General features: G+C 34.2%; 15 protein-coding genes, 1 long non-coding RNA gene, 1 other non-coding gene and 1 pseudogene across 17 annotated transcripts in view; 12 read left to right on the top strand and 6 right to left on the bottom strand.

Annotated features, from left to right (window-relative positions):
- Window positions 1-3,017, bottom strand: part of LOC111014446 (proline-rich receptor-like protein kinase PERK15) — a 3,042-nt gene extending 25 nt beyond the window's left edge. The window contains exons 1-7 of the mRNA XM_088125310.1: window positions 2,203-3,017; window positions 1,598-2,128; window positions 1,417-1,503; window positions 1,244-1,314; window positions 999-1,075; window positions 738-885; window positions 1-624 (exon numbers count right to left, since the gene is read on the bottom strand). The exon at window positions 1-624 is cut by the window's left edge and continues 25 nt beyond it. Of these exons, the coding sequence (XP_087981436.1) occupies window positions 166-624; window positions 738-885; window positions 999-1,075; window positions 1,244-1,314; window positions 1,417-1,503; window positions 1,598-2,128; window positions 2,203-2,740 (1,911 nt within the window). The 5' untranslated portion in view covers window positions 2,741-3,017 and the 3' untranslated portion in view covers window positions 1-165. The remainder of the gene's footprint in view (window positions 625-737; window positions 886-998; window positions 1,076-1,243; window positions 1,315-1,416; window positions 1,504-1,597; window positions 2,129-2,202) is intronic.
- A 3,910-nt stretch (window positions 3,018-6,927) lies between these two features.
- Window positions 6,928-10,926, bottom strand: NYC1 (NAD(P)-binding Rossmann-fold superfamily protein). Its single transcript, XM_022289366.2, has 10 exons — window positions 10,366-10,926; window positions 9,882-9,960; window positions 9,666-9,801; window positions 9,415-9,489; window positions 9,120-9,312; window positions 8,680-8,748; window positions 8,148-8,287; window positions 7,855-7,977; window positions 7,524-7,716; window positions 6,928-7,394 (listed from the first exon to the last, which is right to left on the bottom strand). The coding sequence occupies exons 1-10, from the start codon at window positions 10,732-10,734 to the stop codon at window positions 7,209-7,211; spliced, it is 1,563 nt and encodes a 520-aa protein (XP_022145058.1). The 5' UTR covers window positions 10,735-10,926; the 3' UTR covers window positions 6,928-7,208.
- A 6,090-nt stretch (window positions 10,927-17,016) lies between these two features.
- LOC111014591 (thermosome subunit gamma) lies at window positions 17,017-19,948 on the top strand. The gene is made up of 5 exons (XM_022289389.2): window positions 17,017-17,493; window positions 17,589-17,626; window positions 18,264-18,534; window positions 18,805-19,091; window positions 19,321-19,948. The coding sequence occupies exons 1-5, from the start codon at window positions 17,140-17,142 to the stop codon at window positions 19,760-19,762; spliced, it is 1,392 nt and encodes a 463-aa protein (XP_022145081.1). The 5' UTR covers window positions 17,017-17,139; the 3' UTR covers window positions 19,763-19,948.
- A 397-nt stretch (window positions 19,949-20,345) lies between these two features.
- Window positions 20,346-22,349, top strand: LOC111014424 (putative polyol transporter 6). Its single transcript, XM_022289147.2, has 2 exons — window positions 20,346-20,738; window positions 20,851-22,349. The coding sequence occupies exons 1-2, from the start codon at window positions 20,552-20,554 to the stop codon at window positions 22,239-22,241; spliced, it is 1,578 nt and encodes a 525-aa protein (XP_022144839.1). The 5' UTR covers window positions 20,346-20,551; the 3' UTR covers window positions 22,242-22,349.
- A 4,750-nt stretch (window positions 22,350-27,099) lies between these two features.
- On the top strand, window positions 27,100-28,257 carry LOC111014528 (transcription repressor OFP8). Its single transcript, XM_022289306.2, has one exon. The coding sequence runs from the start codon at window positions 27,337-27,339 to the stop codon at window positions 28,174-28,176; it is 840 nt and encodes a 279-aa protein (XP_022144998.1). The 5' UTR covers window positions 27,100-27,336; the 3' UTR covers window positions 28,177-28,257.
- A 5,756-nt stretch (window positions 28,258-34,013) lies between these two features.
- LOC111014544 (uncharacterized) lies at window positions 34,014-35,033 on the top strand. Its single transcript, XM_022289324.2, has one exon. The coding sequence runs from the start codon at window positions 34,260-34,262 to the stop codon at window positions 34,899-34,901; it is 642 nt and encodes a 213-aa protein (XP_022145016.1). The 5' UTR covers window positions 34,014-34,259; the 3' UTR covers window positions 34,902-35,033.
- An 8,174-nt stretch (window positions 35,034-43,207) lies between these two features.
- On the bottom strand, window positions 43,208-45,820 carry LOC111014552 (indole-3-pyruvate monooxygenase YUCCA2-like). Its single transcript, XM_022289336.2, has 4 exons — window positions 44,945-45,820; window positions 44,610-44,858; window positions 44,392-44,514; window positions 43,208-43,871 (listed from the first exon to the last, which is right to left on the bottom strand). Exons 1-4 carry the CDS (start codon window positions 45,647-45,649, stop codon window positions 43,632-43,634), a joined length of 1,317 nt encoding a protein of 438 aa, XP_022145028.1. The 5' UTR covers window positions 45,650-45,820; the 3' UTR covers window positions 43,208-43,631.
- A 13,890-nt stretch (window positions 45,821-59,710) lies between these two features.
- On the bottom strand, window positions 59,711-60,793 carry LOC111014439 (heat stress transcription factor C-1). Its single transcript, XM_022289167.2, has 2 exons — window positions 60,553-60,793; window positions 59,711-60,482 (listed from the first exon to the last, which is right to left on the bottom strand). Exons 1-2 carry the CDS (start codon window positions 60,757-60,759, stop codon window positions 59,805-59,807), a joined length of 885 nt encoding a protein of 294 aa, XP_022144859.1. The 5' UTR covers window positions 60,760-60,793; the 3' UTR covers window positions 59,711-59,804.
- Window positions 60,794-65,025: 4,232 nt separating this feature from the next.
- LOC111014594 (kinesin-like protein KIN-13B) lies at window positions 65,026-69,865 on the bottom strand. Its single transcript, XM_088126062.1, has 12 exons — window positions 69,635-69,865; window positions 69,364-69,555; window positions 68,338-68,490; window positions 67,734-67,841; window positions 67,507-67,584; window positions 67,348-67,433; window positions 67,120-67,275; window positions 66,743-67,045; window positions 66,363-66,581; window positions 65,814-66,288; window positions 65,665-65,730; window positions 65,026-65,566 (listed from the first exon to the last, which is right to left on the bottom strand). Exons 1-12 carry the CDS (start codon window positions 69,761-69,763, stop codon window positions 65,387-65,389), a joined length of 2,145 nt encoding a protein of 714 aa, XP_087982188.1. The 5' UTR covers window positions 69,764-69,865; the 3' UTR covers window positions 65,026-65,386.
- A 3,573-nt stretch (window positions 69,866-73,438) lies between these two features.
- LOC111014560 (uncharacterized) lies at window positions 73,439-75,257 on the top strand. The gene is made up of 2 exons (XM_022289345.2): window positions 73,439-73,868; window positions 74,817-75,257. Exons 1-2 carry the CDS (start codon window positions 73,626-73,628, stop codon window positions 75,045-75,047), a joined length of 474 nt encoding a protein of 157 aa, XP_022145037.1. The 5' UTR covers window positions 73,439-73,625; the 3' UTR covers window positions 75,048-75,257.
- A 4,520-nt stretch (window positions 75,258-79,777) lies between these two features.
- Window positions 79,778-83,997, top strand: LOC111014458 (Regulator of Vps4 activity in the MVB pathway protein). The gene is made up of 6 exons (XM_022289196.2): window positions 79,778-79,995; window positions 80,126-80,258; window positions 80,762-80,865; window positions 81,540-81,684; window positions 81,763-81,903; window positions 82,118-83,997. The coding sequence occupies exons 1-6, from the start codon at window positions 79,955-79,957 to the stop codon at window positions 83,744-83,746; spliced, it is 2,193 nt and encodes a 730-aa protein (XP_022144888.1). The 5' UTR covers window positions 79,778-79,954; the 3' UTR covers window positions 83,747-83,997.
- A 155-nt stretch (window positions 83,998-84,152) lies between these two features.
- On the top strand, window positions 84,153-85,750 carry LOC111014459 (uncharacterized). Its single transcript, XM_022289197.2, has one exon. It carries the CDS (start codon window positions 84,483-84,485, stop codon window positions 85,365-85,367), a length of 885 nt encoding a protein of 294 aa, XP_022144889.1. The 5' UTR covers window positions 84,153-84,482; the 3' UTR covers window positions 85,368-85,750.
- Window positions 85,751-86,517: 767 nt separating this feature from the next.
- Window positions 86,518-86,591, top strand: TRNAI-AAU (transfer RNA isoleucine (anticodon AAU)). The gene has a single exon. It is a non-coding gene; the product is annotated as a tRNA-Ile (tRNA).
- Window positions 86,592-93,542: 6,951 nt separating this feature from the next.
- LOC111014473 (Late embryogenesis abundant (LEA) hydroxyproline-rich glycoprotein family) lies at window positions 93,543-96,089 on the top strand. The gene is made up of 3 exons (XM_022289217.2): window positions 93,543-94,209; window positions 94,790-94,861; window positions 94,965-96,089. Exons 1-3 carry the CDS (start codon window positions 93,583-93,585, stop codon window positions 94,965-94,967), a joined length of 702 nt encoding a protein of 233 aa, XP_022144909.2. The 5' UTR covers window positions 93,543-93,582; the 3' UTR covers window positions 94,968-96,089.
- A 17,044-nt stretch (window positions 96,090-113,133) lies between these two features.
- ALDH2C4 (aldehyde dehydrogenase 2C4) lies at window positions 113,134-117,238 on the top strand. Its single transcript, XM_022289214.2, has 9 exons — window positions 113,134-113,366; window positions 113,533-113,675; window positions 114,615-114,998; window positions 115,774-115,863; window positions 115,941-116,114; window positions 116,177-116,314; window positions 116,423-116,560; window positions 116,652-116,713; window positions 116,804-117,238. Exons 1-9 carry the CDS (start codon window positions 113,264-113,266, stop codon window positions 117,075-117,077), a joined length of 1,506 nt encoding a protein of 501 aa, XP_022144906.1. The 5' UTR covers window positions 113,134-113,263; the 3' UTR covers window positions 117,078-117,238.
- Window positions 117,239-123,477: 6,239 nt separating this feature from the next.
- Window positions 123,478-127,394, top strand: SULTR3;5 (sulfate transporter 3;5). The gene is made up of 12 exons (XM_088124815.1): window positions 123,478-123,843; window positions 123,912-124,119; window positions 124,269-124,440; window positions 124,692-124,757; window positions 124,908-125,021; window positions 125,675-125,791; window positions 125,871-125,997; window positions 126,076-126,362; window positions 126,451-126,641; window positions 126,749-126,831; window positions 126,921-126,997; window positions 127,077-127,394. The coding sequence occupies exons 1-12, from the start codon at window positions 123,528-123,530 to the stop codon at window positions 127,260-127,262; spliced, it is 1,944 nt and encodes a 647-aa protein (XP_087980941.1). The 5' UTR covers window positions 123,478-123,527; the 3' UTR covers window positions 127,263-127,394.
- LOC148210588 (uncharacterized) lies at window positions 125,970-127,083 on the bottom strand. The gene is made up of 2 exons (XR_015791263.1): window positions 126,883-127,083; window positions 125,970-126,604 (listed from the first exon to the last, which is right to left on the bottom strand). It is a non-coding gene; the product is annotated as an uncharacterized LOC148210588 (long non-coding RNA).
- Window positions 127,395-133,960: 6,566 nt separating the features above from the next.
- On the top strand, window positions 133,961-136,887 carry LOC148210587 (leucine-rich repeat extensin-like protein 5 pseudogene; annotated as a pseudogene).
- The last annotated feature ends 5,496 nt before the right edge of the window (window positions 136,888-142,383 follow it).

The raw sequence follows: 142,383 nt of genomic DNA, 5'->3' as shown, positions 1-142,383 counted from the left end.
ACTTGTTTTGTGTAGACAAAAATCTTATCCAATCTTTGTCTGAATGCTCTTACATTTTACAAAGCCAAATACAGATGAAAGAATTCCTATAATCCAAAAACTCATCCAAGAGAAGAGAAAGAAGAAGAAAGGTGTGGATTGTACACATTGCAGAGTGATGCTTAATCACGAGCTTCCGCTAAAACCTCCACTTTCTTTCTTCATCGTTCTCATCTCCATTTCCCGGGTGGTTTGGCCGTCGCCGCTCGACCCCGATGGATACAGACCGTACTCACTCGTCGGCTCGCTGTACTCACTGCCGGCGCCGTACTCCTGGCTCGCCAATGCCATCTTCCTGAACTTCTTCAGGTCCTCGTTGTACTGAGCCGTGTCGTAGTCGGAGCTGTAGACGGTGCTATGTCCGGGCCGGATTCCTTCGTTAAGATCAGAAAGCGACGACTCACCTTCCAGAGCATGAACCACCTGACTCATCCGTGGCCGGCGCCTCGCCGAATGACGCACACAGGCGGCGGCGCAAGCAACCATGCGACCCATCTCGTTGTGGTCGTACTCGTCTCGCAGCCTTGGATCTATCAGACCGTCGTAGTTTCCTTCTTCTGTGGCCCGAAGCAGTAGAGGCCTTGCCTGAAACCACAAGTTAGGGCTGATTTAGCTTTCCGATTACAGCAAATAATGAACAATTCTTCTCGCGGAGATGTTGAATTTCAACAGTAATGGCTAATTGGCTTATGGCTTACCCAATCGAGCAATCCATCGTCCATGAAGGATTGAGTTGTGTCCACAGGTCTGCGTCCGGTAATCAACTCCAGAAGCATCACTCCGAAGGAGAAGACATCTGATTTTTCGGTAAGTTTCCCACTTGAAGCGTATTCAGGAGCAAGATATCTGTAAGAAATAAGCATGATATCAAATTCAGGAATTCAGGAACATGAAATTGTCACGAAATCATCCCTCCTATTAGTTTTGCATGAATTCGAATATGGTCAAGGAGGCCATACCCGAAAGTTCCCATGACTCGGGTTGAAACATGGGTATTAACATCAGAAGATAACTTGGCAAGCCCAAAATCTGCGACCTGGAAAAAGAAATCAGATTCACTATATCAGGAACAAACCCATTTAAAATCGCAGTTATGAGAACTAGGGAAGAGAATAAATCTAATTTACTCCCAATTGGATGGAAACTTGAACAGAGTCGACTTTCTAGATTCAAATTCAAGAATTCAGAAAGCTCCCATTATTACCTTGGCTTCGAATTTGAGATCCAAAAGTATATTTGCTGCTTTGATGTCACGATGAATGATCTTAGGATTACCTGCACATCACATCACATGTAAGTCACAAGACTCTTCTTCAATACATGAATTGTACAAACCCAGAAGTCATCTCTTCACATTCAGAAACACAAAATACTTACAGTCCTCATGAAGGTAAGCCAATCCCTTGGCAGATCCCAGAGCAATTTTCAGTCTTGTTGGCCAATCCATGGTAGGTCGTCCTTTCCCTGCAAAATGTGAGTTATCTATAAGTTTAAGATCCTTCAATCTCCCATCAACAAAACCAAACCACATCAGAGCCGATTGAGAATCATAACATACCGTGCAAATGGAACTCCAAAGTGTTATTCGGAACAAATTCATAAACCAGCAATCTTTTGGAGCCGGTGATGCAATATCCCACCAAGGAAACAAGATGTCTGTGATGAACTCGGCTGATTATTTCAACTTCTGCTTGAAATTCTCGCTCTCCCTGCCCACTTCCAGCTTTAAGTTGCTTCACTGCCACTTCCTTCCCGTTTGGAAGGACTCCTCTGTGCACATAACCAAACCCACCTTGTCCAAGGAGATTAGCCTCCGAGAATCCATCCGTCGCCATTGCTAATTCTTCATAAGTAAAACTGCTCTGTGAGAAGCCCAAGGTAATGCCAGATGGGGCAGGAGCCAGCGAATTTTCAGACCCTGAATAGTTAGATCCAGACCCTCCGCTGCTGCTTATAATCGGAGGTGACGGCGGTGGCCGTAATGCTGGTGGAGGAGACGGCTTTGGAATTGCCCCTACGACATGATCTACCGGCGGCGCCGGATGTGGTTGCCATTGGTACTGCTGGTGCTGGGGACCGTATGGATCATCTGAAATTAAATTGTTCATTAAATAATTAATTTGGGGCTTAATTGAGAAATCTGGGAGGTTTGAGGGTTCTCACCTTTATACGGCGCCGGTGGAGGCGGCGGCGGCCGGTAGTATGCCTCCTCGTCGTGTCTCCTCTTCTTTCTTAAGCACAACCACACAATAATCAACGCCACAACCACCACTACCCCAGCAATGGTGGCCCCGGCCACAACTCCGGCTGAAACTCCCGACGAGGATGAGGAAGACGGCGTGGTTTCCGAGGGCGGAATCTGACTTCCTCCGGGATTCGCAGGTGAACCAGGATTCGACGGTGGGGTGGGACTCGGCAGCTGTGGGGGAGCTGGCGAGTCGGTAGACGGCGGCGGCGGAGGAGAGCTGGAAGGCGCGGTCGGCGAAGGAGTAGAAGTAGGCGGAGATGGAGTGGTAGTGTTTGGAGGAGGCGGCGAAGGAGTGGTGGAGGGCGGCGGCGATGAAGCAGGTGGAGGCTGAGAGGGAGTAGCAGGAGGCGGCGGCGAGAGAGACGGAGTGGCTGGGGGTGGCGCGGTTGTGGTCGGAGGTGGGGGTGAGGTGGAGTTCGTAGCCGGCGGCGCGGTCGGAGCCGGAGCCGACATTTTGGCCCAAAATTTCAGTCGACAGAGAAACAGAAATCAGAAACAATCAAATGGGTCTCGCTTACTAGATATAGATAGTAAATCAGTCCCCTCAGAAAGTTGAACCAGTTAACAATGGCGGAGGCGGAGGCGGATCAGAACTTAGAAGAGAAACAAAGAAAGAGAAATTTCCTTCAACTTTCTGATTCAGTAGCGTTAGAAGAGACGATGACAGTATAATTGTATCGCATAATTTGCACTGCGTGAGCTGTCCAAGAGTGGGGCCCACGCGGCCCGCCAGTTCCTCCGCTTAATTCTCCTTTCTCATTGGATTATTATTTATTTAATTGATTTCTCAACCAAACTGAAACTGGGATATTATTATTCTTTTTGAAGTTTCGTATATCATAATTATGCATACTTTTTCTTTTTTAATTTTAAATAATCAGAACCAGTTTCTTACTCATTGGCTTTAATTTCTGACAGAAAATCAATTTAGTTTTTACATTTTGAAGTATAATATCCCCAACTCTCTCTCACATATATAGAAAGTAATTATGAATTTCTCTCTCCTTTCTCACATGTTGCAAAAGGAAAAAAATATCATAAATTTAAGAATAGAAGGAAAAAGAAAAAAACCCCTCTATTTTCTAAAATTTAAATGGTCGAAATTGGCTTCTGTCTCTCCAGCTGTCAAGAATAGACTTTTTAATAGGCCAGTCAATTACTGCAATCAAAACTTTGAATACTTCTCTCTCTCAATTTTCTTCAATGGGCAAATATTAATGATAAATAAATATTTAATTTAAACAAGAAAGGAAAATGGATTTCTTTTTTAATCAATCCAATCAACAAGAAACGTGACCATTAGGGACCGATTGTTTTTTGGGAATGCAGATGTCTGAAATTTCAGATGTTCGGAATTTTAGATGTCCGCTACCTTCTGATGACCACGTTTGTTTCGTAGGAAAAATATATAAGGATGTCCGAAATTTATTCATGCGAATGTTCTAAATTTATATAATGTTCCAAAAACGTCCTTACGAATATTCATATAATTTATATATTAATCTAATATAATTTGGATTTATATAATAGATTTTCTTAAATTAATTTAATATTTTAGGTTTTTTTATATGAATTGCGTATATGTATTAATTTCTGTATGTTATTAGGTAGAATCATATTAATATAAGATTTTTAAAAAGTAATTAATATTGAATATAAATTTCATTTTCAACTTTAATATTTTTTTAAAAATACAATTATACATGGGTAAAATTCATTTATTATATAATCAAATCATATTCTTTTAAGAAGAAAAATATCAAAAGTAAGCTGATCGTTGAAAAAATGTTACTTTAAAATTATGTATTTAAAATAATAGATAACATTCATAATAATTCATTCCAAATATTAAAAATAAAAGGAGATATTATATAATTTAATTGAAGTATATTTTATATATATATGCATAAATATACTTAATTGCTTATTAGCCAATGAGTATATTAATTTATTTAAACTATAAAATTACAAATAAAACCAAAGGAATTTGATAAAAGAAAATATATGAAAAATAGGATAGTGGGAATCACGCACCACATCTAGAATCTACAAAGGAAAACAACCATCCCACTAAATTGATAAACGATCATAAATGTCATATTTGGCCAATAAAATAACTTGCTTGAACAAATTTAAATATGCGAAACACCTTCTTCAAAGTCACAACATCTTCAATCAAATTCAATACTATGAGAGTAGACTCCTGAATTATTGGAGAAATCTTGTTTTTATGGCACCTCTGTCCATAATTGGAAAGAAAATAATTAAGGAAAAATGAGAATTTAGTTTTGAATAATATATTTATTAAGAAAAATCTTGATTTATATTGGATCAAGTGGGAAGGAAGGATTCATCCAAATCAACATCACACTGCAGTGGCTGCACAGAAAAGTTCTTTGATTTGTTGTCCCACAAGAGCAAAGAAACAAAACCAAGAGACACACCACATTGACAGAATGTTATTATACATATGAAGATAAAATTTTAATTTCATCATTTTTTTTGTCTCATACATTGGGATTCTGATTAAAATTGGGAGCAAATCAAGGATGATGTTTTTTATGATTTTCTCTGATTAAGTTTGCAAATGGTTTGATGTGATTGGATAGGATTGAAATTGTATTTGTATTTGTATTGGATTTTCAATTTAGTATGATTTGTGTTTTATTTTGGAGTTAATATTATTAGATATTTTTTTAATTAGATTTATGATTAGTAATTATATTATTTAATTTAGATTTTATATTCTTATTATGAAGATGTATTTTTCTATTATAGATAGGTGAGTAGGTTTGTATCAATACAATGAAATCATATTTTGTTATTCTTTCTCAACTAAAATTTAACATGCTTAAAGAAAAAAAAAACATGTCAAATGTAGTTGGGATGGTGAAAATTTATGGTTTAACTTTAAACAGTCTTAAAAAATATTAGTTTTTATGTACTAAAAAAAGATACTTTATTTGGAAAAGCAGACACCTTTTTCAACTATGATGAATTTCACTCATTTGGGTAATTGGGTGGGTATTAAAATGACTAAAATACCCTCTATTATTGGATCAATTTACTATCATATAGCATGACCTTTCGGAATCTCCCCATCTTCAACCATTTTTCATCTTTGAATCTTATCATCTCAATAACCAAAATTAGTTGAAGATGCCAAGTTGTCATTTCTTTGTAAGGAGTGTGATGGAAACCTACTTTACAATTTTCAAAACCTCTCAACACTCCATACAACTTTCTATAGTTTTCTATCAACCTATTATTTAAGGTAATTTAATCTTCAATTTCATCATGATGTTTATTTAATTTCTATACTCTAAATTATTATATATAAAAATAAAAATTACACTCTAAAGAATATCTTCATTAATAATTTTCTAATATTCTTGGTGCTGGATTGGTGGAGCCAAATCGACGTCGAAACGCAATGGAGGAAATGAAATTGGAATGGAATTAAAAGATGTAACTATAACAACCAAGCTAGTTGAGAGGAAATCATTGAGAGGCTAGTTATAGCATCTTAACATTACGACAATTAAAAGAAAAAAAGGAAGAGGCGCACGAATATTTGTTCTTCGCTACAGAATTCATAGCGGTACGACAGTTTTTCCTCCGTTGGATTTTTGTTATGTGTGTTGTTGCATACACTGAGGGGTGGTCGTGAACAGTAGTTGGAGCACTGTTTTTGAGGCATGGCAACTATGGTATTTGTTAGAAGAAGAAGATCGAGATCTCGGGATGGTAGAGTGAAGTCATCAATTAGTTCTCGTGAGTATTGTGAGGTTTTGCTAGGTTGCTTTTGTTGAGACCTCTAAATTTGAGAATTATTGTATTGGCCATTGTTAGACGTAACCCATAGTTGAGGTAAACCAGTATAAATTCTACATCGTTTACTGCACTTTCCTTACATCTCGTATTATTTCAGTCGACCGTGTTTTCAGAGTAATATTTACAGTCTCGTATTGTAGACGAAACTTTTCAATGAATAATTAGAGGAAGGGGGAATGAGGTGGTGTGGAAAGCGTGTGTTGGTTGAGATAAAGAGACTATTGAGGAAGTTCCCTTTTGGCATTTGGCATTTGGCATTTGGTGGTGGTCCATCCCCCATCTCCGCCGTCCATCACACGCGTCATTTTGACAATGGCAATTCGCAGTTGGCTGGCAATGGATTCCAAAACTAACCATTTTTTTCTTCCTTTTTCTTTTTAGTCCGATCAAACGCCACCAAATTCAACAAACAAAACATGATCTACTCAGTTTAAGCAAAGCTTAATGGTTAATACATTTTCATCCCTTATAAGATTTTAGGTTAGTACAATATTCAGCACAATAATCAATAATGCTACAAATCCTGTAAAAAAAAAAAAAGGAAAATGCATTGTTTTTCTAAAGATGGATGCATATTAACCCTACCTACCTACCTACCTACTTTCATTTTATATCAAATATTCCAATACTTAATTAACTTAAATATTAGTAATACTCCTCAATTTCTTAATCTTGAATCATACGGTTGTTTTCAATATAAATATTATATCCCACCGGTTGCCAGTTCAAAAGTGGAAGGCAGAAGAGGCCATTTTGAGTTGACAAAGTCCCGCCGCGCACACAGATTGGAAATGGCAGAGGAGGGCTGTAAAAAAGGCACAAACTTTACTCAATTCTTGTAAACTTTTGATACAGCACATTTCAACACAGCTCAGTTCATCCAACTAAATAAATAAATAGACCCCCTTTTCAGGGCTTCGCGGTTAGGCAGTCAAATTCATTTTCTAGTGGAAGTGGGGGGTTGGTTTTTTCTTTGTGTACAAGGATGCAGGGTGAACTAACAATGTCCCTTTCTCCTTTATTTTCTCCCCTATCAGGACCTAACGACCATGAATTTTGAATGCTATCTGGCTTCTAATATAATCAATCAAGTTCCGGGAAGAGTGCTGTTTGTTGTAGAGAGGATTATGAAGGCGCATACGACAGAGAGTGAGAAGACAGACACCCAAGTGTTCTCTGTGTACATCTCCATTGCATCGGTGAAGGAGAAACGAGTGCGGTTTTCGGCCCAGTTACGGATTCTGTCTGCCTCCGCTGCATACAGAGCCCTCCCCTGCAATATATTACAGCCTGAATGAATAACAAGCACAACTCTCCATGATTGCTCATCTGGGTTCTCAATGGATTTTTGAATACTACAAGTATTTGTGTTTGCTAGTTTCCATGATGGGACTGAACTTACCTGCTCGTCAAACCACCGACCTCGTCGCAGCCAAGCAGTGACCAGAGCCAACAAGATTCTTGGAGGAGTTAAGTAGTTGATGGCTTTTCCCGTTCCTTTAACAACTCGCATCCGAGGAACTAATGTTCTAGCAACTGTTTCAGGAAGCTCACAAATGATATTGAACATCTGTTTGTTTCTCACCGTTGAACCACTGTATGCAAGCCACAAGTAGTACAGGGCAAGTTTTCGTTAGAATTATTCCAATGGAGAATGTTTATCCAGAAAAATGTGTTTTTCTAGCAATTTATCTGCAAATGGAGAAACGAGGACAAGAAGAAGCTTGATTCACCTAAGAAGGAGATCTGTCAAAACCATGCCGGGAGATGCGGTGTGTACTCCTACATTGGATCGCCTGCACTCTTTCAGAAGAGATGACTGAAGCTGTCTAAGACCACATTTTGTCGATCCATACCTACAAGTTCAGTAAATAAAAGGTCGTAAAAAACCAAAACCGACTGTTGAATTCATAGATATGAGGATATGAATGGTTCCACGAGTTAAAACCAGTAACCAGAATTCGAAATGAAACCTCCCGCCCTGTGCAAAACTACATTTACATTCTGCAGTGTGCAATGAACTTACACAGCCGTCAAAGGAGTACTCGAACCTCCAGAGCCAGCACCGTCCATGTTGAATATGTGCCCTCCTTTAGCCTGATTTCTCATTACACGCATGGCTTCTCGAGTACAAAGAAGTGAACCAACGAGGTTTGTTGAGAGAATCTATCAAATAATCAGGGATGAAATTAAATCAACTTATGGGTCTGGCATCAAATCTTCCAAAGTCACCATTTATCAGAAGGGACAACATGAATTTTCAACCAGGACGTAAGATGAATGTGAAATGTAAACCATGCCTTCCATTCATAAACAGAGTGAAAGAGACTAGTTTCAATGCTCTAGTTTTAAGCCATCAATACTTGAATTCAAATAAAACTCCAGTAACATTTATTTTAAAAAATTAGTAACAGTCAGAGCCTGGGATATTGCAAAGTGGAATAAACTGGCAACCACTAAGTACCTTCTTAAAGAGCTCATATCTATTGGAGAAGATTACGTTCAGATTTATCAAGAGAAGTATAGGTAAAGAAATCCAGAATTACTAATGACTTTACCTGAGTAATATCTTCATCCGTGAACTGCAGTAAGGGTCTAAAGCCTTTATTGGTCCCTGCGTTGTTTATCTGTCCATAATTTGTCACATTAAACAGATTCAAGATTGAGAATTAAGGCTAAATCCATATTTCTTACATTTCTTTTTCTTTTCTAATCAAGATTGACAGTGTAGAGATAAGCTATGGCCTACGAGTATGCCTCTTTTATCCTTGACGATTTCAAATTTTAATGTTTTTAAATAGGAATCTCTTGCTTTCAGACGATCAGACTTTTATTCCTAAAGGGCACCAAGGCAGCTACTTTAAGAATGAACCAGTACATTTAAAAATCTAAATATTATTATAAAGAAAAAATCAATAAAAGCAGCATGTTATCTGACAGAGCCAAAAACCATTCCAGTTCGTGCATAAAAAATTAACTTCACAAGTTCGTGACTCACCCAAATGTCAATAGAACCAAGTTCATTTAAAGCAAAATTTGCTAAATTATGAACATCTTCAGGGTCGCAAACATTGCACGTTGTGCCAACAACTTTAGCACGTGCCAGGCTTGTATTGCAAGAACCACTTCCGGCCATTAGACCTTTTAAGTTTTCCTCGAGCTCTCTGAGAGTTTCTTGAACAGACCTGGGGCTGTCTTCACAAAATCATTGAGCAGAAAATGCAAATGTAAGCAAGTGGTAAAAACATTGAGATACTGTGTATCAGAAGTTTCATTTTAATTCTGAGGACCACCTGCGAGAAGCCACAACCACGCGGTCTCCCGAGAGGAGGAACTCTCTGGCTAGTGCTTTTCCCAATCCTCTTGTGCTGCATAGTCAACCGTCCATGTTAACAACATAGCAGTTGATTTACATCATATAGTATGTGAATACCATATAAGCCAACACTAAAATTGAAGTAACCAATTGCATTAAAACAAAGATCAGCTGGCTTTCATTCATTTCTGTGCCAATGAACTACATTGCTTGTGAGTGATTAATTACCTTCCAGTTATAACGACATTTCGTGGACCAGCTCTGCAGTGTTCCTCTAATACCATGTTAGCACCAATCATAGTCCCAATAATAACTCCTCCAAGCCAGCTATACCAAATCAATGTGTTCATCTGACTATCTCCACCTTAATAATTTTCAAGAAACAGAATTCAAATTAACATCAACGATCTTAACGACAAATGAAACATTCAAAATATGGGATACCTGATAACTGAAACCCAACAGCAAGTATGACACCAGTGCTCATCATCGTAACGATATACCTCCCGATTTGGACTGCAGCCTATTCAGTATAGATAATAAAGGAACTACAGTTAGTGATGCTACTACAGTCTCCAATGAAGACCAAAGCACATGTCCTCCTTGATCCATGACTTTACATCAAAAACCACAGATCAAAATAGTTCTATTTCTTTACAGTTTAAGTATAATTTGGTTCAATTTTGTGCCTTAGCAGCCTACAGAAGGTTCCTCCTCCGTTATTGATATCCAATTATCCAAAATTAAAATTTCAAATTCTTACAACAAATAACTCAACTAATAAAAAAACTTCCAGTTCATGATGATACTTCAAGTTACAGTCGCCAAAGCAGTCGAATAAAATTGCAGGCACATTCGCTCAACAAGATATCACTCAAAAACAGAGTTTATATGAAATTCAAAGTGAGCAGCACGCAGCAAAACTCACCGAAGAAAACAAGGCCTCCATTTTTGCCATAAGCTTCCCATTCTCAAGATCCGACGCGAAGCACAAATTAAACCTACCCAAAACATCAGCCTTCAAAGATTTCCAAAACTGACTTTCCTTCTTAACTTTCACCTCTTTCGACCTCGAATTTCTGTGTTTTCTCCCTTTACAATCTTCCTTCTCAAACTCCCCACCATCCTCGCCTCTGAACGATCTACACTTTCTCAAGAACAACCCACCACGGCTCGTCGACGCTCCGACACCGAACCGGTGGGATCCCCGTCCAAGAGCTCCGATCAGGTGGCCATCCCTCGTACTTGGGCAGTCGAAATTTTGTGGGTACGCTTGAAGCTTCGTGAGTGTGGTCATTGATGGAAGATAAGAGTTCTAGAAAAAGTGCGAATTCATGTAAAAAGAAAATGGCTCCAATTTTTCTGGGGAAAGGGTAATCTAGTTACGATTTTCTTGGAGAATATATATAGAGGGAATAAAATATCAAAAAGAAGAGGCCTCTGCAGAACAAAAATATCAAAGAAGTCTTGGGAAAATGGGCGGTGACGTTGCGGGAAAATGGAGAAGAAAGGACTGTGATAACCACACGATAAGCAACCTCATCCTTGTACGACAAACATGACACGTGGCGTGGTGGGTCCACGTCAACATCAAAATTCCAGCTAGATGGATATCACTCGCGAAGGGGGAGGGTGATGGAACCTTACACGTATCATGCTTATGGATATTGTCTTTTTTTTTTTTCTTTTCTTTTTTTCATTTCTCTCTTTTGGAATTAGTTGATCGATATTGTCTGGTTCCTTAGGATTGTTGATATTCTTTTTCTAGATTCACTTAATCAAATGTATGCTTATTTTTCTTTCTTCTTCTTCTTTTTTTGTTTTATGTTTTTAATTATGTGTTAAACTATTGAAACTAACTATAAAAATATTAGAGAGAGTATTCGAACTCGGTCGGAGATACATATCTAAACTATGTTCACTTTGACCGTAAATTATAATATATTATAAATTATATAATACTATAAAATAATAATTATACAAAATTTATAACAAAAATGTTAATAAATTAATTAATATAGATGGAACTAGATATTTAGTTGAAAATTACCACTAGTTTACAAATATATTACTAAACACGCATGAAACAATTTTTTAAATAGAGATTCAATTTTTAGATCTACTACTCCGCATATATATGAAAACATTGAAAACAAATAATACAATTCTGTTTTCTTATTGAGTTTATTATTTTTTTAGATTTATGTTTTTTTTATCACCAATCAAACACACCTTAGTAATGATACATGATTATTTTTTAATATAAATACCGAAGAATATTACATCGCAAATAGGGAGACGTACCAATATTGATGTCTAAATTGTACTTATCCTGTCCATAGTTAATTATAAATAAAAAGTATCATTTTTAAAATAGCTCATGGAAAAAATTGTCAATTTAAATTTAGCTTAGTAATAAAATTCAACTATCACCATCTTTGTGATCAATAATTCAATTATCATCTCATAATGGTTTAACACGAAGAATAATAATTATTATGTTGCATGATGATATGTAATTAGTTCATATTATGATGATTAATGCACATAGTTTAAAAGTAAGGAATTTGTAACGAGTAAGTAAAATATTTTTCATATTTGTAAGCATGGGAACCATTTTTTAGCTTTACAAATGTGACCAAATATTTTAAATCTAATTTTCATTTTTTAGTTATTTTGATTTTATTTTACTTTACTCAATGTTAAATGTTGAGGTATATTATTGATATATCAAATCATATATATCAAGTACATCGTGTAAATCAACAATTCATTCCATGTATATTTAGGTTTATTGTTATGTATCATATCCATGATAAGGTATCCAGTGTTATTAATTCTTTCAGTATAACAAATCATGTATATCAATAATATATTATCATCCATATCAAATATAAAAGACATGCATTTAGGTTACAAGATGTATAAATTTCATATAAATTGTAAATAACATGACACAATTCAAGAAGAGAAACTAAATATAGTAAAAATAGTAAAAGAAGTAATACACAATTATATTATTGGTATATCATTATTCATGTCATGTATATCATTAATATATCAACACTCATAATTCGATATATCAATGATATATCAAATCATGTATATATATCAAATAGATCATTGTCTGAGCTTTGTGTTCATTAAGGGTATATTAGACTTTTACTTTATTGTGTATGATTGAGATTTTGCTATTTTTAAAAAAATTAAAAGTGGATGCTAATTTTGCAAGATTTCAATAGGAAAAATATTGTTCTAATCAAGTTGCATAAACAAATGGAGACTACTTCCTATTTAAGTTAGGAGTATAAAATTGGCCTCTCTACAAAAACTTTAGTAAGTTAATCAATCGGTGAACTAGCTAGTTAAGATATTGTTGTTTTGTTATTAAAATTTTTTGAATTGTAATAAAAAAAAAGATAGAAATATAGGTTCTATCGTCATAACTCTGCGGTAATTGACATATATCTCAAATCAAGATATTGTACGTGGAATTTGTTTAAAGTTTAGTTGCTATAATTCCAAGAAAGAAAAATTATTAAAATGTTACCAAACTTTAAGATTTTGTTGAGTACTACAAAATTTTGTTCAAATTTGACTAAACACATTTTTTAACGTTTTATATGACTTTATCGATCTCAAACAAGACCTAACTTTCTGTTTTCCTAATTTAGTTGAGAGTAAATTTGACCTATTATCAATGATAGACAATAAGTTAATGACAAGTCTATTGAGGAGTTTTTATCAAAATAAATGCATAATAATTGAAATTTTGGAATACAACTAAACTCGTTATAAGAAAAAACAACTTTACATTATTAATTTTTTTTAGACAGAGAAAAATTTAATAAGAATTTGTAAGAGAAATAGACTCCTTCAAACAAGAGAATGAGAGTAGTTAGCAATTTTTTAAAACTAAGTGTTTGTTGTAGAAATTTGGCCTCCTGGGATTCTTTCAAATTCGCACGAATCTTCTAGAATAAAAGAATCTGCAAAATAGAAGAGCACTAAAGACCGATGTGGTTTTAGTCACACAGACTCTGATACTTAAGTCTGAGTCATAATAGTTGAATAGAAAGAATAAGGTGTTTCTGCATAGCAAATAGCAAAAATTTGTAGCCCAGTAAAGAATAGGGTATTTAGACATACTAGAACCGTTTGGTTGGAGGATTTTTCTGGGTGGAATGACATGGACAACTAAAACTCTTGTTTGTTAAACATATTTGAAATCATTTCCTAGAAATAGCTTTTTCCGAAACATCCTTTTATTCCCATGAACAAGGACTTTCTTTTCCCTCCCAGATTCATGGGTTTGTGCATCGGTTTTGTGCCAGACTCTTATCTCTCTTCTTTTAAATAAATTTTTTAATGTCATTATTTACTTTATTTTATTCAAATTAATTAATTAAAAATAGTTAAAATATTTAAATTAAATTTATAACTAATAAAACAACATTATTCTATCGTAATAAATTGATTTATTATTAAAGTATATACTTCATTTTTTTTATAAAAAATGTAATTAATTGGTGCAATTAATAAGATGAAAATGATTAATTTTGTTAAACACATAAAATGATAATTACTAAGATTGATTGCTAAATAAAATCAACAACATAAATTTAGATAATATTTATTAAAGAGTGAAACTTAAATTAAAACATAATTGCTTAGAATAATAGTTATTTTAACTTAATAAAGATAAATTAATTATTGGGAGTTAATTTTAATTGATTTTAAAGCTTTATACAAATATATCATTTTGCTAAATATGTATATATTGGATTTTAGTTAAATAACATTTAATATTAATTATTAAATTGATTATTGTGCTAAATTGTTAATTTAAAATTGCTAATATAAAATAATCTAATTTATATTTTTTGATTTAAATTTGATTGGTCATCAATCAAGATTACAATGACATAAAATGTATATTTCTAGAGTAATCACACAAAATAAATATATATAATTTATTTTCAGACATCTTAATCTCGGACATCTTAATCGCAGACATATATACAACCAAACACAGTTATCTTTGTTTCCCAAACATCTTATTCCCAAGTATCTTAATCCCAGACATTTTAATTCCAGACATCTTTTTTGAAACCTTAAACCACGGTCCCTTAGGGTTTGGCTTACCCTCCTAGAAGTCGAATCCTAATCCCTTCACGATTTACATCAGCTATTCCTTTTAGGATTTACATAAGTCGAATCTTAGTGCATTTAGGAGATCTAGGACAGAGTGGGCCTCGTGTTGCATTCAGGGCCGAGACGAAGTCAACTCGGATCGGGTTATGCGGGAGTCAGGGAGAACTGACGAGGTTCTTGGTCCTCGGCGCCGAGAAGGTCTCAGCGCCAAGGAGGTCTGGTCGGCTATGATCGGGACCTGGGTTGTCGGGTCCGGACTCATTTACCTTGCTTCGCGAGTCTGCTTCTTCTTCTGCTTTATTCCTGCTTTTCGGTTGTTTAATTCTATCTCCATTTTCTTCCTATAACACCAAACGCGAGAATCGTCATCTCCTAAAACCATTGAATGAAAGCATCAACAACTTTGTTCCCTCCAAAAGGGTTGTGAATCCCTTTTAGGTCTCTAATAACATAATAAGATATATTAGTGTTATTGCTTTCTTCAATAATATAACTAATCAGGTATATCAATTGTATATTAACATTTTTATCGGGTATAGAAAAGACATGAATTTAAGTTATAAGAGATAGCCATTTCATCTAAACTTATAAATAAATACAACACGGTTCAATAAAACAAACTGAACATAGTAAGAGAATTAATATGTCAAGTATATTGATATGAAAATCCTAACGAATTGGAATTAGGAATCCCTTTGGGTATGTGAATCCCTAATTCACAAACATTGAAACCCCCAAAATCAATTTAGCACAATCTCGAAGATGAGTAAGAATAAGGTTATCTTGTTGATTGAAGACCATGAGATAAAGAGAACTAGTTCCTACTTGAGGTTGAATATCCACAAGAGAGGTTGATTAAACTCAACTTAAATGTTCTAAGCTTGCAAACTAGATTAAGAATTGCAAAGGATTTCAAGCCCTCTTGCTTGGCTTGAAAAAAAAGGGTTCAAAGGCTTAAAATTCTATTATAAAAACTAGTCTATAAAGCAGCGTGATGACAAGGCTTTAGCCAGCCTCCCAATCTCAATGCCACATCATCAATCATACCAAAAAGATGAAAATACCCCTACTTAATGTATTTAGAAAATGGTAAAATTTTCAAAGTAATAAATTATATAAAAATCTCTTAAATAACCATGTATTATAATTTAAAGTCCTAGACAGTACATATAATATATTTTCGATAGGTATCTCTTTGACATATTAACATTCATAATCAAGTATGTCAATGATATATCAAATCATGTATATACATCCAATATATCATAATTAGGACTATATATTTAGAGGTATATTAGACTTTGCATAGGTTGGATTTTCTTTTTTTAATTAAAAAGTGGATGCTACTTTTGCAAATTCATATTAATTTTGTACTATTTTTAAGGGATATTGTTCTAATCAAGTTCATAAACAAATAAAGATATTTTAATGCAAATGAAAACTTTCTATCTACTTCATATTTAAGTTGAGTATGAAGTTAGCCTCTCAACAAAAATTTGGTAATTTAATCAACCAGGTGAACTGGTTAAAGCATTGTAATATTTTAAGGATGAAATTTTTTATTTTCTATATATAGGTCTGAATTAGAGTAGAAAAAGAAGATAGAAGTATAGCTTCTATTGTTTAATGCTTAGTTGCTATAATTCCAAGAAAGGAAAGTATTAAAATGTAAAAAATTGAAGAATTTTGTAGAGTATTACAAGATTTTTTAAAATTTAACTAAACACATCTTTTAACGTTTTATATGACTTTAGCGATCTCGAATAAGACATAACTTCCTATTTTTCAATTTTAATTGAGTTTAAATTGGACACATTAGCAAATTAATTAAAAGTATACGAATAATTACTAAAATAACTTTGATAATGTTCAAGGGTAAAATAAAATTTACTATGTGGTGCATAATGGAAAGATCTATCATTTACCTCGAAAATACATAAAAGTTGAGCTATTAGACTTATCCAGAGTGCAATCAAATAGGTCAAGAGTCTACCGATAATTTAGATATAGGCGGACACTTATGTATCTCGCAACCTTCAATAAATAAACCATCATTTTGTGCAGGAATATAATCTCATATTTTTCGAGTCTTAGCCATATCTTTACTTAGTTGAGGGTTCAGAGTTTTTGTTATTTTTATTATTATCTCCTCAACATAAAAATTATAGCTGAAATATTTTGTTTAAAAATTTTGGAAAAGACATAAAGGTTGCAAATCTTAAATAAAATACTATATTGCACCATTATCTAGAAATTCACCAATGAAGAAATGGACTATAATCTGATTACAATGGTCAAAACTCAAAAGATCAGATTTTTAAAATCTTGTTCACTGTTGCGTGCAAGTTAGAGCTTGGCACAGTCCGGTGCTCAACAAAGAAACGTTTTTGCTTTAAATTTTCTGATGAATTTTGTTCACAAAAAGAAAAAAAAAGGGGGTAAAATGGAGAATAATTTATAGATTTCAATCGTCGTATTATCCCATTTTTGGGCTCTGCATCACCACTCTCTCTCTCGCGCGCGCCAGGTTTCTGTGTCCAGAGAGGATATGGTCTCTAGCTCCCTCTCACTTCTCTCTCCCACCTCATTTCCTTCCATTTCCAAAACTGATTCACCATCTTCTTCTATCCCCAACAAATTTGGGATTGGGCCTTTCTCAGAATCATCCAAACGAAGGTGTACATTCCCAAAACGTGTTAGGTTGTTCCGGTGCCAAATTCTTGGCTCATCTTCATCTTCCAATCAATCACGCGATGATGCCTCGGCGGAGCTGTTTTTGCAGAACAATTCAATTGCGGATTTCATGAGGTTCAAACGGGATGGAAGCAGTGCGGAGCTTCAGACTGCTACAGTTAGTTACAGAAAGAAGTTCCCCTGGTCTATCCTGCAGCCATTTGTTCAGGTTCGAGCTCGAATTCTAATTGCTTCAATTGGGTATTTGTGTTTCTTACTTGGGGTTTCTTTAATTTGTGGCTTGTGGTCTTCAATTGTTTCCAGGTTGATTTGGTATCAACGATCCATATCGCAGACAAAGAGTATGTTTACCTACCCAGTTTATGGGGTTCTGTCTCGTTTTATCATTTCGACCATCTTCTATGTTTTCTCGGTTTTCTGCTCGCAAATTGTTGGTTGTAACCTATGGACTAGGAGATATGATCATGCAATTTGATTATAATTTGGAAGGGTAGTGCCTTAGTAATTAGGCATTAGTGCTGTCATTGAGAGAAGAGCTGGAATTGTGACCAAGTATATGTTTATATGGCAACAGGCGATCATCAACAAACTAAGAAACTGTTACATAAGGAAAAAGAGACGAAGAACTGCATTTAAGAAAAAAATTGTTCTATATCTGAAATGACAAACAAAAAGGGACAAAATTGTCATGGGAAGATATTGCAGGCACTTTTCTATTTTGAATCGAAGAAGAAAAATTTCCTGTGTTGTAACTGTGTTTTGGTGTTCTGGGCATTGAATGAACTCTCGTTTCACTAGTCTTTCTATCTTCCTTGTTATGTGGGTAGTTTGCGTTTGAAAATAACTGATGCAGTGCTTGAAATGGGTGTTTTTATAAGGTTTCGATAATAGATTGCTAACTTTGATTTTTCTTATCAGTTGACTTACTACAACATGACTTTTTGATTGACCAAGTATGTTGCCATCATTTTTGCATAGCTACTTCGAGGCCCTTCAGAAAGAACTAGACTCCTACGATTGTATACTTTATGAGATGGTAGCTAGTAGGGAGAGCTTAGAAAGCAGAAGAAATCCAGACGCCACAAAGAAATTAAAAAGTTCGCGATCACGAGGATTTAATATTCTGGGTTGCATTCAACGACAGATGGCTCGTGTTCTTACGCTTGATTTCCAATTAGATTGTCTTGATTACCAGGCTGCAAATTGGTTCCATGCAGATCTAGACTACGAAACCTTCAGAATACTTCAGGTCATTTCCTTCTACCTTCCAGCACAATAGATTGAGTGAGAAACATCTTTTCTGAGGATGTCAGAGTGCATGCGATTGGACATGCCCATTTTCATTCTTTGAATAATTGAACCATAGCATTTGATAAGTCACAAGAGTCTATTGTTTACCACTTGGCCTTAGTTCCTCATTTTTACAATCTCACATCATTCTCAGTAGTTTTTGACATCTAAAGGTTGGCGTTGTATAATGATATATTTTAACGCTGGATTTGTTGCTGTTACGTTACAGACTGAAAAAGGTGAAAACTTCTTTACATTTGCAAGAGACATGACTATACGATCCACCAAAGCTATGGTTCAGCCTACTGCAGTACCGGACGATCTTGAACCTTGGAAGTCAAAACTTCTATGGGCGTCTCGTGTGCTTCCCATGCCACTCGTTGGACTTCTTATCATTGGAAGTGTTTGTGCAGACGTGGGAAGTCAAGCATCAGAATTTCCAGAATTTGAAGCATTGTCGAGGCTCGATTTGGGTGCTGCAATGAAGGTCTTTCTGGCAAAGCGACTAACATCTGAGTAAGTATATTTTGAGTTCTTCCGGATGTACATTCCCTTGTTGGTTTGGAAGTGATAACTAATAATCCATTCCAACTGGACTTCATTTCTATTTCTTAATGGTGAATCTGGAGGTTATTCTGAATCTAAATTAGTAGATGCTTTTACCTTCCCTCTCCATTCCCCCAGGGAAAGAGTGAAGTCTTAGTTCATCTGTTTTTGTATGTGATATAATTCATTGCTGGTGAAGGTTCACACAAGTAACTGCTGAGGTGGAGGAGAGTTCTGTAATAATTGGCGAAAGGAACAAAGCTGCAACAGAGGCGCTTAGAGATGCCATCGACAAGGGCCACAACAAAATCGCCATACTATACGGTGGCGGTCACATGCCCGACTTGGGGAGGCGATTGCGAGAGGAGTTCGACCTCATTCCTTGTCGTGTAAAGTGGATAACAGCATGGTCTATTACAAATCGAAAACTATCCAGCAGTTCTCTCCCATTTCTGAAGGCTCTAGCCGATGCCTCGGGTTGGCCGTTGAACCGTTACCAGACCTTGGCGCTGCTAATCTTCTCCTCAGTCCTTGCAGTGGATCTCTGGTTTTGGGAACTCTTTTTCGGCACAGCGGCAAATTGGATCTCCGAAGTCGCTTTAGAAGTCTATCAGTATATTGATAATGTACAGCTGATGTAATAACGTTGATGAGTTATTGCAAACTGTTGGCGTTTTACAAATTGGAAGTTGTATCCTTACCGTTGTAAATAATTCAACTGTGGCCGTTGTTTCCTGAGCCACTCAGAAAGTAGAACAGTGAAGAACGTTGGAATAATGTTCTTGCATGTTCTATGTAATATTATACACAATTCACATTGGATTTTACTGTTCTTTGTTTTTTTTTAAATGTTACCTCAATCTCGATCAGCTTTTAATGCATTTTATGGACAGACGTCGAATATTATTAATTTAGTTGCAAAAATAGTCATTATAGACTTAGACTAGAAAAGTTATTGCATTTGATAGGAATCTTTAGCGATTGTACATTAATTATTAATGTCAATAAAGAAACATTGACTCTGCAACCAATGGGACAACAATTAGGTGGATTTATCTTTTTTCCCTTATTTTTGTTATCATGTCGATGAAAATAGATGAAAGATATTTTCATGAACTGGAGATATGATGCTTCATTTATATATCAACTTCCTTTGCAAATCTGAAAAAAGAAAACCAACTCATTTTGCATTAGAAAAGTACTCAACGAACACCCCCAATAATAGGAGAATATTTCTGAATGGGTGAATGAATAAAGTTGCATACTGCTAGTGCCACCTCATGTGAGACACTGAATCATGGAGAGACGTGTAATTCATTCATAATACGATGCTGTTCATGCAAATTTGGCAAATCTGAAACCCCCAAGAATTAACTCTCCACTCACCTAACCAAACGCACCACAATTACAGCCTCTTATCTGCTTCCTTTATGCCCATTGATTCCATTCCTTTGAAAAGCAACAAACTCTCTGAGATGGAGACGAGTTCTGCAACTGCAATGGAGGCCATCGAACTGGAAAAAGACTCGAAATCACAATCGAAGGGATTTGGGATCAACAAATACACCTTAATTTGCTCTGTTTTGGCCTCCACAAACTCCATTTTACTGGGCTATGGTAAGTCTCTATTCTTTCTTTTCACTGAAATTAATTCAATTCCTCGCCAGTCAGTCACATCTATCTCTTCTTTTGCGTTTTGGGTTTCTGAATCTTGGGTCAATTTGTGAAGATATTGGAGTAATGAGTGGGGCTGTGCTTTACATCGAAGACAATCTCAAAATCTCATCCACCCAAGTGGAAATCCTGGTGGGTTCTTTAAACGTGCTCTCTCTCATCGGTTCTCTCGCCTCCGGCCGGACTTCCGATTCGATTGGCCGGCGCTACACCACATTCCTCGCATCGACAACATTTCTAGTAGGCGCGTTGCTGATGGGGCTCGCCCCATCCTTCCCTCTCCTCCTCGCCGGCCGGATGATCGCCGGCGTCGGCGTCGGCTACGCCCTAATGGTCGCTCCCGTCTACACGGCGGAGCTCTCCCCCGCCACCTCCCGCGGTCTCCTCAGTTCGCTCCCCGAAATCTTCATCACTCTCGGTATTCTCCTGGGCTACATCATCAACTACGCCCTCTCCGACCTGCCGCCGCACATGAACTGGAGGATCATGCTCGGACTCGCCGGCGTACCGGCGCTCGTCGTCGGCGTGGGCGTACTGGCAATGCCCGAGTCCCCGCGTTGGCTCGTAATGAAGGGCAAATTGGAAGAAGCCAAAAAGGTCTTAATCAAGATCTCCATAAACGAAACCGAAGCAGAGGAGAGACTCGAGGCAATAAGCACCGCCGCCGACGCCGACGCCGCCGCCGCCGCCGCCTCGGGGAATTGGCACGGGCAAGGGGTTTGGAAGGAACTACTGATAAACCCCACAAAGCCGATTCGCCGGATGCTAATAGCCGCCATCGGAATCAACTTCTTCATGCAAGCCTCAGGAAACGACGCCGTCATGTACTACTCGCCGGAGGTATTCCGCGCCGCCGGAATCCACCGGAAGCGGCATCTGTTCGGCGTGAATGTCGTAATGGGCGTTACAAAGACCTGCTTCGTACTATTCTCAGCCCTATACTTGGACCGGTTCGGGAGACGGCCGCTTCTTCTAGTAGGCTCGTCCGGGATGACGGTGGCGCTGGGGCTATTGGGCCTGGGCTCGAAATGCATGGAGAAGGCGAACAGCAGGCCGACATGGGCCGTGGTGGTGAGCATCGTGGCGTTGTGTGGGGACGTGGCGTTGTTTTCAATTGGGCTCGGGCCCATAACGTGGGTGTACACGACGGAGATATTCCCGAACAGGATTCGGGCCCAGGGTTCGAGCCTGGCGATATCACTGAACAGATTGGTGAGTGGAGTGGTGTCGATGACGTTTCTGAGCATTTCGAAGGAGATAACGTTTGGAGGGATGTTTTTTGTGCTGTCGGGAATAATGGCAATGGCTACGCTCTTCTTTTACTTCTTTTTGCCAGAGACCAAAGGAAAAAGCTTGGAGGAGATCGAACTCCTCTTCCATGATAACCACACTCACACAACAACAACAACAACCACCCACAAAAATGATGATCAACACACAATCTAATCTTGTAACCATTTTCTTTTATGTTAATATTGTTTTTGAGGATTTTGTTTCCTAGTTTGTGGATCATGGACGTTGCCAACCTAAATTCTATTTTCAATCTTTTTTTTTTTTTTACTTCTTTACAATGTTAACAAGAGCTTCCAATTGCTCGGGTGCCAAAAGGGTTCAATGGCAAACATTTTTATTCAAGAACAATAATTATGAATAAGTCCACTAATGAAAGGAACCTTACATTAATGGACTTATTCATAATGGTTCTTGAATAAAAATGTAAACTATGTTTTCTTGGATCATCGTCAACGATTTCGGGTATTGGAGAAATGTTTTCTCAAGGAAGAAAAATGTTTTCTTGGACTTATGAAACTTTTCTTATTCAAGAACTGTCATGAATAATTCTATGGAGGAAAGAAAACGAAAATCGTTGAGGGAAAATGGGATGCCTAAACTATGCCGACACCATCTCTCACTGGGTCAAAGCGTCACACTTTGAATTGGAAATCTATGAACTCGTAATTAAAATCACTTAACACGTCTATTAATAGTCTACGTGTAATTGTTTTATCTGTTCTCACCTGATTTCATTCATAAAATCTTATGAGTTTACCTAAATGATCCTTTAGGATTTCTGTCATAAAATCCTAAAGTTATCTTGAGGTGTATTCACAGGGTTTTATGAGTGAAATCTTGAGAAGGAAAAAGGTAAAACCTAATTAGTTCAGTAATAGGTCGCAAAAGGTTGCTATTTATACATTTACCACCGTATAAATTCTGTTATTGACGCTAACATTGTCCAACAAAAGAAAAGGTTGAAAGATAAATATAATATAACAATTAAAAAACTTTCAAATTTTCAAATCTGTTATTGACCCCTTTTGGTCTGACCAATTACCAAAGTTACCGAACATCAACATGGGGAGCATTTCTGCATACTTTATACAGATATTTCCATCAATTTGTCTTTTTTTTCCCCCTAAAGTTGCGATCACAGGTTTGAAGATTTGATTTTGTAGTTTGTGGAAGTCCCGTTCCTCAATTTTTTTAGATTCGTTTACCTTTGAATGAGTTGCATTAAGAACAGGATTACGAAATTTTAAATTTTAATCATGTAACAGATTTGATCCAAATTTAGTAGTGGGTGGCTCCAGAGTAATAAAAAAAAAAAAAAAGGAAGTTTGTGAAACCATACAAAAAGAAAACGCAGCTGTTGATCACAGAGTTAGGGGAGGAATAGGATAAGCAGAAGATGATACTCACGGGTGGCAGTGTTTAAATAAACAAAACCAAAATCAAATAAAGGATTGACCTTTTGAAAATAGTCAAGACTTGGCCCTTTCTTCACTTTTCATAGGGCAGTGCACAGTGCACAGTACAACAGTCTTCCTCATTTAGCTTCCCAAAAACTCCATTATAATTTTAACTCTAAATAAAACCATGGGATCTGATTCTGAATCTTAAACTTCAAACTTCAGACATGTGGTCTACTTCTGTTGGTCCAATTTTGAAATTCCCAACCGCCAATTTCCCCTTTTACCCACTGCCTATTCTACCTCTCACCCATTCATCCATGGTCTATTTGGTAATTGACTACTCTCTCTTAACTTCTCTTCTGGGCAATAATCTGGTTCCATTCCCTTGTCTTGTACTTGCATGCTTTATTCCCTCTCTCCTACCTCCTAAATTCCTAATCATATGAATATCATCTAAAACTTCCCCCTTGCCCATACCCCTTTTTGAAATGGACTTTAAAAAATTCCCAAATCCAAATCCAAACTGGATTTTCAAATTATGACTGGTCAAGTCAATACTAGCAATGATTTTGAATTAGAAAAAGAAAAGCCAAAAAAACAATAATGGGGAAAGAAAAAGAAAAAGAAAAAGAAAAAAAATAAGTGGGTCAGGAAATCCGTAGAGTTTGAGTATATTTTGTTGTTGTCAATTGTCATGTGAAGCAAAATAGAAGTTGAAAAGCGGAATCAAAGTACTGTATAACTGTCTGTTAGCTGTTGGTTTTGAATTTGTCAATAAAAAGGCTAAAATATGCACTTGTTGCTGTGTTTTCCTCTGCTTGGAGCCATGTTTCATTTTCTAGATACCCTTTCCCTTCCCTCACAACTTATATTTATATTTAACTGATTGATCTCTCTCTAATTTTAAGGTGCCATTTTCTTGAAACTTTAAGAAAATGATTGAAAGTAGTGCATTGTTTCGACGAGGGTCAGACTTAAAGTTTTGATCTTGATTTCAACCAAGTAAGAAAGACAAGAATACGAGGACAAGAGTTTTGAGATTAAAATTATGGAAAATAGGAATTGAGGTGAAAAATGAAAATAGTGGGTTTTACACTTTCCATTCTGAAATATCTCAGGTTTCAATGTTTGTTGTTTGGTGTTGGGTGTTGGGTGAATCCTTGTCCCGACCCTCATGTCTTTATCCTTCCAAAAGTTCTTTGGCCTACCTCAAAATTAGTACACAAGTTTCTCCACAAAATCAACTAAAATATTATATATCAATCCATCTCTCTCAATTTTACCTTTAATTTTTTTGGGTACAATTTGTGGGGACAAGAATTCGAATTCATCAACTTTTAATAGAAAACAAGTATCTTAAACTATGCTGATGTTGGTTTTAATTAATTTATTTGATGACTTCGAAATGTTTTCTAACGTTCAAATAATGCATAACTATTTTTTGTTAATATCTTTTAGGAATTTTATAATGGGTAATTAATGTTAAGTTAAGATTCAATAACCATTTAAAAATTGAATCTCAATTTAAGAAATAGTCACCGACTAAATATTTAGTTTAATCAAACATAATATTAATTAATTTATTAAAATTTTTGTTATAGATTTTTTATACTTATTATTTTACACTATTATATAATTTATAATATATTATATTTTATGTGTTTTAATTTTAACAAAAATAAAATGAATTAATATATTTATTAAAAAAATATTATTTTTTAATATAATTATACATTTTAAAGTTTCAGATTCTAAATTTGAAAACACTAAAACATAAAAATGTTGTTTTTAGAATTTTTTGTATTTTGATAATAGAGTCCAAAAATAGTAATTTTCAAAAACAAATCTATCTAAGGTATATTTGAAAACAAGAAACAGAATTTGAATGACTAACAAACATGCCCTAAAATATATAGCAACTACTTTTAAATTTTACAAAATGACAAAATATGTTAAATCTAATTTTTCAATTTTTAGTTATTTCGATTTTATCTTTTCAAATTTTCGAATATATCAATATTGATATATCAAATCTAGTATATATCTCAGGTATATTATTAATATATTAGTTATATAATTGTGTAGAGCTATGTATTCATTAAGAGTATATTGAGTATATTGCACTTTTTTTTTTCTAAGTGATTTGGGCAGATTTTGTTATTTTTGCGTATAGTTGCTACTTTTGCAAATCTCTATTAATTTTTTACTACTTTTGCAAAGATAGGAGATTAATATATGATTATTTTGATGTTTATTTATTTATTTTTGACTATAGGGCAAGAGTGTGATAGTAGCACTAATTCAAATTTGAATTTGAAATATCACCTAAACGCACCAACCATTTTTAAAAAATAAATTGAACATCTTTTCACCTAAAAATATGCAGCAAATGCCGTAGTTGAGCCTGCGCCTCCCTCTTATGAATTATTCATTTTAAAACTTATTTTGAAATGTTTTATTTTGACTCACAAACTCAACTTTAAAAAATTATTTCAATCTTCTCGTTAATCTTTCACTTTATATTTAACATAAATTTTTATATCCTACACTTTTAGACTTATATATACTAGATTCAATGTGAGTAATATGAGCACAATATGAAATTAGTCAAAGTAAGATACCTGATGACAGTGGTTAAGTAAGATATATATAAGATAAACAACATGATTCTTTTATTAGTACAAGACTCGACAAGGAAATAAGTATATATCGACTTTGCATTCAAGACAGTTGATTCAATAAGGTTAAAAGTTACTAGAAATATGTATTCTTCGAGGTAGAACTATTATTAATAGGCAGTAGTGTTAAAGAACAAGGAATCACCCTCAACCACAATACTTCCTTAGTTTGAGTTTGGTATCACATAAAATGCTGCATTTCAATGGAGATCGATAGTGTCTCTAATTCATACTCCAAGATATTTTCTTTCCCTAGTCAATGTGAGAGACTTTGATTGCATTCCAAACAAATCATCATCTTGATCAAATGATCAAAGTGGTCCAACGTATCCAACGATGAGATTAATTATCCTAACAATTTAAAACACAAATATTACATATATTTTCTTTAACTCAAAACAACAAAAATTAGGGGAGTGAGAAAAACATATTTATATATTTGGTTAAATTATAACTTATTCCTCATCGAACTTCATGAATTATACCTATTAAGTTTGTGTCTAATAATAATATTAGTTGTTAACTTCGTCTATTTTGCTTTGTGTTTCAAGTTACTTGTGTTATTTAAGATGTGCTTTGGAGCGAGGATAGAACGAGTGATTTTGAAAAAAAAAATGGTTAAGGTATAATTGATTTTTTAAATTATTTTTCAAAATCATATCTATCTTGAAAAATTAATTTAGAATAATTTTAAACTTTCTTAAAATAATTTTTTAATTTACTAGGAAAGAGAACACAATTTTTTATTATGTAATTGTCAAAATCACTCACAAAAACATCTTAAATAAACGATATTCCAACTTATAATTTAGCCTACTCAATCGTGGTTGACATAAATAATTTGAATTTGAATTAAAAAAAAAACGAGAAGGAAAAAAGTGATTAATAATTGGAAACTTGATTACACATCATTGAAACTTTGCAGGTTGCTTGAAAGTTGAAAGGGCAGGGGTGATTATATGTATACTTTTTTTAATTATTGGGAAAATGACAATAAAAAATGGTAAAAGATGAACAACAAAAAATTGTCAAGTTTGAGCAATCTTTTGGAGGAAGCTTGCTTTTTCAGAGGAATGGTTTAAATACAGTCCCACTTTTGGTTTTGTCATGCATTGAGCATTCTCTGCTCTCTCTCTCTCTCTGATCTCCACGCGCTGCCATATTCCTCTAATGGAGCCCCGGTTCAAGGTCCGCCTCTCCCGTATGTTCCAAGCCTCCTTCGCCTCCTGCCGTTCCCGTAATCTCTCCGATATCATCCACAAGCCCGTCTTCGTTCCTCCCCTTCACGACGCCACTTTCCGCAGCATCCGACCCGACTCCGACCAAACCACCCAAAGTCTTAATTCCTATGCGGATTTCGATTTCGATTTGGATTTGCTTCTCCCCAAACGGAAAATTGCCCGCCGGCGGTTTCCGCTCGCTCCATTTCCCTCTGCGATTTCCGGCGGCCGGACCTGTCCTCCGGCGTCTCCAATTTCACCGCCCAAACCCTTCTCCGAGTTCGCCGAGAAAGCGACCGACAGGAAAAAGACGAAAAAGAAGAAGAAGAAGAAGAAGACGAAGCAGAGGAAGGAGAGTCCGTCGTCGGCGGTCGAATCGAACTTCGGTGGCACGTGGTGGTACAGCAGCGACGACGAAGACGAAGACGAAACGGAGACGCTTTTCTCTTCCAAATCGCGATCTTCCGATTCGTCGGCGTCTCATCGCCGGCGGAAATCTCGCCGGAGAAGATCCGGCGGTGGGAGGCAGAGCAGGGGAATGGGGGTTTTGCCGCTGAATGGGGGGAAAGTGAAGGATAGCTTTGCGGTGGTGAAGAAATCGAGCGACCCTTATAATGATTTCAGAAGCTCGATGTTGGAGATGATCGTTGAGAAACAGATTTTTTGTGTGAAGGATCTTGAGCAGCTGTTGCAGTGTTTTCTTTCATTGAATTCCCACCATCACCACAGAGTGATTCTTGAGGTGTTCACTGAGATTTGGGAGGCTTTGTTTTCTGATTGGTGGGGATGATCTATTCTTGATCATCAACAAAACTCCCCCATGTTTTCTTTTTCTTTGTAAGAATAATACTAGTAAATTCATTCAGCCTAACTTCCATTGCTTATTAACCAAATAAACCCTCTCTCAAAAAAAAAATTTTTTTTTTTTATTTATTTATTAAATCTCACTTTAGCCATTAACCTCAAACGCTAACATGAAGATAGTAGTCTTGACATCTACTCCAATTTGTTGTATTAGCTTCTTTTTATTTATTTTAAAGCATATCTATTTTGGTATATATTGTTATTTTTCCTACGAAATATTTAATTATCTAATACTCCTCCCACTAATTTGAGTGACTTTTCCAATACATGTTAGGTTCATGATATTCCTTTGTTAGAAGTACATAAAAAGTTTAAAAATTAAAATAGAAAAATTTTAAATTTCATGAACTAAAATTGTTATTTTTAAAATTTTAAGAATTAGAATAGACCTCTTGAAAGTGTAGAATAAAAAAAAAAAAAGGGAACAATGGGATTTAGACTTTTATTTTTCATCCATGACGGTGTCTAATTTCTATTTTTGGTGAATTTGAAATATAAAATATCGAGTTTTGCATTTGCATTTTCTGGTATCTGGAGAAAATAGACAAATATTTCCCTTGATGTTGCATTAATTAATCTGGGGTCTGTATTTGTATGAAGATGGGGCAAAAGGAAAAGACAAAAGTGGCCTTGGTACTTCTGAGATGAAAATTTCTGCAGGATGCAAGTTTTGAAAAATAATGGAGTTTTTGGAGGGAAGAGAGAATTACAAGACAGGGACTTTCAATACCCTTTTGGGTGTACAATACAATACAATACAAGCCAACTTTTGAAATTGGAACTACAAAACACAGCACACTTTAGACTTGTCAAAAAATGAAAGCTTGAAAAGATTGAAAAGCCATTGGCTAAAAAAAATGACATAAAGTTGGGTTTTTTTTTTTTTTTTTTGAATTGTTAACATATATTATATTTTGAATCTGTCTCCAACTCCAACCATCATTTGCCACAAAAAGAATAGAAAATGCAAAAAGGTCGATCAAAAAAGAAAGAACATCAAATATTGGAAACAGCGTCCAATCTTGTTTTGTTTTGTTCTTCACCACAACCATTCGTTGTGTTGTGTTTGCCAGTATCATGCATGTTAATTAAGCATTTGAATTTTCATTTCATCGTTTCAATAGATTTTCAAAATAAAAGGAAAAAATCTTCTGCATGTAAATAGATCCGTGGGGATCTTGGTTTGAAAACACAAAACAACAAAGCTAGAGACAAATTAAGCCTAATATCACATCAAACCATATAATAATAAATAATAATATATATCCATATGTTATGGATGAGTTGTGAATTATATAGTTTAGGCTAATAGATAAGAATAGAGCCAAAAACCAAAGACTTAATTAAAAATGTAAAGCTTTTGTGCAATTTGCCACACATATAGAAGACAAAACTCAATCATGTTGCTGGTTTTGCATATAATTTACTTGAAACCATTGTATGTGGGTATTTACTAAATAATAAATATTAAGCCAAGATGCACACCAACTGACCCACAGGCTCAAGAGTTTGGTTTTTGTATACCAATAAACAGTCACAAGGGAGCATTGAACCCTTGGCAAAAGCCTAACTCAAAACAATAATTGATTTCATTTGTTTATTATATATATATATATCTCTAAGCTAAATTGCCAAAAATACCTCATTCTTTCTACAGTTTTAATGCTACTTTTGGCTTTTCATAAATATTTCAAAAATACCATTTGAACAAATATTAAGTCAGAGTTTGGATGACGTGACAATTAACGTGGAAATTTGTCTACATTAAATTTAAAATAGAGGAAATGTAGAAGAAGCTATTGTTTTTAAAAGGTGGATTATGATAAAATTGAGTAGACATTGAAAAAACAAACTATACTGACAATGAAGGAATAAAATATTCACGATAAAATTGGAACATTAATTACCACATAGTTCAAGATTCTACCATGTCAAATTTTTGTTCAAAATGTTAACGGATGTTTGTCTATGTTCACCAGGTATTTTTTTGAAATATGTTTATGAAAAGTGAAGAGTAGTATTGAAACTTTTAAAAGAATAAAAATATATATATATATATATATATATATATATATATTAATAACTAAGTTTAGGAGTTTTTGTTTTTTCTTTTTATGGGTAATTTAGCCTTATTAATATTATAGAGAGCTGGCTTGAAGTCTAGTATTAGGTAGTTAAAACTGGGTGTTCAAGAAATACAAAACTTATGAATATTAAAAAAGTAGTCAGAAATGACACATGAGTCTAATGAAAATATTTAAGGTTAAATATACGGTTTAGTTCCCAGATATTTTTCCAATGTAGCCTTTATTTTTCTATAGAAGTTTTAATTTAGTGCCTTACTTTTTAATAATCTTCGATTATATCCTCACCGACGACGATAAACTTACATATGTACATAGATACTTAGCAAGTTAACATAAATTTACATAATAAATTAGGTCACTCAATTTTACTTCTAAGCAGCGTAATTCCTTCCTTAAATTATCACCAAGTAATCCTAACATTAGCTCGGGGGAGAGTATAATGGAAAACTAGTAAGACATTAATGACTAAATTTTATAAAGTAAAAATCATTAGAAAGAAAGGCGAGAAGGTGAGATCAGAAGGCAGTAATTTGAGGGGAGAGAGAGAGTGGTTAAAAAAAGAGAGAAATTAAGAATAGGGGCAAATGAAGAGGGGAGGGGGTTGGAAAGTGAAGGGTCAGTGTGAAAGGAAAAAGGGTAGAAGGGCAAAGACAGAGAGTAAGTTGGAATTGAAAGAAATTCGAAAAAGAGAGAGAATGAACATTGAACACAGGCAGAAGCAGAGGCAGAATGGAGATGGAGAAGAATCTTAGGATTGGGGAGTTTGAATTAATTAGCTACAGCTACAGCTACGGGTATTGTAAGAGTAGAGGCAGAAGAAGATCAATGGTTGGGAATGTCTGGTGAATTGGCAGATGGCCTGCCCATTGCCATTGCCCTCATTAAATGCTATGCTATGCAATGCTAGCATTTTTTGGGTTTTTGAGCCTCTGCTCTTCAGGCCAGCCCTACCCTTTTTGCTTCAAATCCAACTCCAAACAAAACCAAACATTATTGAATCATCAATATCCATGTGTCAGCGGATCACTATTTGCACCCCACCAACCACCTCGACCTCATCCATTTTGTTTCATTCTTCTAATTTCATTTTTCAAATCCTATGTTTTCTGTTTTCTTTTTCTCATTATGACGTCACATTCCATTCCCAAATCATCTTTAATATGTTCAAATTCTAAATTTTGCCCTTTAGTGTATTCGATAGACAAAAAGAAAAGAAAAGATGCTAACAAAAAACTACTTGAAGAAATGAGATCTATTTTGTACATTTTGCACTACTCTTTTTGTGATGTAAACTAATTAATTATTTGGTATTACAGAACAATGTATGGGTTTTGACTCTTGAGTTTTCAAATCTACTCACCAACAATATTTAAATACATGATACAAAAATTGAAACTTTTAATGTTGTGAAGGGGACTAGTTCCAAACAAAACAAGTGGAAGAGGGAGAGGAAGAGGAGGTGGTCCATAATTGTTAGGTCAAATGAGGCATCACACTCGGGGAAGAAGAGAGAGAGAGATGGGCTTCGGTCTCTGTCGCCCCCAATCACTCTTCCACTTACATTCTACTTTTTGGCCCACTCTCTATACCTGTCGTCTGGCCCAAATATTCCAACAAATGACAAATTTTCATATAATTAAAATAAAAATCAATTTAACAAAAATCAAATCAACCAATAAAATACATAACAACGTTTTCTTAGTTCAATGTAGGCGTTTCAAGTAATTAATTTAACGACTCGCACGTGTCAATGAGTTATAGGTGTGCTACTCTTCTCATTGGAGATGGAATATATGGTATTAGAGCCCAAAAGCTCAAACGAGCATCTGTTTCAAAAATGAGATCAAGCCACGAGGTACCCTTTTGAGGGAGTTAAGGATCCCACATTAGAAATATAATTGACCTAATTAGGGTTTATAATATATAACTGGATTATTACTCCTCTCATTGGAGATAGAACCCCATTAATATTGATATATATACTTAATTGGTCGACTTTGGTAGAGGATCTGGTTAGTTTATTAAATTTAAAAGATTGAATAACATAATCCTCAACCTAAGATAAAGTGGAACAGATTTATTAGTAACTTGTTTGTGAAATTTACAATTATTCAAAAATTACGAAAAAAAAAGTGAAAAGATGTGGGGTGGAGAATTCGAATTCCTAATCTTTTAATTAGGGAGATGTGCTAATTACCGTTGAGCTAAGTTCATGTTGGCGAAACGAAGTAGATAATATGGCATAGGACAACTTGTTTCTCTTTGAATCATGTTTAATTTAGATGGACATTTAAATCTACATATACCATTATGGGGTTATTTATTATTGTTATTATTTGATAAAAGTTATCATAAATAGGATTCCATCGACCTTACTTTTACAAATTTACCGTTATCTAATATAATTTTCAAATTTTCTTTTTCTTTTAGTTTAAAGTCTAATAACATCTAATCTTCCTTTTGACTTAAACTCGAAATGCGTGAACTCAGTAGTAATTAATATATATCTCAAATCAATAAATTGTACGTTCGATCTCTCACCTTCACATGGTGTATTAAAAAAACTCGAAATACGTGATAATCTCATTAATAAGTGTGTTTTCTTACTATAATTATAAAAGTAAAAAGTTAAACTTTTCTTATATTATATACCTAAATATGGTCTAGGATTCTTTTATCGATTAGATTTTTTAAAGATAGACCTCTTCTTTTCTCGACAAAATATTTTTAACAAAAGAATGAACCTTTAAGATTAAATTTGTAAGGACAAATGTTTTTGGGATTGATTTTTCTAAATCACTGTACGTTAAAGTTTTAATATTTTTTAAAAAAATTGTTGGTAATAACTACAATATAATATAGGGTCAAAACAATTTTATTCCGTGATTAACGGGATTGTTTTGTTTGTCCCAAATCCCAAATCCCAAAGCAATGCATTTCCACACAATCCACTGAAAAGTATCAATCTGCTTTCATACTTGGTTAGAAATGATGATTCAACGTGTAAATTTCAACTCATAATCTAAATGTTAGGGTCGTTTAAGTAGTGCTATTTTGGATATATATCAATCATAAATGATGGTAATAGAATAAAAAAAAAAAAGAGAAAATGTTAATAAGCAGTAGATTTAAGGTTATAATCACATAAATAATAACTACTCCTCAATACATAATTGAATGTTCATTGATTCTAATTTACTATAAAATAAAAATAAAATAATTGGTTAAGACACTTATTTATAATCAAAAGATCGTGAGTTTGAATCACAACCAACGTACTAAGAAATAAAGTAATAAATATCTCGTTCTCGTTAGTATATGAGTTAGTCAAATTGATAGATGTTACAAACGTGGCAGCGAGCTTTAATACAGAGAACCATCCCTTTAAAAGTTAGGTTCTGTAATTTTACAAATAACAAGAAAAAGAAAAACTCTTTTTTAAGGAATCATCTGCTCCTCCTGAAAAGGCTAAATACACGCAGCTTTAGAGACACGGAAGCAAACCTTTAAGATTTAATATTCCCTTTTTGAGATTTCTTGAAATTAGGGAACCAAAAACGAAACAAGAGTACACAGCCAAAATCAAACGAGCGTGTGATCTATTTATCATCAAAAAGGAAAAATTCAAACTGGTACCCAACAATTTCCCTTTTCTTTTTTTTTTCTTGAAAGAAATTAGTTCTGCTCCAAAGTTTTTCAAAAAACAAAAAATAGTCATCCATCACCGTCGGCTCCTCCGACTCATTTTCTCTATAAAGAAAAGAAATCTTCAACGAGAGATCATTATTACCAACTTTGAACCACCTCCCTATTCATTCATTGCACATAAAACAAACCAAAGATTATTCCTCACTCACTCACACAAACACACAAAAAAGAAGAAAAAAAGAACCCCTTTTCCAAATTCGAAATTCCAGCCCAAATGTTGCTGCGAGCCTCCATCTCCAACACGAAGAAGTTCTTCAAAAAAACCATATGCAACTTCAAATCTTTCTTCTCCACTAGCTACCACAGGCTACCCAAGACGCCGCCGCCCTTCGCCGCCGGCCCCCGCATGGAAAAAGATTCCACCTTTCAATTCATTTCTTCCCAAAAAGAGGTGCAAAGTGGAGGCTTTATGAAGAACAACAGCAATGCACTTCATTTTCCCAACAAAATGGAGGAGACCCAGATGGAAATCAGAGTAGTCGACAAAAGTTATGGGAGCATGAATAATATCGGAGCGACCCATCAAAGGAAAAGGCAAGAAAATCGCGATCGTGAATCTAGTTCCAAGTATATTATTGATGAGAGGAGAATGTGTTTGGTTGCCAAGAAAATCAAAGAGTTGGAAAAGTTAGACTCGAGAAATGTGGATCATGCTTTGGACATTGAAGAGATTCTCCATTACTACTCTCGCCTCACTTGTCCTGCCTATCTTGAGATTGTTGATAAATTCTTCACCGAGATTTTCGCTGAATTCTCTGCTAATTCGTCTTCTCAACCATGTCATACCATTAAGCCCAGGCTAATTAGGCCGCAATCTGTGGGGTTAGTGAAAAGAAGAACATCTGATTTCTTCTAGACCATTTTTATTCTTTTGATTTCATTTCTTTGTAATGCATTTTGATCATTTCGGTGTTGATGATGATTCATAAATGTGTGTAACATAGTTTGATTTGAATGTCTATGAATAACATTGAATTATCCTTTTTAACTGAAGTTCATTTTAATTAATAGGAAGCTTACTTGTTGTTAATTTTTCTTTGGGAGTTTGGAAATCAAGGTGGCTAGCTGTCGGCACCAAATCAGGAGGGTGAAATGGATGCTTTACTTAATTTTCTGAGAAAGGAAATAAAGCCTTGGATTCTAAGTAAACTAGGGACCATGTAGAATAGTTTCTTTAATTTATTCAAAAGAGGAGTAATTTCTACAGTGAGTATTTTGAAATTGTTTGATTCTATTATATCAGGAAGGTTTAATTTAGTGAAGATTTTTATCAGTTTTTTCTTAAGATTAGTGAAGGATATACAAAAATCATAATGAAAACCCAATGGATCCTATATATATTTGAAATAATAATGAATCTTAATTAAAAGTTGACCAAAAAGATTTCATATGATGTGAATCATACTAGGAAAAAATCGAATCCGATGTCAAATAAAAGATGGGAGGAGGAGGGAGCATGATATGGTATTATCGTGTCTCCAAAAGGGACTTTATAGGTCAAAATGCCCAGAAGAAAAGTATTTGGAAAAAAGGATCCGTCAGAAAAATTTTAGTTAAAATTAAAATAGATTAAAATTTATTATTATTTTAATTAAAAAATATATTAGCTAAATAATGTATTTATAATTAGCTACAGTGATAAAATGGTATACAACTAATTCTAACCTATCCAATTCTTATTCTTATTCTAAATTCAGACACTTTTACTAGACAACATCAAACATATTAATAATTCTATATTTAATAGTATGCGGGTGACCTATATCCTGATGAATAATATAAAATTTTCAGTATATAAAAACTGAAATGAATTAAAATCTATTAATTATGTATTCTATCTATAAATATTATTGAAATAAATTAAAAATATATATAATATTGAAATAAATTCAACGAATCCCTAAGAAACTAATCAAAGGCAAGAGAACAAAGAAGATAATGTGCCGTGACCTATTTTTTTTGTTTTTTATTTTTTAAATTCAATATGTGGGATCAACCTACAATCTCTTGGTAAGAGATTGGTGTTTTAGTTAAACTCAAGTTGACTTAACGTGGCTTATTTTGATTAGCTTCTATTATGAATTGGGTCGGATCCTTTATTGACTCCTCTTTTATTGGATTGGTTCAGGTGAAAATTCATGGCAGGGGATGTATGCATTCGCCTTGGCAATGGGTGCACTCTGACTTTCGTCACTGCCCACACTCATGATCTTGCGTAACAGTTAGCATATATTTCTGCTGGGTTTGTAAGGGGAATAAAAAAAAAGTTTCACACTAACTAGTGAAGAGTATGGATCATGATCTATATATATAAGAGAAGACAATTATCTCCATTGGTCTCTATTGGTATGCGGTCTCTTGGGTGAAACAAAAAACAAAGTCGTGCGAGTTCTATTCAAAGGGGTACATTTGCCCTAAACGAGTAGTATCAAAGACATGGTCTAAATGTAGCTATGTCGGTGAATCTTGGAGTGTCAAACAAAGAAGTGGTGAGTCTCAGAAGATGTAGTCATGGTGTAATCTATGTGTATACTCTATCTAGGTGTGTCTACTTGAAGGGAGGTTGGATGATATGCAAACAAAGTTACATTGGTTAGCCATGAGGATTATGCCCAAAATAGACAACATCATACAATTGCAGAGATACTTAGATACAAGGGGTACCGTTGTAGATGCATGCTATGGTATTATAGAAGAAGAGATTTCGAAATATTTAGTGGAAAAGAAATGATGGATTTCATCCTACAATGCAGAGGGATAAATAAAGAATTATACACCCTAAAATCTAAGAAACTAACTTTGATCATGTCATGCAATTTAGAAAAACTTTAACCATTTTACTTAACAATAACCTGTGATTGGCCATTCTTAAGTTTTTTGGGCTTAGTATTAGAAACACATAAACCATGTTTGCTCAAGACATGAAAGGTAGGCTGACCCTCCAGGGCCTCCGTAGCCTATTCCATTATCTTAGGCTGGGCCTTTTTGCAAGCTCAATACAATGGGCCCAGCTTTTTGTGTTGGCTTGAGTGTCATCTTTTCTCAAATTACCTGCAAAAATAGTACTTCAGAAAACAATAATAGGTGAAATTCATTTGCAACCTTTTTTTCTTTGAAAATTATAGTTGAAACAATGGGGGTAAAGATTTGGAAATTTTGTGACGCTCAACAAATTCATTTGTGGAACCTCATATTTGGTATAAAAAGTCACTTTTAACTTAAATTTTTTTAGTTTCATCAAACTCACTAATTTGAATATGTCATAAAATCAATATCTTTTTTAAAAAAATAAATTAGAAAATGGTCTTATTAACCTCAGCAAATCACATAAAATTTCAGTTAAAAAAATAAAAATTAACTTTAAAAAATGACTCAAACTTAGTGACAAAATCCAAGTAGGTAAAAGGAGGTCTCAACTCACCAATAAAATGATTAAATCCAAGGAGGTTAGTTTTGGGCATTTATCCAACTTAGTTACGTGTCAAGCTTGATTTTCTTTGAAATTACTGAATTTTGTAAGATTTTAGTGGATGAATTAATCTAAATTGCATATAGGATAAAGAATGACAATATTTATCTAAGTCAAGGCTCAAATTTAATGAAATTGAAAGTTCATGGTAAAAGTTGATATACTTTTGTCAAACACAAGAGTAAAAAAGTTAATTCTTTCCCCTGAATTTTTTAAGGCGTGAAAGAAGTTAAGGAGGAGACTATTAAAAGTGGTGATTGTATATATAGCTTATCATCTTGTCAGAGTTAAATCTGTGTAAGATTTCAAAAAGCAATTTTTTAGTTTTAGCAACGGTTATTAGATGTATAGAATTCTCCTAGTGTGTTTCTAAAATACTACAGCATTTTTTAGTTGTGGGTGAGGAAATCAGGTTCAAAGGAAAGTGAAAAATAGTGTAAATGCAAAAGATATTTTGAAATATAAATCGAGGTCATTTCAAAAGTCTAACACTACACTACACCCAAAGAAAATGGAAAAGTAAAAAAAAAAAAAAAAAGCATAAAAATAAGGTCGAGTACAAGTTGGAAAGTTGTCCGAAGATAGACACCAAAAATGTAAGACTATGTTGGGTGTTCTGATTTGAAGTTTGGTTGTCTTTTAAAATAACAACGTTAAGAGGCTGGAAGATGCACTCGGTATCCACTTAGATTCCCACAAGATGGGGACGATCCGCCACATCACTTCCTCTCTTCTTGTTGCTTGTACTACCAATAGTGTTATATAATAATATATATAACACATGTTCTCTCAAGATTGGTCAGATCTCATTTTTGGATCGAATACTCACTTGAGTTTGTTGAGCAACTCTGATACCATATCAAAATTAAAAGATTTTATCTCAAAACTAATTGATAATGAGAAAAATAATGTAGGTGGGATTTTTATAAATTTTTGTTAAGTCTTTTATCTTTTCAACGTGGGATCTTTAACACTTATAGTAAGAAAAAGAAAGGCGCAACTGATGATGTCTCTTACCATCTTTTCTATCTCTTCTCTCTCCAACTCAGACAAACATAGAAATAATCTGATCAAAGTAACGAAGAATTGCTACATGCCATCAAAAAATGCTCAGATTGGGTGTTGTGGAAGAGAAGTGGGGTTATGTTATTGCACTCCAAAAGATTCTTGCTTTGCTTTCCTTGGTTGTTCTTATTTGGGTGGCCAATGAAATGACGACGTTTTTGACCAAATTTGCCCACCTATCCAAGGAAGGGCCGCTCGCTCTCTGAGGAATGAGACATATCGTTGGCTTTTTTGATCTGCCATTGGTTTAAAAGTAATGGGATTTTGTTGAAGCCGTCCCCAAGAGAGGGATGGAGATTTTCTTTTGGGCAAAAGAGAAAGTGAAGGATCAAAGGCAATGGATTGTAAATGACACTTGGAGAAATGGATGTGCGAATGATTGAAGAGAGAACAACACACACAAGTTGCAAAGAATAATTATATGCTATATATTTTAATTTAGTGGTGTGGGCGAGTGTCTTTTTTGGCTAAGGAGAATTCAAAGGAAAAGTTGACAATGAGAAGAGTAGCTCGTTTGAACGTTTTGCTCTTTAATATCATATTAATATTCATGGGTTCCATCTTAAAACCAATGGACAATAAGAAGAGTAGTTTGTGTCTATTATACATCTTTATTAGGTCTCTTATCTTATCAACGTGGGATCTTTTTAACAGCTCATTCTTTTTTAATATAATAGTGATTTTGAAGGATTTGTCGCATTCTCTCCTCTCACACGCATGCATGTATTGCCCCTTTCACACCCTCTACTCTTCATGTAAAGCTATATTAACCAACACAATCCCTTTGTGAATAAAGGCTTTCGTCATGGTCGTTAAACTCTGCTCTCCAAATTTATAATAATTAGCTGCCACTGGAAATATTGGAAAAGGGAAAAAAAGAATGGAATGGGGAATAAATAGTGTGGTGCAATTTCCGTAGCATATGTTATAATGGTGTGTGGTGTGGTGTGAAGTTACACCGTGGTGGTTAAACATAGCGTCCTTTAAGTTATGGCGAATGGTCCACTGTGAAAAATATAGAATACCAAAAAGAGGGAGCTGGGTCTCACACATACACACTTGACACTTGACACTTGACACTTGACACTTGACTTTACAATAAATAATAAAAGAGAGGACCACTGGGGATTGGGGAAGGGAAGGCAATAAGATTGTGGAGAAATTAAAACCCGTAGAGAGCCGGGCCGGGGGTGCGGGATCGGATCCAGTCCAATGGTCCAAATTCAGAAATCCAACACACCACCATGTGCTCCATGTGTAAACAGGGAAATGGCGCATGCAGCCAGCTGCTGACTGCTGTGCTGTGCATGGCGCTGTGACGTGTCCATCTCCACCAATTCTCACGTGCCATCTGGTCCATACAACGTGTCAGTCCAACGTCTACAGATTCTCATCCAACCACCTTTCTCCAACTCTCCCACCCCGCTCCTCAATAAGCTTATGACATCATTTGATATGATTTAGAACTTTGATATGATTTAGGTTTTCCTACTAGAAATTGGAATTAGATTTACTTTAGATGTTATTTTGATTTAGATGTCTTATTCCTATCATGATTAGGAATTATTATATTGTAAACAAGATTATATATTTGTATCGAGATTAAGAAATTTAATACAGTGAAATCGTATTTTATAATTCTCTCTATTTTCTTTCCTCCTTGAAATTTATGAGCTTATTCAATTATATAACTATATGACAATCCTGGACTTTGGAGGAACACCATTTTATTTGGATAAGAATACATTCTCCATCAATGTGGTAGCAATGAAGTGGATGGAGGAATGAATGAGTATATTTGAAGAGATTAGTTTTCAGAATGCAATATTTTTAAGGATGTGACCATGTGTATCAAATAATGACATATATTCTTGATATATATTGTATCAACATCAATAGTACATAAAAAAATCAATTAAAATTGAATACACGTTGAAGAGTATATTTGAAGAAACTATTAACAACAAAAATAATTATTTAAAATGTAAAGTTTACTAGTCAAGAAAATACTGACTTTGATTATTGATGCCTAAAGTTCTAGAATATAGATTTTGTTTCTGTTATTTTTTTTTTTTTGGATGTCATGTTTGGTTCAGTTGACATTATTTGGCAGACAAAAAAAATGGGTGCCAAATCAAAATTGGTTGGCTGAAATTGATCGAAGGAAATATTAATGTGGTTTGTGTGTATACAATGGAGGAGTTTCAAAGGAATGTTTCGGAAAAATAGATCTAAGGCTTCTTCAAGGTTTAAAACGTGACTGATTTTAAATTTTAATATAACAGAATGAATCTTAAGCGGCGGCTGTTTCATATACAAATCTCCATTATCATTTTCTTAAGTTAACTGAATCACATGATATGTTGTTTTACAGAGACGGTGCAACCAATAATCAAGAATTCAATTTTCTGTCTTTATTAAAAAAGTACTAAAATCACATGATATATATTTGTATATAACATGACTTCGATCTTAATCTAGTCGATCTTAAATAATTGCATGCAACTCAATCAAATTTGACTCATCAACGCATTAATTACAAGAGAGAACTTATGACAAGAAAAAATAGTTGGAACCAAATTCACTGTTCCTGCAGAAATAGAAAATTCTCAACAGAAAATGGTTGTTGGCAATAATTATTACCCAATCATGCTAAAACTCTCAACTCAAGAACTTTGAAATGTAAAGGAATGAATTGGACCTTTCTTTTTACCTTATTTGCAACCCAAATGAATAAGAATGCCAAAAAGAATTTTGGAAAATAGGATTAAAATTACTTTTTATCTCTTATTTTCCAAATCTTTTTAAGCTGACTCAAACACTCATCGATACGAGACAAGAAAATTGTCGAATATTTTAATTATTTCAATTTCTAAAATGAATTGTTTAAACTACAAAGCTGTCTCTTTACAGAAATTACTTAGAAAGATGAGAGAGAGATGAGTCGGCAGTGAAGTGGAAGGAGGATTGATGAACTCCAAGATTGGTAATATTGGATCTTTGATGGACCAAAGACAATTATTAGTAGGGCAGCCATTGCTGGTCCCTAATGGGATTTTCCAACTTCAAACACTTTGATCCTTTGATGCTGATATTCATCTCTCTCTCTCTCTCTCTATAGCTGAGTTTACAGAGAGAGAGAGAGAGAGGGGTATTATGAAGCCAATAAAGATTCTATTTGTGTTCTCATCAACTCCATTCGGTCGGAATAAAGCCCACCAACACCAAATCTTCCCAAACCCCTTAACACACATATTCCCTCAATTACAATAATTCTGTCATTGTCATCCCCATTCCCCACAATTCTAACTCTCTACCCTCGTAACTTTTTTTACTCCAAATCTTACATTTTCCACCACTTATTTCAACAACCCAATTGATAAAAATTAGTAAGGATAAAAAAAGTTGGAATCTTGCCACCTAAATCGTTAAAATTGACCACGAATATGATAGGTTATGGTAATTGGAATGATAAATGAGATTGGGGGTGGTGGGAGATCACTGTGCATTGAGAAAGTGGTCCGAGTTACTGATGAGGATGGGGAAAAGGGCAAGTGATAAGGCTCAACAAAAGAGTACAACATTTAATGTAAGTCATGTTAGCAACTATATTTATAATATTTTTCAAAGGTAATCTTTGAGAATATGCAGAGAGGTAGAGATTAGAGGGGCCCTTTGCTGACTGGCATGCAACTTTTGTAGGTTCATTTGTCCCAATACAGTATTTTTCTTTCCCTTCTTCTCTCTTTCTCTTTTATGCCCTTTTTATTATCTTGTTGCTTTCAACAAAATAAGGTCTCACTAGTGAGAAGTGATGTATATATATATAAATGGTCCCGGTATATATCTGAGTTCATATTGATTAATCTCTCTATCATTCCATTTAATGGTCAATAATGTGTTTGTCAATTATGCACATTTATGGGGTTGTTCTACCATCACTTCCAATTTGTTCAAAATTCTAAAGTCTTCTCAATTGTTCGTCAACGTCATACAAAATGAAATGATTTGGATCATCATTAAATACCATGTCAATTTGTATTAAAAGAAGAGAATACATATGAAAAGACTATTAAGATTTTTTTTTTTGAAAGAAAGTTAAGTAGAAGCATTGTTACACATATTTTAAAATGTAAAACAATTAACCAAAAAGTAATATGTAAATAGAAATGAGAGAAAGAGTAAAAGTAATAATTATAAAGTCGTAGGATTAATAGAATAAGAAATAAGAATGATATTGATAAGGTTGTAGAGAAATGTTATCCCCTCGTGCAACAGTACTCTTAATACCCTTTGGTACAATGCTGTGGGATCTATTTTGTGGTCAATTTGGTTGGGGAGGAACAATAGAACTTTTGCGGATGTCTTCAACCACCTTTGGGATGATATTATTGTTCTAGCTTCCTCTTGGTCTTCCAAGTTTACTTTCTTTTATAATTATGATATATCTATCATTTTACTTAGAGCATTTTTACTTAACCTCTCTTTTTTTTATATGTATTTTTCTCGCCTAGTTTAATGAAATGATTTCTAAGGGAGGGAGGTTGGAGGGTATGAATTAAGATTGCAATAATTGAATTATGAAAAGTAAAGTAATGTCAAATATAATTCTACATCGTACAAAAAGGAACTAACACAAAGAACTCAACGAATATAAAGATCAAATCCTCCCACCCATTTATATATCTATAAATTTACGTATAGTAAATAGAAACAAATTACAACATATCCACATGATAAACAATCCCCTAAATCCGAGCCAATTATCACATATAAATATATTGTAACTAGCTAGCTAGTGGTGATCTCTTTTCCAATTTCTTTTCTGCACTACTCAAAGCTTCAATCTAGCAAAGAAACATTTTGGAAAGCTGACATCTAAAACTTTTTTTCCCCTTCCCTTGAAAAGATATTTTTGCAATTTTTTTTTTTTTTGTAGAAACTTTGGATATGAGAACTGCCTTAGTTTTCTTTTTGCTTTCAACCCCACAGTGACAAAAGCAAGAATGAAAGTGCAGCACTTTTGTGTTTGTAAACTAAAAAGGCATTGCTTTAATCGTGGGTTTGGAGTCGTGATTGAGGCAATACAGAAGAGTGAGTGAAGGGCATTAAAGCCGAGTCCTCAGCTTTCCAAACAAGCTCAATATCTTGTGCTGTTCTTCTCGCATCCATTGATGCCCCAAGAAGCCCTCTCTTCGTGAACCCAACTGCGTATAATCCACATTCTCCTTTCCATCCATTTGGAAATTGCTTCCTTGGCAACCCATCTTTCTCACTGAACATACTCCTTTCCTGAAAATTTATCATACCATACCCTTCAAATTATTAATTATTGGGTCATTATATTTTATTTCAACACAACATTACTTAATTGTCATGAAACAAAAGAATAATTTTAACATATAGTGTCTCAAATTCATTTTCATTAATTCCGTTGATGTATCTATACTTAAAAGTGACAACTATTATCATGTATAGCAAAAATCCCATCATTTAATACTCAATTAAGATCTACCATTAGAGAAAGAAGTATAATAGTTAACATGTTATCAGGCAAATGCGTATAACTTAAAAATTGAAATTATGACAAGCATAATTCAACTAATTAAAACAAGTTGTGAGTTCGAATGTTCACCCTATATGTGTGATATTAAAAGATAAAAACAGTGAAAACTGGTTTAATGGTACTCTAGAGATGAATTACAATTTACATTACACACCGTACAAAATGTACGTGGTTCGATTAAGAGATTAATGAAAAGTAAATTTTTTTTTAAGTACAAAACTAAAGAAAATAATAGGAAATATGCACCTTTAGCCAAGAGGGGACGTTACTTTTATAACCAGTGGCTAAAATGACAGCGTCAAAGTTTTCAACACTGCCGTCGACGAACTCGGCGGCGCAGCGGCTTAGTCTCGTCACTCCTCGGCGAACCTGAAGACCAGATATATTAGAAATCTCATCAACAACATTTGGAAAGAAATATTGATAATTTGTGGGAGAATATCGCAGAGAAGAATTAATTGAACCTTAATTTTCCCGCTTCTGATATTTGCCAAAGTCCCAACGTCTAAAACGGGGGTTCTTCCAGACAGATTCTTGAGCTGTAGAGGGCCAAGTTTCGGGCGATTGAGCCCCAATCTGGCTGTGTCTCCAAGTACCAAATGTGATACAAAGAGAAGAATTTTATCCACTAAGCGCATGGGGAGCCATTTCAGCAAGCACATCGACAATCCAAAAGTTGATCTTCCCAACATCTCATGGGGTAGAATATGCACCTGCGAAAAAAAATGTCAAAAAAGTTTTCTCATGACAAGCAATTTAATATAACTCAAGATATTAACAAAATTGTTGATAATCTCACCGAGTTGCGAACGACGAGATGTGGAGAAGCTTTAAAGTTGCAGAGGTCTAGACAAACTTCCATACCCGAATTCCCACATCCAATAACCAAAACTTTTTTCCCACGAAACACTCCACCAGTCTTGTAAGAACTAGTATGAACAACGGGGCCCTCAAATTCCTCCAACCCTTCAATTTGTGGAAAAATTTCTTCAGCATTTTCACCCGTTGCCACAATCAGCCATTTGCAAACATATTCTGTTGTTTCCTTGAGTCCCAATTTCCCACAGTTAAGAACAGCCTTGACCCGCCAAAACCCACATCCCTCATCCCACTCCGCCGCCGTCACCGTGCTATTGAACACCGGCTTCAACTCAAAATGCTCGGCGTAGGCTCTCAAATAGGCCAAAAATTGTTGCTTTGTTGGGTAAGTGGGGAAATTGGAGGGGAAGGGCATAAGTGGGAGCTGACAAAATTGCTTTGGGAGATGAAGGCGGAGGCGATCGTAGGTCTTGAACTGCCACAACGAAGCTACGCACTCGGCTCTCTCAAGGATCAAACTTGGGATTCCTTTTTGCTTCAGACACGCGGCGGCGGCGAGTCCCGACGGTCCGGCGCCGACTATCAGCGGCCCCGGAACCCTAATTTGTCTTGCCGGCTCTCCATTCTTCTGGATCAGAGGATCGTGAAGTCTTTTGCCTTCCACTTCTTTCAAATAGTCGTCCATAGTTTGTGAGACGAGTTAAAATGAACTAAGGGGTTACAAAGGAAAACAAATTCAGTTATGTATTGGCATGGAAATGAAATTTTAGTGGAATGAGTTTCTTTTTTTTTTTCTTTTCTTTCTCTCTTCCTTACTTAGAATTATTAAAGAAACATAGGGTTGGAGAAAGAAAGGTTGAATTTTGATGGGTGGGAGTTTGAGGTATAAGCTTGAGAATTTTGAGACTTCAACTTGAAGATATATGGGGTTGGGCAGTGGCAACGTTGTAATTTCAAAGGATGTGTGTTGTTATATATATTTATAACGGGTTGGAAATATGTCAAAAACATTTAGTAAAATTAGCAAAATAACGACCACATTTATTTTTTTTTTCAAATATAGCACTCTTTTAAAAGAAAAAGAACGGAGGTTCAATTTTTAAAATGACAACTTTACCCAACAAATATATATTTAACTACTTATATATGTACGTGATATACCTCTAATTTATGACTGATATAAGTATCCGATATACTATGGATAGAAGTGAAAATTTAAAAAAAATGATACATAGAAAAAAATTTAGCTACCCATTACAATTTGCGTGTTTATATAGTTTCCATTAACTAACAAACCAGCTAGTGTGTCATTTGTTTATGGAATAGCCACACAATTCCAAAGAGTAGAGATGAGAGAGACGAGGGAAAGAATTGTGGTTAGATGGGACAAAGTAAATAGGTTGGGATAGGCATTGGAGAATCGTAGCAGTGACATTACTGAAAAAAAGAAATAATGATCGATACATAGTGGAAGGTGGGGATGAGAGTGAAAGATTGGTCAACCGATGTCCAAGTATGGATATTTCAGAGTGTTTAGTGAGTGAGGTCTTATTATAGCTGGGGCCCTAATTTTTATTTATGTTGAGGAAGGAGAATCGTCTGTTTGGAAATAAGGGAAAATAAAAGAGACCCACTTGATTGCAGCTGGATGTGTAGCTAGGTTCTACAGCTTTGGTAGTCCATACTCTGATTTCATCACTTTAATTCTGAGGATACTACTCTCAAACTCATCATGCATTTCTTGACTTCATTTTCCCCTACATGTTGGAATGTGTACTAGGGAATCGGATCGAGATGTGTGGAATCTGAAAAAATTTGGAATATTGTGTTCATCATTGTCACAAAGAAATATACTCATACCTACCTTTATACCTCCCTTGTTCGGAAACATTTTGAGATATGACCGGCTCCTATGGTAACATTCCTATTTTTGGTTTCTGATCTTTTATTTTTATTAAAGAAAAATAAACAATTTGAAACTTATTTGATTGTTTCTAAAATTTCTATACAATTTTGATAATGTTAAAAAAAAATTGCAAAATACTTAGATCTCTTAAGAAAACTGGAAACGAGAAATAATAAATTTTAGATGTTACCAAACAGGCCCGACATAATATCAATCCATAAATTGGTAATTTCATGGCCGAACACGTATTTTCTCTTCTTCATGAGTATTTACATAGTGGTTATTGATTAAATTGTGTGAAGCTAGAGGCTAGAGCACAATTTCAGTTGTTCAGTTTTTCTTTCCAACTATTGATTTATTGTTAGTCTAACATCTTGTTATTTTCATAATTGGTTTATGTTTTTTATAAAATTAAAATTAGTGACAAACATAAAACATTTGAAGCATGAAGGTTAGCATAGATAAGTAATTAAACTAATACCAATGAAGTTATGGTGGGAGCTAACTCCTCGCATTGAAAAGTTGCTTAAAATAAGAAAATAAAATGGAGACTGTTTGAGAAAGAATTAAGGCCGGTTTCCTATTTATCTTCTATAATCTTATCAATTTTAATCCTTTATCAGGTGGATTCTACTCTTTTATAATTATTACTTTTCAATTTTTACTATTTTCTCTCGTCTATTTACATGATCAGATTTTTTAATTAATTGTCTTACTTTTATTATTTATTAATTCAATTAATAATTTTTCTTCTAATAAAAATTTATACAACTTTTATTATAAAATATTACAAATTTCTATTCAATTTTTTAATTAATTAATTTTACTTTATTATATTCATTAATATCAATACATTCTAGAACAAAATTCATTACTATTAAATATTATAACAGTAAAGTTTAACAATATTTTATATTAAAGAATGGTTGTCCTAATAAAAAATTGTTGTAATTTTATTTTAACTATTTATTATTTGTTAATATTAAATAAATCGTTACGATGAAAAAAATATACTATCAATCAATATTAATGAAATAAATTAAATTATTATAATTAAAAAAAGATTAGCATGTATTTGCCATTAATTAGTTAGAAATATGAAAGGATGTATAGTAGGTAATTGTTATCCAATATCAGATAGTTTTAGTAAACCACGAACAATATTTTATTTCGATTCCCATAAATATTTTAGTAAACAAGAATAATATTTACATTCCAATTGATTTTCATTACGATTTCTTCCCATTTCGATTGTGTGTAAGTAAACATCGTTTAAGATGTAGATTGTGGAAATATTGTACTAGGTTCACTTGAAATGAAGACCAAGGAAAAGCATGTTGAGCAATTCGGACGGGACTATCCAATCTAATCTATAAAATCGTACTCTGATCGAATCTCGATCCACCCAAATCTACTGTGTTGGATATTCAACTTTGGAATCCTAATCCAAAACCTGCATCAACTTAAAACACATTAAGGAATTGTTTTGAAGTAATGTGAAGTGGGAGAATAATATAAAAGATGGCCACTTTGTCACATAGTCCACTACCCAAGCCGAGAGAAGTAGAAAGCTTGCTTACCCCTTTTCAAAAAATTTACTGAGATAAAATAAAAGAACAGTAAACCCAATGGTATCTTTGTCTCTTTCCAAGATTCTTTTTTCCATAATTAGTCACTTCTTCTTATGCCAATTCCAATTCATTTGATTATTTTCATTCAGCCGACTGATCTTCTGCTCAAACATCACCCTCCACCTTTAACAAAGCCCACTCCTTCCAATCAACTATTCAGAACCTCTGTTCTAATATGATTTTGTCCACATCTCTATCACTAACCTACGTTTTAAATACAACACCAACAAGATTTTGGGAAGAGTTCAAAAGCAAAATCATCCCACTTTAGTTTAAAACATAGACAACATCCTAATATCATTTTAGAAATTATAGAGATTTAACCGCTTAGAACAAGGTAATTATATTTTTGAAAAATTGTTTATAGGTACACGTTGAAAAAGAAATGAAAATGAGAGAGAATGAACTCAAACTCTAAAATTGTTATTGCCTTAAAATAAAATTGTACAAGTTTCTTAACAACCAGATATTATCCCGGTTCGGATAGTGGCAGCAATCATTTAAAACGTTCTACATTTTGGTAGCAGGGCAGCGGTTGGAGGTGTTAGGTTGACCCTAAGGTGTGTGTTTGATTGGATGTCTCAAGAGGGGAAATGTTAGTGAGTCGACTTTACTATAAATTCCCAAATACAATCACAATGAACTGTCTGGTTTGATTACCCATTCATCAACCAATATTCAACACCATTCTTTGTGGGTTTTGTGATAATTTCGATCTAACAACTCTTCTCGCATATTCCAATTCCCGATTTATGTTGGGTGTATTATGTCCTCAAAAAAACTTTTTAAAAAATCTAAAAAAAATTATATTATATTTTTTCAAAAATCACTACGTTTACTGTGCTATATGTATATATATAGGGAATTTAGTAATCCTCGACATCTGTGAAGACTGTTTTTATAGACCAATGCATGGTTGATGAGTGACTAGATAAATCTAAAAAAGATGACAAAATAGAGGTTGGGACACAAGACTTCCTGTTACGATATACTATGTTAAACAAGTTAAATCACCAATGAACTCAAAAACTTAAACCGATGAATTAGAGTAAATTTAATCATTTAGGGATATCCTAACAATATATATAAACCGTAAAAATTAATCATTCAAAATATGATCGAAGCACTTAGTTAAAGAAGAACTAATCCTCTAACTTATTAGTTGTTACTCGTTAAAATGGTTCAAGTTAAAATTAAAAATTTACACAGAACTTTTCACGGTTAAAAATATATAAAAGGTGGGATTAAGAGAAATTTTTTATGTCAATTTTACCCTCTTGTTATAATTCTTTTGGATTTAAATTTAATGGCAGTTTTAGTAAAGTTTTTCTTTTTTTTTTTTTTCAAGTCTGCCATGGTGTCTTCTACGTTTAGTATTTCATCTTCCATTTTAAAATTGCCACAATGTTGTACTTTGAATCTAGACCGCAATCAAATAATCATTTTAAAATTTCCATTTTATTATATATTAAAGCTTATTTTTTGGGCTATTAGACTACAAGAAGAAAAATAGGCAGAAACTATTTTACAAACTTAAATAACTTGTCCAATATTTGTAATTTTATAAATAAATTACAATAATTTTTATATTTTTCGTAATTTTAAACCTCACATGCATCGTTCCAACAGTAATTAAAAGTCTTAGGAAACTCGACCAGTCTTTGGATTTTATTTTCCCTTTTTCGGTTTAATTAATTTTTTTTTCTAGTTAATGTTGTTGACTGTCACAGTTGACACAGAGTAAGATGAGTAAGATGGTAGTAAAGTACAATGAACTTTTAACTTCAATACTTCGTCCCAAGAGATCGGAAGAATGCGACACATGAACTTCACAGTTTTATCTATTTTTATCATTTACTTTTATAAATGTCAACGAAGAATCTGAGTAATTAAATTAATTAAAAGCTACCCTTTTTCTATATATATATATATATATATATATATATATATATATATATATATATATATATTTAATATTCTAATTTAAGTAATTGGTAGTGGAGATAAAACAAAAGGAAAAAGCATATAGCCTATAGGTGACGAATCTTGAAACTTACACAAATTTCAGGATTTGGGTGTCGCATTTTTTGAAAACCCTAATTGGCTTGTAGAGGGAAACGCAACGAATCTTCAAGGCCGCGGCGCCGCAGGAGTTTGTATGGAGTATATGAAAACTGCAAAAGATTCATGGGTATAGGAATAAAAAAAAAAATTCATCCATCAACAGCTTCTGTATAAAATTAAAAACCAAAACTATAAGAATTTAAAAATCATACATGTTTGATATCATATATTTTTTTTAGTGCAACATAGAGATTGGAATCGAACTTACCATTTATTGATTGGAGATATATGACAATTACTGTTGAGCTATACTCGTTTTGGTATCCCCAATGGATGTTTTATTTTAAATAAGATTGTACGAAATTTCGAGCATGTCTTAAATTAATTTTCCATGCAAGAGAAATGGGAGAAGAAGTACTCAGTGGCAGTGGTTGAATGAACAAAGAATGGGCTGAGAAAACTCAATACAAAAGAAGTGGGCTTTCCTCCGAATTTTTGGCCCATTAATACGTTCATTCTCTGGACTGCCCCTTTTTCGCACAAGTGCCCTTTTGCCAAATCAAAAAAACCATTTTACAAGTCAAGCAGGACAAAAACATAATTTTATATTAAAAAATTATTATTGTTATTATAGTATAGTTTGTGTTAGGGTTGTAATAAATTTTTTATTTAATTTTCTTTTTCTTTTTATAGATACCTTTCAAAAAAAAAAAAAATTCAAAACTAAAGTGCTGCTTACTTACAAGGAATCGAAATTGAATGAAATTTGAATGAAAATCAATCTGAATTTAAATGTTATTCTTGTAATGTATTTTACTAAAAATTTTATGGAATCATATAATGAGAAAGAATCCAAAAATAATTATTAGTATACTACTTTCTTATTTTTGTTACTTACAAATACATTACTGTGTTGATTTTTTTAATTAAAATAATAATAAACTTTAATTATTTTATTGCTATATTTTATTGATATTAAATATTTTTTATTATGACAACTTATTTAATATTAAAAATTAATGAATAATTAAAATAAAATTACATCAACTAAAATGATTTTTTATTGGAATTATCACAATTTAATATAAAATGTTATTAAATTTTATTGTTCTAATAGTGAATAATAATAAATTTTATTGACATTAATTAATAATAACAAAGTAAATTTAAATAATTAAATAATTAAATAGAAATTTATAATATTTTATGAGAAAAAATCACATTAACTAATGAAAGTTATATAAATTTTTTATTAAAAGAAAAATTAAATGCAGTATAAATAAAAATAATAATAAAAATGCAAAATAGTTAAGAAATAGTCATGATGAGATTGTAGGAGAAGAATGATACTACAATTAGTTTTTCTTTTCCTTTAAAAAAAAAAGGAAAAGTGTAAATTTTGATTTTAACTTCTTATTCTCATTCCCCAATGGGATCTAAATTATTGGTTAGACAAGCTTCTCTCGTAGACTAATGATTATTTCCACATTTTTCACAAAGTTCACTTCATAACAAAGCTTGCTATTACTATATCAAGTTTTACATCATCGATAAACTTATAACAAAAAGCTAAATTCGACTAAATTATTTAAGTACTCTTGATTCACATATTATATTTTATGCCGTCTAAAGCATAAAGAAATTCAAATTTATATTTGATATATGAGTTAATACATTTATTTTTTTAAACCTTCAAATACTTACCAGGCTTTTTCTTTTTTAAGTCATCTCTCCATATTGTCAAAACGTAGATTTAGCGGCTCAAACTTTTGCTTTACAAATTCATATATCTATAAACCCATAAATCAAATAATCTAATCATTTGGTACCTTAAACCCATAAATCAAATAATCTAATCATTGGGTACCTTTGAAGATAGAGAGATTTGTTTTTAAGGATAGTGGACAACCATTTTTCTCATATCATCTGCTATTATTTCCTCTTCTGCTTCTGTTTTTGGGTTTTTCCGTGATGTGTAATTTTTATCTTTGAAGATACGGAGAAGGCTAATTTAGGAGTCACATTTTGTTGAAAGGTCGATTTGACTCGAATCCTGGACCGGATTTTTAATCCTACACCGGTTAATGATGCGATCGGAGAAGTTTCTCTTTTGTCATTTTTTCATCAATACTCACCAGAATATGATCCGGGATGGGAAGAGAAAGACTTTTTTCTCCGGCGGGCTTTCTCTCGTAAAGCCAAAGACGCCCCAAGACAAGGTACAATTGTTGGGAAGGGAACATGAGAAATAGAACCTGGCTGAATTCGGGCCGGTCTCGTGGTGCCTTATCACAGGTATAATTGTTAGAGTAAAATATTTTTTTTTTGTGGTTTGAATTTAATTTCTATTTGATTCCAAAATTTAAAAAGTCAGTCACTTTTGAAATTTAAATTTAGTTCTATTTGGTCCTTGAGTTAAAAAAAATGATATGTTTGTTATCTGAAGTTTGAATATAGTTTTTAATTAATCTCTGAAGTTTAAATTTGATTTCTAATTGATCTGTAAGCTAATATAGGTTGAATATACATCGAGAAGTCTCTCAAATGACATGGATAAATTTGGTTTGTTGCCAAAAAAAACCTTGTTGGTTCCCCTTCTGGATTAAAAATTAGTCATTTTGAATGTTAAATTGGGGATGAATTATGAAGAGGGAGGGTCGAGTGTAGTGTTGTTGGAAAAGTGGTAGAAAGAAAGAAGAGAAAGGATGGAGGGAGGAAACGAGAGAAAAATATCACTTACGCAAAAGATAATAAAGAATGATAAACTTGTCACTCATTTAAAAAATACATATCACCAAGGTGTAGTCAACATGTGCTAACTCAACTCAAAGATTAGTTAGAAACTAAATTTAAACTTCATTATTTTGACATTTAAGTATCAAATTGAAACTAAATTTAAATATCAGATATCAAAAATGATGATTTTATCAAACTCGATGAGCAACGAAAAAAACCAAATTCAAATCATAAACACACAATGTATTTTACCTGATACTTATTTAAAAACATAAAACGAAATAGGCTGAGGATAAGAAATTGAAATATAAAGAAGGTTGAATAAAGTAATGGAGGTTGAATTATTGGAGATGAGTAGGGGAAAAGGGGGCAAATTAGCGTGCTTGATTATAAACCATAACTTAAATTAAGATTGAATAATATAAAATTATAAAACATAATAGGGCTGTAAAGAAATACTTGGTCCAGGTTTCCCATTCCGTGGGACAGCGAGTGTCCTCCCAGATTGGTAGGCGACAGCTGTTCCTCCTTTTGCTTTGCTTTTCTAAATATTTTATTATATTCTACGACCAATTAATTTTATTATTATTTTTTCTCTATTTTCCCACCACTGGGCTGAGCTGAAACTATTTAAAGAACATGGCTGGTTTTTCACTTTTGAAAAATATGGGAGAATCTATTTGAGTCAGAGTGAGCAGTAAAATTAAAATGTGTCCATGAATAATAGGGAGGAGATGAGTTTTTTTTTTATTAAATAAGTATCTTGAAATTTTTTTTTTTTTTTTTTGCGGGGTAACGAAATCAAAATCGTCCTTGAATATGAATTGAAATCGAAAATTCTTGTTTTTTTTTTTGGGAGAATTCATATAAAGTTTGGAAAAAGAAAATAAAATGGGTTGTTTGGGGGTAATAAAGAAATGGTAATAAATTGGGTTTGGGGAAGTTGAACCCTCGGAGTTCGGACCGCATTATTTGGGTTTATTGGGTGATAAGAAGGACACGTGGTGGGGTAGGATTGGTGAGGTGAGATTAGTGTGTGACAGAGCAGCACCATATTGCTGCCCACCACTTGAACTTCAACTGCCCATTGGCATTTGGCAAGGATCAAATCTGCCCATTCAAATCTGAACACGTAGCCTGTAGCTTCCACGTGGTCATTGGTCCCCACCTCAAAGTCCTGTGGGGCCCACATTTTACCCCTTTCCATTATTGTTTTCTTAAGTTACTTTGGTCCCTCTCCGCTTTCGCCACGTGTCCTCCTGCAGCGCAATTAAGGAAACTTGCTTTGCTTTTTTACCACACGTTAATCCCCCGTCGCCTCTCCATCGTCTTATAACCTCTTCTTTTTTCTCATAATTTAACATTTAAATTTCCTTTCAGGTAAATAATTTAAACTTCTGACTGAGGATAATATTTTTTAACCAGTGAATTATATTCAATATTAGATTGGATAAATCTTAATAATACGTGTTTTTCATTCTAAATTTTTGTCTAAAAATGTAATATAAAAAATATATGTACCCACTTATCTTCACTAAATTATGAAATATGATCTTTTTGAAAAATAGATATGTATAGCTCTGACTAATGGATCGATCGTAGAGATTTAATTTATAATTCTACCTATGTCTTTTTTTAATGTAAAAAATATGGAGATGTGAGATTCAACCTCAAATCTACAAAGAAGGAAGATGTTTTAATATTGAGCTATACTTGGCATATGATATAATCTTAATTATTATATTCAAGATGTATTTTTAACTAAAAACATACTAATTTATTTGGTGTGACTAAGAGTAATTTAAAAACTTTTTTTCCCTTGTGTAACTTTTCAATTTTATATTATAATGCAGGTAGCTAAAACATTAAAAAAATTGTATTATCCCAAAAAAAAATTAAGGTTCTTACGTCATATATGTTACAGATTTAAGTGTCATTTTAAATATAATAGTTGAAGATGGGTTCAAATTCCAATAGTAAAACTTTATTTACCTATCGAGTAAAAAATAAGTCTACTTTTGAACTTAATTTAATTGGCTATGGTATCTATCTTCAACTCAAAAGTTGTGAGTGTGAATATCCACCCTACATATTATTGTTGTATTAAAAGAAAATGCTTCCCATGATGAAATTTTTAAATCCATCATTGATGTTCAATGGAAAATTTTAGTCATGCAAACCGACTTATTTTTTATCCATATTATTCTATTTCAACTTTGATATCAAGGTTGATTTTAAGATTTATTATTAAATATAATATAAAAATTTTAATGATATGGACAAATACTAGGATTATAAAAACTAAAAGACAAAATAAATAAATAATTTAAAAGTAAAATAATTGAAACAGACGACCAAATTGTCTAGTATGTTTTTATTAGAAAATGTTTAACCAAATATAGGTTTTTCTTATTTGACACAGGCAAATAACAAATTAAACAAAGGGAAAATCTAAAGACAACAAATCGGAAAACCAGGCGGGCCCAAGGTGATGCCAATAAGAAGAAGGTCAAGGTGATGCCAACAAGAAGAAACCCTCTTCTCATCTGTTGTTCTAGCTAAATCGTGAGCTGCACCATTCTCACTTGTCGAAATATGACAGTAAGCCTCGATAGCAGTCATTTCAACCTCCCGCCTAATGTTGTCGACAATCAACTTTATCTCTGTGATGTCATAATATGCTTTGATGACGTTAATAATCTCTAAAGTCAAAACTATCAGATTCCACGATGATTTGAACTCCATAGTTGGTAATAAGGATTTGATTCAACGCTCTAAGACCTTCCAGCATTATTGCTAGGCCTTATAGGGCTTTAATGGATCATTTCCTTTTCAGGTGTTGACAACAAGCTGTAACGAGCCACCCATTCCAATCATGAACTAGCCAACCAATTCCTCCTCCATTAAACGAGTCCATCCAAGTCGCATCAGTGTTAATTTTCCAGTGCAAGTGGGGTGACAGACTCCATCTGATAGGCGCAGTCGGACTCGCCCCTTCTTCAGTAGCCAGATTCATTTCTCGAGCCCTGTCAATCTCTCTTATTTTGCCATTAACTAGATCAACCAGTCTTTAAAAGCATGGATCTTCAATGACATTGTGAAAAATCTAGTCTTTAGACGTCCAAATACTCCAAGGTAGAATGAGTCCTTTATGTCCTGTAAAATGGTTTGAGTCTCCGGTCGAAGTAATCCATAGGTTTCCAATCTGCCCTATCAGTGAACGCTAATCTCCAAGAAAATTAGTCATAGATCTCTAACAAACCTACCGCTCGAAAACATGTGGATGGTGGTCTTCTCTCTCTCTTTGGAAAGCGGACACCCTTTGTTGGTAAAAACTCCTTTGATACACAGATTTGCTGAGGTTAGAATGATATGATGAATAATCTTCCAACAACACAACTTTACTTTGGGAACGACTTGTACTTTCCAAAACCTCTACCACCTACACCCAAGCAAATCTTGGTTTGAGGAAGAGGCTAATCCTAAGTCGTGCATATTGATCTCCAATATATAAGCACTCTTGACCTTGAAGATTCCTTTCTTATCAAGGCCCCAAATGATCTCATCATTGGTGCTATTCCTAAGGATAATATTAAGGACCAATTATAACTAAATCCTCATTCCACACTCTGGTTCCCTCAATAAAGACGCAATCTTGGAATTTGTCATTGAATCATGGCCTTGTGTAGGCTTGAAATTTTCTTCCCTCGGGAGCCAGGGCTCGTCCAAAACATCCACTCCAATTCCCAGTCTAATTCTCCAACGATAGCCCTAGTTGAAAAGGTCCCGCCCCTAAATAATACTTCGCCATGCAAAAGACAGGTTGTTCTACTTCGACTTTGAGGAAGTCTCTTTGAAGGTAATACTACCCTTTTAACACTTGAGCAATGAGGCTGTGGAGATCCTTCAGAAATCTCCAAACTTTGTTTTGCTAGCATAGCTTGATTGAAGATGTTGATATCTTTAAAGTCCAAACCCCTTTGATATTTATTTGTACAAAGCCACTTCCAACTCCTCCTTTATATTCTTGCTTACGGTGAACATGGAGTTTTCTAGATTTATGCATTGTCCAAATGTATTTGCATAAGTTTTCAGGACCCCATTGATGGCCTTGCAATTTTTTGTAGAAGCTTTAAAAAACATCAAACTGTCATCTGCATAAAATAAATGATAAACAAGCGGGCATCGATTGTTAATTTTCAAACATGTAACATTCCTTTTTTCCTCTGTCTTTTGATCAAGACTAAGAGTGCTTCTGCACAGATTATGAAAAGATAAGTGACAAAGGGTCTCCTCGTATGAGCCCCGTTTAGACAAGAAATCTTGGCCCAAAGCACCATTTGTTAAAACTATAAAAGACACGGACTCTGCACAGTTCGTGATAAGCTTCCCAAATATATAACTTTAATAATTGTTGTAAGAGATGAAGATATTCATATCTCGCAAAAAGAGTCTCACGAAGAAAATGACACCATAATTAAGAAAATGCACCATGTGCTGATATGAACCATGAAAAGTCTTAAAAGAACAAAAGAAGGAAAAAATATATTATTTTTAGAAGAAAGTAGTTCCTTAGAAGCAAGTTGTTTAAAAATTTTGTCTAAATATAATTTCACAGATTTTTTATTTTTAAGAAGATTTCAATTTACTATATTTGACGTGGACGTAAAATCTTCTTTCGTTGATGAAAGGCTTCAAACATAGTGGAGTGTGACATGTACTTTATGAATTGGTGACACTAAGGTACATATTTTGGTAAGAGTATTAACTACCTTTATTTTCTCACTTATTTGAAAACCACAACTCAATATCTCATGTACTCCTTACATAAATAAATATGAACAACATGAATTATCCTCGGGACCATGAGTATACTTTTCAACGAATTAAAGTATTTAGGTTAGATTATAAATCGTGAGTTCGAATCTTCCCACTTAAAATATAATTATCAAAATTTGAATTTGGACAATTAGATATTTAGATATTAAGAATTATGGTAAAAATCACTTCCATTCCTCTAATTTATCACTCTAAATTTAGGATAAAATATGATTAGGTAACTAGTATGTAAATGGCCCTAAATGGGACAGTATCCTCTCCTCGCCCACTTCCAAGAGCAACGTCTTCATAACTTTAATTGAAACAGAATTATGAAATCATATGAATTTTGACTAATTTACCAAAAACTTGCACCCCCTGTTTTCATGGCTCGTTTGGGCAAATTTCTTTTTTTAATTTTTAAGTTATAAAAAATATATAGTATTTATGTCTTGATTATTGTTTTTATCATTATTTTTCTCCCTAAAGTTATATACCCAGTTTAGAAAAACTATATCTGATTTTTTTATTTATTATTTATTAAGCTTTCCAAAGTGTAAATAAAAATATTGTTTTATTAAGTTTTACTTATAAAATTTACTATAAATATACAAAGAATTAAACGTTACATAATTGTTTCGAATATTCTATTTTAAAAAGTTTTTTTCAAGTGAAACTTTTATTTTTTTTTTAACTTCAAATTTTATTTAACAAAATAACAAAAATAATTACTCTGTTCTTCAATAAAAATAGAATGAGAAAAGATTATCGTAGTTTCTGTCTTGACTTTTATTTTTTTTTTCTCTTTCGAGGAATTTTTGTTTTTACTTTTTAGAAACCAACATAAACAAGTTCATTAATTATGAAAGTAAAACAATTTTAGGTTCTTTTATAAATGATTGGTAACTAGTTCACACATTCAAATACTAACTAAGCGAACAAAACATTTTATTATATTTTTTTAAAGAAAAAATTTATTTAGATCCCACTTAATTTAAAAAAAAATATTAAATTATTTATAAAACTAATTATCATGAAATTTATAAAAAAAAATATAATTATGAACAACCTTTAATATGAGGTATACTTTGGATCATGTTAGATAATAAATTTTATATTTAATTTGAATATTTTAGAATGACAACATGAACATACTTCAAGGTTAAAGACATTTTATTTGAAAAGTTCAACCTCCTATCCTGATTTATTGTACTTAAAAAAAGGGAACAGGCTTATAATAGTACTAAAAAAACTTGTTTTCTAATATTTTATTTTTTAGAAACATGTTTATCTTCGCCTAAATTACAATATATATATATATATATATATATACACACACTTCAAATAAATTTTTTTGACCTTTTTGTTTTTTGCTATAAAATAGTTAGGATAAAAGATGCTATTAAAAATATATAGTAAAGGAATTTAATTTTTAAAATAAAATAATTATTGAACAACCTTGTATTGTTCATGTTGTTATTTTATTTTTATTTAAAAGATACTTCTTTTCCAGAATTAAAGTGGACAGAAAATATATACACATTTAAGTTAGAGAGGGTGGGAGAAAAGAAGGAAAAGAAAAAAGAAAAAAGAAAGAAGAAAGGGGGAATTATTAATAAAGAAGGAGAAAGGAGATAAAATGCGAGAGAGAAATAGAAATCATGTGAATCAAATCAACTAATTAACTAAAAGCCACATCCGAACAGAGAAAATGGATAAGGCGGTGGCGGTGGCGGTGGCGAATGAGTCTCCTCCACCGCGGTGGTGCCGATACTAATTTCCATGGGCGCCACCGCCGTGCAGTGGGTCAACCCCAACCCTTCCATCGAGCGATTCGGTTGCTCCATAATCCAAGGGAGGTGACCGCAAAATTCGGCCGGCGAGGACTGGACAAAGTTATCGACGTCGAAGCCCGTGTCCGGCGAACAAAAATTGGGCCCGGGGTTGGGCTCGGCGTCGTCTTCGGTGGTGGAGGGAGAGGAGGAATAAGAAGAGGATACGATGAAGCGCCTCTTCTTATCGGCGGCGGCCGGATCCCTGTGGAGCATCATGAGCGGGAGAATCTCCGGGTCCTCCACCACTTTGTGAAGAAACGTCATCATTTGGTGCGGGCGTTTCTCAGTAGTTTCGAGGCGTTTCTTCATCCCCTCCAATTCTTCCTCGAGAGCCCTCTGTTCTTTCCTCAACCTCGAAATCTCCCTCGCTAATTCCTCGTCGTGATCCCCCACAAAGCTCAAATTGGAATTGGAATTGGAATTGGGGGTGTGTTTTTTCCTGACTATGTTCTTGAGTAAGTGAAATTGGCCCCGCAGAAACCACTGGTTCGCGAATTCCCATCTATCCGGATCTACCTTCCTAAACCCCTGCACCCCGAAAATCAAAGTCAAAATCAAAATCAAAATCAGAAATGGTAAATTGAAAAAATTTACATACGTAGGTGTTGAGCTGGCGGACGAAGCTGGAGAAGTTATTGTGCTTGAAATAAGCAGGCAAGAGGGTGTGGGAGAAGTGGAGAGGATCGACGACGAGGAAACTGTTGCTGGCAGAGCCCCAAGTAATGAAAGCGTCGGTGAGGGGATCGTTGACCATTTGATAAGTCTTCATAACGAAGGGCGCCACAATGGAGCAATTGCCCTCCATCCCATATGCACTGCGACAACGAAGCCAAGCGGCGGTTTTCCTTTTTTGGAGAAGATGAGGGTGCACCCTATATAAATAAGTGGACGCCCGTACTGTAGCGTAGCGGGACCCACACTCCAACTCTGCCTTTCTTCATCCATTGGCCAATCTCCTCATTAAGCATTGCATACTTAGATATTTTGTCACAAAAACCACCCTGCCCCACGCGCACTGCCAGTCACCATACTATACTTTACCCATATAAATTCCCTTTTAAATATTTCAGATATTTACCATTACAATAATATCACGCCCAACGCTCCACCAGATCATTTTTTTTTTTTTCTCTATCAAATATCCTGCCAAATGCTACAGCTTTCCCCTCCCTTTTTATGTGGCATCGCTATTTGCTAAAAGGTGTTCCTTGATAGTATATTAAAATAAAAAATCAGAAATAACAATGCTAGAGCACGCGCCAGAGAGGCGCGTGGAAGAGGGCGTTCCAGGATGAAAAAAGAGAGTAAATAAAACAAAAACCTGAATCAATGTAAAGAGCGGCTTAGATTCCTTCTTTAGGGCAAACGAACACGTGCGTTGGCGCTGACCGGTGAGTGTATGCGTGAAGGCGTGGTGGATTTATGTGCGGCCACGTATTGGGGCAATATTTAAAAAAATGGAAAAATAATGGGGGCGTTTTGTAAAGTGGTGTTTTGAGCTGGGGAGCAGGTTTATGTGCGATTACTGGGCTTGTCTGTCTCCATTTATACAGGATCTTATTTACCTCTTGTCGCCTTCCACCTTTTCTTTCACATTCCCCTTTTAAATCTTTTTACCTTTTTTCTCCATCTTTCTCCTTCTATCCAACTCAATTATACGCACTTTTTTTCCTCAATAATCCTATTTTTTTACTGTTACTTTTTTCATCCGCCAAATATTATTATGTTCACGTCTTATTAATGCATTGACTTGTAGATTCAGGTATAATGCTTTGTACTATTACTGTTGTTTCGAAATGTTGGTAAATCTTTAGACTTTCGATCCAACTTTCTCTAAGCAAATTAATATATAACTGTTTAACTCACCCACTACCTCACTGTTGTTGAATCAACGTCAATAGCGCATTCCATACGCAGGTGTACGAAATTGATTGCTCCGTTCGAGACTAAATACTATTTGGATCTAGGCTAACCTGAGTTTCAAAGTCTACCTCTGTTTTGAATGTCATTTTTCACCATTCTCTAGAATGATCATATTTTAATTGAAACCATGTCATTCATTTTCAAGTCTATTAAATTTAAGGAAAATTTTATATTCATGAACTTTGGAGGTTAAGTAAATTAGAATTTTGGACCTGGTAGGTTAAGTCAATTATGACAAAAATATAGCCAGATAAAGTAATCACGTCATAATATCTTATTCTCAATAACTTTAATCTTTGAGTTATCAATTTTTAGACTTTTCAATTTTAATTTTAATTTTAATTAAGTTTTTACTTACAATATAGTTTTTTAGTTTTCAATTTTATTTTTTTTAATTCAATAGTTGTGAGAATAGAAGATCAAATTTTCAATTTCAAAGAAGATGATTGATGCTTTATATATTTTGGTATTAGTTTTGAGGATTTTGAAATGTATTTACTATTTATATATTTGATATTTTTAATGAAAATAAATCTTTAGTTTAAATTTATTATGAATTTTTAAATTAAATAGATGTCCACTAACCCCTGTTGAGGTGTCTCATAATCCATGCTTCATAGGTCCTCTATGTGTTTTTTATTCATAACCCCATATGTTCCATTATCCATGCACCATGTGTGAAAACCCTAATGCCCCATATGTCTCAATTTTAGACATTATTAGTGTCATGTAAATCACACTTATCCATGGCCTATAAATAAGGTCAATGTGGTGCTCATTGTAAGGGAGAATTAGTGAGAAATTAGTGGTGAGAAATTAGTGAGAAATTTGGTGGGAAATCAAGTTTGAAAATTGATGGGAAATGCCATTTTAAATTTTGAATTTTATTTTATTATTTGAATTGTTTTGTTTATTTTATTTCCCCGACGTTGCCGTTCCTCAATTTTACAACAAAATTTAAATAATTGAATATGTGATTGTTTTCTTGCTATTTATAGCAAGATAAGATCCATTTGATTACCTAATTTATAAACTAACTACTTTATTTAATATTCAGATCTAATTTAGAAAAATATTGTACTTGACCTGCATGCTAGGCAAAGTGCAAAAGGTCATAACATATAATAATTGACAAAACAACAAGAATAGGGAAATTTTAAAATTGATAATTCTTAAGATCCATAGATTATTATTATAATTATTTTCGTTTATTAAAGGAAAGTGCCTTTTTTTTATGCCTACAATGTGACTATATATATATATATATTAGTTTTTAGAATTTAGCAAGCAGCCTTCCAAGAGGACATATTATTTAGCGAAATTAGGTTGCTAATAATAATTATTTAAAATGTCACATAATAATAATAATTATTATTTATAAATGTAAATAAGTTTAACTTTCCTGGGTGTGTTTTTGAGTTTACATAGGGTTGAATTTCAAAAATTCAAATTTATTTTATGCTACTTAGTAAATACTTCTATATTATGTCAAAAAAAAAAAAAACCCCTCTATATTAAGCATTAAAGTATGTGCATTCCTTTTTTTTAATAATCAAAGAAGGTTACTCTTGAAATTAGATACTATTTTTTCCAGTAGAATATGAGAGTGGGAATTCAAACTCACTACCTCCTAATCGAAAATGAGTGTTTAACCAATTGAATTAGATTCAGGTTGACTACTCTGCTATTTGCAAGTTTTTTTCTCCTTTTCTTTTGTTAGTTCCTATACCTAAAGAGTTAAAAGTGAAGAAATTTTGAGAAAATGTCCATATCTACACATATTCTATTAAAAAAACGTATTGTATTTCTAATATTTTTATTGACTTTTTTTAGAACGTGTTATTAGTATTTTTATTTTGATATATCTAATATCTTCAACATTTTTAGGATTGTCTAAAAGAATAATATTGTTCCCTTTTATTGATGTCGGACTCATTGATTCATAGAAAAAGTTAATTAACATATAAGTTATAGTTTTTTTTAGTTCAACTGTTAAAAGAGTGACCGATCGAACAATTAAACTTACGAATGATAATAAGTGTCTTATCAATTGAGTTATCTTTGCTTATATTAATTGTATTTTTTTTTGGTAGTTGTAGCTTCTTAGACCATGAAGGTCTAAAAATTAATATTGAATAAAAGAGGACTCTATCATAATTTCATCGCCCTGAAAAAGAACAAGCTACTTTTTTGGTCCTTATTTCAAGGGTGTAAGGTTTTCTTCTTTATTAACAAAACAAGCCATTCAAATTTCAAAAAGACTAAAGAAATATAGTTTCCCTTTATTATTATTTTAAATTAAGGTTTCAAAAGCTTTATTATTATTATTATTATTATCTATGTTAATAAGACAAATAATAAAGAAGTTTTTTTTTTTTTTTTGAAGGAAATTATAAAGAAGTTATTAGCGAGCACTCTTATCTTTTAAAACTAGTAACAAAAAACAATGCTAATGAACCGGACATAATCAATCAAATTTTGTAATGAGACAAATTTATTAATCGACATGACGTACGTAAATCTTAATCACAAATTTTAATCATACCACTTGGTCAAATTAGAAATAGTACAATAATAATAAATTCGATTTGGGAAGAAAATGGGTTTATATTCAAACTTGCTTCTTGCAAATTCTAGGAGATGCATGAAATCGAGACTCTTCTGTGTGAGTTTAGTCAAAGATAGAGCCAATCCTAATGGTGAAGCAGATTGATTAAGCCGCTGATGTGGTGATTAAAGCTTGATTATGTCTCGCTTAAAGTCTAAGTTCGATAAACAACTCCAAAAAATCACCAGTTTTGCATACACATTTCCATAGTCAATAATATTAGATTTGTATTTTTTACTGCACGTGACTGAGTGAATTTCTACCTAATTGGCCGACTTTATTTGCAGGTTTCATTATTGCTAAGTCGGTAAGCAGAATCCATAAGAGGATTTTGAGAAGATTCCCAATATCTTTAAAAAGCAGATTTGAGGAAAGGAAAGGTTGCAGAATCATAGGTAATCTTCTAGTTTTGTACATAAAAAGACAGAAAAGAGAGCAAGAGGAACAAACAAACATTTATTTGATTGCCAGGTCCTGAAGTCAAATCAATTGGTGTAACTCAACTCAAAAATTAATGTCTCTCTTTATGGGTCATGGGTGTAGTGTTGTAAATAAAAACTTCGAATAAATGAGATGATTTATAATATCAACAGTCTTTTATAAGATCAAACTGAAATTTGCAAAAGCACTTGTGGTTACTTTTGGGTCCTACAGAAGAATCTGTATAAGTTTGTTCATTCTCAGAGGGAGAGAACAGCTGACCATGAATAGAAAAACTATGGACAGGAAAGAAAATCTTCTATACAATCAAAGAAAACTCAAACCACCTCTGAGGGAAAAACTTGAACCATTTCATATGAATGATAGTTAGCTCTGCTCGAGCAGGACCAGTTCCCTCGGGCCTGTGCAAAAGAAGGATTTGGAGGGCGAAAAAATGGAGGTGTCTGTATCTAGGTTTGGTTCAGTTGCTGGAGGGGGCCACCAGAACGTTGTATTCATCCAAACGTTTCTGAAACTGAGCCAACCGGGTCTGCAGCTGAAAAATGCTTGCGGCCTTCTGCGATAGAATTACATTTAATTTATGGATGTAGTCATCTAAATGGCTTCCGGGTTGGTCAGCTTCAACAAGCAAGTTCATCTCCTGTATATGCAGCCAAGATTACAAAAGGTCTAAAAAGGGCAGACCCAAAGAAGACGAGTACCATGTATACGAGAACAGAGAATTAGAGGGTTGCAAACCTCTCGGGCAATGTCGATTGTCTGCTCCACCTGTCTCCTATGAGCAGTAACAAGATCTTCTTCTTCCTAATGTAAAAAAAAGTAGGATGTCATTTCAAGTTGTATGATTTGTGAGGAAGTTTGGTGCTTTATATTTACAATATTATTACCTTCAAAAGGGCATCAAGGTCATCATTCGAATGAGAATCGATCTCAAAATCAGGAATATCCCTTTGGTTCACTTCATTAGTAGCTTTCTTCGGATTGATAAAGCTTGAAACTTGTCGAGTTTCAGTTATTTTATTGTTCGTCCATTTTTCCTGGTCATAATTTGGTTCAGAGGAACCAAAATCATCTTCAGTGAAGTCATCTTGAAAACTTCGTTGACTTCTGTGATGAGGCAAAGTTATGTCTGCCCTGTTGCTAGGAACACGCTCTACATTCAGTGGTGGAGTGCCTTCTCTTTCATTCTGTTTGGACCAACCGAATCTGTTCTTTTCATTCGGTAAATAAGTTCTGTTATCCTCAAAGGTTGGCTCGGTGGGTAATGTGGAAGACAATAGAGAAGCTGTTGATTCTCGAAGATTTGAAGATGAATATAAAGGATCCCGCCTTGTGTTGTTCCCTTTAGATAGACTCTTTACCCTGAGGGGAAAATCGTAAAACATATTAAACAAATAATGGAATATACCACTGTAGTATCTCAGAAAATAACACACCTGTCAGCATATCTTAGCGTGTTGAGAGTGTGCTCGCATGATCCTGAGCTTGGTGAAATACATGATATCATAACTGTGCGTGAGTCACCAACAAATGAATCTCTGAGCACTTCAGTGAGTTTACTGCCTCTGAAAGGAATGTGACCTTGATCATTGTCAAGAGCTCTAATGCATTCTTTGAGAGCAAGTAAACTCTTGTTGATTTCAGCACCTTCCATTCTGCAACACAAATATTTCCTAGTCAGTCTAAAACATCACTACAACATAAGAGAGTGAAAGAACTCTATATCTTCTGCTTCTTAGTTCAGACTGGTCCATAGAGTACTCTAAGGCCCATTATATAATAATAGCAATCAGTTTTCTGGAAAGAAAATTTAGACCTTGTCAGTTTATCATTATCTGTAGTATCTGCACCACGTTCACTTCCAGCAAGATCGATAAAAGACAGCTTTCCTACAAGTCGAGCAGGCTTTGATTCGGAACTATCGACTGATCTCTTAATGCAAAGTTGAAGTATAGCATGTGATCTAGAGGATTCTTCATTTGCACCAGTTGTACCAGTGCTTCTTGTGGCATTTCCCCTCTCAATCAATTCCTTAATTGTCTCGACATTAGACACTCTATATTCTTGCAACCCCACAATGCATACTTGTTGCTTCCCATCTTCCCTCATAAAAAGCTTTCTGCAAGACGATGATATATTCAAACGGATGAACTGAACTCAAACATTTTCTGCTACAATCTCAACAAAACTTACTTCCTATCGCTGAGGAGATCAAAAAGTTTCCCACCATATATCTCAAAGAAGCTGACAAATAATTGGAAACCCTGGTTCCGATGTGTGTGGTACACTAATCTTAAAATGTCTTCAGACGCCTTTAGAGGCAGTGGTTGCATAGTATACGTTTTTCCACTACCTGGACAAGCACATTTAAGTATTTCAAGTTAAGCATATTGACACTGATGAAACAGAGAATTTGATAACTTGCCTGTTTGCCCATATGCAAAGCAAGTTGCTTTTGTTCGGTTAAAGATAAGAGGAACTATGGGTTCCACAGTTTCCGAGTATACCTACAACAACAAAAGAGAATGTTTAGAAATTAAATGGTTTTCATAATGGTACTCATCCATGTCTCGTACTTACTTCTTCATTTGAAACGCCTTCATTCAATACAGCATCAAAGACAAATTCATGTTTCTCAATGTACTCCGTCAAGTCTACCTGCATATGCAATACTTTTCAGAAGGAAGAAACAAAAAAAAAAAAAAAAAAAAACCCTTTGTTGCTTACTCGTATTTGCAATTCAAATATACCAAGTTGCTATAGAATATTGAAACTAGATGATCATGATTGGTTGATCAGGCACTTACTTTAAATTTTGTTTCATGAACTGTAAGAGAATTTGAAGTTGGCTCAATGCTGATTATGTCTTCTTCTTTCTTTGTCATTTCCCTTTTATTTAGGGGTCTCTTGCGAACCTGCAAGGAATTTTTTTGTGAATGATTAATGAAAATTATAACTTATGATGAAATCAATTGGAAGTCTCTCTCTGTCCTAGGAGGAAAAGTAGACTGTCACAACTGTCCCACCTCCTACTGTCATGTGACATGCATATTTTTGTATTTTTACCAAAAACTAAGATAAAATAATGCAGTTACATAGAGCATTATAAAAGGAATTTCATGCTCATATCATGTCGAGGATAAAACAAAGTATCATAAAAAAAAAAAAAAAAATATATATATATATATATATATATATATATATATATATATATATAATTAATAGAAGAAGGCTTAAAACCTTCAGTACAATCGCAGCATTTCATTTTTCTCTTTCTTTATTTCTTTTTTCTCAATGTTAGAATGAGTCGTGAGTGGGAGCAAGAGCAGATAGAAGCCTTATAGGGAGGACTTTGGCGTTGGAATTGCTTATTTGAGAGAGATAAATTAAGATGGTATCAAGGAGACATACCACAACTTTGATCTTAGCAACAGTGTTGGTTCTTTCCTTGTCAACTGAGAAGTTTTTGAGAAGATTATTGTCGGATGCACCTCCAGCCTTGTTAGGAAGCTTACTGGCAGCGAAAAAGGACTCGGAGTCATCAAGGCTTTTACGATAAGTGGTCTGATGAAATGAATATCCATTGTTAAGTATAGAAAGTAGCATCTAAAAGATGGAGTAAAAGGAATCAATTTGGTTCAAGCATTTCATTTAGCAATACAAGATAAAAAATTTGTTAATCAGAGCATATTAAATTTATGATAGTTAGACTAATACTAGGCAAATATTGATAATAATAATTAAAAAAATTGGACAGGACTCCATAATGTTATAAACCCAAAGGATGTCTAACGTTAGGAGTTAGGGTGCAGCAATAGTTGAACTTAAGGAGATACATATATATTTTTTAATAATTCTATTAGATTTAGGAATCATGTCATATGATAAAATCTGATGTTTAAAACATCAACTCAATTCAGAAGGAAAAAAAAACAACTCAGTTCAATCATTTAGAAAAAGGTCTAAATATTCTTATTTGATCTTTAAAATTATTCATTTCATTTCATTACATTACATTTTCTTAAAATTCATCAAAAAATATAATTTTATACAAGATATATTCGAACAAAGAGAAATCAAATTGGAATCAGCAGACTCAACTCCGATCTATACACCATATATAATTGAAATGACTCGGACGGGAATCAAATATTTGAGATTTAGCCAATACTCCTTTATTGAATCACAAGTTATGTAAATTGGAAAATGAATTAAACGCTGATGAAAGGCTGATTCTAACTTCCATTCCTCAATATTGACAAAGAAGTGGGGGATGTATCTCATCCATCTCCAATATTCAAGGAGAAAAACAAGGAAAAATTGTAACCGTCTGGCAGAAAGAATCATTGACCCAAAAAAGCGCGATTGTACAAATGAAATAGCGGCATCCCATCCGAATGGCAGGAAAAATACTAAATAGAGTGAAACAGAGCCGACCTCAGGTAACAATTCAGTATCGAGAGAATGAAGATCGAGCAGACCAGGGCTGTAATGGCTTGGAAGAAACATCTCATCCGCGTTCTTCCTCATGCTGGAGGACCTGGAGCGAGGCTGTGGCGTGGAAGCATCAGTTGACCCAACATCATTGAAACTCCTCTGCATTCCCCTGCTAGCCCTCGACCCATAATCCTACAAAGAAAAGGGGAAATCAGCAGAAATTAGTTTGGTTGGTATTGGAGGAAATAAGGAGACGATCGGGAGTGTGTACATGAGAAAGATTGGAGGGTTGCGCGAATCTTCCATAGGAGAAGAGGGCGTCAATAGCATTATCGGAATGCTGACGCTGGTGGTGCACCGCCGGATTAGATCTCGAAATCTGCCTCCCCGCAGCGTTCATCGCGAAAGCCACAGCCCACAACTGAAGATTGAAACTAGAAAGTAGAGTGAAATCGGATTCGAGTTTTTGGGGGTGAAGGAGATAATTGAAGGGGAATTCAAAGTTTGAAAAAGGGGCAGGGGCGTAACTCACGCGAGTGTAAATCACGCGTTTTGGAATGAAGGAGACAAGGGAGTGGCGGGGTCGGGTTGTTTGGACCGGCAATGAATGATGTTTGGGGGATGCACATTGCACAGACACGCGCCCACTCGCCCACTCGCGCACGTGAGATCACGTGCCTCTTGTGAGGGAATCGAGTGTAAGATTTTGTGTTGAGGCAGCGGTGATGCTTCTCACGTTCTCTGCGTCTGCGTAATGGTGGCCCACTTCCATGCGGTGACACTCCATAATCTCCTTCTGTGTTCCCTCACGACGCCCAAATCATGGCCGTTGGATTTATTCATCATCTCAACACCGATAAATAGAGTTAAATGTCAAAAAAAAAAGAAAAAGAAAAAAAAAACTAGTTAAGATTTGATAGTGGTTGGATGGTGTTGGGCCAGTCTTTACTAGAGCATCAAGTAAACTCTTTTGACTTTCCAACCGTCCGTTTATACAAATTTTTGACCAAAAATAATTGATGATAATAATAAATATAGCAATAAGAGATAGAGAGAGCTCTATTTGATTAATTTTCGGTTTTTCTATTTTTGGGTATCTAAAGTGAGAGTAGTTTTTTTAAGGTTAAACTACTAAGTTTAATTCATAAGTTTCCATGTTCTTTTTTCTTTTTGGTATAATTTCATGATAAACTCTAATATTTAAAAGGTGTCAAATAGATTTTTAAACATTCATTTACGTTTTTGTCATTGAATTTTCAATTTATGTTTAAATGAAAGTTCAAAGATTTATTAGACATTTTTAAAATTCAGAGGCTTATCAAATACAAAATTGAAAGTTTAGACCTCTATAGGGTAACTTTTGTTTTCTATTTTTAAAAATTATACTCGAATATGTTTTTCACCTCCCCTTAGAAACATATTTAAATTATTGGCCAAATTTAAAAGACAAAACGAATTTACCTTAAAGATTTATTAGATACTTTTTAAAATTTAGAGATCTGTTAGACACAAACCTAGAATGCTTCACATGTCATTAATATGGTATTAATTTTTTTTATTTCAAATGAATTAATATGATATTAAATGGAAGATTACTATTTGTAATAGTGCTGAGAACTTGAGAATAGAATGGATGTATGATAAATACATGATTTTGAATGTAGTTCCCAATGGGCACATTCAATTAATTTGTGTTGAGAATAATGGGGTGAAATTGGATTATTTGGACACAGTGGCGTGGCTCATGTTTTGCCAAATTGCTCACCTTTGGGGCCACATGTTTGTTTCTTTGTTTGGACGATTTGGAAATTGGAAATTATTCTTCAGACCCTATTTTTCACTGCGAATCAATTTCTTTTCTACTTGTTTACAACACCCTTTTATTTCTAAGGTTTCTTCCAATCTTCGATTTTGTTGTTTTTTATTTAGGTAGAACTATGAATCTAAGCCATGTCTGAGTTATATTCATTTTTTAATTCTACGTCTCATTGTGAAACGTCTATGAAAAACCAACGTCTTTTAACATAATCTTTAATGCATCTTAGCATCTACGAGAAATTTGAATGGTGTAAAGATTTTTTTTTTCTTTTTTTCATTGTCATGTACATGTTACATTACACGCTATAGTGTGGTGGGGATACCTAACAATAAAAACTCGAGTCTAACTCCTCTTCTTCTTTTATTTTTTCTTTTTGGGTACAAAAGGTTTGATTGAGGACATTGTAGTGAATTTTGAGGAGATATTTAAGAAAAGAAATATTTTGAATGATTTTGAAAGGTGGAAGATTTTGATGGTACATTGTAGAATCTATTGTTTAATCGTTTTTTTAATTATAAAATTAAATAGTTCGCTAATATCAATTTATTTTAACTATAAAATTAAATAATAATTTGAGGAAAGAAAATATATGAGAAAAGAATGAACGACAAAAAAGCCAGGAGAGAAAGTCCTTGAAACCTTTGAAACTCATATTTCAAAAGGACATTGAAAAGAAAGAAAGAACGTCAAAAACATCTTAGAGTCTCTCCATCCTAGGACATCCGAATATCTTGAAATATCAAAGTATCTTACATTTTTATAAAACAAATGTGGAACTAAATATTCGTTCTTTGAAAGTTTTGAATTCTCACAAAATAACCCTAAAGACTAAAGACTGTTTTTATTTCGTTTTTGTCTTTTATATTGAATTGTAATTAACATCGATAAAATTATTTTCTATTTATACTATTATATTACTCTTTCAGTCTTTTAATCCTTACTATAATGCGTCCCATGTATATTTAGGCTATGTTTAATCCTTAGCATGAACAATTTTCATCCACATGGCATATATGATTGCCACAATTAAATCAACTCTTTCAAATGTGACCCCTCCATTATATTTACATTTAAATATTCATCATATATATAATAAAACCCTTTCAAAGCATGTCTATGGTGAGCTTGCATCAACATCATTCAAAAATAATGTGTTGTCTATCAACATTAAAGAATTATTTATGAAGGAAAATTATGGTATGAACGAAAAGAATATGTACTCTCGTAGTACTATAACTTTTTTCAATATCACTACACACTTGACTGCAGTAAGATATCTTTTGTATGATGATGTGATAGGACGACTTACCTCGAACAAGACAACTATGTTTGACCATACACATCAACTTTAAAATTCTACTTAGAACTACATTTTCACAAGCCATATCTTGTCTTTGAACTAGTTTTTAAAAATATCATTTATATAATAATTCATCTGACATGAGATTTTATTTTAACCCTCCTCAAGTTAAAGAAACTTAATAGCACTTATGTAATTGTCAAAACAAATTATAAATTTTGAAAAACTTAAAAGCAACAAATAATTTATTAGGTTGGAAAGGGTAGATTTACAAGTAGCACCCTCTTTAAAAAGAATTAAAAGAGATGATATACATTTTTTTTTATTACAACACGTGTTGTGGGGAATCGAACTCCAATCTCTTAATTGGAAATATATGTCGATTACTGTCGTTAGCTTTGACAGAGAGAGACATATTTTGACTACCTATAGAGTAAACTTTTTCATTAATATCAACGGGAAAATATCAATTACCGCTGAATTATTTATCAACTTAAAACATAGTTTAACTTACTTACCTTCTTAAAAGTTAGAGTTTCAAATTCTCACTTCTAGTTAGAACTCAAAATATATATATACGCTTGACCCTTTTTACCAATTTTACCAAGATGGTAAAACAAAATTGATAGATTTGAATGAAAAACTGCACCATTAGATTATTGTTGAAATTTATGAAATTTAAAAGATTTATTTAATCCTCATTTATACATTAATCAAACTTAATTTATTTTGTGTTCGACACTCAAAGTAATCGAAATTAGAAAGATTTGGAGGGCTTTCATATTATTTTTTCGTTCAAATTCTTGGGTGAATAGAATAGAATTTAAATAGAAGAAAAAATTTCATCGAAAGTTTAGTTAGAAATTGATACTCCTCACCAATTTTAGGGTTTAGGGGTAAAAATTGAATTTTTTCTTTTTCCCCCTATCTTGTTTTTTCAATTTCAGAATTTGCTGATTTCGTTAATTTTTAAGGATAATTGGTGGAGCAAACACCGACGCTGCGCTGTGGAGAAGAAAATAAGAGGCGGTCCGGTGTCGAGCAACTGTTGTGGCGGCCATTGGATTTTGGGAGAATCAGCAGAGAAGAATCAGGAAGACTGAGGAGGAGGGTAGACGAGAGCCAGAGAGGACGAGAGAGATCATGGCGTCCATATGCCTGTTCAGCTCTAAAACCCTAGCGTTACCCTCCGCGGTCTACCTACACATATCTTCATCATCTACAAGCCATAGCTGCTCTTTCGGCAACTGCAGATGCTCTTTCCCATACAAACCAGTTTCCAATTCGCATTTGGTAATTGGTAGAAGGAGAACGGGGAAGCAGGTGGTTCGAATGGCCCCGGATGAAGAGAAGCTTACTCGTCGCAATCCTCTCGATTTCCCAATTGTATATCGTTCGCTCTTGCCCTCGCTTATTCTCATCGCGTGTTTGATTTTTCCGGCTTGTATTGGAGTTATTTTTCATGGGATTTTAGGTTTCTTTGCTTATCACTGACGAAGATTATGCTTTCCGTATTTATGTAGTTTAGCTAGTGTATTGTTAGATCAGTTGGGATAAATAGTTGGAGTGTTCCTGGGCTTTTGATACGTTATTTGTTGTAATTATCTTTGAAGGTTGGTTACAGGACTTGTTGAATTAATTTGCCATGTTTTTCCTGCAAATTGTACATCTCTGTAACGTGGGCTATATCTGTCTTTACACGAGGGGCATCAACCATCATAATGTTGACCTATTGATATTGTCATAGATTTTTTTGTGAGAATAGGCCATAGCGCTGTGGATTCCATAGGCTGCAAATGTTTTGTTAAACCAGATACAGTTTTTAACCTGGATATTCCTGTATGATATCTGTGATAGTTCTTGTTCGTTTGTATTCTTGCACTTGGTTAATGCTTATTGCACTATTGTTGTTAAACTCAGATTGAGAGAAGATATTGGCAGCCCTCACAAATTTTTGTCGAGTAATTTAGTAGTTCATATTGGTACTTTGTCTTTTAAGTCTTGGGGATGTGTAGATTATTATGGTTGCCATCATGACATTCACGCATCATATCTGTCTGTTCTATCTATTTCCTGTTCTGTTACTGGGCTGTTACTTGTAATGCTTTTGGGAAATTAACTTGACATCATTATGTTGTCACAAATTTTCTATGAATTCGTATGTAAGGGTGCCTTTTTGGTGGTAAATTCATTTTCTGATGTGAAATTGTTGATGTTCTTACCTGATGAACTTAGTTAATAAGAAAATTCATGCATTGTGAACCTTTCATCGTGTATGAAGTGCTTGAATAGTTATATCACTGTCTTGAATGCTAACGTACTATTTGGTTGTAGGAATGGGAGAGGCCTAAGCCAGGACGTAGACCAGATATCTTTCCTCAGTTTAGTCCCATGAAAACACCATTGCCACCACCATTGCCATGTGATCCCCCTGAAGAAGATGAGGAGGAAGAAGAGAAGAAAGAGGAAGAAGAGGAAAATCCTGACAAGGAAAATCCAGATGAGCCTGAGTTCCTTGAGTTCCTTTCTCCTTTTCCATCTTCACTCTGTTTTTTGATAGGCTGAAAGCATTAGAAATCCCAAAGTGATGATGAGTTGAGATAGTCCACCATGAACCAACATGTTTGAGAGTTACTACTGATATTGCTATTCTGAATTAAATAAAAAATCTCTCTAGGATTTTTTATTTTCTTGAGTTTTAGTTCTCCATTTTAGGCAATGTATTTTACGAATAAATGATCGTGAATGGTATGTCTTCTCTCCCATTTCCAGTCCCACCGTTTGTTTGGCAAAATTTTATATTTGAGCATTGTTTAAGTTCTAATCTCTAGAAGCTGCAGCAGAATATTGCGAGGGCGTTTGACATTATTATAAGACACAATTATTTTTTCTTTTATTTTTACATTGAATGCAACTCCTTGTTGTTTTCCAAGAATGTGACTGGATGCCATTATTAATCATTAGAGAAAAGCCTTTCCTCCTCTTAAAGGCCCGTTGTCATTAGTAAACAATAGTTGATTGCGTAATATGAGAATTAGTATAAAATTTCTATTGTGCATGCTTACAGAATCAGGTATTCTGATCAACTCTTTTTGCACTCTGAATCTTTTTTTTTTTCCTAACAAATGGGGTCGGATTTATGTAGCCTTTGACTTTATTAGATAACCACTTTCGATATAGTATATAGTGGTTCTCACTTTGCAGAATGCACAATGGAAGTAGTACTCGAAAATTCCCAACTTTAAAAATTCGTTGGTTGCAAACTAACTTGTTGGAGGATTTTAGTCAAACTTGTGTTCCTCGCCAGAAATACTGAAAGTGCGCAGGTCCCAGTGTCAGCTGTTGATGATTTGCAGCTTCTACTACGTACTGCCTCTCTCACTTTCTATCGGTTGAAGAATCCATCTACAGAGCATCTGCTTTGGCTTCCTCTCTCAGTCAACTCAATGGTATGTACGATCAACTTCAACTTTCTTGATTCTTCAATTTCAATTTCTCTATTTGATTACAACAGAAGGTAGATATCTGATATTCAATACTTGGGTTAGTATTTTTGTATCCTTAAAACCTTGTCTTTTATCTTTTTTGGTCGCAGAATCTTACTCCATTCCTGTTCAGATCACTGGTAAGGCTTCTACTGTCCCTGATTGTCCAGCCTGCAGCCTGTGTCTCGACCTTGCTTTTTTACAGCAACATTCTTCCTCAGCATATGGTTTCGGAGAGATTGGTTCGGCACGAATTGCTGGATCGAGAAAACTATCTATTCCACTTTCTGGTCAACCTTTTGAAGTGTTTCTGGTGAAAAGAAGATGAAAAGAGAGAGAAGGAGAAAAGGGCACATCTTTTTCAGAGACCCATCTCTCTATTTTTCCCCCTTGGAGTCTATCCGGCTCTTCTGATGCCATTGGGAGAGCAGTATTTTGAAGGTTACATTTCGAAAGATAATTTTATTAAGATTACCATTATCATAAACTAGTTTGATTGTGACTTAAAACTACAATGAAACGACATATTATGTGCTTGTTGCTTTCTTTATGGTCACTTGGTTAATGCGTCTCTCTTGTTCGTAAGTTCTTTAGTGCTGTGTCCACTCTCGATCGCATGTCTAATTGTCCAATCTCAGATTTATTGAAATTAATGGCTTTACACTTTTTGATCAATCTTTTGATAATCTTTTAGGCTTCTTCCTCAGTCGCCATTATTATGTCACGCACATGTTTAGCCACTGTCTCTCGTCTTTCAAAGCGAGATGAATATTCAGAAACAAGTGAACTGTAAATATGCAAAATCAAAGCTCTGCTGACTTCTGTTGAGTCCATTTCCACCAAACCATTTTTTTTTTTTTTTGTGAAATGAATTGTAAACCATAGAATATGGTGGCCTCGGCCTTGTGCTCCGATTGATGACCAAAATCCTCATTGTTTGTTATAATTTATGACACTGACATTATCATTAATTTCCACAATTGTTTTTTTTTTTAATTTCTTTGGAAAGGGAACCATTTCAAATCATTTATTGGATAAATTCAGCGGTTGGTCGGTTGTTCTTATGCTGAGGTGGACACGCATGCTCCACTCTTTGTGTCTTCCACTCTTTGTTTTATTTCAGAGAACCCATCCATTACCCATTTTAATATTAATTTCTTCCATTATTTTTATAAAGGTTGCCTCCCTCACCTCCGAATAAAGCCATTTCTTTTGTTTTTAAAAAATTTTATTTGTTTGTTTAGATAAATAATATGTTCTGAGTTCGAATACGAATGTGTTGGAGTCAAACATGGCTCATACGAAATGCAACCATGTGCAAGTGTTCCATGTTGTTTTGTTACGATATAAAGTTGAAATATTACGTGTCTGGTAATAAATTATTACATACAAAACTCAAAAGTAAAAAGAAATAATTATTTATAAGTTGCAAAGCGAGCCCAACTCAACGGTAATTGATCCCCTCCCCAATATGTTATTCTAATTAATATATATATATATATTGGCAATACAAATAAAAATCGGTTATTTTAAGGTTAAATATAAGTTTTAGTTTTTAACATTGAGAATTTTTGTAATTTAATTCTTATTGTTTTTAAAGTTTTAATTTAGCCTTTACGTTTTAATATTTTTAATTTCATTTATTACTATGTTTTTTAATGTAACAAATGTGGGATGAGAGATCGAGCTAAGCTCATATCGCAGTTAATTTTATCATTGTGATAAATGTTAAAATTGGTTGATGACAAAGTAAAATAGCATAATACTAAAAAAAACAAATTAACCGATAAAGAGAAACATCAACGACTAAAGTTTCTAATTCCTCCTCTAATTTTCTTAGAATTTGGTAAAAATTTTGAGTTTTCTTTCCTTAATAACCTTTTTCATTTTCTAAATTTCCACCGGTTTACTGAATATTATGACTAGTAGATTTATTATCCACCAATTTAAATATTCACTTATACTAAGAGACTAAACTGAAAAAAAATATATCAAAACATCAGGAACTAAATTGAAACTTTAAATTTAATGGACTAAATTAAAAAAAAAAAAAAAACAAAACTTACCAAACATTAGGTATTATATAGTTATCCTAATTTAAATGATTTTTTTTTTTTTTTTTTTTTTTTGCATTCTAGTGATAATTATTTTATCGATATGATGACTTCTTGGAACAGAGGGTGGGAGTTGGTATCCAACTTTGCCTCCATAGCACTGAAGTGTAAAGTAGTGCTTTTTGAAAATTCTTCCACTAGAGAATTTAATGGATGGTGCATAATTTTATTTATTTTTTAATTTTATGTACCTAAGACTAGGGTAGTTCAAATATTTAATATTTTGAAACTCAAAGTCATTTACTTTTGCCACGTGCTCCCATATTAACTGATGAATTTTCTTTTTCGGAGTTGAAACAATCCCATCAAAGTTTTGCTCCAATTTATCAACTTCTTCATAAAACCGTTAAATATTTTTGCCATTAGAAGAATATTTTGGAAATCTCCATATCATATTTTTGTTTTACATTATTATTGTTTAAGCGTGAGCTGTTGAAATAGTTTTTTATGATGTATCAACCCAATCTCCATTTGTACATGAATCCGAGTAAGATTTAAAGTATAATTCATTTGATCACAATGTAGATAAATTTTATTTATCAGATATTCAATAGATTCACATGGTAAGAATCAAGCTGAGCGCTGCTTTGTACGACTATGACTTTTATTTCACAATTTACGCTTGTATGTACTATTGGGAGTAATCCGTGTTTCCATATAATTTTCCTCGTAACAATTATCTAGAGCTAATTAGTAAATATTTTAAAGGAGACACATTATTACATAGGTTATAATTATGTAAAAACAAGATACCAAATGAGGGGAGAGACAATCTCAAATAAACTTGTTTCCATTTAGGATTTTTATATAAATCTCAATTTTTTAAAAAATAGGTCAACAATATTTTAATATTTTTGATAATATAGGATGAGAAAACTAATAATACTTTTGAAATATTGGCTAATAGCATTCATCTCAAAATTATTTAATCTTCTTTTATGTCTACCATTCATTCAATCAATCCATGAATGATTTGATGTTGCTATCTAATTAATAATAATGTCTTTTAAAATAACAAACAAACTAACATGCAATTTGATCTTATGAAATTAAAATTTAAAAGAATTGAAAATATTGCAAAAAAAAAAAAATTTGATACTTTCATTTGGGAAGGTATCAATATGACTCATTAATAAAAAAAATAAAAGCCATTTATTTGAGGCAAACGTGTAAATAAGAATAACAATGGAATTTAATTCAATTAACAGCTGGAGTCTTGTGTTTTTCCGAACGACGTCAAAAAGCAGCAACTGTGCGTCCAGCTGACATATAGTCAATGAATTACCGTTATCACGGCGGTTACATTATGCGGTGGCTCAGGCTCACCTAACGCAAGCGCAAAATCCAACTTCTGTTACGGCTCTTGTCGTAATCCAAAGAATGAAAATTACCTGGAAGCCCCTGCGATCCAGCTCAGCAGTAGCACGTTGGACGTTTTTTTTAACCCATTTTTGAAGCATAGATGATACCCACTACCGCACGAGAAAAGTCCTCTCATCCAACGGCCACGATCTCTCGCTCTCACCATCACTCGCCGTTTCTTACGGTAGGTCCGAGGAGAGAGTGTGAATTCCTAAAATACCCATCCAACGTTAAAATGCGGATTAGGGAGGACGTACGTTTTTTATGTAAAAGATAAGGTTAGTTTTGTAAATTGGGGAGAAGTTTTTGAAAAAGGTGAACGGCTCACTCGAGTGGCTTTAGGAAGACACAGTGGAGTTGATAGCTTCGTCTTCTTCCTCGCCTCCGCCCACCTCTCTTAGTTTCCATTTTACTCCACTCTCTCTCTCTTCGAGCTTTGGTGATGAATCGTCTGCTATTTGGGGGCTGAGATTTATCGCTTGAGGAGTGGAAGGAAGGTGAAGATCGAAAGATGTTGGATGGTATTCTCGGCCGGGGCTTTGCATCCAGATGGTGTGTAATCCGATCTATCTTGCAAATAATTTTCTTTTTGATTTTTGGGTTCCTTGCGTTTTTTGCCTGATTGCTTGAGAGCTTAACGGAGTGGGATGTTTGTGCTTTTCTGTTTTCCTAATGTTTGTAGCAAATCCCTGATTAAATTAACCAAAAGTCGGATCGATGTGATTCGGAGGAAGAAGAAAGCAACTCTGAAATTTCTGAAGAAAGATATTGCTGATCTACTCGCAAATGGCCTCGACATTAATGCTTATGGAAGGGTAATTTTTTTTCATGCATTTCGATTTTTGCTTGGAAAAATTATTTCATTCTTCTGATTCGATGGTTACTTTGAAAAATATTTCAATGCTTGTAGGCTGTAAGTACTGAAAAGTGAAAACCATTTCTATTTCTAACAATTCCCAATTCCGTTTTTGGGCTTTGCCTTATATAGCCTTTGTTAAATTGAATTATATTTCAAGGCTCCTAAGCTGTAAGCACAGATTTGTATGAAGACCAAAATTTTTAAGAAATAGGCTATTTTGTGATGTTAACCAAGTTTTATTTATTCCTGAAAGCCATCTCCATTTCTATCAATTCCCAATTCCATTTTTGGGCTTTGCTTTAGACCCTTTGTTGATTACTATGGCTTCTATTTTAGTTTTCTCCTCCCATCCCGGGCTTCCCCTCTCCGTATTTCCTCTGATTATTATTACAACTATTGTGGCATCTACCTAGTAAGGCTTAAAGAAACTGTTATTTTGTCTTGTGCGGTGGAAAACAGGCTGAGGGACTTCTAGTTGAATTGACAATTTCGTCCTGTTATGATTTCGTGGAGCAATCATGTGATACCGTGTTGAAACATCTTCCAATTATGCAAAAGCAGAGGTACTGAATCATGCTTATGTGCTGTGATTAGACTCCTGCACGAATAGCTTATTTGTTTTTCTCTTTACCTATTTTTCTTGTTGTGCTAACGTCTACGTTTTAAACTTGACATTATTACTGTGGGCACCCCCTCCCCCGAGATGAGAATAATGATAAGAAATAATAAAACAGGAGTGGGAAATAAGAGGAGACAATTTGATTGAATTTACTGTGATATGGATGTATTCTTTTCCAGAGCTGGCTCTTGCATTTTGCACTTAAGTTTTCTGGTCCTGGAGACATTATTATAATATAAATCATTTTTTTGTGCTGCACGTAACTTCTGTGCTTTTCTATCGAAAAGAAAAATCTATTGCACTTAATTGATTGGGATGATGATAAATTATTAAATGTTAATTTGAGGTGTCTTGCATGCATGATGAACACAAGGAATCGGTAGATATTAGGTCTGGTCTTGATTGAATTCTGAAGTTAAAGTTTGTTAGATCTTTAATTAGTTGGAGGATACCTTTCTATCATTCAAAAGCACTTAGATAACTTCATGCTATCTTACTGTTGTTGCTTTTATAGTTTCTGGTCAAGAGAGATATATTATATAATATAAAAATTTGGTTTCTAAATTTATGTTGGAGAATTTATATTTGTCTGATTCCCTCTGTTCATCATCTTTACAGGGAATGCCCTGAGGAATGTCGCGAGGCTATTGCATCTCTAATGTTTGCTGCCGCAAGATTTTCTGATTTGCCAGAATTGCGTGAGCTCAGGCAACTTTTTCAGGAGAGATTTGGGACTTCTTTGGAACATTTGGAGAACCAAAAGGTAATACCAAATCAACTGACTTTGAGCTTCCTAAATCTTTCATAATGGAGAGACTAATCACTAATTAAATTTTTGTAGTTTGTTGAAAATTTAGCTTCCAAGCCTTTCACATTGGAGAAGAAAGTTCAGCTATTGCAAGACATCGCATTGGAGTTTTCAATTAAGTGGGATTCAGTGGGTTTTGAGAAGAGAATGTCTACTCCCCCAGCCTATGCTCAGGTGCACCTCATCTCCATATGTTACTACTTTCCAACATTGCAAGAAACAAGATTGAACCCTTGAAATTTTCAGTTCTCAAACTTTCTAAAATTTACAGTTGAGTGGTGCCCTTGGTCCTCCGCAGTATAGTTGTCATACATTATAATTTTCGAGTTTTATTGGGAAATATTTAGGTCTTCACTACATTTAAACTTTCCGTCTCTGGCTTCTGCAGGGTCTACCTAAAGATTTTGGGTCTTCCAATGCTGCAGTAGAAAAAGGTCGTTCCCATGCGAAGGAATTTGATCCAAGAGTGGGGAAGGATGGTACACCATTCAAAGAAAATTTTGAGCATGGAAATGGCAGGCCCAGATTCGTCAATCCCAGTGATAGTACCATATCAGGAGGAAAAGAACTCAAGTTTCAGCCTAGACAGGAACTACCTGGAAATGGACACGAGAAGAGGGTACATAACAAAGAAGAGTCAATTTTGAAATCAGATGGCCATATGAATCATTTTGGAGAGAAGAACGGTTCAACTATTGGTAGGCATGAAGCTAGTAATGGGATGGTGGGTTCTGCCCCCAGAACTGGTAGAATGGGCAGTTCTTCTTCGAGTGAAGTATTGGAAGATGCAGACAATCGACCAGTTGTGCATAATGGGAGAGAACCAACAGTTCCAGATTACTTGAAATTCGATGGCCACATAAATTATTTTGGAGAAAAGAAAGGTTCCGCTGTTAGTAAGCATGAAGCTAGAAATGGGATAGTGGGTTCTTCCCCGAGAACTGTTAGAATGGGCAGTTCGTCTTCAAGTGAAGTAATGGGAGATGCAGATGATAGACAAGCTATGCATAATGGCAGGAAACGGGCAGTTCCAGATTACTTGAAGTTTCCGCCTCACAATAATCCAGGTGTTGCTCCTCCTAGTGGTGCAGGATTGCAGTTAAAGACGGACATTAAAGAGTCATCATCCGGTAATACTCATGCTGGGCACAATGGATATGTAGACTTACTGGGGAAAGCCGAGAATGATAAACATCATGGTTTGAAACCCAGCTACAACAGTTCCCTCCCTCCATATGTAAAAGCCCACTCTAGAAGGAAGGATCATAGGGATAGGGGCCATGTGGAATCATCACGTACAGGCCACGACAACAATTGCGTCTCCACAGATCCTCAGAAGCATGTCAGGTCAGAAACGACTGCAGGTGTCATCCAATTAGAACCACGCCACTCTGATCATGAGAGGCAGGTTACTAGTCCTATGAGGCCAAATAGTCATGGTGAGATGGATCATGTCTTTGGTGCTAGATTACCTCCTAATGATCTGCCAAAACCAAGATCAGTACGTAGAAAACACCACAAGCCACGGTCCAGTCATCCAGTCAACAATGCTGAGGATGAACAAGTGGTGAGAAGGAAGTCAAGAAGTAGTAGGAGAAGGGATGATAAACATGGCTTGCAGCTGTTGGTTGACGATGAGGAGAATGAAAGGGATGAAGAAGAAAGGATAATAGACAAGCTTTTGATTCATTACAGTAAGAAAGCCTCAACCTTTGAACCAGGAAAGATGAGAAGGAAACCTAAAAGTCATCATGCTATTGAAACTGGTACTCATGCTGCAGAATCCCCTTTGAATCTAAACAGAGATGGGGCCGATAAGCAGGCAGATACGGTTCATCCACCGGCACGATCAGTTTCCCTTCCTCATGAACAACTGGGTCCATCAGAAGCAACAAAAGTATTTACACGAGCCGCTTCCTTTCAGCCAGATCGGTCAAGTGCAGCCAAACATGTTCATCCTAAGTTGCCCGACTATGATGATTTGGCTGCTCGATTTGCAGCCTTGAGAGGAAGGTAAACATAATGCACCACCATTCAAAGTTTGTCTTCTCTATGGTTACCTCTCACACGAACTTTTACCCATTTCTCATTGTAAAGCCCTTGCGTCGTGTGTCTGTGGGGCTGCATCTTGTCACATCTCCCATCGACAGTCATTGGTTTTTAATTATTCATACTGTTAGCCTGTAATAGCGATTGTACGATTCCAAAATTTCAAATGATACACAGATGTTGATAGCCAAATGTAAGATCGACCCATTCCCGAGTTGAGACTGCTAGTGTCATTCCTTGTATTCATTAGCTTTCCTGCTTACCTCATGATTCATCCAAGAGAAACAACAAAAAATCACATCTTACTCCCCATTTTCATGCTCATATATTCCTATCGTATCTGTCGAGTTGTAACCTTATGGGACGCAAATTTTGTATTCTTCCAGACATTTTGTTCTAATGATTTAGTATCATTGACATTTGACCATTTTTCGGCCAAGGTTTTTTCATGGTGGAAAACTGTGTCAGTTAAAAGACCTTTTTGACCTCGAATGTCTGAGATGCGGAACATAAAAGCCTTCCCATTCGTCAGTCCTACCCTCCCCAGACCATAAGATTCCCTGTGACCTCTCTCTCTATTTGTTATCAAATGTGAAGGACCAGTTCCCGCCAAAAAACAAAAAACCCCCTCCTTTAGTACATCCTCACTTTTACCGCCCTTCCCTTCAAGTTTCAACTGGTTCAGACTTCAGAGATTGAGAGAGATGCAGGGAACTTCTAAGGTGATACTGGGAGCTACACTGATAATGGTGGTGAGCCTTGCCATTGTGTTGGGCCTTATTCTTGTCTTGCTTGCCGAGCTCTACTGCTCTCTGTTACTCCGTCGCCGTAGGCTACAAGTTTCACCGCCTGCCGCCACCTCCAACTCGTCCCCCGACCCCGTCTCAACTGCCGCAAACATTTCCGAGTCTCTGCCTTCAGCTCCTCCCAAGAACAACAATCGATCAGCCACTTCTCTCAGCAGCTGGTATGCTCATGGGGTTCTTACTGCTCCAAGAAACTTTCTTTTTCCCATAGTCCCTTGTGTTATAGACAACAAAGTTGCTGAAGCCAAGAGCCAAAGCTCTCAACTTCATCAAGTTATCGACATTGACGCCCAAGAATCATCCTTTAGCCCTCATAGAATCGGCCTCATTTCCACTCCTTCATCACGCTTTATCTCAGCTTCCCCTGATCTGTCCATTTCCAAAGTTTGTTCTCAGAGTAAATTAAGCCCCACCCGTGCCTGTAACGACAGTTCTTCCAATGGCAGTGACCATTTTATGTACATTTCAAACCCCATTTATGACAACGATGCAATCAGGCCAAGCAGAGGAGACACCCCATTTGAAACACCAAATTCCTCACCCTCTGGATTGGAAAGATGTGGTTCTTCGGAGGAAGATGAGATTGTGGCATCTCCTTCCAGTACCATCCGATCGCTCCCGAATACGCCCCCTTTAACACCGATGAAGAAACTTCCGGCGGAGGCTTGTTCTGTTACACTGAGAGACGCCAGGAGTCGGGGGACTTCTGGGAGTGATTCTAACACTAACAATGGTCTGTCATCTTCCTCCTCCGGTTCTCCCTGTACTTCACCTTCATGGTGATGTAATTAGAATTAGTGTCAGTGCTCTTTTCTTTACAGCTTTGTTGTCAATGTCAACTTTCCTTGGTGGGTATCTCGTGAATGTGGCTGTGAAGGAAGAACAAAGTAGTAAGTTTCTCAAAGCACAGGCCTGAGAATTGCACGGCCATCAAAGCCACGCCTGTGTACTAGCCCACCTAGTTAAGTTATCTAGATTTTTGCAAATTTTGTTCTTTTCCACTAGTTTGTGTTGTTAATGGGAAGTTTTTTGAATTTCTGGCCGCCAAAGAAGCAAAGTTACATAACTTATCTTCTGAGAAACTATAAAGAATTCATAAGCAAATCTCATTTGATTAATAATCTCGTCAAATGAGGGAGAGAAATTTCACCTGAGGTTTTTCGTTTTCCCCTTGTGTTTCTTCTTGTAAGTTGTGATATTTGCAGGAACTCACGTGATTTGTGAAGAGTGATGAACAAAAGAATCCAAAAAACAAAGTAAGAAAAGAAAGAAAATTTGCTGTTTTTGAGGGACCTCGAATTCAGATTTCGATGTATTGATGCTTAGAAAATGTAAAAACAAACAAAAAAGACTGTTCCTCTTCAGCTTGCAGTAAGCAGTTGCACTGCAAACCGCAAAGAAGCCATTTTGGCCATTTCCATAAGGACGACTCCTGTTGGAATTCAGACAAGGGACAAGAAGCTTCAATTTCTGCACCCCAACCTAATTTATTAGGCATCAAATTGATACATTTTTGCCAATTTACAAATTAAATTACAACGTTGTACCCTTGTTTCCTAACATCTCCTTATTTCCTCAGAAAGAAAAAAAAAAAACATCTCCTTATAATGCTCTAAGTCTCTGAAAATAACAAAACAAAAGATATAATAAATATATATATGATGTTATATACTTTGATATCTCGCATCCACCCTTAACAAACTCTCTCTCCATATTTATTTAAAATATCTTAACAAAAAGAAAAAAGGGAGAAAAAAAAGAATATTGCCGGTTGGATGATATATATGAAAATGAAAAAATATCCACATCTTTTTCAAGTTATAAAAAATATCTAAGAAGGGAGCATTAGAAATTTAAAAAGGGAAAAAAACGTGGTGCTAAAGAAAACAGTTGTAAAAATAATAAACTTTACAAAGCATTGCATGTAATGGATGGCCTATTAGCTCAGTTGCTCAGAGCGTCGTGCTAATATCGCGAGGGTCGCAGGTTCGAGACCTGCATGGGCCAATAATAAAAAAAAGTCTGAACCTAAGTTGGGGTTGTTAATAAGAATTTAAAATAGTTGGAGGGTGGGAAAGAAAATTTGAAAAGTTGCAGTGGCCCCACTTTTTCCCTGTAATGATTTATCCTATGGAATGAGTTCGGACCACATTTCCACATCTTATAAATTCTATCTTTAATGTTTTTTTTTTTTTTTTTTTGGGACATAAACATAAAGCAGTCCTTAATGTGTTTGAAAAAGTCTTCCTACCATTTTCATTAATTGGATAATCCTTCCCGTTCCCATCATATCATCATTGCAATTAGGATATTTTCTTTCATTTCTAATTTCTCAAATATCTATCTTTTATTCTTTCTATTACTATTTTATTTTCTTATTATGCGATTGGAAATGTGTGCAATGATATTAAAAGGAATTGTGCAATAAGATAGAATTTTATTTGCCAGAGATAATACTACTGAGACAACTCGTGTTCTGATTAAGATAATATATTTTAATATTTATTTCTTTTAATTACTTTTTAAGGGTAGATACTAAAAAATCTTGATTGGTAGAAAAATATAGAATGGATAATCAAACAAGATAATTTTTTTTTTAATTCTTTTAGTACAACATTGTGGGGTGAATGATCCAACTCACAACTTTTTGATTGGAGATATATGTCAATTACTACTAAACTATACTCGTTTTGACAATCAAACAAGGTAATTGATATCTTATTCAATCAACTATATTTCAGTTGATATGAAAAGTTACTTATATTGAATTAAGCTTAACGTGGTTATTAAATCAATTTTTAATCATGAATAATGTTGGTATTTTACATATCACCACCATTATACTTTAAATGTCACATCGTATAGTCACTTTTAGATAGATCTTATCAGCCATCATGAACTTGCTTTAGTGGTAATTATTACCCATCTTTGATCAAGAAAACATGAGTTTAGATCTCTCAAACCTCACTTGTTCTGTTTAGAAAAAAAATAGAACTTATCATCAGTGGTTGCCAATTTTGTCAACCAAGATCGAGGATAACAATATATCTTTTCATCAATCTTTCCTTTTTCTTTCCTTTTTTTTATTTTTCTTTTAATGATTGAAAAATTTTAAAAGTTCCTTTTTCTTACGACAAAATCAACCGAAAAAAGAACAAAGTTAGATCTGAAAGACACTTCTCAAGCCAAGGAATAAAGTCTCTTAGTCCAACAATTTGATATCTAGACGTCTCTTAAAGCTTGTTTGAAACCTCATTTAAGTAAATTAAAATGGTTAATTAAAACGTCGTGAGGTGATTATTTTGTTTTTAATTTTTTTTCCAATTTTATTGTAAGCTTTTCACATTTTTTTTAAATACATTTGAGTTCTTAGCTAAACTTTAAAAAATAATAACAAAATCTTGAAAACTACTTTTTTTTTTTCAAAATTTGGCTTAAATTAAACAAATATTTTTATAAAAAAGTAGAAGTTTAATTTTTAAAAATGAAAAATGAAAAACGAAATTGTTGCGCCTAACACTTATGGTCTAAAATATCTTTGACAAGCAGCTGAATTTAGAAAAAATTTCTAATTAATTTTCTGATTCATAGATTCCAAAGTACTATGAACCAAGTTAGCCGATTCTTTAAAGTTAAGGTTTTAAATACTTATTTAATGATATCGTATTCTAGTTGCTTTAGTTGAAAATAAAGTTTATAATATTATAAAGTGGAGCTCATCATCAATGATATATGAATATTTTAAATATTAGTCTTTATATTTATTTTATTTCTTTAACCCTTATACATTTAAATATTTTATTTCAAATCTTCAACTTTCTTAAAATTTATGGGCATTCTAGAATAATAGTAGATTTAGCTCAAATAATTATAAAATTGATAAAATATTTTACAAAAATAACACAAATATGAGAACCGTATATTAATTATGTATTTTACATTGGATATATTAGTGATATACATTATCAATAATATAAAATGGTGCATCAATAATGTTGATGTTTTTTCGGCGCATTGTAAGTGTCACGTATGTACTACCTACGTCTTTGTCTCTAATCTTTTGTTACCTGCTCACAAAAATCAAGCGCTTACGTAGTGCTCTACTGAACCCACTCTGATAATTAAGTGAGAATTCAAGTTGGCAGCAAATAAATATGAGCAAAAAGTAGGAAAATGTAGTAATCTCAAGAGTGAGAGTCTGCTTGATACTATGTGTTGAATCATTGCAAGAAGTTATATACGAGACGACGGCTTACCTGGATTAAGGTTGTATTTTTCCTTATATATGGAGAGAGGTTTTCCTCGTATGAGGTGGAGACAGGAGTGGTATGCCACCCTCAAGGTCTGTGTAGACTATTGACATTCTTTTCTCCCCTCTGTGTCGTGGATGGAAGATGTGGCGGCACCTTGAATAATCCTCTAAGGCATATCATTGTTTGGGTACAAGGTGTTAGCTCCTTGCCGGCTGGTTGTCCTCTATATGGGATGTCCAACTGTACTCGACTATGCAGTCGATGCGCTTGGTCATTTACGGTCTTTCTCTTAACTCGATCCACATGGTTGGACATGCCTTCGACACACATGACATCTCGATTTTACCTGATAACAGGTGTATCAATGGTAGACTATATCAAAGATGTAAAGTAGTAGCCAATATGAGTATAGTTCAGCAGTAATTGACATATACTCTTTTTTTCGAGATTGGAGGTTCGATAGAAAAAAATGATAGCAAAATGGTATTAGTGAAAGTAGTTATAGATCGTATAAAAATGGTTAATCAATGACATAGTTGGGAGAAATTTGTCATATTTACAAATTATTTCCTTACAAATTTGCAAATACATCAACTAATTTACTAACTATAATTTTAAAAACTTTTTTTTAGTCACAGTTATATTTTCTATATTACATTTTATATAATCATGAACCTATCCTTTTGTCAAATTCCACGTGATTTAAAATACAAGCGCACATTGGCTCAAAAAAGAAAAAATAATAATAATAAAATAAATACAATCGCACACAGTTCCACACTAGATTTCTATTAAACGCACCCCCAATATCTGACCGATCCAAACGTAATGACCAAAATAAAATAATCAAAATTGAGAAAAAAATAAAATAGAATAAATTGCTAAGTTAAATAAAGAAAACTTAAAGTATTATTAGATCAGCAATTTTACAGGTAAAACATTAAAAATTTTATTTTTGAAACAGACACATGAAACATTAATAATGTAGGTTAAATTATATACAAATATGTCAAAACGAATCTAGTTCAATAATAATTGACATATATTTCGAATCAAGAGGTCGTGAGTTAAATCCTCCGCTCCACGTTATTGTACTAAAAAAACTAGATACACATATATTTAAGAAAAAAACTATATACACATAATAATAATAATAATAATAATAATTATTATTATTATTATTATTATTATTTAAGTACAACAATACACATTATTAATTTAGTATAGATCATAGATGTAAGAAATTAAATAATATATCAAGTAACAATAATCTGGCAGTTTGGTTCAAATAATTGTGAGAGTAGTGGCTAGTGAGAAAGCAAGTGGCAGTGACCACGTGGCTTCATCATAGTGCTCCAGATCTAAACTCACAAACCCGCACCCGTTTATATAAAGCCCCATCTCCCGATTCCCAATTGCTTTGCAAAAATGGCAGCCACCGGCAACGCCAAAATCAGCATCAGCATCCCATCCTCCGCCAAAAGCGGCAGCGACGGCGACGGCGGCGGCGCGGCGGCTCACTCGTGTCCATCGAAAGGCCCATGCCTGTGCTCGCCGACTACTCATCCAGGCTCGTTCCGGTGCCGGCTCCACCGTTCAAATTCCTTGCCGTGGACCAGGCACTCCAAGTCCGCCGCCGGCGCCTCCCACTCTTCAGATCTTTCCCCCAAGTCAGTTGAATCCGCCTGATTTTCACTACCCTTCGATTTCGATCTCCCGGGAAAAAATACAAAAAAATTAATAAAATTCATCCTCCGCTCTGTAAATATTAATTATGTCATCACTCGACTGTCGACTCGTATTATTAAATATCAGAGAGTCGGTTTCTGTTTCCAGAAGGCTATAGATTTCTGGTTCTTCGTCTGTTTGTTTTATGACGGTGATGCTTTTATTTTAATTTCAGAAATCCAGTCGGTTTTCTGGGTAATTCTCCCTAGTTTTTTGTTTGAAGCTCTTCGCTATATTTTCCGTGGATCGATTATGACGATGAAGAACTTTTGGGGCTGATCAATTTAAAAATTGGGATTGGGATTTTAGTACTCCTCCCACTTTTCTCAATATATAAATTAATAGTGTCCCATTGTTCCTGGAAACTCTCACATAATCCTTGTGGAATGGAACTTGAAACTGAACTTCCGGTTCGAATCGCTTGCCTCGCCCTTCAATATATATTTTTTATTTTGATTAAAAAGCGGTGCGAAATAATATCGTTAAGATCAATGATCGAAGCGATTGTTAACTTTGTAATAATTAATTTATGACAGTTGTAATAATAAAAAAAAAAAAAAAGAAATGGGATAAAAATTAAGATGGTGTGAAGTGAAGTAAAGAAAGCTTAAATTGAAAGCATTAGCAGGCGGAAGCGGCATCTGGCGTTGTGATTGGACAGTCACGTACCGTCTTTTGATTTTGCTTTAAATAATTTAAAATTTTTATTTATTGAAAGAAATGGAAAATTCGGGAATTCTTTGGGCGAAACGAAAGTATTATGGGTGTGAGTCATATGGATAGGATAGCAGCCTTCAGCCCATTGTCTTTTAGCACTCCCCACTGGGCCGTGGGCCCTCATCGGTTAAACGTCTATTCTATTTCTCTCTCTTTTCTTTTTAAATTCTTTTTTTTTTTATTATCAATTTTTTCCTTTTTCTTTCTTTAATTTTGAATGAAGTTTTCACTTCATCTTCCAATTATTTTCATTTTAAATAAACTGTGTTTGTAGTGTTGTGTTACGTATCTTCACTTTTAATATGATGCAACCCACAACCCACATCGACTTTGCAGTTCCACAAAATAGAATGTCAAATAATCCCATGAATAAACTATGGCATGCAATAAAATTATTTTAATATTTGGTTTGCATTATTTATTACACTGTTTTAAGGTTTTTACATCTCATAATTCATGGAATACTAGAAATGGCAATGGAGTGAAGTGGGGTCAAAGGATGCAGTCCCATCCCGATCCTCAAATAACTTTTGGTTCCCATTTGTGTCATTTTTTTCAAATTGCCAAAAGAGTTAAAAAAAAAATAAATAAATTATAGTAAACTTCTCTCTTATTCCATGAAAACAAAATACCTTCTTTCTCCCTCTTTTGTCTTTAATCTAATTTTTTTTCCTAACCAGACTAGAACAAGGAATTTTGATTTTCAAGCATAAAATTGTTTGGTTCTGAACTTTAAATTCGATTGTTATCAAATGAAAACTCATAAGACCAAAAATATGATTTTTTCTTTCCATAAAAATGATTTGATGAAATATATTTTTAGTACAATCTTTCTAATCATGTTTTTTTTTTCCCTTCTTCTTCTAGTCACCTTCAAATACGAAATTGTATTGATATTATTAGGTTTATCATTCAACTTATTATCAAGTGATGTAGTTACTATCATTGTTAATATGGTATCAATTGACTATTTTAGAGTTTTCAAGAAACTTCTATTTTTGGCAATTTCTTCATTTATTACATTTTTTTTTTGTTTCACCACCCTTTCTTCTCCACTATGGAGGGCTTCATCATTCCCCACCGCTATAGCATTATCTTCTCTCAATCAATCATCTCAGGAACACTACACAAATCCATATTTCCTCCACTCTGATCATACAAGCCTCGTACTTGTATCCAATCTCCTCACCTATGAAAACTACACTTCATGGAGTAGGTCCATGACCATTGTGCTCACCATCAAAAACAAAATCGGATTCATCGATGATTCCATTTCTCGACCTTTCGATGATCTCCTCAACTGATGGATCATATAGAACAACGTTGTCATTTCCTGGATCCTAAATTTGCTTTCAAATGAGATTTCTACTAGCATTCTCCTTGCTGACATGCAAGAACACTTTCAGCGCCAAAAATCAACCACGAAATCAATTCAATTAGTTTTTGTTTATCCTCGACATTCTGGTCACCTTGTTGCTGTTTCATTCCTCCCTGCGATATTTGAAGTCTTCTCCTTGTTAATGAATTTTGTTACGACGATCTTCTTCTTTTCAACTTCGTGCCTTCTCGAATGCTAATTGGCCATCTTGGCTTGATTCCAGGAAGTCAAAATATATATTTTGGGATGTCAAAAAGCAAACCAGTGTGTCTTATTCCTCTGTTGAAGCTGATATCGTGCGCTGGCTGCTACCGCTAGTGTGAACTTGTTTGGCTATCACCTCTTTGGCCGATTTACGAGTGTCCGTTCAGTTTCTTGCCTTTCTCTGATGTGATAACCATGTTGTTGTACATCTTTCCTGTAATCATGAGAGGACGAAACAGAAACCATGTTGTTGTACATCTTTCTTCTAGTCCAATTTCTCATGAGAGCACGAAATACATTGAGCTTGACTGTCATTTTTTAAAGAGTGATTGTGACATTCTTTTACCTTTCAAAATATTCCACAATTATATGATGTAGAACACCCCATGTCATTTGTAAAAAACTAATCCAATATAACTCCACCACATGAAAATGTAGATCAACAAATGTGTGTACTTGAAAAATATCTACTACTATATTTAGATTCCATAGTATCAACATTTTAATTTACCATTTTATTGATTTTTTTTTTTGTTGAGAATGTTACTATTTTATTTAATAAATTATAAAGGATATGTTTGATTTGGATACATATAATTATAACATAAGATATAGTTGCACCAGCCTGAAATATCTGTATGATCTACTCTTCCTTTGCCTTTAATTTTAAAACTTTGCGTATACGGTTGCTTTTGACGTGTAAATTTCCCATCCCAAAATGAAACAAAAAGCAGTGTACTGTTCCCTTTTATTTTTATTCTCTCCAACAAACATGACCTCCAGCTCCAGGGACGATTCTGTCCCCGTGCCCTACTCTCTTCTTCCTCCAAATGCCGCTCACCAAAACGTCGTCGTATTGTCCCTCTACCGTCCCCCACGATTCCGGCGTCGGCGGCTTCTGCGCCTCTGTGCCTTCTACTCCGCCGCCTTCCTCCTCCTCTCCGCCGTAGCCTTTCTTCTTTTTCCGGCCGATCCGTCGCTACAACTCGTCCGATTGAAACTCAACCGCCTCAAAGTCCGTCTGTTGCCTGTTCTCCTCCTTGACCTATCTTTCTCTGCTTCTGTTAGGGTTCGCAATAACAATTTCTTCTCTCTCGACTACAATTACCTCGGCGTTTCCGTCGGGTACCGTGGAAGGCGACTCGGATTTGTGAGCTCGGAGGGCGGCCGAGTGTCTGCTCGAGGCTTGTCTTACGTGAATGCCACTCTCGATTTGAATGGCTTCGAGGTCATCCACGACGGCATTTACTTGATCGAGGATTTGGCGACGGGTATCGTCCCGTTCGATACGGAGACAGAGGTGGAAGGATACATGGGGCTTTTCTTTATCAAATTCCCGATTAAGGTAATATCTATTTTGATTCAGTTTCGAACGATTGATCAATTCATTACTCGGAATTGTAAATTGGTTTAACATTGATTCGTTTCCAAGCAACCTATATTCAGCGATCGAAATTTCATAGCCACCATCTAGCTTTTGCTTTTTTGACTAGTTTGCAATCGTTGAAAGAATGCGCAGTAACAAGACTTGATTCCCTCAAAATCTTCGCTACTTTAGACAATGCTTGTTATGCATTGGCGAATATTACACGTTTCTTAGCGTAGAAATTCAGTTCTTGGTCGTGCAAGTTTCGGCACTCTCAAACCATGGCCAAAATCTCAATTTTTCTTCTACGCCATTGGTCTGGATTCTAAACTTAAGTGAGCTATGCCGTTGATTATGACCTGCCTGTATAACAATATTATGCTGTTGGGGCATTCTTCTATACATGTCAAATAGTGGAATTTATAATTTGAGTTGAAAGAAATCCGTCCTCTTCTTCCCCACCCACCCTTCTGTCGTCTCTTTCACCAATTAGACTATTAAGCATAAATTGCTATAATGTATTCAGTGTTCTGTTGCTTTAATGGTGTTTTCTTATCAGGCAAGGGTGTCATGTGAGGTTTTTGTGAATACAAATGACAAAACGATTGAACATCAAGATTGCTACCCTGAGGTGAGGATTCATGCCTTATTTTTCTGTTGATATTCTGCCAAAATTTCAACCTCACACTCCAATCCCTTGGGTTTCTTTTCTGTTATCTTCCTTATTTTTGCAGTGAAGGGAAGGATAGCAAAATTCAATTTTCATAATGGCATTTGTGCCGTGAAGCTGAAACTGGGAATCCCTGCCTGATCCTACTGAGTTTCACTCTGTAAATATTACTCTTAGGAAGTTTAGGCTCCATTGTCATATATGATAGGGATTTGAGGGAAGAAAAAAAAAGGGTGAATACCTCTGTGGATTGTGACTTAGAGACCATGTTTTTATAAATTACTCAAGAGTAGTGATCAGATTCTTACACGAGCTACCACTTTCTTACTTTCTCGACCTTTGATGGATGACATTATCCAGTGAAAAAAGTAATCAACATAGAATCATGTTATGGGAAAGAAAATGAGGAAGAAAACATGAATACCGTCTGTCAGACTCATAATTATGGATGGATATACATTAAGGCTAACATTCGGGTGATTCATCTCATTGATAGGGACTAGAAGTCAGAACAACACTTCGATTCATAGGAAATAAATAAATTCTTTTGACCTTATCGTTGGACGGAAAATATTTTGCTGGCCGATTCACTTTTTACCATCCGATTCCGGCCAACCCAAACGTACTCGTTGCGGTGTAGTCTGCAACGAAATGACCCGGGGTGCTCGGTCGGTGAGCACAAGCACTGTCTTTTATCCGACCTGCCGCCACCATCACCACTCCTGGCCACTGCCGCAGCCTGCAACAGGAGCCAGTTGCATTGGACACCCAACTCCCTCCGGCTTACCAGGTGAGGCTGCAAATCATGTGGGTAAGGGTAACACATTTCTCTTCTCTCCTCCCTTCTAAATTCTAATGTTTGTTTTTGATATATATTATGGTGTTATCTTGCGGAGGCTGAAAAGAAAGGAATATGTGGAGTTGGAGTTTATATAGAGAAAAGAAGAGAAGCAAAGGTGTGGTTGATTGATACAAAAAAGGATTTTGGATGGATTCCCATCATCCTCATAAAGTGACTTCCTTTTCATTGTTTTAATTATCGTTGATTTTTGTGCCAAATACTTCTATCCTCATCTCCCATGACACATACTTTTTTGTTGTATCCTTCAAAATTTACCCATGTCTTTCCTAATCCTAGACCTATTTTGTTTATAAAATTTATTACTAGGGAATACAAATTTATTCATTATCTATTGCCTTTCTCAAATATGGCCTATGGGGGCACGCGGAACCCTTTACTTCTTTCCCGTGAAAGAAAAGGGTCCATTACAGAAGAATCTAATTCTTCTTCCTCTATCAAAAGAAAAGTTGGCTAGGCTTTTTCTTTGTGGCAGATAAAAAGGAAGGATTCTATTTTTTCTGTTTACATTAGAGAATATAGAGAGAAATACAGCCATAGAGAGTTATTTTGAGAATGTTGAACAACCCCACTTACGAGTTATATATCCCATGTCAGGTAGCTAAGTGCAAATGGAGAAATCTGCAATTTATTGGATTAGAGCTTATTCAGTAGAAGAATGATGATCATAAACATAAAATTGGTGGGGACTATTTTGGTTTAGAAGTGTTTGGAACAGGAACACAACAAAGTTGAACTAGTACAAAGCTTGAGAGATGCTTACAAGGCATTACTTGTTTGGATACAGATTAAATAATTTATTGTCTGATGAAAAAAGTGTTGGGATTGTAAAGTGTGTTACAATCAAAGCCTCACATCGATTAGTGAAGAGAGAGATCTATGGTATATAGATAAAGATAATTATTTTCATTGATACGAGATTTTTTTTGGTGAAATCAAAAGCAAAGTCGTGAGGGCTATGTTCAAAGTGAACAATATCATACAATTATTATCATATCATACAATTATGGAGATATTTGGGATATGAGAGTTGGCAGACAGGTCGTGGGTGTGGAATTGTTGAGTGGGGTGGGGCTATTTCCCAACTTTGGGTGTAAATTGCTGACTCGTTTCCTAGTCAGATTCTTTAAGGAGAGTTTTTTTCTGCATCAGCTTGTATGTGTCCGAATCTTTGATTGATGAGAAACGACGACACAGAGTATAAAGAGGCTATCTTGTCTTCATTTGAAAGAAAGAAATGCAGGCAACTTATTCCGTCATCACTCATTTGTTAAACATGTCTAATTGGAGATATAAAAATGGTGTCATCGCGACACAAGTATTTGAACTCGAACATCATAGTTTTGGTTAATTGAACCGTGATTAAAAGTTTAGTGCACGCCAGTCCCAGTTCAATGAAGCTAGCATGTCATTATTAGTAATTTGAATTAGTGTAATTTGAATTATCAAATGTTAATAATTTTCTCACCCGCACGCATTTTATTTGAATGATGCAGAGAGATGATAAACTTGGTAAATGTATGAATTTGGTAAAAAAGGGGAAAAAAAGGAGGAAATTGGGCGGGTTTTAAAAATTAAACTGGTGTGTACTCCTAAAATGGTATATCTCCCTCTCCCCCATGCTTCCAACGGACACCAGATTCAAATCTTTCAATACATGTTGGATCGACACAACATCTGCAGTCTGATCCTATTTCTGTAAGGTCAGATTCTTTATCCTTCAAAAGATTTATGACTTATAGGCAATCAGATTCTACATAAATCGATAAATTTCCTTCCATCGTTATCACTCTTAATCCTTCGCAAATAGCCATGGCTTCCAGGATTTTGATCTTTGGTTGCAGAACTATCAGACGACTCCCTGACAACACTGCCTCACCACACCAATCACGAACTATCTATCCAAGACCACCGCACCTTGATCTCGCTTAATTACTTAAATCATAATATAATTTAATTTTACTCTGCTATTTATATACCTTTTTGTTTCCTCGCCTTATATTCTCCTACTTAATTTCGATCAACTTAAATTCTTTGTAAAAGTACCTTGATCTTCTAAGAAATGTTAAGTTTCCGTATTATCAAAATAGTTTATGATTTTTTTTAATAGAAAAAAAAAGATTATAACTTATTCTCCAAGAAGAATAAAAAAAGCTTATGAAAATTTTCTGGTAATATCTCAATATTGTATAATTGTGATTAAAAAATGATATTGAGTAGGAGTGGGTGATTGAAATATAATTTTAAGATTAAGTAATTATAATCTTGTATCCTTTTATTAAAAGGAATATGACATCTTATTATTAGAGGTTTATACAAATATAAAGCATAATTATCTTATAAAATAGTCTGATTTCATATAGATAAAGATTTATAAAATGCTTAACAATAAAACATTAGTATTTAAAATTTTTAATAAATGATATAATGTTATCGGACCAAATGTGAATATTTGTTTTCGTTTAGGAAAAGAACAGTGGAAAGAAAAATAGACAATTAATAACAAAAAAATGAGAATCTAAGGACAACGATATTGTTTCTTGTTTCTTATTTTTAATTTTCTTAAGAAATTTAACCATTTTGCAAGTATCTATTTTTCTTGTTTCTCTTTTTGGGAACATTATCAAACTTATATAAAAAATTTTGGAAACAAAACAAGTTTCTTTTTTCTTGTTCTCATTTTCAATTTATTCCAAAATATAAATAAAAATATTGTTTTATCATACTTAAATTCGTGGAGGTTGGGACACTGCAATTCATTTTTCTTATTAAAAATGAACAAACATAGCAAAAAACATTAACATTACTAAACGGGTCTTAATATTTTGATTTTTTTTTTTAAAGTTCAAACGAAGAAAAATAGTCATATATGTGAATCAGGTAAAAATAGAATTCTTTTTAGGTTATTACTTTTTTCAGATCAACAACAGAAAGAATGAGGATTGAATCATTAACTTTTACAACAGTACATGTGTATAACCAGTGCACAATAAGCTAGAATATTACCATCCAAATAAAATAGACGGTTTATATTTACGTTGAAAATTCAGAAAATGTTATATAATTAAGATAGAGAATTCACTAGTTTAATTTATATATAAAAAAAATATTTTAGTTATTGCTATGTAATTTTAATAAATTATTTAAATCAAACTTGGTATGGGTTGTGGCATATTGAATTTATTCATTCATCATATCAACAAATGTCTACATTTACAAATATATGGCTGAAAAAAATACATGGAAATTTTTAATGGTAAGAGTAGAAGATCAAACTATCTATCGTAGAGATGATAATAAATGTTTTATCCACTTAAGCTATGCTCTAATGGACATATGAACTAGATGAAGTCACGTGTAGTAAATTATGTATATGTTTTAAAATTAATTTGAGTTCTTATTAAATGATTGGGAGAAAATAAAAATTAAAGATTAAAATGAATTTTTATTCAAAGGAGAGATTAAAATAGGCTAAGCTCAAATGAATGAGCTACCATTAGAATATCTCAATTAAAAGACTAAAAAGAACATACGTACAAAAAATTAACAACCAAAACAAATTTAAATTTATTTTATTATATATTAATATATGTAGTTCACAATAAGAACATCTTCTGTCTTTAAGTCCATATACAGAATTTTTAATAAACTTCCTTTGCCCTCTGTCGTCCGGTCAGAAAAACATTTTTAATCTTTATTTAATAAAGTGGGAAATAAATTTGATTGTAATATCCCTTTTTTTTTTTGTGACTTAGCATGATAGTCCACTAAAAGACTATAATCAAATTGAATAATTTGGTATTTTATATAGTGGAAAAAAAATAAAACAAAAGTGGGCCTTTTCTTCGGTCATTGAATTGGTCCAAGTTGATAGGCGGCCCATTGAGGGCCCAGTTACCATTCAATTTGTAATCAGTAATGTATGATTTTCTAAGCTTATTGTCAATGGGAGACAATAACTGAAGAGGAAATAAATAGTCTTGAAATAATTAAAGACAATAAAATTTCAAATGCGAGATGTTGAAAATGTCAGGTTTAATTAAAATATTTAGTATTACTTCCTCACGTTAAAGCTAATTTTTTTCTCCCTCCTAAAATATTAAATAACAAAACTTTGATCTCATGAATATAATATATAAAGAGACTAGTTATTATGACATGTTTTTTTTTTCTTTGGAAGGATAAACAAAAAAGGAAAGAAAACTAAATAAAAAACAAAAAAAAACTGAGTAATTTGGCCATTATTTAAAAAATCTATTCAAAATGAAAACTAAATTAACAGTCTTCTAGAAGGAGATAATTAAATAAATATCAATGTATTTATGTTTCATTTCTTCATTCGGAAGGAAAAACTATTAAGTTAACAAGAACTCAAAAAAGGAAGTATAAATTTAAGGACTGAAAAATAAAAAAACAAAAACAAAAGCAAAAGTGTATGGTTCCAGAACATTTATTTTTTAAAGAAAAATCAAAACTCAAATGATAAACGTGAATTTTGTATTCACTACAAAACGGTGGACAACCTGTAAAAAATTATTCGGTAATAGAAAGAAGACAAAAAACAATTTATTATATTTTATATGAAGGATTTGTTTATTTAAAAGAATAAAGATTGAATTATGCATGCATGATCTAAAAAAGTTGTAATTATTCATAATTAAATATATGGTTGTATAAAAGTTTGAAACAAACCAACAAAAAAATCAATTGAAATGGCCCAATGTTGGCTCCACTTTTCAATTCTCTATCTTGTTTTAATCTCTTAATTAAGAAATAATTTTTTTGGCCAAATTATAAAACATACCTAAATTTAGTTTATTGTGGGCTCATTGTTTCCACTTGTGAATCAATATTATTAAATAATTCGAATGCTAATTTCACCATGGTCGGATCTATGGAAGTTTTTACCTTAAACAATTAATTCGTACTACAATAAATTTGACCCTTAATATAGTCTATTGTAGGGTCATCATTTGTTTCTACTCGTAAATTCTGTTACCATTATTAAAAGTCAAATTTGTTGTAGTATCGAGTAATTATTCTAAGCGAGCTTCTATTAATTCCTACGTTATTCTAAATTCTACCTCACCAATTTTAAGTTCAAAATATTAATAGATTCTGTTTTTAAGAAAGGTTAAGAACAATTTTTAGAAATAAGGAGAAAGTTTAGAGGTAATTTTGTAATTTAAACTTTTTTGGAACCAACTTTGACCCATTATTTTATATTGCTAAACTATTCAAAATAGAAAATTGGTTTTTCTCCCATATGCATCCCAATTCCCAATGTCCATTATTTTCTTATTAACACACATCATTCTATACAAAGTTAGCCAATTCGATGTGTATTCCTATGAAACTCAGACGTTCTAACATAATTATTCAAAATTATTTGTAGCTATCACAATGACAAATTATTTAAAATAACAATAGCAATATATGGCTACAATTCTTTTGACAGATATACACAGCACAAAAATAAAATTAAAAAAAAAAAACTTTTTAAAAATCTTCAATGATAAGATCTGTAATAATTTTCTCCACAACTGGGGTCAGAAAACAGATGGTCATAATAGAAAAATGAAATCTTTATTTATTTGTATTATTATTATTATTACTATTTTGGCTGTTCGTTATTTTAAAGAGTAATTCTGGGTAAATAATCTTAGGAATAGTAAAAAAATGGAAGAGAAAAAGGAAAAAAAAAAAAAAAGAGGAAGAAGAAGAAGAAGAAAAGACAAAGAAACAAAGAAACAAATTGAAGAAGAACCGACCAATGATTCTTAAATTTTGCTGCCTTTCTTTGTTTGAGACGGAGCCTACTTCTGGATTGGTTCTTTGGTCAAACGATGTTTTTAATGTCATTTTCTTAAAGTAAACGAGAAAAATTATATTTAAACTGATGCTCCATCGTTAATTTCCATAAAAAAAATGCTACTTTAAACCTTCATCCTTGTCCCTCTTTCTCTTTGTCAACCCAATAATATAATTACGACAAGATTTCCAAATACACTATTCTGCATACTTAATTATTCTATGGAAGACAGGATTTTCCATGTGGAAGTTTTTTTTACTCTCAAAAATGTTACTTTCAAGTATGATGCACGGTGCATCTGTATAGAGTTTCAACTTCTCAACTTTGAAATATTGTATTATATATTAAAATAATTTTTTTAAATAGGAAAAGAGAAAAGAAAAAAATATATGTTAGTGGATATTCAAACCTTAATTTTCTAAAAGCTAGATTTTTATCCAACATTTTCAAATGGTGTTGTTATCCAATTTGGACTTTGAGAAATTCTTTTCAATTTATATATTTACATTTGTTGTCGTTTTGTCTAATTTTTGCTAGCAACATTTATTTTTATCCAGCTTTGAAGATTCTATTGTTTTTCTTTTATATAATTTTTTTATTTGAACTTTTCAAAATCTATAAAAGTTAACAATTTAGAGAGTAATGGTCTAAAATAATACATTTTGTCTAAAATAATAAATCCTGATCCGAGCGAAATTCCGATCCGAAACGTGTAGAGTGAAACGACCGATCATTCGGGTGAGGCAAGACCGAGCCCTGATCATCGACTTAATCCGACCACCTTTGATAGGGGAGAACTAGTGACGAGCCTGAATGAAGCGACCGACCTCTCGGGTGAGGTAACGCCGAGCCCTGGTCATCGAATTAATTCGACCACCTTTGGCAGGGGAGAACCGGCTAAGGAGGTAGAATCTGTCCCTCTAACAGCCGAAAATCGACGGGTCAACATCAGAACCAGGTTGGGGGGATGAGGAAAGAGAAAGCCTTATAAACTTCATCAGAAGCAATGCCGACGTGTTCGCATTGTTGCCGGAAGACGTGCCGGGAATCGAGCTAGGAGTCATGGTACATCGACTCAATCTCGACGAGAGCTGTAAGCCAGTGAAACAGAAGCGTCGCGCGTTCAACCAAGAAAGTTACGAGATTGTAGCTGAACAGGTGGAGGAGCTACTGAAAGCAGGCTTCATTTAAGAAGTACATTATCCCCAGTGGATATCCAACGTAGTGTTGGTAAAGAAACCAAACGGCAAATGGAGAATGTGCATCGACTTCACGGACCTAAATAAGGTCTGTCCAAAGGATTCTTTTCATTTGCCTCGAATAGATCAACTATGTTTATGCAGGAATTTGCACAACGGTTCTGCACGAATCGAGCTCGAACCCGGTCTCCGGTTCCGACCTGAACACTAGAGTGGACCTGCACAAGAGGGCAAGCACTCCGACGCTCAAGTCAGTATAAATCGGGCTCCGTATTTAGTTCGAGGAGAGATTCGATACCTGAGCGTGAAATGAAGCCCTCTATTTATAGGTGACGGATCCGACAGCACACATGACCGGTGGTTACATGTCTTTTCTCATATCGGACCTGTCGGGTTCCGAGCAGGTCGGTCCCCGGTCAGGCCGAACCTTGGTGCCAATACTTCATCTTTTATAACAAGCAAACCCGGTCTCCTCGGCGGGACTGAGGTGGACCTAAGCAATCCTTTTCATTTAATTTCTTCAAATAAGGGTCCTCCACGTGTCTTGGGTATGTTTAACCCCAAACAAACTAGTTGATGCCACTGTAGGACATGAAAGATTGAGTTTCATGGATGCCCAACTCCCTTCAATATCTATTAGCTTGGTTCCCTACCAACTCTGTTTTCTAAATCCAAAACTGGATGCCAAGCGACTTTGATAAAACACCTTGCCTCGTCTACTACCATACTCTCAAAGGATATCGACAATACACTACCATGAGAGTAAGGGGCAATAAGTCATGACCGACTCAGCGACGCAAGCTTGGTAGAACCAAGCCGAGCAGGCCGAGTAGGGCTTGGGTCCGACCCAGCCGAGCACATCTCTACTTGGATCCGACCATTGCTCGACGCCGACCAAGTGCAATGAGGCACAAATCTACATTAATCAACAGATTTTGAAAGCAGAATCTACATTAATTGACAAATTTGGAAGAACAATTAAACAATCTCAACACGGCCAAACCAGAAGCGGGTCGATTTACCTAGCACAGTTAAAACATGAGATGGAGTAAAAACGACAGCGGGTATAAAACCAGTGGCTATGACCAAAGGGTTAGAAACCTATGAAAATGAAAGCAACAAAGTCAACTCCATCAACGAAGCTAAATATAAAGCTCTACTAGCAGGACTAAAAGTGGTCAGGTACGTTGGGGTCAGGAACATACTGATACTAAGTGATTCACAGCTGGTTGTAGGTTGGGTGAAAGAGGAGTTCAGGATAGAGAACCGCGAATGGCGAAATACCTTTCACAGGTAAAAAACCAGCTCAACCAGTTCTCAAAATATGAGATTCGACAAATTCCACGTGCTCATAACGTCAACGCCAATGCATTAGCTCGATACTACAACTCGAAGGTTATTGTAACTAATCTTCGACAGGACAATCTTCCTACTAATAAAGTCTTTGACATTCGACGTGATACTTAAGTTTTTATGTTCATTTTGAAATAAATTTCTCAAGCAGGGGGCATCATATGAATATCTACATATCTACGACCAATCAAGAAACTCAAAATTGGGACGAACCTAGAAGCAGGTCGATAAGCTAAAAGCTAATCAGTGAAACCAAGGAAAAGAATCCCGAGGTGCTGAAAAAGGCATGCGTATAGGCCCAACAAGGTTAAAACAAAAAACAGGCAAGCCTAACCGATCAACGAAACCCATGGGTAGAAAATCATATGGCAAAAGCCAAAATAGGTTAAAAACCCGAGGGTGTTGATTTAACTTGGGTAAAAAACCGGCAGAAGCCAAATATGTTAGAAACCTAAGGGTGCCAATTAAACTCAGGGCATAAAAGCCAATGGCAAAAGCCAAGTGGGTTAGAAACTCGAGAGTAAACCCTGAGGTATAAAACATGGGCAAAAGCCAAATAGGTTAGAAACCCAAAGGTATCGACATTAGTTCTGTTAAAGTTAGATCCCAAGGCCAAAAGTAAATGGTTTAAACTCAGATGAGAATAAAACCAGGCTCAGGAGACTTGATTGTGGTCAACGAAAATTAGAAAAAACTTCCAATTCATGAATAGTATCGACAAGTTCAAGGCACAAAACCCGTGGCAGGAACCAAGCACTAAAATCCAAAATTGGATCAAAAGCTTTTGGTAGAAGCCCTGTGCGTTAGCAACTTTCACATTTTTAGCCACTGATATACAATGATCTCATGGTAACGACAAGCGACAAGTACTCTCAAAACAAAGATCTTTACCCAATTATTCGTCTTCTGTTTTGAGAGTGGGGGCCATTGTTATGGAGAACAAAAACGACCCAAAACGAGACAAGAGTTGAACCCTGAAATCATCGATTGGGGGAGACCGGCCCATGACGTAATGGGCCAGCCCAAAGAACGACCTAGCGTCGTGGCAGAGAACGAGGAAAGCGACCGGCAGAGAACTAACCGGGTCGAGAGGACTCGGTCCCGACCCCTTCTCGGTCCCAACCCCTGCTCGGTCTCGACCCCTGCTCGGCCCACGGCCCAACCCATGAATCTCCCACCTACGATCTACGATCCCTCGGGCCCTGCAACGTCGAATTAGGGTTTGACTACGGAGGTTCTGGAATCATCTTTACGGCTATAAGTAGCAGTGAGATCCAACCCTGAAGAGGCAAGTGACTCATCCCTAGCTAACTATGTTCTCAACTCTCTCTCGCTAACTTAAGCATCAGAGCCCGTGTGACTAAGGTCACACCGGTTTAGATCGATTTGATTTTGCAGGTATCGGTTCTCTTATCATCGAGTTAGGTGTGTGCGAGAAGAAGAGTCGGAGGGTAAAAATCCATGCATCAACAAAAATCTATAAAAGTTAACAATTTAGAGAGTAATGGTCTAAAATAATACATTTTGTTTTCTTTTAACTTTACATCATTTGAACGGATATTTTGAATATATAGTTAGTAAAAAAAAAAAATCGCCCCTTAATACAAATACTGGATATGCCATGTCTACACATATGACAGTGAAGTTTTTAACTTCTATGTACATTGACATGTGAATCAAAGACATGAATAAATCAAGGATGAACCTAAAAGCTCACCTTAGTGGTTGGTTGAGTCTTGAATACATGACTTCCTGCTCTACCATATTAAATATGACTAAATTATCAATAAATTCAAAAGTTTATTCGGATGGATCGTAATAAATTTAAGGTGTGTTTGAGATTGTCCAAACGATTGTTAAAATTACTTCTCTTTTCATAAATCATGTTTGGAAATTAGAAAATTCTAGAAAAGCTTAAATTAAAATCCCTTTAAATTCGATATCACTGGTATGGTAATTTTGGAAAATCAAATTATACTTAAATCTCTTTTTCTAAAATAATTTTTTTACCATCACTCCCAAACACACTCTTTGTTACACGCTCATATTACAATTAAACTCTATAGCAATAAAAATCAGAATGTTTTTAATCCGATTATATGGACCACTAAGGCATTTAAGATGCCTCTTTCATTAATACTTTTGATATCATATACCAATAAAGTGGGATGTGTTTGTCGTGAATGAAAAAACATGGAGACTACACGTATTGAACAACTATCTAGTTAAATTATACTATAACAATTGATCCATCTTTATCCTATGAGGACACGACACGTGGTTGTGGTATTTATGTAAGCAAACAATTGTTAGATTATCGGTATGTAACTCGCCTAACATCATCAATTTGGAAAGTTCCATATGAAAATGATTATGATATATAGTACTATGATCAATTTGATAGATATTTATATCTAATTTTAGGAGTGGAAGTGCCTTATCTATGATGATGATCTTGAGTTTTTCTTTGAAACTTTAGTATCTCAATAACTCCCTTGCGTCCGGAATGAAAATCTTTGAAATATTAGGTAAAAGTAGTAAATTATAATTTAATTAAAACTCAACTTAGTTGATATTCTTGAACCATCGTAACGACAAATGTAAGTACGTGCTCAAATTGAAATTGAAAGATTGTTAGGAAGATAATTACTCAATAATTCTTTCATAACTACCATCTTAACAATTTTTTTAGAATAACGCCATTAACTCCATGTTATAACTCAAACGTCTTGAATCTTATATCAAAATATGTGGCATGCATTTTAAATAAATAGTTTTATCAATCCTATTATATTTCCAAAGAAATCCTTTAATCAAAGGCATAAATAATTTGATAAAAAATTTGGAGATTCAACCTCCCTCCCCTATATACATATATAATATTTTTAGAAAAAGTAAATGTCAATTTTTAAAGAGTCAAATATAACATTTTTGGAAAAAGTAATTGTGCCCCGTCCAATTGCTGAACATAGAGGCAATCTCTAGAGTCTAGAGTTTTGGACACCGCAAATGGAAATGGCATCGTCAACCATCTTTTTCCATGGATGACAAAAAGAAAAAAACTTTTTCCATTTTTCATGGATGACGAAAGAAAAAAAAGATGTAAGATGTATAAGTAAAATATTATGTGTATATATAATGAGTAAATTATAAATACACTTGAATATGTTCAACGGACTCTAGTGAACCTTAAAAATATTTAATTAAATTGTTATAAACTTTTAAAATATATATATATATATATATATATATATATATATATGAGAACTGGATATTTTTCTCAACTGGATAAAAAATATAAATATTTTAATTTCATTATTTTCTTTTCAAACTAGATTGGTTTATAAAAAAAAAATTAAGTTAGACAGGATTTTAATTTAATGATCTAATAAAGGTTAAAATACTAAAAGAATTTACTTTTTTTTTTGGATAAAAAATACTAAAAGAAATTAGTGCTACTTTAAATCAAGTATAATGACATGAAATTTTCTTTCAATCTTTTGCCTATTTGTTACACATGCCCATATTGGATAGGAAAGCTTAGTCTCCCTCGCCACGAGCCTTCTTCATTTTGCATGGCCAATTATTTTCTAGTAATTTTGAATGTTATTATTCAATTTATTTTTTAACTATCGAAAATTTTACACCATATAATAATAAGAGGGGACGACTTCAAGATTTTTCTAAAAATGCCAACTTGATTAATGAAATCGAGAAATTTAATGCTACGAGAACCTTTTCAACAAATTCATCTAATTAAAAAAATTGTCCAAAAATTTTAACTTCGTAAATTAAGATATATTCAAATTTCTATATACATTCTTAACAATCTTGTTAAAACGTCTCATATCTTATAATATATCAATGCTTTCATTTTTTTAGGCTCCATTTTTCATAGATTTTGTTGCATATTTTAAATAATACGTTTCGTGGGTAGATTTTAAATTGCCGTATATAATTATTCGATTTCTTATAATAGCTTAAAAAAATTTTCATTACATAACAAGTAGTTTTGGAAATGGTATAAATTTTTGGCTTTTTACAATTATAGCATAAAATTTTCTTCTATTATTATGCATTACATAAATTTAAGTCAGATTTGAATTGTGTTATTTTTAGAAAAATATAAAACTTCTTGAATTTTTTAAAAATACATATTTATATTATTTATGTAAATGTGTCTCTTCTTCTCTAATTAAGGTGTTGAATAAATACTAATTCTTCGCCAACATGCATATTGTTTAACAGTAAATGATATCGATCTATTTCTTTCCTTGAGGTCTAAAGTTTAAATATTCAAAATAATAATAATAATAATCTACCATTTATTTAGCAATAATCAATTCCAATTACTACTCCTAGTTAATTAAACCCCTTGGCTAGGTTAGGGATGTCTAAGCACTCTTAGTCTCTTGGTAGAGGTGTTAATAAATATTTAGCTCCAATGTTAAAGTTTGTATAACATAAAAGTTAGGTTATATTCAAAAAAAAAAAAAAAAAAAAAAAGTCAAAGTTAAAAAATTGAGTCTATATTAAATATATGAATTTGTATATTTCAAACTATAGATTTGCTATCAATCCAAGTATGACACATTTGAAAAGATATTATTACAATTTCAAATAGGTTAAACTAATAAAATAGAATTTTTAAAAAGTATTTTGTTTGTTTTCAAAGAAATATTTAAATCAAATTACGAACTTGAGATATTTTAATATGTTTAAATAAACATACATGTCGTCCCTCGGCTTAATTTACGCTGTTTTAGTTGCATACGATTGGACCGAAGAGTAACAAGATCAAAAGGCTTTATCGTGTGATAATGGATACCACTAATTAATTAATATTTTCTAAAATTGTTTTTGGAGTTCAAAGGGATAATATTAATTAATTAATGATATTTAACTGTGCCCCTAGAGTTTGCAGTCACGTCTCGATGTTTAATCTTTGAATTTTTCAAAGATATCAAAATATTATCTTTTCTATTATTTGGCCTTTTTTAAAAATTCTATTGAATGATCTGAATTGATAATGACACCTCGAAATCATATATTGATTGAGAAAATGTGTCTTCAAAATATCTCGAGAAGCATTGACTTTCTTTTTTCTAGTTAAATGGGTTTTAAATCTTGATTGATAAATTATATTAGATGCCTTTTTTTTTAAGAATTTTTTTTGGAGATAAAAAAGAATTATTACTGTTAGATAGGAACATATTTGATAAATACTGATAACTCTAGGATGGATGGAGTATTAGAACGGAAAAATCCATTAGATAATGAACTATTGGTTCTAAGCCATCTCTGGCGATGAATCAACAATCCGAAGTGCATTCATGATATATCGAAGACTTTTCATCGTAGTTAAGAAAGTTAGAAACTTTTATGTCACGTTTTTTCCTATTCAAGAAAAGTTCCTTTTTTTAGGGTACCCCGGAAACAGATCCAGTGGAGACGCGAATTGAAGGTTTGAAGAAAAACAAACACGAAGCTCCGTTCCTCAATAAAGTGTTCACTTCTTTTTCGCCAGGTTTCATTCGATTTGTTCTGAAGTCTTTTATCTTCACCTCTCAATCAATTATTTAATGGTTACATATGAGTTATTTTAGTTTTAAATGTATTTATTAGTATATTATCGGGGTAGACATATATATTAAAGTAAATAATTAAGTGAGTATCAAGTTCTAGAAATAAAATATAGGTGTTACAAATTCATATTTTTACAATTACCATTTAAATAATATTTTGTTTTTCACTATCAACTTATAGTCTAGTTGTATGTGTTAATAATATTGATTCAATCAAAGATAGAGCGTAGAAGAAAAAAAATCCTAGTCTTAAATTAAACAAATTATATCAACTAATCAAGATATATATTAAAGTTTCATTCCTTCGTTATCTTAAAAAAGAAAAGAAAAAATCAAAGCGAGCGTAGCTCAGCGATAATTAACATGTTGTACTAAAATGGGTGTTAGTAGCTCAGCGATAATTCAATCAAAGATAGAGCGTAGCGATAATTTCATTCCAATCATAAGGTTATGAGTTCAAATCCCCTCTCCAACATGTTGTACTAAAATGGAAAAAATATTTTTTTTTCTTTTTTTGAGAAATAGTAAGATATTTTAATACAACTCGAATAATAGGTGTTAGCTGAACTTTGGAAATTAACTAAAATACTATAAATTTCTTGGGTGGAATTGTTTTGAATTCTCATTATTTATTGCAATTATTTTCTTTTTTTCTAAATTCATTCTTATTATTTGTTGCAATTTAACTTTTTTAAAAGAAAAAGAGAAATTGCAATTGAATTTAAAATAGAGAGAGAGAGAGAGAGAGAGAGAGAGAGAGAGAGAGAGAGAGAGAGAGAGAGAGAGAGAGAGAGAGAAATCTGTTTTGAAAAAAAGAAATTTGTTGTTGAACATTATTATTAGTTGCAACGGATATACGTTATTGGTACTAAAATGAATAATATTAATTCTTATTGAGTTTGAATATTTATTACTGTGAGCTACCCATTAATTGTTACAATTAAGTTTTAAAAAAATTATTACAATTAGGTTGAAAATAGATTTTTAATATAATTATTGATTTTAGTCTCCTTAGTTGATAGACGAAATTGATGGAATTTTTAAGTTGTTTAAAAATAAATGTAAAAATTCACAACATTTTTTTTTAAATTAAATTTAATAAATTATAATTTCCTACAATTCATGCCTGATTCTAGCAGAGGAGAATCTTGTTGGCTTTAAATCCGAGTTGGTGATGACCTACACAAGAAATTTGTATCAGTGCACACTCAATATTTAAATTATATTTAGATCAAGGTGGTGTGAAATGAACTAGGATTCTGTCATGTAACTGAGTATGAGATGAGTTCCGCTATTTATAGGAGACCTAAAGAACAACCCTACCTACAAGTAATTCTATACTTGAGTTTATATTACTTGTAGTGCATATTAGGATCGACACATCTATCGGATACATGTAGTAATGTACAACATACATCAATGCAACTTGAGGTTGAAGACTCCAAGGTGTCTTCCACCTCATTCTAGTTAAAGTGGGGCCTACATTGCGCGTGGCTAAGGTGAGCTCCACTTCTATTGCTGGAGGTGGGTTGTTCACATGTAATAATATGTGACTTCGTCCAAACTAAGAATAGTGGATCTTGTAGCGGATGTTTATATATCTCTATAACACTCACTTTTTAGTATAAGTAAATTGTAGGGGTGTACATCATATGTCGAAAAACCGATCCAATAGATTGAAATCAACCGTATAGACGTTGATCGATCGGTTTCATCAACCGATCGATTTGGAAAAATCTCAAACTTTCGATCGGTCAGGTAGGGAAAAACCCCAAAACCGACCAACATATATATTTTTAAAAAAACTTATACACGTATTATAAAATTTAACATTAGGGTTTTCAAATGGTGAAGTTTTGCCCCCAACAACAAATCCTCCTCCTTCAGCTTCCCATCTCACTTCTCATTCTCCTCTCCCCTTCACCAACAACCCAGCCTCCCGCTGCCACCCTTCACTAGCAACCCAGCCAGCCAACACCTTGACTCCGATGCTCTTTGCCGCAACTCAATCCCATCCCGTCGCTTAGATTCGTAGCAACCCACCCCGAACAGCTCCTACCAGTAAATTTGTTGCAAACCCACCCCAGAACATGTTTGTAATATATATATAAAAGAGAGAAAGATCGGTTTTTAGACAACCGACCAACTATACTTGTTCGATTGGTAGGCATAATCTTACTTAATCGATCGATCGTCGAGAATTTCAACCTGCAAATTGACTCGACTGACCCATGTACATCCCTGTATTCATAAATATTTCCAAATTAAGCTGACTTTTTCAATTATTCAATTATTCAATTATCTTATTGATAAATAGTTAATGCAATAGGGTATCTTTATTTCAAAATATTAATATTCTAAGATGTATATAATATACATTTATGTATACGTACTAAATTATCATGGTTAACATATCGTCCCATTTGCTGAATTTTTTTGTTCCATTTTTGCTAAAGTCAATAAAAATTATCACAGTTATTTTTAACAAAAACTTGGAACTAAAATACATTTTTTAAAAGTTTAGAAATTAAAATGAAACTAGACCTAAAAATTTAGGAATTTAAATTGCTTTTTAAATTCAGGAAGATAATATACAAAAAAAGGAAAGAAAGATTTAATACTCTTTATAGTTTAAAGTTCTAAATTTCTGAGGTTGTTAACGAACTAAATAAATAAATAAAGATTACTATTGCATTGATGGATTGAATTACCTTGTATATAGTGGAGCGTAATGTAGTATATGGTTGGGTAAAAGCTACTGTCGAGCTGAAATATTTCCATTTTAGCACTACTTAATTAATACTTATCTTTTGTACACTACTATTAACGTTTTGACAACAAATATAAAACTTTTATTTGAGGAGCTACTATTAACTGCTAATGACACAATAGGTACTGACCACCTAATGAGTGGTGGACTCAAACTTTTATTTGAGGAGCACAAATTCATATAAAAATTAATGGAGCGCGGAGTTTATAATATTATATATATTTTTATCCCAAAACTTTCAAATGAATCAAATTAAATATGGATAAATATTACAATTTTCACCTGAAAAAATGGTTGAGAAACGTATGGACACATATGTCAAATCGATTATAAAATATACATGGGCATAAAATTGATAGAATTTCGGAAAAAAGGACATTAGAGTTAGTTTTTGTATCATAGATTTACACAATGTATTTATGTTGACCCAAACTGAGGGGCACTACGTGGAACTCCGCTGCATCCAACAACGAAACGTTTTTGTGATATGCGTCAAGTAATTTGGTCTTGTCTTTTGTGTGAGAGAGAGAGTAAAGAGTTTTATTTATTTATTTATTTATTTATTTGAATAAGAGAGAGAGAGTAAAGAGTAAAAAAGGAGTCCCCGTTTAAAAGAAGTTGGGAAAAAGTTACCACACGGAGAGCCCCGAGATGTTGGACTTCAACGTTCGCGTTCGCAGCGGTGCAAATTCGCCTATTTAAACTCCTCTTTGCTTTTCCCCTCCAAAAACGCACCGGAGATTCATATTTTTCCCTTTTCCCTTCAACTTCACACACACACAAACATGGACAGTCACTCCAACGGAGACTCTCGATCCCATCCCAACATACCCAAAATCAAGTTCACCAACCTCTTCATCAATGGACAATTCGTTGACTCTCTTTCAGGTATCTATCTCTCTACCCCCTCGATTGTCGTGCTCCTGCTCCACGATTTCTTATCCCCCAATTTTCCTATTATATTATACCAATATGAGTTTTCATTTTTCATTTTCTTTTAGTCTAATTTGGTGCTGACGATAAATTAAACTTGGTTAAAATTAAAAATGGACAGCGAAAACGTTCGAGACCATAGATCCAAGAACCGGTGAGGTTATCGCGACGGTAGCCGCCGGAGACAAAGACGACGTCGATCTGGCGGTGAAAGCCGCCCGTGAAGCCTTCGACCACGGCCCTTGGCCCCGCATGCCCGGCGCCGTAAGTATATCTATTCGGTTATCAAATTCTATTTTCCTCTTTCTCACATTCTAAATATTGCTGGTGTCGCTAAAAAGAATTCCCATCTCTCTTATTTTGATTGGTCAATGGCTAAATATTTTCTACTTTATTCCAAATATATATATATATATATTTATTATTTAAATTTCTCTTTTTAATTTTATCTAACTCGCGCGCGTCCTTAAATATCCTTTTATTATTCCCTCAAATCCCATGGTGTTAACTCACTGCAAATTCATAGCCATTAAAAGCTTTGGCTTGTACATTTTGTCTTCTCTGTATATTTCTCTCTTTCATATCAACGTTATTCATAGCCATTGGTGTCGTTTACGTACACGTTCCAATATTTTAAACCAATGGCATATTAATGAAACTTAAAAAATATGAAAGATTTTTTTTTTAATAGAGTGATTTTGAGAAATTCGAAACTTTCTATTAAATTATATCCGTTTTGTTAAAAAATTATGATTTTAGTTGATAAAATATAAGTCAAATCAACGTCATATCACATTAATTTTCTTTTTCCACGCAGTGGAGTATAGTTAGATATTTTAAATGTTTGAATTTTTTTGCTCACAATTAGGCTTAAATAACATAGCCCACATGGCTGGAACCAAGTCGGTAGACTATGGACCAAATCAAGTGGGCATTATTTCGATGTCAACGAAATCGTGTGACAAGTGACAACTTGTGCAAATTAAGAAGGAAAAAGAAAACTCATAGTCCGAACAACGCATTGGATTGACATTTATTTTTATGTTAATAATTGTCACCATAAAGTTTTTATAATGCACGAAATTGGGACGAATCCAGTGAGATGCTCCCCACAAAAGTAACATGGTCTTCCATCATCAGAAACTACAAAATGAAGAAAATTAGCAATTTGGGTGTTTAATTAATCTATTTAACTGCGTGCAGGAGAGGGGGAAGATAATGATGAAACTGGCGGACTTGATTGATGCACACGTGGAGGAATTGGCAGCGTTGGATACGATCGACGCGGGAAAATCGTTTATGATGGGGAAGATTGGGGACATTCCGTCGGCTGCGAACACGCTACGGTACTACGCAGGTGCAGCGGATAAAATCCACGGGGAGGTTTTGAAAATGGCTAGGCCGTTTCACGGGTACACGTTGCTGGAGCCCATTGGCGTGGTGGGCCACATCATTCCGTGGAACTTTCCGACGACCATGTTCTTCTTGAAGACGAGCCCGGCGTTGGCCGCCGGCTGCACCATGGTCGTAAAGCCCGCCGAGCAAACGCCGCTCTCCGCCCTCTTCTACGCCCATCTCGCCAACCTGGTCCGTACTCTTCTCGGAAAAATCTTTTTTATTTATCAATTTTATATATTAAAACTCTTTTTGGACTTTTGTTATTATTATAGCTTTTGGTTTTCATCTTGGACATGTAGCGTGGGTGGACATTTCTAGTCCACTTCAATCTTTTTCTTTTTCTTTTATTATTATTCTTTTTCATATTTCATTTCTACATGGTCGCCTTCAAATTCACCATCTTTTCGATAGGCTGAGCTAGAACTGCTTTCATGAGGAAGAAACAAAAAATATATATATATACAATCATTTAATTTTGAAAATTTAAAGAACAATTTGCCCCCTTCTCCACCCATATTGATACCCATAATCATTCCATCCGTGCATTATCACATCTTTTTTGAAATTGACCGATAAAATAGGACCTTAGTGTTTGTTCTTTTTTCTATTAAAACTAATTGATATGGATCACGTGGTACAAAGATAGTCTATTTTAAATCACATCACCACTTTGTTCTTGATTACCATCATGGATCTCTATTAATTCATAAAATTATAAAGTGAAGAAATATATAAATAATGTTATTACAGACAATTGTATGATATTGTTCGCTTCGGGCGTAACACTTTAACTTTTAATTTCATCCAAAATAATTTGTACAAATGATTATCTTATCTTCCTTAATCAACTTATGATTTATGTTCTTTCCTGATCAAGGTGGAACTTTATTTGTATTTACATTCACCTTATAAATCCAACCAATTTAAATTGGAATTCAGCGGTGGATATATTTTTGTGGTGCAGGCTGGAGTTCCAGATGGAGTACTAAACGTGGTGACTGGTTTTGGGTCCACTGCCGGAGCAGCCCTTGCCTCCCACATGGACGTGGACAAGGTAAGTGACCGTACCAACTTGTGTGAAACGAAGGTAATGGAATCGGCTGTCTGATTTTGTTGGTTTTTGATCATCAGGTGAGCTTCACTGGCTCAACGAAGGTGGGACGGCTAATAATGCAGGCGGCAGCTGCTAGCAATCTGAAGCAGGTTTCACTCGAATTAGGAGGCAAATCGCCACTCCTAATCTTCGACGATGCGGATGTCGATAAGGCCGCTGAACTCGCCCTCCTCGGCATTTTTTATAACAAGGTTTCTTTCTAATTCTAATCAAGCTTAAACAACAATGGAGATTTATGAGTGTGGAAATGCAGGGCGAAATTTGCGTGGCCAGCTCCCGAGTGTTGGTTCAAGAAGGGATCTATGACGAATTTGTGAAAAAGATTAGTGAAAAAGTTAAGTCTTGGGTGGTGGGAGACCCTTTTGATCCTAAAGTGAAATATGGACCCCAGGTAATATAATTGCTTTAGTTGAAAATCAAATCAAATCCAAATCCCAATCCCAATCCCAATCCCAATCCCAATCCCAAGTCTGACCAACTGAAAAGTGAAAAAATTCAGGTGGATAAAAAGCAATTAGAGAAAATTCTATCGTACATAGAACATGGGAAGAGAGAAGGGGCGACCTTGCTGGCCGGTGGGAAGCGGATTGGCGATGTGGGGTATTACATCCAGCCCACCATCTTCACAGATGTCAAGGTTTCATTCCTTCTGAATTTCTAATTACATTAATTAATTAATTATTCTCTTCGTCGAACCAAGTCTGAGTTATTTTAATTACACTTCACAGGAAGACTCGCTGATTGCCCAGGACGAAATATTCGGGCCGGTGCTGTCGGTCATAAAATTCAAGTACGCAAATTAAATTCAAAATCAGATAAAATGTGTATGTTTGGGTAAGTAAGAATTGAATTGAAGAGTGGCGTTGTGTTGTGTTGGCAGGACGATTGAGGAGGGAATAAAGAGCGCGAACAACACAAAGTACGGGCTGGCAGCAGGGATCGTGACGAACAACATAGACGTGGCGAACACAGTGTCTCGGTCGATCCGAGCAGGTTCGATATGGATCAATTGCTACTTCGCTTTCGACGCGAGCAGCCCCTTTGGAGGCTACAAAATGAGTGGGTTCGGTAGAGACTCCGGAATGCATGCTATCCACAAGTATCTCCAAGTCAAAAGCGTGGTTACTCCTTTGCTCAACACTCCTTGGCTTTAATTACGTTCTACACCTATACCATAAGTGATAAGTCTATACCCTTGTTTTAATAATAATGGACAGGTTGTTAATGATTATTATTGTTGTTGTATATGCTATGCATCACACATTGCAAATTTAGAAAAGGAAAAAAATTAATAAATAAAAAAAAATTGGTTTAATTTGGTGGAGCCTATGCCTATCCACATGATTCACGAATGGTGGTTTACTTTTTAACTTTTACACAAAAAATCAGCGACCACACCGGATTCCAATGGGTTACGTTACATGATACAACTAAAAATCCAAACGCATTATATTCAATAAATTAATTATGAAAATAAGTTTCAAATTAATAATATTTAATGTGAATTACCATAAAAAAAAAAGATATACAAAGAATCAAACCAAATAATTTCAATTTAATTCTGTGTCTTGTCTTGTGATTAACCTCGAGCTTCTCTCGTGTAACTTGTGACGTCAATATCCGATCTCACGCGCAGCCCAAACTTCAAATGGGCTTCTTTTTTCCCCCTCCGGATCTGGCCTGAATTTTTCCCCATTTGGGCCTTGCTTTTGAAACCTTGAATGGTCATATAAGTAAATAATAGTCAAGTTTTGTGTTCTTTTGGGTGAACTTTCCAATTTGTTCTTTTTCATGCCTATAGCTAATGAACGGATTTTTTTTTTAAATATTGTTCTAAATGAAACTTATTTTAAAAATATAATTGTTTAATTAAAAATATTAAAAATATTGTAAGTTTTGAAACTTATTTTTAAAATATTGTACTTTTAAAAAATAGAAGGTTGGTCGGACGACCATTTAAACGTGGCGCCACGTAAATTTTTAAAAAAATTTGCACGTGGTCAGACGACCACGTGGGATGATCGTCTCTAGTCGGTTAATTTTTGGAAAAAAATAAAATAAAATTTGTTATATTATATATTATTTAGTAGTTCTAATGTAAAGAATTGCTTAGTGGTGTAGTGGATGTACTACTACCCAATATTTCTTCCACCCCAACCAAGTTCGAATCTTGGGTAACACACTTTTTTATTTTATAACCATTAATCATCTCTCTTTTTATATATATATTATTATTATTTATTTGTCTCTTTTTTTACTTAATATTACCATTTCCATCCAAACTTCTTTTTTTATACATTATTATTTCTATTCTATATATTATTGTATGTTCTATTATTTTATATATTATTGTTTATACTATTATTTATGTTAAGTAAAAAATAGAAAATAGATGATTTATGGTTATAAAATTAAAGTTCGAAACTTGCATGACATGCAGGATTTGAACTTTGGATGGAAATGTCACCCAGGTAATAGTACATCCACTACACCACTAAGCAATTCTTTGATTTAAACTACTAAATAATATATAATATAACAAATGTTATTTTTTTTTCCAAAAATAAACCGACCGACGACCACCTCCTAAATTTCGCCACGTGGCGCCACGTTGCATAGTCGTCTCTAGACGACCATGTTCACTTTTTTAAAACTACTATATTTTAAAAAAAATTTCAAAATATACCATATTTTAAACATTTTTAATTAAAATACAATATTTTTAAAATAACTTTTATTATTAACATTATTAATAAAAAACACCCCTAATGAACAAGTGTAGTAGCTTTTTGGGTGGTTAAATTAATATTTCAACTTTGATTTTGTAGCAATTGTCTCTAAAATGGGGCACATTAGGTTTAATTAATTTGAATTCTAATACATACATAATAAAATTTATCTCCTTTTACTGTTTGCTAGTTGATATATTTCACAACTTTTAGGTTATGAGTTCGATTCCCCCACCACACATGTTATGAGTTCTATTTTGATAATAATTATAGAAATGTCAATAGAAATATTTGATGAATATTTCTAGAAATTTTATAAAAATAAAAAATTCGTAAAAAAATATTTAAATTAAGAAATATGTATTTCAGCATTTCGAGACGAGTTTAAAATGATTAATATTAATAATATGTCTATATTAATGATATTTTTCATATTTTATTAATTTTTTTGCAATACCCTTCCATATTTGACATTGAATCTATAGATATTTGACGAAAATGTCCACATATTAATATTTAATATTTAATACTTGAGTTAAAGTTAATGGGAGTGATTAGAAAAAAAGTTATAAATAAATTAAAGACATATATCACAAGTGGGAAATCTATGATGTATACCTTCGTATATTCTTCTCTTTTATTTCTTTTTTTTTGTGTGTGTTTTTTTTTTTTTTTTTTGAGATCAGCAACATATGTGGACTAAAAATTCAAATTTTCGACTTTTGGTTCGGTAATATTTACCATGATCAATAAAATTTTGCTCAATTAGTAATTCTCTAGATTAATTAAAAGGGCACAAACATCATTAATTATGGCATAGAATCAAAACTTTGAATATATATATATCTATATCTATCTATCTATCAAGAGTATGTTTATATATACGTACTCAAGCACTTACTAGAAGATCAAATTAGTTAGGATACTTACCTTTCTTCTTTTAGCCCGTACGTTAATTTATTAATGGTCAAGTGTATGATAAATAATAACTTAATAATACATTAGTATTGATCTATTTAGCTCTATATTTAACCTTAAAAATATAGTTAACTTAATGAATAATACATTTATTATCCTCTTGAAAAGGTCGATATTTTCATGCTCGAAATTATTTAACTCTATAAAAATGAAAAGGGATAGAGAAGGGGAAGGTGGCGCAAATATAGATCCACAAGTTGAAAGAAGTGGAAATTTGCAATAATTATTTGTCAACAAACGCCATTTATATGTAAGTGGGCTTCTCCAAATCCAATTTATCCATATCTATGGAGCTCTGCTTCTTCATTAAATTCCCCCTTCACACCCAAATTCTGACTTTTGCAGCCACCAAAGGCCAAAGTCTAATATATCTTTAACCCTTTCTTCCATGTATGGACTCAAAAAGGGAATTAAGAAGAAATTACAGATTACAAATATTTGGATTCAAATTGTTAAGTTAATTTCAACTCAGATCAACCTAAAAATTTCAAAGGAATTGGATCTCTATCCTCCTCCTCGGCCATATAACCATTATATGAAGTTGGGAATTAATCTTCCATTAATGCATTATTGATACAAACGAGGGTTTTTTGTTATTAAATGAGGTCATTAATGGAGGCCACGCACGAGCCTTGTCAATGGGTGCATTCTAATTCACTTTTTCCCATTGATTATTGTTCAACCATACTTCTCAATCCTTGGCCCATGGAGGACTGCTGTTGGCGCGTGAAAAAGTGACCTTCCACGTGGCAGTTCACGAAAGATTTGAAGAAGTCTGAGGAATAATATCTCCAGAAGAACTATACCTCAGCCTGATCTCAAAAACTATCAAGATCGAGCCAATTAGTTCTTACTATCACCAAACTTAAGCATAGATTACTGACAGTATCTCATAATCACCATGTAGATTCCACAATCTTGTTATGCAAGTAGGCATGTTTTGGATTGCTCGTCGATGGAACACTTTAGTTTCTACTAATTTAAGCGTCGGAGTTTACTTCCTTTCTTTTACAGGGCTTGCATGCAGTTTGAACACTTATTCCAACACCTTTCTAAATGTTTAAAAGTTACCCAATAATTCGTTCTCAACAAAGATAGTGTTTGAATTTAGATATATTCTTGTTGTTGTTCAAAAATCAGCACATAATATCAAATTGTAAGCTATTACTATAATAGCTAGGTCCATGTTCATTGTCCCAATATGAAAATTACCCAATTAATAATGGGTTGGAAAATCAAATTGAAGTTTAGGGTTTTAGAAGTGTTTACATTTACTCATGGAAAATGTTCCCAAATGAAGATGTTCCAGTTGAGTCCCTCTGTGAAGGAATTCAAATATGGTTTTTAATTTATTATTGAAAAGGTAGTCAATTATATATTTGACCCAATTTGTGTTTTACACTTCACCTCAAGAATTTAATCTATATGGCTAAGCGTACAATCTAAAATCTCTTTTAATCTCATACCATTAGAATAATCCTTCAACTCTCAACTATTGTATTTTCTTCTTCAAATAAAACATTTTTTTTTGTCTTTTGTTATTGATTTTTTTTTTCATTACACATCCACTTGAATCCCATATATTAAACCGAGTATCAAATTTTAAAATAGGCATTCTCAAATTTATGTTAAATATAGCAAATAATGGTCAACCAATAATTAATTTTTCTCAAACCAGTACTCTCCCAAAATTCTTAATTTTACTCTCAATGTATTATTCTCAATTAAGCGTTTTCATACAGAAATTGAAATTGAAATTTGTTAACATAAAGTCAATGTATCATTAAATTAAAATTCTATTAATCGGTGGGTCAAATCTCGCTGATAAGGAGATTGAAGTTGTGTTAGGTACGTAGCAAGTGACATGGTCCCGTATTTAAATATAAATTTAAAGATATATCAACTCTGGTTAACGAAATTTTAAGCAGGAAAAAAATTTGAGAATGGATTCAATAAAATCACATACTAAACCTTAATTATACATATATTTTTTTTCATGATTTGATTTCATTTTCCATTAACATAAAAAGAATTAATATAAAATCACAAGATAGTGGGTAGCTAGAGGCACGCACACAATAACTCAACTAAAAATCACATCTTTTATCTCCTTCCTAAAGATGGAAGTATTTAAATCCAATTTTTCTTCCTTGACAACAATCAACATAACAAAACAAATTAAGTAATTAATTATAAAAGGGGAAATTAAAAATTCCTCACTCCCACTGCCAATTTAAGCTCCCCTAGTTTAATTTGTAGGCTTTGTTGAAAAAAGCTCATGTTCTTCCCTTTACGCACTCAAATTTCAAAAGCCATTTTGCTTCCATACTTTTTCTGTCTTCTAAATCTCATTTCCTTATGATCAATTAGGTTTTCAGTTTTTTATATTCATCAATGACAAAAACATCTGCCAAATTAATTAAGGATCGTGTTCCATTATGTATTATGTATGTCACTCTTTCAAATAAGAAATGTCTCAAATGAATGTGACTATAATATTTTGATTTGACGTGTGTTAGAAAAGAAAAGGAAATAAAAAGTTTAGTAATATTGTCTTGCCACGTCTGTATTTATTAATAGAAGACTATATCAATTTATTTAAAAATTATGTGAAGTTTGATCATTTTAACTCGAACCTTTTTTTAATACAAATTGGATCATTATATTGCAAAAATAATAAATAACAAAATTCATTTGAAAATATAAAACGCTTAACATCTTGGGAGAAAGAGACCGACCATAAAAGATTAGTATAAATATTTTTCTCTAGAAATTTCAACCTAATAGCTTCTAAACTTCATTAATTTTTTTTAACTCTTCGAATTGTCATAATAAAAGATTATATGAGCATAGCTCTATTGGTTAAGTAAATATCATCAATTAAGATGAAAAGTTGGAACCTTCACCTCCATCGCAGATTCCTCCAGGGATAAGCTAAATATTAATAGGAAAGGTCCATACTAAGGGTTGTTTAGGTCTATTTTCTAAAATGGTATAAAACTCTTTTACGAATTAGTTTTTTTGAAACCATTACTATAATTTAAAAATTATTTAGGAAGAGGTAAATACGAGCATTTATGTTGAGTCAAATGTTTAAATCCCAACACTTTATGTTTGCTTTACTAAAATAAAGTATTTAGAAAGATATTTTAATTTTGTATGTTCATCTATTTCATCTCCATATTAATTTACAAATATAACACATCGAAATTATACTATAGTTAAAAAATATTAATCAAACAATTTTTCCACACAAAAAGAATTGTTTTTGTATTAAAAACCTTACCAAATGAACCTAAGAATCCCTCTCATTTGATTATTGCTTTTAAAATGTCCAATGGGCGTGTGTTTGGAGTAACTCTAATAACATCGTGTTTAAACTTTAAACTAAACAACAATTAGATTGGAATTGAAATTGACTTTTTTTTTTCTTTTTAATTTTGCATGGCATTGACCAATTAATGTTTGTTAGTTTTGCAGTGGAGATTGGTCGGATTAGGTCATGTGGTCTTGTTTTTGCCTCGAATTCCCTCCTCTAATCCTAATTTTGCACTCTAATTTTAACTACTAATCACCACAGAAACCCAAATTTTCCCAGATTAGAAAAAACCTCTACTCCAGAACATCTACACTGTCACAAACAAACGCCGTTATTTTCTACACCCTGTTTTTGGTAGCCCCAAAGTTTTCACACGAGCAATTACCGTTTGAATAGAAGCAGTTAACACTCAGATCCACTCCCTCAACTTTTACCCTTTCTTGTTTCTCCTTTTTGGTGATTCATTCATATTTATCTTATCCATTTACCATAATCTACCCTCCCCTATTTATATATTATCATTCCATTACACACAAAACAAACACTCCTCAAAAACTCAGACCTCTGTTTTTTGTTCAATGGGTTCGGTGAAAGGTGAGCATAATAATAATGTTAGCTTCGCGGCGCCGAGGCCATTCGTAACTCGGCTGAAATCTGATCTGAAAGAGACGTTTTTTCCGGATGATCCGTTCAAGCAATTTCAAGAAGATGGGCCTGGGCAGCAACTGAAGAAGGGTGTTCAATATTTCGTCCCCATTTTGGAATGGCTTCCAAAATACAACTTGAGTATGTTCAAATACGATTTGCTGGCTGGTATTACCATCACCAGCCTCGCCATCCCACAAGGCATCAGCTACGCCAAGCTCGCCAGTCTCCCTCCGATCATCGGCCTTTGTGAGTAAAATCTGCAGATTTTAATCAATTGATGTGAAATGTGAATGATGATTTGTGTGTTTGTGCAGATTCAAGCTTTGTTCCGCCGTTGATTTACGCGGTGTTTGGATGTTCGAAGCATCTGGCGGTGGGGACCGTGGCGGCGTGTTCGTTGCTCATAGCGGATACAATTGGAGCAGTGGCTTCGCCGGAGAAAGAGCCCACATTGTATCTTCACCTGGTGTTCACCGCCACCTTCATCACTGGCATCTTTCAGTTCGCCTTGGGATTTCTAAGGTAACCACACACACACACACACACACACACACACACACACACACACACACACACACACACACACACACACACACACACACACACACACACACACACACACAAAGAAGAAGAGAAAAACCCAGTTCTTAATTTAGAATTTTGATGGACAGGCTGGGGATTTTGGTGGATTTCTTATCGCATTCGACGATCGTTGGGTTCATGGGAGGGACGGCGGTGATCATTTGCCTGCAACAATTGAAGGGCATTTTTGGACTCAAACGCTTCACTTCAAAAACCGACGTCTATTCCGTGCTTCGTGCAGTTATCAGCCTTAGACATGAGGTTCCATTTTTCTACTTTTTCTTTTTGGAAAATACTTGACTCTGGCAAAGAGACGGAGGAATGTAAAAAGAGAGATTTTTTACAAAAATGTCAGATTTTGAACGATGAAGATCAAATCTTATCTCATTATCATTTAGAAATTGACAACTCGTGATGAAATTGATTTGAATCGAAAAGACGAAATTTAAAATTTAGTTTGTTCCCACCAAAATAAAGATAAAGAGTGGTTTGGTTATGTTTGATTGTTGCAGTGGAGATGGGAGAGTGCTGTGGTGGGCATCGTGTTCCTGATTTTTCTCCAGTTTACTAGGTTTCTGGTGAGCAGCCTGTAACGTGAAAATAACCAAAATATTTGATTTTACTGTGACCATTAAAGAGTTGACATTTTCAAAAAAATAAATCTGTTTTTACATTTATTACTTTTAATTGTGAGCAATAAGTAATATTGGATTTTGTTTGTCTTACAGAGAGACAGAAGGCCGAAGCTATTTTGGGTCTCAGCGATGGCTCCGATGGTGACGGTCATAATTGGCTGTTTATTTGCATATTTCATCCATGGAGAAAAGCATGGAATCTTAACTGTACCATTTCTTTCCTCTTTTCTTTTTATGAAAATCGCGATTTATGGATTTTGCCAAGATCTGACTTTTCCATTTCAAAATTAAGATTGTGTTTTTTTTTCCCTTAAAAAAATTATCCAACTTTATATCAATTCTTAAACTTTGCAACTAATTGTTAGGAACTTATTTAATTGCTTTTTTAGACACCACCATGCAATGTATGAATAAAATTACCATATGAAGCAATTTTCTTTTTATTATTATTTTATTCTCTGAACTTCAACCGATTTCTCTCTTTTTTTTTTTTTTTAGATTTTGAATATTGATTGTTTAATTTGGTAGTCTTTTTGGGATTTGGACATTTTAAAATCTCAATTTAATTCAAGATATATATCTCTATGGTCTTACTTTTTTAGCCACAATTTATTTTTTTTAGTTCAACAAATACAAAAATATATATCTAAATTGACGACAACTAATTTGGCAATCATAATAGAAGTTTCAGCCAATTTGACAATAGTTTTATTGATTAAGACATTATTCATCTAATTTGGAAATTCGAAGAGTACTATAAAAATTTGATATATAAATTATAAGTTAATAAAAATAGATACTTAAACTTATTAATTAATCTCATCTCTTACGTTGGTTTTTTTTACTTGATTTCACCACAGGTGGGTCACTTGAGCAAAGGAATAAACCCTCTTTCTATTCACTTCTTGAACTTTGATTCTAAATATCTCCCAGCAGTGGCACAAGCTGCCCTCATCACTGGCCTTGTGGCTTTGGCTGTAAATTCTCTCTTCTCACTTCCCTTCCAATTTTCCTCTTCTTTCTATTTTATAAAGCTTCATCATGATCTAATCTCAGGAAGGAATAGCAATTGGCAGAAGCTTTGCAATAAAGAGAAATGAACAAATCGATGGGAATAAAGAGATGGTAGCCTACGGCCTAATGAACATCGTGGGATCATTCACTTCCTGCTACTTAACCACTGGTAAATAAACACACCACCATCACAAAATATCAAATACAAAATTTTGATCAAATCAAATGAAATTAACTTTTTTTTCAGGGCCATTTTCAAAGACTGCAGTGAACTTCAACGCTGGGTGTAGGACAGCAATGTCCAACGTAGTAATGGCGATCTTCATGGCTCTGACCCTCCTTTTTCTGGCCCCTCTCTTCAGCTACACACCTCTTGTAGCTCTCTCCGCCATTATCATGTCCGCCATGTTTGGCCTTATCAAATATGAAGAATTCTATCATCTTTTTAAGGTCGACAAGTTCGATTTCTGCATTGCCATGGCTGCTTTCTTGGGCGTTGCCCTGTTGAGTATGGATATTGGAATCATGCTTTCGGTAAGTAAGAAAATTTGTCACAAGGAAGAATTTCAGAACTGATATTTTCTCATAACTAAATTAAGGGATTGTAGTATGGTTTTTTCAGGTGGGACTTGCTTTGGTGAGAGCACTACTTTACATGGCTAGACCAGCAACTTGCAAGCTGGGGAAAATACCAGACTCCGCTTTTTACAGAGACGTGGAGCAGTATCCCGGTGCCATGAAAGCCCCTGGAATTATTGTTCTTCAACTTGGTTCCCCTGTTTATTATGCCAACGCCAATTACATTAGGGAAAGGTACTGAGTAATGTAAAGTAAAGTTCATTCGGGCATTTTATCAAACAGTTTGTCTGCAATTATGATGGCTTTGATTGAACAGTCCAATTTGGCGTGTTTCTCAATAGGATTTTCAGATGGATCCGGGACGAGCAGGCCGCATCAGGTCCCAAAAAGGGATCCGTCCAACATGTACTGCTGGAGTTGAGCGGTAATAAATTACTGTGAACTTTTGTTTTCGTTGTCGGAATATAAAAATTACCTGGGAAAGAAGTTGAACCAAATGAGTTGTTTGTGCAGGAGTTACATCCATCGACATGACAGGGATTGAAACTCTAGTCGAAGTCCGCAGATCGTTGCAAGCAAATGGAATTCAGGTAAAATTCCACCTCCCCATTTCAATTTACATGCAAAGGGGAAAAGGGCACTGAAAATGAGTGGGATTTTGACGAACAGATGGGAATCATAAACCCAAGAATTGTAGTGATGGAGAAGATGATAGCATCGCATTTCACAGAAACCATCGGCAAAGAGAATATCTATTTATCAGTTGACGATGGAGTAGAAAGTTGCAGAGTTACGGTTCATAAAACGAAGGAAGCCGATGAAAGTGATCGAAATTCAGATGTGACGGTGATGTAGCCAGCGGGTACTCGTGCTGGTATTCTTCAGGCTATAATTTGGGTTACTGAAAGGAAAGATCCTCTGTTGTTGTACTTTTCCATACGAAGAGGCGAAGCCAAAAAATATATAATTTGTTCTGCTCTTCCCAAACTTGCTTGTTCATTCTTTAGATTTTGTTTGGATTTTTCTACTTTAATTTGTTGTCAGCAACGAATTAGCCAACTATAAATCATCACCAGAAACTCTTGACAATATCATCATAATCAATGAATCATGCAGAAATTCAACCGACAGACACTCAAAAATCAAATCATAAAAATGTCCAAACCAAAGCATGAAAATACTTCAACCAAATCACAAAACAAGCCAAGTACAAGAACTCTAAACTTAGGAATGAAGTCAAACTAGAAATTACAAAAATCATCACCAAAACTCTTCGATCAATCTAACAAAGATTTTTTCGGAACTAGGAAACCATTTGAGAAGCGAACAGAAGCATGGTTTGAAATGTATGAAAATATAGAGGTGCGAATTTTACAGAATTGTCGAGCTATATTTCGAGAAAAATTAAATTGTGAACATTGATAGAAATCTTGAAAAAAAATATGGAAATGGATCATGAATATTTAACAAAATTATTTTAATTAATAAATAAGATATAGATTATAGGTTAATTAGGTTATAACTGACCAATTTTAATTATAATATCTAAAACGTATAAGTAATATTTTGAGTACAAGACGTGGGAGTAGGAATTTGAACGGTGAGAGATAATTGTTTCTTTTTTTTTTAAGGGTAAAAGAAACTTTATTGAAACTCAACCAAAGCCATTATGGCTATTGAAACATAATCGATACTGAGTGGTTACATCCATTAACCATTCAGGAAAATCAGAACCCCAAAAACAGGGATTATCAAAACCTGTGGGCTGCCTTTGACCGACGGACATGCAAAAAATTGAAATCAATGAAATTCCTCGCCAATATACGTATATCCTCTAACCAGACATTGGAACCGCACCAAGAAATAGGATCCTCAGTGAGCAGATTGATCAATGGCAAAGAATCTGATTCAAACTGTACTTGTTGGATATTCAGACGGTCAGCCATCAAAGAGAGCAAGAGATTCTGCCATTAGCGGATCATGAGATGCTGCTGCCAAAATTTGCCCCTTTTCATTTCTGCAAACAATCCCAATTCCAGTTCTAAATTGATGTTTCTTGCATGCTGCGTCCACGTTTATTTTAATCCAACCAGCCGGAGGAGGCGACCAGTAATTCTCAATAGTCCGATCATTTGAACTTGCATCCTCCTGAATCCGAAAATCACCGAGAGAAGGGACATCACGGACCTGAAAATCTCTCACATAGGTAAGGATCCAATCGCTCCTAATCTTAGCGTCTGGAATTTGTCTTTGCATTCTAATTGCATTTCGATCATTCCAGATTGCCCAAACACCAACTCCAACCAAATCAAAGTCTGGAGTAGAGAGCGACTCCACCAGATACAACAATCCATCTTGAACGGAATTATTAAAATCACATTGCGGGAAAGCTTGAGGTAACAAAATATTCCAAACCTCCTTTGCTCTTTTGCATTTAAAAAGAGCATGGTCAGTTGTTTCAATTTGCTTCCCACATACTAGACAATTTGGGTTTGGATCAATCCCTCTCTTAATAAGATTTCTCATAGAAGGCACACAGTCGTTGAATACTCTCCACAAAAACATCTTAACTTTTGGTGGAACTTTAAGCTTCCAAACGGAATTCCACCACTGCCCAATTCTATTTTCATTAACTGAGGGGTGGAGAATCTAATGTTCATACCTAGTTTGTAACCACTCCGGACAGTGTAGGTTCCTTTTTTAAGTGCAGCTAATAGGAACAGAAGGAATAGCATAACCAAACTCCTCAGTTTCCTAATATCCCACTGCTTAAACAGGTGATGAAGTCAGAAACCATAAAATCCACATTGGGTGAGTGCGAAGAAGTCGGAGCTTTCCCGAGGTACCCACTTATCCTTAAAGAAATTTGTTGTTAAACCATTGTCAATTCTTATCCGAAGACCATTTGCAAGCAGATCACGACCCCAAATAATACCTTTCCAAAGATAGGAATTAGAAGAACTAGCTCTAGCAGTGAGAATTGAGTCCTCAACCTTTAATAATCCTGACACCATGATATTTGGGTGTTTTAGAGATAATTGTCTTGACAAGTTATATTTTTAATTATATACTACCATCGTTATAGATGAAGTAGAACAATTTTTATGAATGAAGATATTTTTTCGACCAAATACTTTAGTTTTGTCCACATTACAAGATTTACAAATGTTAAAGACTTTATATATAACAAATAGTTTTTTCTAGAATTATAAAAGGTGTTTAAGGTGGGTAAACAAAGTATCCTTTATTTTTTTTTCCAACCAAATACTTATTTTTTCCCGGAACCAAGCTGGACCACCACAAAATAAAATCATAATGGACGATACCAACTTAACCATGAGCATCAACGAATGAAGTAGGAATAGAAGAATCAAATATCCACGAAATCGAATAAGAAATAAGAAAAGACAAACGAAGCAGCATTCTCCCCGAGCAGCATCCTCTAAATGAGTACGCGGTTGGTTGGATTTAGCTACACGGCCCCGACTAGCCAATGAAATAGAACATATCTTAAAAAGGCTCGATCGAATCGACTACAAGATGGACTTTTTGAGGAGTGGTAAGACAGAATTGGACAAATAAGAGTGCTCCACCATGGGCTTGTAGCGACATCGGAGTCAGTTTCCCGTACTTGAAAATCTCTTCCCTCTTTCGAAGTTACCTACTTGAGGGCTTATAAATGGCTTTGGCACAAAAAACCTCTTCAACGAGAGATAATAATCTTCATCTTTTGTAAAAGAAAGAAGAAAGTCCACCGGGAGACATTCATACATAAACCGCTCTACTGTAGTTGTTCTTGGCCGTCGAGTTGTTGTGTAGTTTAGTTGAATTTAACATTTGGTACGACCTGCTTTATGTCAACTCTTGTCACTGTTGCAATTTGTCGGTGCGTCGACCTTTAATTTTTGGACAGAAGACAGAAATGAAAAAAAAAATATTATTTAAAAGGTGATTTTTGAAAATAAATACTTATTTATGAGAGAACTTAAAAAGAGGGGAGGGAGGTAGTGTAGACTGTACTACTGTAGTTGAGATTTCATTGAAAGGAGTTGGAATGAGCCCAATTGGCTGGCCCATTTAGGGATTTGGGCCGAGCATGGCTTACGGAGCGCGTACTACGTGTTGGTCCGTGAGGGGCAGGAATTGACGCGTGGGTCCCCTTGTACGGATTTATTTTTTCTTTTTTACTTTTTCGGAAATCGCTTTAATGATGTGGGACCCACCTTTCGGATCTACCAAAAAGCGGGCGAGCGACTGATTGTATGGCATGGGCATGGGCATGGTATGTCTTTTGTTTTATGGCATGAGAATGGGATGGTGATGTTAATTAAGGCGTGAGGACATAAATGCCCCTAACTCCTACATGTACATGCAGTGGCAGTGGCAGTGGCAGTCCCTAAGAAAGTGAAACACACGCGCTCTCTCTCTGAAGCTAAAGTATCAAACGGCAACCTGGCGGGACGGTTTAGAAAATTGGAGTGAAGATCAATTTAATAATAAAAAGCAATAATTTCGATACGGTGACAGCAGTTCATTAACTCTGACACCCTTCTCTGACGTTGACATGTGGCACTTTCACAAGTCACTCTCCCCCATTTGCCTCTTTTCCTTCTTCCTTTTTCTTTTTCCTATTTCTTGCCAACAAATTATAATTCGTTGAATTTTATCAGTTCATTTAATTTTGAATGACTAGTGGTGATTACTTTTTTACTGTCTTTCTTTTCTAATTATATACAATGGTTCTTGGGCTATTTTTAATTTTAACCTTCACCTTATTTATTTGAAGAATTGATTTTTCTTAGTTCCATAATTTCTTGGCTCAATTTTTTGTTATTAAAAAAGTGGGTGCTGTAGCATGGAAAATCGAACGTCCTAGACGAGTGCAAAACCTACAAATTAGAGAAAACATCGCTCAAGTTAGTATAATTCGAGGAGATATCTAGACGAGCAATCAAAATATAGATGTACCTACGAAACTTGTTTCTATATTTATACTATCGTGATGTGGGCCCCACTTGGTAGTTATCCTATATTGCTACAGGAATCAAGGCATAGGTTTTACATAGCCAGAAAACGATTGAGAGCGGTTTAATTTTAATTATATGAATACTTCAACTTGACTTTAGTTGTGTCTAAGGTATGAGATACGGCTCTTGAAATTTAGGATATAAGGTATTAATCTTTGAACTTTTGAAGGCAACAGGCTACCTCAATAGTAGGTATTAAGTTATTTTTTATTAACAAAGTTGAACATGAAAACATGTCATTTGGACAAAATAATTGAAGATGTCAACAAAACTAAAATTTTGAGATTAATTTTCAAGCCATTGTGGTATATGAACCCCACCCAAATCCCATTTGATCCAGCAGTGCCAATGTTTTTCAAAATGCAAAAAACATGAAAATAGAATAATAATTGGCAAATCACGTTTTATGTGGCATGTTCAAATGATCGATTAATTAGCATTGAGACATATTATTCATGTATTTAATTTGAATTAGAGTTCAAAATTACTTACTTGAAATATTGTGTTAAATTATGAATGAGCAAGTCTATTGTCTTTCAATAGATAAAAGGAACGGAATAGTTTATATAGTCCCATCAATATGATTATTACCAAAAAAAAGTAAAACAGTTCTAACTTTAGTTAATATTGGTTCTTAATTATTGATTAAATAAATGAACGATACTTTTCGACAGATTGTCTGACGAATGGAAATCAGCTACCGGCATTCTCGGTTAAACTTCCGCCGAATTTCGGCAGCACCGACAACAGTGATGTGCTGTGCCTGAAAGAAAGAAAACAGAAAAAAAAATATATAAATCTCTGAAGGACGTTACAAAATGTTTGCACTTTAATTTCCATTTAGTTCATAAATTACAAAATGTTACACACGTATTTTTTAGGTTTATCTATAGATTTTAGTTTTAATTTTTATTTCATCCCTAAATTATAGGTTTGGTTTTATTTGGTCTCTAGATTTCAAGATGTTACACCTTTACTCATAAATTTTAAATTTGATTTTTTCATTTGATCCATAAATTTTAAAATATTAACACTTTTATCTATGAATTTTCACTATGGCTCATTTTTAGTGTCTAATACGATATGTCAACATAATCATTAGTCCAAAATACTGACTCAAAAGTTGATGGATCTATTTAATATTAATTGATATTATTTATATGCTTATACGGTGAAAATATTTATTTTTATACCATCTTTCAATGTGATGGATGGACATTGAGAAACTAAACTCAAAATTAAAAGATTCTAGGGTAACATTTAACCAAATACAAACTAAACTAAAAGATTTAGAGATAAAAATGTAAGCGTTTGAAATTTAGAGATTAAATAGAAATTAAACTCAGGATCATAAGAGTATCTCATGACGATGAATTCAAATGGCAAATTTTTCGACATTCTACCACAGCGGCTATAAGTTATTGTATGGCCAGTAGCTAGCGTTTTAAAAAGGGGACTATGATTTTAATTTGCACACAACAAAGTCATGCCCCATATTTCCTGACAAAAGCCTTATAAATTTCATGCAATTATTTCAGACAATCCTAAATTTTAGGTTTTCCTTTTATTCAATTAAATTAAAATTTAAATAAATATTCCAAAAAAGTAGGTTCAAAACTTGTCCAATAATTAACAAAACCTCCATAATCAACTATAAAAATATCAAGTTAAAAAGACGTTTAGTCCTACCACAAATTTAATCCATAGCAAGTTTCAATGAAATAGCAACTCAACATAATGAGGGCATGAATTTTACCATTTTATTCAAGTTTTATATTTTATTTAATGAAAATTAAATTTTAAACTATATAATTAACTCAAACATGTAAAAGTATATTCAAACGTAGTTAAAATAAATATTAATACATCTTAATACCATCTTAAAAGTTGATGGTACCACAATGCATCTCCATCAAACTTAATAATAAAATTTTAGATCCGGTCTTGGTTCATAAAGTCTTATAAAAAAATTTTCTCTCACTCCTAAAGTTTTGAAAATTTTATTTATATCTCTTTTTCCAGTAAAAAAAAAAAAAACTACAATAGTAGATGTGGAATTATTTATTCCCTATTGAATTTGTATCTACCCTCTACTGTCCATTTTTACTTTTTAAACTTTTAATTAATTTGATCCACCAACCGTTATTAAGTTGTATATTAAATTCCTACCTTGAAAATGCACATCTAAGTTACTGTAAATGGGATAGAGTCTTTTCTTAGAGGAAATATAATGCACTTTAAGCTATTATTTATTTATATGTCACAACATATCATGACCAATAATGTATAGAGAAAACACACAGAATTTAATAAAAATTTATGGACAAAATTTAAGATTTTGAATATTTATTATAAAAAAATCATGACAGTTATTCGTGTCAATTACCATTAAGTCATAATGGCTTTGGTACGATTTTACCATTGAGTTTACCATTGAAGTTATAATATAATGATATAATTAAGAAGTAATAAGAGAGGCAAAGAAACAGTGAACAGAATCTGGTGGGGCTTTGAGCTGTTAAATAGCTGGCCATGGCGCTGGGACTGCATTATTTCCCTCTCATCCCTACTAAAATTCCCACTCTCTTCACTCTCTTCTTCTTCACACCCACATTTTTTGGCATTCAGATGCCTCATTCGACATGAAGATCAGCCCCATTTTCGACCTTTCACTCCTCCTCCTTCTTCCCGCCTTCCTCCGCCTCGCCGCCGCCGCCGTCGGCCATGGCAGCCTCTCCGACGCCGAAGCTCTCTACATCCGGCAGCGCCAGCTTCTGTACTACAGAGACGAGTTCGGTGACCGCGGCGAAGAAGTCACGGTGGACCCCTCTCTGCGCTTCGAAAACCAAAGAATCAGAGATGCTTACATTGCGCTTCAGGCTTGGAAACTCGCCATTTTGTCCGACCCCCTAAATCAAACCGCTGATTGGGTCGGATCCGATGTCTGCACCTACACCGGCGTTTACTGTGCGCCCGCATTGGACGATCCTACCATCCGTACCGTCGCCGGCATCGATCTCAACCACGGCGACATTGCCGGATACCTCCCGGAGGAGCTCGGTCTTCTGACGGATCTCGCATTGTTCCACATCAACTCCAACAGATTCTGCGGCACTGTGCCCCACAAATTTGACCGCCTCAAGCTGCTCTACGAGTTGGATCTCAGCAACAATCGGTTCGCCGGCAAGTTTCCCGACGTGGTCCTCAAGCTTCCGACGCTCAAGTTTTTGGATCTGAGATTTAACGAATTTGAAGGCGGTGTACCCAGAGAACTGTTCGACAAAGATTTGGACGCTATTTTTATTAACCACAACAGGTTCAGATTCGAGCTGCCGGATAATTTCGGGAACTCGCCGGTGTCGGTCATCGTCCTCGCCAATAACAAGTTCCACGGGTGTTTGCCGGCCAGCTTGGGCAATATGACGAGGCTGAATGAGATTATTTTGATGAATAACGGGCTTAACTCTTGCTTGCCGCGGGGAATTGGGTCGTTGAAGAACTTGACGGTGTTCGATGTCAGTTCCAATAAATTGGTGGGTCCGTTGCCGGAGACATTTGGGGGACTGGTGAGTTTGGAGCAACTCAATGTGGCTAATAATTTTCTTTCTGGGAAGATTCCGGAGAGTATCTGTGATTTGCCTAAGCTCCAGAACTTTACGTTCTCGAATAATTTCTTCACCGGTGAACCGCCGGCGTGTTTGGGGGTTCCGGATTCGGATGAACGGAGAAATTGTTTGCCCGGAAGGCCGGAGCAGCGGCCTAGTGGACAATGTAATTCGTTTTTGTCGAAGCCTGTGGATTGTAATGCGTTTAAATGCATTTCTTCTTCCGTTTCCCCTTCTCCAACTCCACCGGTGACCTCGCCTCCAGTGATTTCGCCGGCGCCTCGGCCGGTTGTTTCCCCCTCGTCGCCTCCTTCACCGGCGCCGTCTCATTCTCGCAATTCACCGCCAGCTCCACCGTTTTCGCCCCATTTTCCTCCTCTGCCGCCACAATCGCCGCTGGCACCGCCTTTGTCCCCCTCTCCACCCTCTACTTCTCAGCCGCCATCACCGCCGCTAGTTTCTTCTCCGACATCGCCTCCTTCACCGCCGTCTACATCTACAACCCCTTCATCCCCTCCAACTCCACCCCATCTTCCCTCTCTGCCGGCGCCGTCGCCTTCCTCGCCGCCGCAAGGTCATGCTCCGCCGGTATTACCCACGCCGTCTGTTCCATCACCTCCGTCGCCGCCTCAAGGTCTTACACCGCCGGCATTGCCCTCTCCATCGGCGCCGTCACCATCATCGCCGCCTCAAGGTCACACTCCGCCGTCACAGCCTTCGTCGCCGCCACAAGGTCATACTCCGCCGGCTCCACCTTCAGCGTCCGAGCCCTCACCTTCATCGCCGCCACAAGGCCACATTCCGCCGGCTCCACCTTCGGCGTCCGAGCCCTCACCTTCATCGCCGCCGCAAGGTCACACTCCCCCGGCTCAGCCTTCACCTCCTGCAACATTCCCGCCGGCACCGCCATTCTCAGTTAACACTCCGCCTCCACCACTTTTCCCTACTTTCCCATCGCCACCATCTTCACAACCTCCGGTGTACTGTCCACGATCCCCATACCCACCACTTCCTCCATCGGCGCCGCCGCCGCCACTTCTTCATTCTCCGCCTCCCCCAGTCTACACATCGCCAACACCACTCCCTCTTCCGTGCATACAACCTCCACCGCCTCCCTCACCGGATGTTCAATATTCCGAACCGCCGCCTCCGCCGTCGCCCTTACAACCTCCAACACCACCATCTCCGATTCAATATAATTCCCCACCACCGCCATTGCATTACCAATCTCCTCCCTCACCTTCACCACCTCCGGTTAGTGTCCATCCGCCGCCGCCGCCGTCGCCCCCACCTCCCGTGGTCTACCAAAGCCCACCGCCGCCTCCAACTCCGGCATACGGAGGGCCACTGCCACCAATCTACGGAGTTCCCTATGCTTCTCCTCCACCCCCACCCTTCTATTAATTATTTATTATCTTTTCCGGCCGACACCCAAATTCTAAAAAAAATTTCTCGATGACTGCAACACCACCTGCAATTTCCCCTTTTGAGCTTCATTTCTAGTTAATTCTTCTCCCTCTGGTCCTCATCGCCCAGAGAGAAAGAATAAACTAATTCGAGCTAAGATTTAAGAACAAGAAAAAAATTCCATCATATGTTAAAAAAACAGAGAGAGGGAAAAAAAAAAGCAAGGAAGCTTAAATCCTTGCCTTCTATATTGCCTTTTTACATTTGATATGAGTCTTTTTTAGTCTCTGCAATAAAAATGAGTAGATTTTGCAGGGCAATTTTATGGCTGTTATGTGATTTCAGAGCGGAAATGTATTGTATAGAGAGGAACGCCATAATTTCCAGGGCTATAAATTCATCAAAAAGCTGCAGTTTTATCTGCCGCTCTTTGGTTTTTCAGTTGTTTTATTATTTTTATCATCATCTGATTCCTATTATATCATATTTAGTATTCCTTTTGGATTTTGGATTTTTGTGGTTTTGCTTTTGGTCTGGAATTGAGCGACGGTAGATTTAGACAACAATCTTTTTGTTTCCAGATTTCGTAGACTCAAACGAGAGTCCGAATTTGGTCAACGTAAGTCAACATTTTTAGAAAAGGGGAAAGAAAAATAAAAGGCTTAATTCAGAGATGAATTTCCATAGCTGTGAGGTTTTGAAAAAATTAGTCAAAAAGCAGAAGACAGAATCTTGTACAGGAAAGGGAAAAAACACACGACAACGTGATCGGCGGACGTCCAGATTATGACGAATCACGAAATTAATTAATTAATCCATTTATGATTTTACAAGTTGAAATATATATATATTATATATATAATGGCTGAAATTTATATTTCTAAATCTATGACCGAGGTCTGGCCACTGATCCCCAGTAACATGGAGCTGAATCTGAATGGCTCATCTCAAATCGACCTAACCCTAATGATTTTTTTCTTTCTTCCAAAATTCTCGTTTTTAGAATGGAGATCGGAATTCGAATTAATAACATTTTGAATCTATCTCGGAACTATGTTATGTTGAAGTTGGTTTCAAAATTCTTTTATTATTAATCGTTTCTATGAACTTTAATCTCATGTGTTTTAATTTTTGACTGCTGTGGGAGACATTATTTGACTCATAAATTAATCATTTTTTTTTTCCATTCAAAGATATGAGATTCTTTTTGGAGATTTGATTGCAACCCAACAGTCGGAAGGGTTGCAATAATTGCAAAACTTACTTCGACTTTATTTTAATTTTAAAATTTTAAAATATTTTATTTATAAGTTTCTCAATTATTTTGAGATTAAATTCAGACGCCCTTTATTAAATTATTTGTCCTTTCATTTTTCGTAGAAGAAAATTATTTGTCCTTAGACATAATTTTTTTTATACAACAAAAATGGGACGTAACTTTCGACTCCCCACAAAGAAATATATGTCATTTATTAAAATGATGAGTAAAGAAATTGTTATGCAACGGGAATCGATAGTCGAGCTACAGGTTACGACCGGAGGGAAGCCCGCTGGTCCAAGAAGGCCGCGGCCCAGCCAATGATCCCCATCTTCGATCGACGGTTTCGCCCAGGCCCTGCAACGGTGAATTAGGATTAGCTATGAAAGTTCTGGAACACCTTCACGCTATAAGTAGCGATCCAGCCTTAGAGGTAGGGGCATCTAAAAGTTGATTACATTTACGTCATTCTCTTGCTAACTTAAGCATCGGAGCCCGTGTGACTAGAGTCACACCGGTTTAGCTCGATTTGGTTTTGCAGGTACTAATCCCGAATCAACAAGTTTGGTGGGTGCGAGGAGGAGAACCAGAGGATTGAAATCCACGCATCAACAGAAATATATGTCATTTATTAAAAAGCTATACTCATCGTGACTTTAGAAAGTGTAATTTGATATGTATTCAAATTTGAGAGTGTAATTTGATATGTATTCAACTTTAAATAATCTTGTGAGTAATTAACTTTGTTGGCTTGGTAACCCTCAATCATAATCAATATCCAATAAGTTGGTTGGCTTCGTCTGGGATGTTAGATTAAATAAATGTAACTTATATAAGAGTTTATATGCCTTAATCTACGAACCAGCCCAAATCTTTAGAGTTTTTATGATTAAACCACCGAAAAGAGATGTGTAGTGCTCTCTCTCCTCTCTTTTTGGACGTCACGTGCATGCAAACATATTCTCGCCTGGTTCGTCCCGAAATCACATCATAAAAACTCCAAAGTATAAAAAAAGAATCCGGGTTGGTCAATAGGGACAATCTTCACTTTTGAAAGCAGACAAAGCCAATACGGTAGCATAGTCAAATTAAAAGGAAATGTGGAGACCATCAAGTGCTTCATTCGGATTCCAAATTTTGGGCGCGAGACGTTACACAAATTCTCCATTAATACTAATAAATTCCACCAATCTAAACATATCCACGTACGTACTCTTGAACTAAAAAAAAATATAATCAATTCAAAGTGATATATCCTTTTGAAAGGGCCTACCATTAAGCAGATATAGGTGGGAAAAAAAAAACTATAAAAACTCCCTCACATCACACTCTATACTAAACCAAATAAATCCACATGATTTCTTAGGCTTTTCCTGGAAACCGACTCAATTCATCCTCTACAATTTTGGGAATTTGAATTCTCAGCCCTTTTTCCCTAAGGTTCTTCATCTTCTGAAATATGACTACTAATTAATGCTTTCCATTCCTACAACTTGACACTTCGTTTAGTTTTAAATTTTAATAAATTTAATCGAATATTATAAAAGAAGTTGGTACCCCCATGCCCATTCTCTGCATTTAATATACACCATGTGCATTTTCCCTCCTTTTCTTTTAAATTTTTAACATATTTTATGTCCTATGTTATTTTGTTTGTTTCGTAGTTCACCAATATATTGGCTAAGAATTCAAACCTTTAACAAAATTATTTGAAATAACTTCTATGAAAGTTAAAATCCATTGATGATATTTTTTAGTACTATTCCAGCATGTGCGATAGAAGTTTCAATTCATAACTTTTTTATCGAAAATATATACATTAACCAATTGACTCAAATTGGTAATTTATCCGTGATCTATTCTATTAGATTTTGGCTACATTTTCTTTCTAAAAAAGGCAATGAAGGGAAACAATAAATGGAATGGGTCATGTTGGGTTGGGGAATTCACGTGGGCTGTTTAGGGCCATGTCCATATACTTGCGCCTACTCGCTCATTTTGAAGGGATAAATTAATTCATTTAAATTATAACATTTATCAAGGTGGCCTCTATATTATTAAAAGTTTTATAATCGTCTTGTTTTAATTAGAGCTTATATTATATCTCATTATTATTAAGTAATAACAAAAATTACAAATGAGTGTCAACTGGAACATGGTTCAATAGGACATACCACCCTACATGTTAAAATAAAAAAAGGAAAAAATTCATACGTCTTGATAAAATGCCATAATGGATACTCATTAAATATGACCAAATAAATTATTTTGAAATTTTTGTTGAACTAGCCTTTATTTATTTCAACCTACCAAAGGAAACCTAACCCAGCCATCTCCTTTCATTTGCTTAAATTAACAATAAATTCACTAAATAACCCTAACATATTGGCTAATGAATTATTGGAATTTTATTGTACTAACTTCTTAGTTTTTTTTCCCTTTTTAAAGTAACATTTATTGTGTCAATTTAGCCGGCAAACTGGGGGCAAGAGCTTCGCCAATGCCAAGTTGCCAACTCACCATTGTCCTTCTAATTATTCGATCATATCTATTTTATAAATTTCAGAATCAGAACAGCCTGTCCAAATAGTTTTTTCTTACTAGCAATGCTATATTATTGTTTTATTTACATTAACCAATGGTAAATTGTTCACTCACTAATTTTTATTATTGTTAATGAAATGTAATATATATATATGTGGACATTAATTGTTGGACCATATGGGCCAGTTCCATTATGTATTTGGGCCTCACTACGCCATGCGACGGAAGCCTACGATCTGCTTTGGGAGTTGGTAAATATATGGGCTAATGCTATTATCACAGGTGCATTATAGCTATTTTTGGAAAATATACTTTTCTCTTTTAATTGTAATTTTGATTAAAAATTTATTGTTCTTAGTTATATGCCGAACTCCATGTAATCCCATATTTAAGATATTAAAATTCTATTCGTTTCGCAATGAGGTATTGTAAAGTTCTAAAATTTGATCGAATTTAATTGATTAAGATATATATTATTGATAAAAAGTAAGAGGTTTAAATCTCCACCCTATATATTATTTAATATATACATATTATTTTGTTAGGTTATATTTCATTACCTAAAAATAAGTTTCGTAATCACATTTATGTCTAAAATATTTCTAATGGAATCTCAGGACTCGTTTGGTAACGGTCTCATTTCCTATTTCTCGTTTCTTGTTTCTTGTTTTAGGTTTTACGTTTCTATTTTTTTTTAGAACTAACAGCACGAATATGTTTGGTAAACATTTCTGTTTCTTTTTTTTTTTTGAAAAAAAGAAATAAAAATAAAAATATGTTTGATAACTATTTCTTGTTTCTTGTTTATATATATGTATATATATATATATATATATATTTTTTTTTTACAACAATTTGTAGGGGTGAGATTCGAACCTACCGAAAATTTATACCCTACTCAGGTTAGCTACTTTTTATTTTTAGTTAAATAAAATTTAGTAAATATAATATAAAAAGATATAACATAGACTCGAAGAATGATATTTATTAAAGAAAATATAATTTAGAATATAAATTATTTGATATAAAAGTATCCATTATTAACTTAAATAAAAAATAAAATTTCAAAATATTTTCAAATTTAAAAGTAGGAAATTTTTTGTTTAATAAAATATAATACCTTTTAATAAAGAATAAATTATCAAAATATTTTAAGTTAAAAAATCTAAAACAAATTTATAATTTATTAAAAATATACAATTTATCATTGATATGAAAGTATAAATTATTAGTTTAAATAGAGAATAAAAATTTAAAATAACAAAAATTTTTTGTTTAAGAAAATATAATAGTTTTAAATCAATATAAATTTTGAAAACATATTAGATTAAAAAATGTAAAAATAAAAAATAAAAAAAAATTCCATATGGGGTTTAAACCCTACTTATATGGCAGTGGGTCATATGTGCCACCAAGCCATTGGTGGTATTTTAAAACCTTGAGACAAATATTTTATTGTCTGGACATAAAATAATTAAAGAAACAGAAAGTCAAAAACAAAATTACTTTTCATAATTTTCAAAAATTGATCTATTTTTTAGAAACGTTTCTCAAAATTTAGAAACGAGAAATGTGATTAGTTACCAAAGATGTATGTTTCTAAGAAAAGAGAAACAGAAACAAAAAACAAAAAACGGGTACGTTACCAACGAATCCTCAAAGCCATCATCTAGACGATTGTCGAAGAGGTTTCTTACATCTATCTATTTATTTATTTGAGAAATGACAATAAAATCTAGGAAAATTATGGTGGGAAGCAAAATATTTTATGTATTTCAAAGTATGTCACATGTTTTTAAAATTTTCAAATATAGCAAAAATTTTCACTTATATCAGTATTATATCAGATACTCATATCAATAGTATATCGATAGTATATCAAACACTCATATAAATAGTATATTAAATATATATCACATACATATTACACATACACTTGTATCGGTACATATATCAGTAGTCAAATATATTACAGATATATTACAAATGTATTTAATTTGGATAAAGTTATTATTTTAAAATTGGACTTCCACTTTTTTTTAAACGATATATTTGATAAAACTAAATGAGGTTGCTATTTTGCTAATTTTATCACATGATTTTTACCATATTTTCAACAAATACAGAAGTTAATC

The sequence above is a fragment of the Momordica charantia genome (assembly GCF_013281855.1).
Source record: "Momordica charantia cultivar OHB3-1 chromosome 6 unlocalized genomic scaffold, Mcharantia_2.0 BLBB01000006.1, whole genome shotgun sequence".
NCBI lineage: Eukaryota > Viridiplantae > Streptophyta > Magnoliopsida > Cucurbitales > Cucurbitaceae > Momordica > Momordica charantia.
Note: the sequence above shows the minus strand (reverse complement) of the source record. Positions and strands in the feature narration are given on the sequence as shown.

Coding starts and splice junctions, on each gene's coding strand:
- NYC1 (XM_022289366.2), bottom strand. CDS start 10,734: ATGACCACACTCACGAAGCTTCAAGCGTACCCACAAAATTTCGACTGC. Junction 9,490..9,665: donor AATGTCGTTATAACTGGAAG/GTAATTAATCAC, acceptor TTGACTATGCAG/CACAAGAGGATTGGGAAAAG. Junction 9,313..9,414: donor GTGGTTGTGGCTTCTCGCAG/GTGGTCCTCAGA, acceptor TTGTGAAGACAG/CCCCAGGTCTGTTCAAGAAA.
- LOC111014591 (XM_022289389.2), top strand. CDS start 17,140: ATGGTCTCTAGCTCCCTCTCACTTCTCTCTCCCACCTCATTTCCTTCC. Junction 17,627..18,263: donor ATCCATATCGCAGACAAAGA/GTATGTTTACCT, acceptor ATTTTTGCATAG/CTACTTCGAGGCCCTTCAGA. Junction 19,092..19,320: donor GCAAAGCGACTAACATCTGA/GTAAGTATATTT, acceptor TTGCTGGTGAAG/GTTCACACAAGTAACTGCTG.
- LOC111014424 (XM_022289147.2), top strand. CDS start 20,552: ATGCCCATTGATTCCATTCCTTTGAAAAGCAACAAACTCTCTGAGATG. Junction 20,739..20,850: donor CTCCATTTTACTGGGCTATG/GTAAGTCTCTAT, acceptor CAATTTGTGAAG/ATATTGGAGTAATGAGTGGG.
- LOC111014528 (XM_022289306.2), top strand. CDS start 27,337: ATGGAGCCCCGGTTCAAGGTCCGCCTCTCCCGTATGTTCCAAGCCTCC.
- LOC111014544 (XM_022289324.2), top strand. CDS start 34,260: ATGTTGCTGCGAGCCTCCATCTCCAACACGAAGAAGTTCTTCAAAAAA.
- LOC111014552 (XM_022289336.2), bottom strand. CDS start 45,649: ATGGACGACTATTTGAAAGAAGTGGAAGGCAAAAGACTTCACGATCCT. Junction 44,859..44,944: donor ATCTCGTCGTTCGCAACTCG/GTGAGATTATCA, acceptor TTTTTTTCGCAG/GTGCATATTCTACCCCATGA. Junction 43,872..44,391: donor ACGTCCCCTCTTGGCTAAAG/GTGCATATTTCC, acceptor ATAAATTTTCAG/GAAAGGAGTATGTTCAGTGA.
- LOC111014439 (XM_022289167.2), bottom strand. CDS start 60,759: ATGGAGGGCAATTGCTCCATTGTGGCGCCCTTCGTTATGAAGACTTAT. Junction 60,483..60,552: donor TCCGCCAGCTCAACACCTAC/GTATGTAAATTT, acceptor TTCGGGGTGCAG/GGGTTTAGGAAGGTAGATCC.
- LOC111014594 (XM_088126062.1), bottom strand. CDS start 69,763: ATGAACGCTGCGGGGAGGCAGATTTCGAGATCTAATCCGGCGGTGCAC. Junction 67,046..67,119: donor GATCTCCTCAGCGATAGGAA/GTAAGTTTTGTT, acceptor ATCGTCTTGCAG/AAAGCTTTTTATGAGGGAAG. Junction 65,567..65,664: donor CAATCGACATTGCCCGAGAG/GTTTGCAACCCT, acceptor CTGCATATACAG/GAGATGAACTTGCTTGTTGA.
- LOC111014560 (XM_022289345.2), top strand. CDS start 73,626: ATGGCGTCCATATGCCTGTTCAGCTCTAAAACCCTAGCGTTACCCTCC. Junction 73,869..74,816: donor ATCCTCTCGATTTCCCAATT/GTATATCGTTCG, acceptor ATTTGGTTGTAG/GAATGGGAGAGGCCTAAGCC.
- LOC111014458 (XM_022289196.2), top strand. CDS start 79,955: ATGTTGGATGGTATTCTCGGCCGGGGCTTTGCATCCAGATG. Junction 79,996..80,125: donor CGGGGCTTTGCATCCAGATG/GTGTGTAATCCG, acceptor TAATGTTTGTAG/CAAATCCCTGATTAAATTAA. Junction 81,904..82,117: donor CTCCCCCAGCCTATGCTCAG/GTGCACCTCATC, acceptor TGGCTTCTGCAG/GGTCTACCTAAAGATTTTGG.
- LOC111014459 (XM_022289197.2), top strand. CDS start 84,483: ATGCAGGGAACTTCTAAGGTGATACTGGGAGCTACACTGATAATGGTG.
- LOC111014473 (XM_022289217.2), top strand. CDS start 93,583: ATGAAACAAAAAGCAGTGTACTGTTCCCTTTTATTTTTATTCTCTCCA. Junction 94,210..94,789: donor TTATCAAATTCCCGATTAAG/GTAATATCTATT, acceptor TTTTCTTATCAG/GCAAGGGTGTCATGTGAGGT.
- ALDH2C4 (XM_022289214.2), top strand. CDS start 113,264: ATGGACAGTCACTCCAACGGAGACTCTCGATCCCATCCCAACATACCC. Junction 113,676..114,614: donor GGCCCCGCATGCCCGGCGCC/GTAAGTATATCT, acceptor AACTGCGTGCAG/GAGAGGGGGAAGATAATGAT. Junction 116,561..116,651: donor CCATCTTCACAGATGTCAAG/GTTTCATTCCTT, acceptor TACACTTCACAG/GAAGACTCGCTGATTGCCCA.